Source organism: Heptranchias perlo, chromosome X (assembly GCF_035084215.1).
Source record: "Heptranchias perlo isolate sHepPer1 chromosome X, sHepPer1.hap1, whole genome shotgun sequence".
NCBI classification, from domain to species: Eukaryota; Metazoa; Chordata; class Chondrichthyes; order Hexanchiformes; family Hexanchidae; genus Heptranchias; species Heptranchias perlo.
In genome coordinates, this window is record NC_090370.1 from 6,745,620 (window position 1) to 6,889,798 (window position 144,179).

At 43.5% G+C, this 144,179-nt stretch overlaps 4 protein-coding genes across 6 annotated transcripts in view; 1 reads left to right on the plus strand and 3 right to left on the minus strand.

Annotated features, from left to right (window-relative positions):
• Window positions 1-20,378: 20,378 nt before the first annotated feature.
• On the minus strand, window positions 20,379-82,058 carry lmbr1l (limb development membrane protein 1-like). Of its 2 annotated transcripts, XR_010959070.1 has the most exons (18): window positions 81,895-82,058; window positions 63,543-63,627; window positions 53,074-53,107; window positions 49,580-49,719; window positions 46,920-47,023; window positions 45,232-45,358; window positions 44,839-44,907; window positions 43,964-44,028; window positions 42,203-42,275; window positions 40,965-41,051; window positions 40,763-40,839; window positions 37,864-37,941; window positions 36,266-36,339; window positions 35,360-35,450; window positions 34,031-34,097; window positions 31,055-31,216; window positions 27,769-27,885; window positions 25,468-25,542 (listed from the first exon to the last, which is right to left on the minus strand). XR_010959070.1 is itself a non-coding variant. In XM_067976648.1 (17 exons), the coding sequence occupies exons 1-17, from the start codon at window positions 81,952-81,954 to the stop codon at window positions 25,460-25,462; spliced, it is 1,476 nt and encodes a 491-aa protein (XP_067832749.1). In that variant the 5' UTR covers window positions 81,955-82,058; the 3' UTR covers window positions 20,379-25,459. The 2 variants fall into 2 exon arrangements, 1 of the variants encoding a protein (XP_067832749.1); XM_067976648.1 differs by lacking the exon at window positions 27,769-27,885 and having other exon boundaries at window positions 20,379-25,542.
• A 12,777-nt stretch (window positions 82,059-94,835) lies between these two features.
• LOC137307226 (tubulin alpha chain) lies at window positions 94,836-98,994 on the minus strand. 2 transcript variants are annotated; one of them, XM_067976650.1, is made up of 5 exons: window positions 98,884-98,994; window positions 98,197-98,318; window positions 97,357-97,579; window positions 97,091-97,239; window positions 94,836-96,070 (listed from the first exon to the last, which is right to left on the minus strand). In XM_067976650.1, the coding sequence occupies exons 3-5, from the start codon at window positions 97,475-97,477 to the stop codon at window positions 95,090-95,092; spliced, it is 1,251 nt and encodes a 416-aa protein (XP_067832751.1). In that variant the 5' UTR covers window positions 97,478-97,579; window positions 98,197-98,318; window positions 98,884-98,994; the 3' UTR covers window positions 94,836-95,089. The 2 variants fall into 2 exon arrangements, with proteins under 2 accessions (XP_067832751.1, XP_067832750.1); XM_067976649.1 differs by lacking the exon at window positions 98,197-98,318 and having other exon boundaries at window positions 98,884-98,993.
• Window positions 98,995-104,750: 5,756 nt separating this feature from the next.
• LOC137307227 (tubulin alpha chain-like) lies at window positions 104,751-109,509 on the minus strand. Its single transcript, XM_067976651.1, has 4 exons — window positions 109,403-109,509; window positions 106,781-107,003; window positions 106,398-106,546; window positions 104,751-106,287 (listed from the first exon to the last, which is right to left on the minus strand). The coding sequence occupies exons 1-4, from the start codon at window positions 109,403-109,405 to the stop codon at window positions 105,307-105,309; spliced, it is 1,356 nt and encodes a 451-aa protein (XP_067832752.1). The 5' UTR covers window positions 109,406-109,509; the 3' UTR covers window positions 104,751-105,306.
• A 34,419-nt stretch (window positions 109,510-143,928) lies between these two features.
• LOC137307228 (tubulin alpha-1C chain) overlaps window positions 143,929-144,179 on the plus strand; it is a 3,465-nt gene continuing 3,214 nt past the window's right edge. Inside the window, exon 1 of the mRNA XM_067976652.1 lies at window positions 143,929-144,058. Coding sequence (XP_067832753.1) covers window positions 144,056-144,058 — 3 coding nt within the window. The 5' untranslated portion in view covers window positions 143,929-144,055. The remainder of the gene's footprint in view (window positions 144,059-144,179) is intronic.

A 144,179-nucleotide genomic window follows, 5' to 3' on the forward strand; every position in this document is an offset into this window, starting at 1 on the left:
CCCATCTCTTCTGAAGGTGTTGCCGTGAAAGGTTCCACAGGTCAGCAGCCCCCAAGTATCCTATCCAGAGAGCAACCAGAATGATTGAGGGGATGGAGGGATTAGATTAATATGAGCGATTATGTAAATTGGGCATGTTCTCACTGGGAAAAAGGTTAAGAGGTGATATGATTGCTATTTGTCGGATTCTAAAGGGACTAGATAATATAGACCATGACGAACTATCTCTATGTTCAGAACAGTAGAACCAGAGGACACGGCCTGCGCTTGAAGGGGGTAAATTCAAAACCAATCTGTGGAAACAATATTTCAGTGAGCGAGTGGTCAATCTGTGGAACAGGCTCCGCAGGGAGATGGTGGAACAAGTAGTATTGATTCATTCAAATGTAAATTAGATAGATTTATTTCAGAAAATAACATTTTGGGATCCGATATATGAGTAATTTGAGACATGACATGTGGTGAGTGTAACGTGCTCGGGAGGAACAGGTGACTTTGGACCTATGGTTCCCAAAGCTCTCCACCACTGGGGGTTTTCCCTGCCTCATGTCTGGGTCTGTTGTAGACTAATTGGTAGAGACTGATTGCCACAATTAGTCATCAACTCCATTATCGTTATATCGTGTGACTACCAGGGTGGTAGAAGGGGAACTAGATGGACCTTGCTCTTTTTTCATCCAGCAATTCCTATGTTAGAGGAGAAAATTTATAGAGCCACAAAAATTATATTTCAAAAATAGAGATACACAAGCCCATCCTCTAAGTCAAGGAATGGTGCATGGCACAAGCTGGGAACTGCACAAAGGGAGAAAACGCAGTCGCCTAATGTTTTGGTAGACTGGGGCTAAAAATAGAAAATACCCATGTGACATAAAACTTTGCTTGACTGCCAAAATCCACCTGCAGTCACACCGCAGTCAAGGTGAAAATGCACTGAACTACTGTTCTGAATAGAATATTCAAACCGACTAAAAGAAATGTGCTTAACGAGGCAGTGACACCCAGGGGCATCCCAACTTACAAAAAGAACTAAAAGTGGCGGCAGTGCATGGGTGGAACGTGAGTTCGGTTCGCTTCCTTAGGGAGTAAGGATAAAGCCAGTGGCAAGTGATGTGTCCAAAAGTTTTAGAAGTGCAAAGACACAGCTTAGTGGATCATGGCACCACTCAGACCAGGGAAGGTACCAAGCTCCATCCTCAACGGGGAAAGGAGATCTAAGAATGGAGTGGGCAAGGGATCAGAAACAAATCAGCTCCCATTACCCAGTAACTCCTGCTGAAAAGTGCACGCACATGTCGTGGTTAAGCCACGATAAAATAGCCTGCCAACACTCATTGTCTTACTCAAGAATTATCACTCGAACAAGGTACCAGAAGGCTTCCAATGCCAGTGGAATTGGCCCCTAGCAAAGGGCAATGCCTTGAGGAGACAGTCCACCTGTCCGGTCCTCTGATTCCCAGTGTTACGTTCTCGCAGAGCACTTCTGTTTGTTTGTTTTCGGAACTCAATAGGTTGTCTAGTCCACAAGGAGTTAAAAATCCAACGGAATAAAAGACAAATAAAACAGTACTTTTTATTTCCTGAAGCAAGTGTTCTTTAAGGAAGGAAAAGGAAGGCAGGAAATGCAATCTCTGTATCTGGAATATACAACATTTACTTTTACAAAAATGTTAGAAATCACTCAAGATAAAAAAAGAACCAGGCCCTCTGCTTACCTCATTGTCTCTGCTCCGATTGCTGCTTGGGGTTGATGGGATTGCAGGGTCTTTAGGATGTGGCTGTCCGTCCGTGGCCTGCAGGTAGTGGCTGACACTTGGCTGCTTTCCCGCTCTGAAATCATTGGTAATTTTGTTTCAGACGATGTCTGATAAATCAGCCGCTTCGTGACAGCGTCTTGTCCTGGTAATCCAAACATTTTTCATTCCAACGTGTGGAGGGGGAAAGGGTGGGGGGCCAGGCCAGAAAGAGAAAGCCTCTGAATTACGGTTATAAACTGCTGTGCCAGGAAATGGCAGGATGTAAATACGACTTGGCTCCCAAGGCCGTTTCCCACTGGCTGACACACTCGCGTGAGAGACAGGCGCTCACACCTCATTGTGTGGGTGAGGCGGCTTCAACTCGTCACTTACAGCACTGTCCAGGCACACGGCTGAGTGAAGACAGCTCCATCCGCTGTTTCGTGTCTGAGCGCAGGCCTGTCACTGGCTTTCCACACACAACATGTAGCAATGTTTTCTGCCGTACGACCAGCTTTTAAAGAAATATAATTCTCTCTTTTTCTCCGCCACCTTGGAAAGCAACTGACTTTTCCCCCTGGGATCCAATCCCCAGTCACCAGCTGCCCTCCAGTACCACGTTCCAGTGGCCATTCATTGTACGTGTGTTTGGACCGAGCGATTCAGTCGGCTATTTGACCCGAAAGAGCATCACGGCCGAGCCCATCCCCTCTTCTTACCCGACATCCACACATACACCGTATGCAGCAGAGGTCGCTGGATAGTGAGCTGGGGACTCTGTCTGATTGTTACCCCTCCCTAGCTTGGGGGGGGGGGGGCGGTGGGGTCAGCACCAGGACCAGTTGTGTTGCTCCAAGTGATATACCGTAGCTAAAATCAGCTGACTCAGCCCAGACGGGGCACAGACCCCAAGACCCCCCCCCCCCCACCCCCGGTCAGCATGGCTTGTTGTTACATCAGGCAATGTCGTTACCGACTAGGCCACTGGGGGAGCTGCATGTAACCATCCTTTAAAAGTAACAGCAATTTGCTCAATGAGTTTCTGTGTTCCTCGCTCTGCGGAATTGGTTTCTCTCCTGCTTCAACCCAATCCCAACATGTTTTACATCCATGGAATACTTGGAAAGCTCCACCAACATGCATTACTTACAGGGCAACATTGCTTGAACAGTGTGTGGGCTGGATATACCCCACAAGGAGAAATTACTGGTGGTGGGCCAGTCCTACTGGCAGACGACACTTGGACTTAGTGTCTCTGGGTATGGGGGGTGGTGAAATCAGACAGGCTTTCTGCTTCCAATCACTGTCCAGCCACTCCCCTATGGTGTGGAGGACAGGGCTGGGCTCAGCTATAAGAGTTGGTAGTTCATAGTTGGTAGTTCAGGCTCATGTACCACTTTGGTGGGGTACCAGAGGGCCACCAACACCCATAGAATGGCACCCAGAGTGACTACCTTCAGAAAAGGAGAGATTAGAGCAGAATATTGGGGGGGAGAGTTTGCTCCACAATGGTCGGATCTGGTTGTCTTGGCCCTGAGTCCTGGTGTCACTCCAATACATTGCAGCTGCGATACCTTTACGTCCCCATGACAACTCTCTGCTGTCCATTCATTTACTCATTTTATAGATTCTGTGGAATCTACACAGTTAATAATGGGAAAGAATGTTAAATATGTAAGTGTTATAGTGGAGCAGCTTTGATTTTATTCAAATAAAAAGAGGATTGGCACATTGACCTTTTAATTCAGTTCAAATCCAGCCCAGACAGACGGATTTACAGCCTCTGGTGCTTGTAAGGGTCCCCTGTGAAATGAGCTTGAGGCAGCCTCAGTCCAGCTCCTAGTGAGTCTGGATCCACAGAACAGGACTGCTCACTGGCACTGAATTTGCAATCTCACTCAGAGAGGCCGGAAGGATGGCAGCTGGGGGGGGGGGGAAAGGACATTTTCAAACTGGTGCAGTAGGGGGCGCTCTAGCAATAAAGACACGTTTAATGGACCAGAGCAGAGAGAGAAGTGAAGAATTCCATTCCTGAACAGACGTTCCTCACCTTTGACACAGCACAGGTTCAAAATAAAAAGGAAGCAGATTACCTTCAGCTTCAGGGATAAAAATCATTTCTTCTAATTTCCCAAAATGGCCCATGAACCATCCATGAGCTTGGAAGGAGAAGCTTAAGGGACCATATATTTCTCAGTTACCGATGCCTTCTTTTATCCAGGTGACATGAACCATAGGATGGAGCATTTTCCTCATTTACTCATCCGATATGTTGAAATTATTTTTCTTTAAAAATAGACAATGTGGCAAATTAAATTCAATGGATTCATTTCTCAGTGCCTGCTCCAACCTGGAGGTCATTATCCACCAGAAAACATTCAGGTTCATTGCTAAACAGTCCTGAAACACACGGCCACTTTTCACACCAAATAAAGCTAATCATGCATGGAGCACATGGAGGGTCAGAGGTCCCTGGGACATCAAACCCACGACCACAACACAAGCATTATAACCTCTTCACTACCAAACCACATCATCATCTTTGGCTGGATTTGAGAGAGGATGTTATATATTTTAAATCATCAGCCACCTCTTCCGCTCATCTGAATCACTTCTGCTTACCTTGTGCCCGAGTCTACTCTGATAATTGCCTGCGTCGTGATAAGATGAACAGCTAATCACTTTGTCTGGAACATTTTCCAGGTTACCCTGTGAATCAGTTGTTACTGACAGCTCCTTTCCTCTTCCAACACTGTCAAAGCTCAGCTGGCACTGCAGCAAGGACGAGCGAAAACCTTGTATCGTTAACCATTTTGCTGCCAAATTCGTTTACACACTACAGCTTGACATGACCTCGAGGAGTAATTCACTGCTTGCTATGTCCAAGAAACTGGTGCTTCTCATGCTTGTACAGACTGATCTTGAGCCCAGTGATGCATCATGGTATTGGTTCACGAGTGAAGGATATCATTGACATATTTATGTTCCATTTCTCCTGCTCTTTGGTTCCCTGGAGCTTTCTGCTCTATTTATTCTACACAGCTGTAATCTGTAGACTTTGCTCCTTGAAGTTCATTTCTACATCTGAGAGGTCAGATCCTGCTCGCACCTGTTGCACCCCGCATCAGTGCTCCTATAGGCTCAGTGCTGCTTTCAGGGACCCTTTACTAGGCCGAGTTCAGTTATGGGTTGAGATGGTCACTTCTGGCGATTCCGGTAAGGGCATCATGGCTGAAACCGATTCTGTTTGCATTGCGTGCAATTTAAATGTTATGCTAAGTGGGACATTGACAAAGGTGATGCAACCTGCCTTTTGGGGAGGGCGGGGGCAAAACCCGGACTCTTCACCAATCTTGCTATTGTAAAGAGAGTCTGTATCATGTTTATGTTGGCATCCGGCATGACCCCACTAACCTCACTCCAGGGTTGGTAGCATTTATACTGTTGAAGACTGCAGACTTTTAAAGGTCATTTATGTTGGCACTGAGTGGAGATGCCAGTGTGGCAACTTCAAGTTACCACATCAGAGTCCATTGTTGCCTGGAGGCAAGCAAAGAGATCAAAGGCCTCCATCCTTTGTGAGGCCAGGGACCCATTATACTGTGCTGGTACTGGCACCAGACCAGTACAAAGAATAAAACGCAACTTTACTTCTTTTCATGGACCTTATCAACGAAGAGATCTCAGGACAACTTACACCCATAAACCTGGCAGCTACTTTCATACGTATCCTAGAGACTGAAGAAAAACAAATTTGCACAACACAACTAAACTATCAAATGCCAACTTTGCTACCCTGCTCAATTCACGATCTTTCTATATACAGTAAATACACATTCAACTAAATTCAGCTCCATTGCAATCTCTGTAGCAAATATATGCCCAAAAAGAGCTTTTCCCTCCTGCACCTCAGTTTTCTCCCCTCCTCTCCTGAAGATGATGGCTCTTCCTGGTGTAAACCTACAGGTGCCGACACTTTCAGTTGCTTTTCCCATGTGTTGGCTCCTTGTTGGGATGTGGTTCCTCAGACACCTGTCAGGTACCTTGCACAAGTGACCATTCTTCATGGTGTTCAGGACAGTGAGCGTTGGCAGGCTGTTTGACCATGGGGGCCATCACAGCGAGCCTTAATCTTTTCAGTACCCAATGACCACATACATGCACTTGCCAGCAGGAGCCATTGGGTGTTGTCAGGAGCAGGGAGAAGACCAAGATAAAGGATGTGGTGTTAACATGGACAAAAAAAAATCAACGGAAAAGGAATAGCATTAAATACCAATAAAAAAAGCTGAAGTGCATGTATTGCAGAGCTCAGAGTGTGGGAAATATACTGGGGGATTGAGAAACACTTGATTCTCAGGAAGCTATAGATTTAATAGCACTAACAGAAACTTGGCTGCAAACTGGGCAGGAATGGAAAATACACCTATCGGGTTATAATATTTTTAGGGGGGACGGAATAGTTAAGAAAGGAGGAGGAGTGGCAATATTGGTGCAGGAGGGAATACCTGTTGTAGAGAGGACTGATGTACACTAAAGAGGCTCAGACATAGTCAATATGGTTCGAGATCAAAGGTAAAAAGGGATTGTTGCATTAGTGGGATTGGACTACAGACCTCCTAATTGTGGGGGGGAAATGGAAGAGGAAATCTAGACAGATCAGGAAGTTGAGTAGGAATAACAATATTACTGTTCTGAGAGATTTTAATTACCCACTCATTGATTGGGACAGGGAGGGAGTAAACGGGCAAAAGGGAATGGAATTCCTAAAACATGTGCAAGACTCCTTCCTTCCTATGCCTACAAGGGGAGAGGTGTTGTTAGATCTAGTTATGAGTAATGAAATCGATCAGGTAGATGAGTTAAATGTGAGTCTGCACCTCGGGATTAGTGACCATAATATGATCAGGTTTAAGGTCCAAATAGAAAGGGAAAAGTTAGTACAAAAACAGTTAGTATAAGAACAAGGGCACCACATTGGAATAGGGCAGATTTTAGAAAGACGAGGAGTGAACTAGCTGAGGTGAGGTGCAAATTCTCCTCAATGGCATTATGGACTCTGGAGATGGGGTATATCCTCTCTACTGGAAAGAGTTGTTGATAATTTCCTACTAGATGTCACATGCTGCTGGCAACGTGTTGTCCTGTACCATCTCCTCTCTCTTCTGGGCACCTTCATCATGATGAGAATTGATGGCCCTCCATCTTCTTCCTCTTCATCTTGTACAGATGGAAAGCACAATCCATTCCTAACTGCAATATTATGCAACATGCGGCCCGCCACTATAATTCTTGACACCCTTGCTGGGCTGTACTGTAGGGCTCCCCACTACCTATCCAGGCAATGGAAGTGGGACTTCAGAATACTGATGGTCTGTTCAATAATGATGCCTATAGCATTCAAAACTTCATTGAACCCATTGTCACGCTCAGTCCTTGGATGGCACAGTGGTATCAGCAGCTATGGTCGAAGTGGGTAACCTTGGTCTCCAAGCAATCATTCTGGACATATTGCACTGGCTGAACAATGCAGGTATGTTTGATTGTCAGAGCAAAGGAATCATGGCAGCATCCAGGGTAACGTGCATTCACGTGCAGAATGATGTGGCTGACATTACTCACAGGCTGCACATTCAAAGAATGAAACTCTTCCCGTTCATGAAATTTAAGGAATCTTCAGTTGGGGCCTTTAATGCTACATGAGTAGAATCAATGACACCCTGTACTTGGGTGGAATCCTGCCTCTCAATAAAACCATGAAATAAAAATGGGGAGAGATGTAAACCAGGCTGTCGACTCGCTATCACCCGTTTTACACTATTGCTCAAAGTCAAAATTACCCCGAGAGTCATAATTCATACATCTCCCTCTTATTTCTCAGTTATTTTCTCCCCTCTTCCTGGTCCTAAATGCCATTCGCTGGATGAGATCTGGTGGATGGGTAACTTGGTCCCGGACAAGATCAACAGTTCTTTCAAATGTTCTTGCCCTATCACTGTGGAGAAGCACCTTGCTTTCTCTCAGTACCTTCTTCTGATGAGGCAGCTGAATTACAGAATAGTAAAAGAACTGCAGACATACCTCATGTGACACAGCACAGTAGTGTGCCAATATGTTAAACAAGTACAGAAAATGCTGGAAACACTCTTTCTGAAACTGGGGCTCTTGACCAGTTAGAGTAGAATTGTTCAATCTAACCCAACTTCACCAAATGTCATGAAATTCTAATTGTTGTCCATCTCAATTAAGGTCAGAGTGACCCAGCAGATGCTGGATCCTTTCTGGTTTCTGGGTGCGGAGGAGGTAACAGAGATACCCATTCTCACCCCTCCCACAATTTAAAATCCACTGAAAATCTGGACGAAGACACAAAGAAGCCTTTAAATATAAACTGTTCAGGCGATTCTAACCTGAAGGGTCACTCAAGATGGGTGGGATTTTTACACTATTTGTAAATGTGACGGTGATTAGGTTCATCAATCCGTTGTTTTGTTTTCAAAGGATCGTCATGATGTAGCTCCTTACCTTCCCATGATTTTCTGACCAAAACAGATGATATCATCATTTAATGTTTGTTCAGAAGCTGCTTGCTCCCTTGTTACAATAGTGTAGCTCATCCTATGGTTATTAATAAAGGCCCAAGGGCTTAATTTAATGATGTCAATCTTGAACTTACTTTCAACAACAGCGTCTAATATAGTTCCAGTAACAAACATCAACCATGACTTAAGGCATTAAATACTTCCCTTTTAATATAGGAAATAATAAAACTATAAAATTTGCAGCCCTCCCCCCTCAAGTAGTGATTCTTTCCCTTCTCTCAAAGTGTGTTCGTTGAGGTGCGATCTCTTGAGGTGCACTTCAGAAACTGAAACTTTTATTGTAATGATTGACCATGGAATTGGGGGAGTGGGGGGTGGGGGGCAGAGGCAGAGAAACACCAGATTCTTGAGATTAAAACAAACACACGGTCGGTATGTGGTGTGGTGGTACAAGGCTTTGGTACCCAGACACGTTGCTACCCATGGTAATTAAATGCACCCTTACACCAGTGATTTCACACATAACAAGCTCCTTGTTTCAGGAAGAAACAGCAAGCATATAAAAGAGGCTTTCCCCAATAGAAGGTGGGTAACCACAGGCTGCTCATGTACTTCTACGACTAGGCCACATAGCCAAGAGGCCTGAGGCAGGCCACCTGTTCAACTCCCAAGCCAGGGAGTAAAAGCGTCAGAAAGCATGGCATGAGAAAAGGTCCATTCGGCCTATTGGGGCCTGTTCCTTCCACAGATCACGTGCAATCCAGTCTATAGCAGCTGGTTTCAGAGCAGCCATGTTTGAGATGTAGGAGCAGGTTGCCTGCCTTTCTTCTTGGACTGGGTCGGAGGAATATCTAAAACTCATGGGAGTAAAGAAAATGACTAAAACAAAGAGGGGGAATAATTCTTGGAGCTGTTACCTGACAGAAAGTTGCAAAGGGCAGTCACCACAGAGAATTCATGTCATTTCAAATAAATTCTTCAGGTCTTTGAAAATAAAAAAAAACTTACATTTATATAGCGATTTATCATCAAAACTTCTCAAAGCGCTTCACATAATGAATTACTTTTTAGAACAAAGTGACTGCTGTTATGCAAGGAACACAGTACAGGACAGCCTCATTATAACAAGCCTCGGAAAAACCCAATCCCATTTATTGCACAACATATTCATGCTTCCCTTTCCATCCATTCACACAGTGTACATATTAAAGCGAGGAACTTATATTAGTCTTGCACATTTAAAGTTCTGTTGAAAGCCAAACCTCTTGTACTGATCAGATTAGCAGCTCTGTATCTCTAATCATCACCTATTGTTTCAGCACGGGAAAGATTTCACAGCTCATGCACGGGCTGAGCATCGGCATCAGACAGTAGTGATCAGTCCGCTGTAAACCATTTTTTAAACTGCTGGCACAAGCTGTAATCTCAATAGAACAGGTTAACAAAAGGCAGTCAGTGACATCCGAGTTTGAGCCAGCTGGAAAGCAGCCATGACCCTCAATATTTTGTAAATCAGCTGCAAGTGGGCCCAATACAAACCAAGCTGTTGCACCCTCATTGATTGCTATTGAGGTTCACTATGGCACGCACTTCGGTCTAACGTACCTCTGGCTTGGAACCAAGCGTAATGTTATAACAAGGCACCTTTCATTAAATCATTCACTTCAATAGAATAATTATTAGCAATCATCAGGACCTTGAAAAATCTGGTTAGTTGCTAAATCCTGGATTCCAATCACAATTTGAATTGTTAAAGTGCGACTATGAAAGAAAGTAAAGAAAGAACTTGCATTTATATAGCGCCTTTCACGACCTCAGGACGTCCCAAAGCGCTTTACAGCCAATGATGTCCTTTTGTAGTGTAGTCACTGTTGTAATGTATGAAGCTTCTTACAGTAATTGTCAAGTGTTGTCCCTCTATTTAAGGTTGTGTTTGATATAGAATTGTTTTTCAGCTTTTTAAAATAAGTAGAAGAGAAAAACTGTTTGAAATTGATAATCTCACACCTAAACCGGTGTCTATATAACTGCTAGAATCTCCACTGCACACTACAACACCTGTCTCATTGTAAGGAGAGTAGGACTCACTGCTTTGGAACACTGTAATGGAACACATTACCAGTGTATATATATCGCTGAATATCCTTACACTAACGCGTGTTGAATGTTGTCCTGGGTGTGTAAAGCTTGGCACAATTGAGCTGGTAGCATTTACATGTCTTACCAATGATATGAATGAAAAGTCTCAATGCAGTTCCCAGTGGACACGGCATACAACTGTCACTAAGTTGGCACTCTCACTTAGAGAGATCATGTGACGGCTGGTCTGGGAAGTGGAAACATTCTCACTCTGGTACAGTAACGTCTTCTGAGGTTAGGGCTGAGGCACATTGCTGGGGCAGAGTAGAAGAAGCTTTACACTGTGCCTAACTTTGTTATACCTGACTGGGAGTGCTTCATGCCGATACTGGGTGAAATGCCTGAAATGGAAAGTATTCCATTCGCCAACATCAACATCCCTCACCTTAATGAGTACAAAATTCACAGAATAAAAAGGAGGTGCCGGATAGCTACATAAATTGGTGGCTGGATATTGGTGTGAGGGGGATTCAAAGATATCATTATGGGAATGGTTTGAGTTGTTTCAAACTGTTTCACAGATCAAAAGAACGCCAAAACACAGAGTTCTTTTATTTTGCTTAATGCTGCTACAAATACATTTCTTGATAAAAGTTCAAATGCAGATGGAGCTGAACGACAAAAAAAGAACATAGAGCCAGAAATAAACAGATAACATTCTTATTCCTTTTGCCATTTTATAATGAGAGTGAGACCATTTTGAGTCAGTGCAACATCGTTTCATAGCTGACCCATCACTGGGCAGTGTGTGTTCTCTTCTCATTTTTGTGCGCCGTTGATAGATGTATGAACTGGCATGAAAACCACCAGGAACTGTACAAGTTTGACTCCTCCACACGCCTCCTGAGGAAACACAAACCCTCCTTTGATTTCACATTTTACAATTTCCTCAGCCAAACGGATTGCGCCCAAAACATCCACCTACATCAACACATGCAAAGGCCAATCGGAAGAGGCTCATTAGGCAGAATAAGAGTTTGTTGTGACGTAATCGGAATAATTAAAGCACACTTGACAGAAAGATGTATTCTGCATTTCCCTCCTTTCCGAAAAATACTGAGAAAGACAAAGCAACTCGGTCTGCTTAAAACTAAAATTAGCCAGAAGGACGCTCAACCCTCAAGATTCGTATTGTTCCCAGACAACTACAGTATATTTCCTTTACAGCTGCCAGCATATAAACCTGTTCCATTATCTCAAATGACAAGAGTAATAATCAGTATGATTACAATGCTACAAAGTATGCTTTGTAGTTTTTTTTGGGACATTATTTTCTTTATTTATATATTTCCCCAATTTTCTTTCTCCCCATCTTCTTGAGGTGTTGATTTATGCTGGGATATAGTTCCACAGGTAAGAGGCAGCCTTCTATAACTGTCCAAGTGGCCAGTTTTCATGTTTGAGCTCAGGCAGTGTGAATTCACAGACTAGACAATGACAAGACAGCACAGCTGCCGAGCCCCATCCTGTCCTCACCTGATGGTAACACACCTGCATTTTCCAGCAGGGGTCACTGTACAACAATCAGGAGCAGGCACCTTGGCAGATTATTCCCATTCCAACTCAGATACACTGAGGACAAGTATAGTTCGACCCAGTGTCCTGGCCAATATATTTATCCCTCAACCAACATCATTAAAAAAGATTATCTGGTCATTATCACATTGCTGTTTGTGGGATCTTGCTGTGCGCAAATTGGCTGCCGTGTTTCCTACATTACAACAGTGACTACACTTCAGAAGTACTTCATTGGCTGTAAAGCGCTTTGTGATGTCTTGAAGTCGTGAAGGGCGCCATACAAATGCAAGTCTTTTATTTTTTTTTATTCGTTCATGGGATGTGGGCGTCGCTGGCGAGGCCGGCATTTATTGCCCATCTCTAATTGCCCTTGAGAAGGTGGTGGTGAGCCACCTTCTTGAACCGCTGCAGTCCATGTGATGAAGGTTCTCCCACAGTGCTGTTCGGAAGGGAGTTCCAGGATTTTGACCCAGCGACAATGAAGGAACGGCGATATATTTCCAAGTCGGGATGGTGTGTGACTTGGAGGGGAACGTGCAGGTGGTGGTGTTCCCATGGGCCTGCTGCTCTTGTCCTTCTAGGTGGTAGAGGTCGCGGGTTTGGGAGGTGCTGTCGAAAAAGCCTTGGTGAGTTTCTGCAGTGCATCCTGTGGATGGTGCACACTGCAGCCACAGTGTGCCGGTGGTGAAGGGAGTGAATGTTTAGGGTGGTGGATGGGGTACCAATCAAGCGGGCTGCTTTGTCCTGGATGGTGTCGAGCTTCTTCAGTGTTGTTGGAGCTGCATTCATCCAGGCAAGTGGAGAATATTCCATCACACTCCTGACTTGTGCCTTGTAGATGGTGGAAAGGCTTTGGGGAGTCAGGAGGTGAGATACTCGCAGAATACCCAGCCTCTGACCTGCTCTTGTAGCCACAGTATTTATGTGGCTGGTCCAGTTAAGTTTCTGGTCAATGGTGACCCCCAGGATGTTGATGGTGGGGGATTCAGCGATGGTAATGCCGTTGAATATCAAGGGGAGGTGGTTAGATACTCTCTTGTTGTAGATGGTCATTGCCTGGCACTTGTCTGGTGCGAATGTTACTTACCACTTATCAGCCCAAGCCTGGATGTTGTCCAGGTCTTGCTGCATGCGGACACGGACTGCTTCATTATCTGAAGGGTTGCGAATGGAACTGAACACTGTGCAATCATCAGCGAATATCCCTGTTTCTGACCTTGTGATGGAGGGAAGATCATTGATGAAGCAGCTGAAGATGGTTGGGCCGAGGACACTGCCCTGAGGAACTCTTGCAGCAATGTCCTGGAGCTGAGATGATTGGCCTCCAACAACCACTACCATCTTCCTTTGTGCTAGGTATGACTCGATACTGGAGAATTTTCCCCCGATTCCCATTGACTTCAATTTTACTAGGGTTCCTTGTTGCCACATTCGGTCAAATGCTGCCTTGATGTCAAGGGCAGTCACTCTCACCTCACCTCTGGAATTCAGCTCTTTTGTCCATGTTTGGACCAAGGCTGTAATGAGATCTGGAGCTGAGTGATCCTGGCGGAACCCAAACTGAGCATCGGTGAGCAGGTTATTGGTGAGTAAGTGCCGCTTGATAGCACTGTCGACGACACCTTCCATCACTTTGCTGATGATTGAGAGTAGACTGATGGGGCGGTAATTGGCCGGATTGCATTTGTCCTGCTTTTTGTGGACAGGACATACCTGGGCAATTTTCCACATTGTCGGGTGGATGCCAGTGTTGTAGCTGTACTGGAACAGCTTGGCTAGAGGCGCAGCTAGTTCTGGAGCACAAGACTTCAGCACTACAGCCGGGATGTTGTCGGAGCCCATAGCCTTTGCTGTATCCAGTGCACCCTGCCATTTCTTGATATCACGTGGAGTGAATCGAATTGGCTGAAGACTGGCTTCTGTGATGGTGGGGATATCAGGAGGAGGCCGAGATGGATCATCCACTCGGCACTTCTGGCTGAAGACGGTTGCAAATGCTTCAGCCTTGTCTTTTACACTCACGTGCTGGACTCCGCCATCATTGAGGATGGGGATGTTTACAGAGCCTCCTCCTCCCGTTAGTTGTTTAATTGTCCACCACCATTCACGACTGGATGTGGCAGGACTGCAGAGCTTTGATCTGATCTGTTGGTTGTGGAATCGCTTAGCTCTGTCTATAGCATGTTGCTTCCGCTGTTTAGCATGCATATAGTCCTGAGTTGTAGCTTCACCAGGTTGGCACCTCATTTTTAGGTATGCCTCGTGCTGCTCCTGGCATGCTCTTCTACACTCCTCATTGAACCAGGGGCTGATCCCCTGGCTTGTTGGTAATGGTAGAGTGAGGAATATGCCGGGCCATGAGGTTACAGATTGTGCTGGAATACAATTCTGCTGCTGCTGATGGCCCACAGTGCCTCATGGATGCCCAGTTTTGAGCTGCTAGATCTGTTCTGAATCTATTCCATTTAGCACGGTGGTAGTGCCACACAACACGTTGGACGGTGTCCTCAGTGCGAAGACGGGACTTCATCTCCACGAGGACTGTGCGGTGGTCACTCCTACCAATACTATCATGGACAGATGCGTCTGCGACAGGTAGATTGGTGAGAACGAGGTCAAGAGGTTTTTCCCTCATGTTGGTTCGCTCACCACCTGCCGCAGGCCCAGTCTGGCAGCTATGTCCTTCTACCCTGACTGAGATCAGCTAACGAAACACAGGAGGGGGTCAAATCTGGGACTACCTGGTTGGTATGGCTAAGTTCAACATTGGGAAATGCATTTACCTCCTGAGCCCTTTCTTTTGACTTGTAATTTTGTAAATTTTAGTGCCCAGTGTATATATATATATTTACAGGTATTGTTTCGAAGTATAATGCCGAGGTGTATACGCACCTTAAAGTAAAGTAAGCTATTTCTACAGAATTGCCCCACTCACATGCTCCTGCTGCACATGGACTTCTTGGAGGGGTCCTTCGGTACATTTTCTTTATTTGTCACATTTTCTGACATTCTCCTCCCGCAGTGGAGAAAACAGGCAAAATTTAAAACAAAGCAAGGGGGAAAATATAGCAAAAGAGCAGGAACGATAGGCAAAAAGGGGCACTGAAGAGAAAAGAATGTGGGAAATGAGAAATAGTTATTTTCTGGACACCAGTTCCTGAATGTATTTAAGTAATAGAAAATATATGCATCAAGACCTACAATTGTCTCCCCCTCTTCTCAGAATGCTGACACCTGGTAGGTTAAACCAAGGCCCTGTCTGCCCTCTCAGGTGAATGTAAAAGATCCCATGGCACTATTCGAAGAAGAGCAGGAGAGTTCTCCCCGGTGTCCTGGCCAATATCAATAAAACAGATTATCTGGTCATTATCATATTACTGTTTGTGGGATCTTGCTGTGCGCATATTGGCTGCCATGTTTTCTACACTACAACAGTAACTACACGTCAAAAAGTACTTAATTGGCCGTAAAGCGTTTTGGGACGCCCTGAGGTCATGAACAGTGCTATATAAATGCAAGTCTTTCTTTTTAGGTACTGTTCTACTGTCCTTCTGACTGGGTCTGAGCAATTTAAGACGACATTCATTTTTAACAATGTTCATAAAACTGAACAAACAGCAGGAAACTCCATTTCTTCCACTCAAAGGAAAATATTTATTTTTACAAACTGAATATTCGGCCATTTCTTCTGTTCCCAGCAGTCGACTGAACTACGCGCTATTTTTGCATTCCTAATTGGAGCAAATTCAGAATCTGCAGAGTCCAGAAGATCCAAGCTGACTTCTGGTCATTTTTACAATATTCAGTACTGTACAGTATTACCTGCCATAGCAAATAACAAACAAAGGAACTGGGTGGTGCACTGGGCCTCTCACTTTTGGGGCCTGGGTTCAAGTTCAGTCCAGACTGATGGAATGGACTTCGCCTCTCTCTGCTGGCTGCATGGGTCTTACTTGAAATGAGTTTGGGCAGTCTCAGCCCAGTTCCTAGTGGGTGTGGGCGCTCAGCACAAAACAGGCAGTCTCACAGAATGACTGGTGTGGGATGTGGGATTGACATGCTGGTGCAATAGGGGAGGGGGGTCGCTCTTTTGAGGTTGAAACAAAGGCACATTGTTGGGGCAGAGTAGAGGGAGTTTTATTCTGCAGCTAGCCCTAGTGTACCTGACCTTAGAGTGGTTAATGCCGACACTGGGCGCAATAGAAAGTGTTCTGCTCCCAGCACTAAGATATCCCTCACTTTGATGAGTACAAGATTCACCGGGGGGGCGGATTACAAAAATGGATACAGATCCCTTAACCAATCTAAACATTAGGAGTTCTGTGCAAGGTTAGACATTTCCATTTATTTGGGTCTGTCGTGACCAGCTTGGAAATGGTCCTTCACACCTGCTCCAAAGTGTGTTTACTGTACATTGTAATTTGCCATCAAAAACCTGATTCCATTTCATTAGTGTGGGAGGGAAGATTATTAAGGGACTTCAGGAAACCGAAATGGTTATGCACTGTGCGGTTTTAGTACATCTCTCCTCAGCGAGGACCACCCACGTAAGAGTCGGAATAATCAGCAGGCAGGAAGCACGGAGTCATTAAAAAGAAAAATAAATTTCAAAATCCAAACACTGAGTGGTGTCATTTTCTCAGCATTATCTGCAAAACACAGCAGAGGCAACATTTGAAATTAAATTTCCTTTTTTTAAAAAAATAGAAATTGCTGTCGTGACAAACACAATTGTACTTAATAGAACGGCAAAATAAAATAGGAAGGCTTTCTTCCTACAATCCTCCCAGTGTAAAGTGGCACATGATGACAGCCGTTCAGGAACTGAAAGAAAAGGCTTTATAGATCCCGCCAGCAACTCGAAATCAAAGATATCTAACGATACAAAGTTAATTTGGTGCTTTGCATGCTCAAAAGTGTGGGACGATTATTTTATCAGTTAAAAAAGTTCAAAACGACTTTCCAAATGCAATTCCACCCCTGCCTTACAATGAACACAAACAAAATTATAGTGGTTGTCTGGCAGAAAGAATGGCATTAACATCTAAAACAAAAAACAATGACACACACAGGCACAAACTTTATAAAGGCCTCAGCCCGTACACAGATTATAACAGTGCAGAGCCCCCCCAACCAGTTAAGGTCCACAACTCTCTTCCAATTTCAGATTTAAAGAGGCTTTGCTACTCCTGTAAAATTGCTAGAAACTTCCCCTTTTCCCCATTACTATTTATAAAAACCTTCCACTCTCCCCTCCCATCCTTAAAGTAGTGATTAGTGTAAGACCCCAAATCAGTTATTTGAACCAGATGATTGTGCCCTCAGGAGGTCCTGGTGACTGAATGGGCAGTCTAATTCCTCCCGCCAGTCAAAGACCCACCCAGCCAGGTGTGTATCCATAGCTAACAGGTAGGGATGCGCCACGGAATAGGGTGACGGCACAGTGCAGGTGATTGTGACCTGGTCCCTCACGAACCAGCAATCAGGAAGACCGTACCCAGTCGTGAAGCACGAGACTGTGAGATGCGCAACAACACTTGACGCAAAGAATAAAATGGCTTTCCTGGGCAAAGTCTTAGTGATCAGGCATGCCACCAAAGGATTACATGATACTGAATGTACATTAACAGGTATGATCACATCTAATGCACAATGACCAGGGCCTAGAGAGTAGTAGAGTATGTGCTCAAATTGAGGGATGACCTAAGTGGGCCAAACAAGCACGGAGAATTTAGAAGGTATGCAGGGACACCAAGTAACCTGATATGGCCACAATGCCAGGCACCAGGAATACCAGAGTGACCAGATCTGCTGTCAGTGAGGCCCAACAAATTACCGGGTGTGTCCGTACACCGTAGTGGAAAGGTGAAGATAGGTGGATTATGTAGTCAAGATACTCAATATAAATATACTAAAATTTTACCTCACCCATGAGGGAGTAGTCCAATGCATTATGGCTGCCCTGGAGGAGAGGAAGTTGAGATTATAGACCTCGTCAGAGTAAAATGGGTTCCTTGGTGGATGAGATCACTACAGAAAAAGCAAGTCGGGAAGATGTTGCTCGGGTTTCAGTCGCTGTTCTCAAACAAACCAAGCTATGTGCAGGAGGTAAACATGGGCACTTCAAATCTAATGTACCAATGTACATGCCCTATGCCACACACTGAGGGAACAAAGCTAGAGAAACCAAAGAGATGCTGCACCTGGAGTAATAGTCGTCCCACAGCCTGTGGGCATCCCCAGTGATGTTGGTCCCAAAGAAGGGCAAGAGCACACAGTTGTGTGTAGATCAGAAACTAGATGACCTGAGAGGCAGCCATCTACCCCGTGCCTCGCATGGCAGAGATCTCAGAGAAGCCGGGGGCCATCAATACCTGACAACTTTAAATGGAAGGACAAGTTAATAAAGCTACTTTTTTAAAAAAAGAAAAAGAGCATATGGGATCCGAGGTTTTAGAATTAGGGCCATTGAGTCCAAAAGAAAAAAGATAATGCTAATCCTATTCAAATCTTTGGTTAGGCCAGTTAGAATATTGTGTCCTACTTTAAGAAGGATGTTAAGGCCATGGAGAGTGTGCAGAAGAGATTCACCAAGATAAAATCAGGAATGAGAGGCTTTAGTTACTGGGAGACCAGAGAGACTGGGTTTTCTTTACATTAGAACAGAAACAGCCAAGAGGAGATCTGATTGAGGTGATCAAAATTAAGGGGGTTTGAGAAGGTAAATAGGTAAAAACTATTTCCAGCAGTTGGTGAATTGGTAACTTGAGGGCATAAATTTAAGCTCACCACCAAAAGAATGAAGGGGTTAGAATTTTTTTATATGCAAAGGGACATTTGGGCACGGAATGCCTTACCATAGTGGTGGAAGCAGAATCTAGAATAGCTTTCAAAAGTGAAGTGGATAAATATTTGAAAAATAAAATTGTAAAAGGGTATGAGGAAAGTACAGGAAAATGGGACTAAGTGGAGAGCTCCTTTAGAGAGCCAGCACAGGTGCACTGAGCCAAATGGCCTCCTTCTGCGCTGTAAAACCCAATGTTTCTAGGACTCTAGACCTGACAAAAGGTCATTGTTAGGTTCCCAGTCATGCTGTGTATTTGCTGCACAATCAGGCTGAGTGAGTTGACAGCTATCCATTTTAGAATGAATGATGCATCCACCACATTCTAGTTCTGACGGAGGCCAGGGATTACACTCTGCCATACATCGATGACATCTCAATATCCAGTCAGACGTGGATGAATACCTCACCCATGTCACCAACATACTAACCAGGTTGAATAAAGCAGGGTTGACTAATAAAAGCTGAAAAGTGTCTGGCTGAGGTATTATACTGGCGTCACTGTTGAGATTTGGCAGGGTGGGGTGGGGTGGAAGGAAGAGAAAGAGACCTGACCAGATAATGGTGGGAGTGGCCAAGGAACAGGTGTGGCCATTTCTCAGGTTGGCCGGCTATTATCGCAGGCTCATTCCCAACTACAACAGTACAGCAGCAGCCGTAACTAATTTGACACGGAAGGTGGATCCCAACCAGGTGATCTGGTTCATTGATGCAGAAAATGCTTTTGGAAGAAAAGGGAAAAAGGTGTTTTTCCCCCCCTCTGTTGGCTGCTTGAATTTTGTCAAAAAATCATATCCCAGCATAGATTGATACGATTGTTGCAGCATTAATGTCTGGAGGTACTTGTCAGAGGTAAGGGACAGGCCACTTAATCTAAATAGCAACATCTTTTTTGATTTGTTCAAATGTGTACTTTATCGGCAGCTTTTTTAATTGAACTGCTATTTAAATTTGCTTGGTTTCAAGTCATTTTTTGAAGGTATTTATCAGGCTATCTTTTTCAAATGAGAGTGTCTGACTGTAGCCCTTGGGGGGTGGGAAGGAGAGAGAAAAATAAAAACATTTAGCTTAACAGTAAAAAATATTGTGTACTGCTACTATTCCCTATTCTTATACTTTAAAAAAAATTGTTTGGCAGTTAAAACCTAGTGTATTATTTTGCTGCCTTCTAAAGACAGGAGGATCATGTGAAGACACAGGGGTTAAAACTAGTAGCTGAAATAAACTGAAGAGGGTTCTCGGTTTGTTCCCTGGGCACACTACGAACTCACCTAGCTCTCCGGGCAAGTGAAAACATTTCAGAGCCAGAGCTTACCTACAGGAGTGGTCAGAAACACTGAACTCAAAAATATCTACAGTTAAAAAAGTGAAGAAACCCCAAACTTGTGACAAACTCACAACAAAGTTTCAGACAGAGGGGGAAAAAAAGTCTTACAAAATTCTATGTTCAGTAATGCTAGGCAGGACAAGTGAAAACACACAACTGATTTTTTAAAAAATGCATTTCTTGTATTGCATTTAACAGATTGTACACACAGATACAAACATGGGTTTGCATTACAATTTCAAATCACAACACTCATTTACCAAACAATGGTGTTTAAAAAAAGTGACATTCTTTTTCACAGGATTGATGATATATATCGGAACGATTTCACTCCAATATAGAGCAACTTTAGGAGACTAGGCTGTTGGGACACTGGAATGCCAGGCCTCCCAAGTATTTCAGAATCCTTAACTAAAATGTATTAAGGGAAAGATTGGGAATTTCTATCATTCAGCCCTAACGTCCTATATCCCCTTTTAAAGATCTGAACCCTACATTTGGAATGTCAATCTTTGAGAGGGGCAGACATTTTGGCAGAGGGGCAAAAATGATGCTCACTGAAGTAAATCCCCCCCCCCCCGCCAAAATTCTCCCTTCCTCTCCTAAAAGCATTGACTCATACTGGGGTACAGTTCAATGGGCACCAGCCGCCTTCTGTAGCTCATCCAAGCAGCCATTCTTCATGTACAAGCCTAGGCAGCAAGTGCTAGCAAGGCTATTTGACTGTTAAGACCAACTGATCTATGTCTTACTACTGCGCCAGGCAGTGCCCTTTACCCACGAGGCCATCTAGGAAGTGAAGTGAACTATATTTACACTAAATATGTAACTGAATGATGAACTAAGAAACACAACTACATTGGAATAAGACACTCAACAATATCCAGTTTATAGACTAGTGTGAAAAAACGAACCATGCTCCCCAAGTTGTATTCCCATCCATCGTATTGAAATGTTCAAAACCGTCAAGAACCATTTAATGTGCAGCGAGAGTAGCAATGAGGACTCTGCATAAACACAGCAGACACTATACGTACACATTATAACCGGAGGTCAACTCTGCTGTAACCAATCTAATTTCACCTCGCAAACACATTTAAATTCTGCCAATATTTTTTTTTAAATTTTCTGCTAAAATGTTTTTGCTAAAACAGAGTTTAAAATGGCAACATTGAACACTTAAAAAAAAAATCTAATATAAATAATCAAAGTTGCCATTTGAATTTCTAGTAGCTTAAAAGGTTAACTCCATCTACCAGAACTGGTCTCTATGACAACACTGCAAAGATAGCAAATATGAGCCCTTATAGGAGGATAGAGTGACTGGCAAAGTATTTATCAGGGATCTACTAATGAAAAACATCTCACCTGTCCTGTAAATGAACACTGCCTGATGCAAAACCACAGCAATGTAACAGAGTTGGAACAAATTGATTTCTTGCCCTGGGATTGTTCCTCTTTTGCACACTCTTAATTTAAAAAAACCTGTAGACACAGGCTGATTTGACACAAAAATTCAAATGCTGCAATTCAATTGTTTAAGACCCACGAAAGCAAGAACAAACCCATTGAAAATATCAGGATGGGTTCTTAAAACTTTGCTGCCTTGTTATGGCAGTTCAGGACCTTGGGCAGATCACAGAAGGACATCATACACTGAGTCTGAAAGAAACAATCTGCTCTGGGTCCCATGACTGTGCTAAATAAAACCGTTCTTGGCTTCGAGGGATAATTATCTTATTACACTCAAGCCTCATTAGTGAGAGAGTGCAGAGTCTGAACACAAAAATCTTACAGAATCGAGTCCTCGATTCAGTCACAGTAGGGCAAGCTTCAGTTCTAAAATAAATTTGTCGACCAAGAGCTATCACAATGCCAAAACTCTCTTCAGTCAGGAGACTTTGGATTAGGAATACAATAAAATTCAATTAGCAAGAAATATTTTTACCCCTCCAAGGGAGAAAAGAGAAGCAGAGGTTGACAATAAGGATTTACTATGATATGAACTTTGGGATGACCTTTTGTTAAATTGCTGGTGTTGAATTTATATCACACAACCTAACCAGTCTTTCTACCACCAAAGAGAGGTGCTCAGCTCTGACCAAAACCCTGATTTTAATAAGAAGCATTCTACAGTAGTTTCATTGTCACATGTTCCCATATCTTCTAGCAAACCGGCATCACCATAGAAGATTCGAGACATTTATGTACTTTGATGGAGCTCAGACTTCTAGTACTTTTCACCTTCTTCCCCCCGCCATTCATAATGCAGAGGTAGGAGTGTCCATTCAGCTACTGTAACTCATTTAGGTTTATATAAAGGATTGGTCTCGATTATTTTCCAACCAGTTGAGATCTAGCAGATCTTTCCTAGACTTCTTTCAATCATTGCCTTTATAGACATCGTGCAGCAGTTTTATTGCTTTTGAGGAACCAACATCTAATCCAAGCAACACAAGTGCATATAGTTGGCCCAAGTGATATTCTATAAAAACTCATGGTGGAGTTACATACGGTTAAGACCTCCAGAGAAATTAGTCAAAACAAATATAAGGATAACTATCAAACCTAACTGCAATTTTCATTACCCTCCGTAAGGACATTTTACACAAGCATAGCAGGGACAGGACTTCACTCAAGATCAACTTTAAGAACTGTAGTGCAGTGACAACGCGAAACAGCTGTCAGTCTTCCCCCTCCTCTCCGATATTCTAAATAATCTTCCTTCAGTCTGATGCTGCTGGGAGGCTGAGTAAATCACATCTATTCTGCCCAAGTGGCTACTGCAAAGCTTCCTACAGGTTTCTGCCCAGCCATACTGAGATGGCTGCCATCAGCAGACTTTCACACCACCATTGATAGCTGTTGTTTTGCAGAAGCTGCCACTCCGTAAATATTTTTTTTAAAATCAGGTTTATATAGCTTAAAATGGATGCCTATATTAAAATAAAAGCTCAAAAGGTATCTCAGGGCAAATTATGTCCATCAGTTATTTATCACCTTTGCTAACTGGGCTAATATTTTAATTGCATAAAACAATTTAATACAGCACTCTTAAAAATTAACAAATTTAAAAAATAGTTTTCTGCTAACTGAAGTTTAAGGATCAGAAAAACAGATTTATCGACAACACTCAGGATAAACACCCGATGAACAGGTGACTAAGGCTGGAATCGGGGAGTTTGTTTGTCAAAAGTTTTTACAGTGACGGGCCCTAATCTTGTGAAACAATTTTTCAGATTCTTTAAGTTTCATTTTTCTCTATTATTGCATGTTTCTAAGTGATCCAAATCAAGTGTATAATTAGTTGTCAGGTTGGCTTGGCTGCCTGGAATATCAACGTATTTTCCACAGAATGGTTGGACATGAGTTTTCAATTTCCAAGTTTTGGTGCCATCATGGTAAAGTTCTTCACCAATAGGAGGGGAGGAGAGCCGGTGCCCGAGGGAAAGGGGGGGGGGGGGGGGGGGAAAAAGAGCCGGTGCCAGGGGGGGGGGGGGGGGGGGGAGGGAGAAGAGGAGGGGAGGAGAACCGGTGCCCGGGGGAAGGGGGGGAAAAAAGAGGAGCCGGTGCCAGGTGGGGACGGAGAAGAGGAGGGGAGGAGAACCGGTGCCCGGGGGAAGGGGGTGGGGGTGGGGGAAGAGGAGCCGGTGCCGGGGTGGGGGGGAAAAGGAGGGAGAAGAGGGGAAGAGAAGAGGAGCCGGTGCAAGGGGCTGGGGGGGGGGGGGGGGAGGAGAGGGAGAATAGGAGGGGAGGAGAACCGGTGCCCGGGGGAAGGAAAGAGGAGCCGGTGCCGGGGGGGGGGGGGGGGGGGGGGAGGGAGGGAGAAGAAGCGGTGCTCGGGGGAAGGGGGGGGGGGGTGGGAGGGAAGGAGAACCGGTGCCCAGGGTGGGGGGAGGAGCCAGTGCCTGGGGGAAGAGGACTTTATAATAAACCCACATAAACAGATCAATGGCCAGAAAGCATTAACCATCATCTTATTTTTGAGATTGGAAGTGGTAATGGTTTGTTGATGGCTTATCTATTTAAACAGTCTTTACTTTGTGGGACCGATACATTTCCAATCCCATCAAGTGCTGGCAGATAACTCGGTTAGTGATGTTCTAATCCGGTAGAAATGAAATGCAACTCAGTTCAATCCATTCAATCAGATGAAGTCTTAGCTTTGGGGTGGCAGAAGCAGCATGAATGTGTGCGCAGATTCAGTTAAAGCTCCTGACACTCTTACTCCACGAACAGATCTAAAGCGCTGAAGGATATAAAGGCCATTACCAAGCAGTGGTACAAGAGGTCTTGCTTCATCAGTAACCTAAACACCAACATTTCCCCCTCCTTTTATAAAGCACCAGTTTAGTAACAGAAAATACAGCATTATTTGCCAGATTAGAACTCCTGTGATTTTGCACTGAAACATGTAATACAATGAAAACCATTTCATCTCTGCTACCTGAATCCCAACAACTGAAGCTTCACATTTACTATTTATAATGTCCTCTAACCCCCTCAATGAGAAAATCTCACTCCTCCACCCATTTTTCTCTGGATGATTAACTGCCTAGGGTTTTTCTGTCAGCACACACTCTCCACTGCCTCCATTAAATGGTTCTGGAAGGAGCAATGGTCTGGAGAAATATCCCTGGAGGATTTTTCCCAAATAGCATCTTGTAATAATTAAGATGTTCAAAACCCTCTGCCACTTTTTTATATACATACATAATATAAATGTGCCATTGAGCTTTATTCTGAACATGTTTAAAACATTCTGCATTCCCCCCCCTCCAATTTCCACTCTGCTACCAGCATACAAGGAAAGCCTTCAGAGTCTATCCATTTTGACAGCACCACTGAAAAATGTAGTTTAAAACAAAAATGGAAGGCACAAAAATGGAAGGTTAACAGCAAACAAAAAAATACTGGTAACATCCAACAAGGGGGAAAAACACATTTTAAATAAAACATGCTAAATCCACATAAAAAAACCCATATTGCACAGAGTACGTAGTGTAAACATTTAACTGCTTGAAATATCTGCCTCTTTGGATTAATTCCATCCCATAATATTGTACGGTTGCATAATGAGGTCTAGCTCACTATGGCAATGATGACTGATGTAAACAAAGTTTGGTTTCTCCATGGTGGGAGAGATTTGATTGGGTAACCCCAAGAGTCAAGAGATTTGCTGAAAAGAACGGCATTATCCTGAGTTTAAAGTTCACGTTCCCTGGACCTGGGGTAGGGGCTTTGGAAGTTCAAAACCAACCAATAGCAACATTCACAGTACAGTTTTAACAGTGTTCAGTCCCTTGTGAGGCTGGTCCATTTAGATTTCATCAGCCATAACCATCCAGCAATGTTACAAGAGTCTCTTGCTGTTCGCTGGACCCATCTTGGCAGAAGTGTTGGATCTGGTGACTGGGAGAGGCAATCTGTCCAAGCCTGAAAGAAATAATATTGAAAAAAAGTTAGAACCACAAACAATTTGCTTCATAAATTCTACAGCGGGTGAAATTCCTCTTAATGAAAAACAGTTAAATGTCCATTTTTCTCTCTAATTAACCTAACGAAATTATAGCTTTGAAACGTGCAATTTCTGGAGAATTGCAATTTTGAATTCTCTTCTTTTTATTAAAATAATTTCACACGTTCCTCTGCGCAGATGCTCTGTTTATTTCATCCTCCACATGCACTGTGGGACAAGCCAAACCCAGACTCCAACCCATGGACTCCCGGCCTACAGGCAAGTGCTGCACGATATTAACATTTAGAACAAGATTTACACCTCTCCCACTCTGAACATCTGATAACCACCATTGCACAATTCCCCAAAGAGGCTGGAGATAAAATTATCTTCAAAAACATAACTCCGATATCTGACCAGTCAGTCTCAAGGTTTGTAATCCACAATAAACTAGCAGGAAAAGCAAATCTGATTCTAACAATCAGTTCACATAACCTACCTCCTTGCTCTGAGATAAGTCAGCGTTAGGAGAGTTTACAGTCTATTTTAAAGTAATCTTATCAAATTTAATTATAAATAACTTAGCACTTTTTTCAGTCAGACTTCATTGTGATCAAGGAGGCCCCACTGTGAGCCCAGGCCTAGTCAGGCCCGTTTGAATTATTTGTAATCTTTACATCCAGAAATGGAAGTTAATTATTTTAGAACACAGGATTTGAGTCAATAATGCTCAAGTTCTTTTCATATTTTGGATTTATTCCAGCTGGTCAGAGAGTTTAGTTATTGTGAAAGTTTGCCCTTGGTCAAATAAATTATTCAAAAAGAAAAAAAAAGAGAAAATGAAAAATCAAAGGCACATTTGTCAATTGGGTGACTAAGTGTCTGCAAAGTAACAGTATGAAATTTTAAAAATACTTTACAGATAAGGCATTTTGAAATATTTGGTCTGATTAACAGTTTACATTTTATTAGGATATTACAGACTCTGTGTTGGGGGTGTGTGGGTGGAGAAAAAAACACCGACTACCCAATTGTCTCGCTCTCCAGTTCAGAGAAGCAGCTGCATCCCGATGTTCATACCTACCACTTGGCATGTGATTTTGGTAGTCACACAATGCCAGGGAACTGCAACAAAATAGAACGCCAGCAGAGCAGAAGGGTGTATAGCAGTAAGGAAAGGAAAGGAAAACAAGACACTGATCATATCAACATATTTAAAAGAAAGAATTTGCATTTATATGGTGCTGTTCATGTCCTCAAAACGTCCCAAAGCGCCTCACAGCTAATGAATTACTCTTGAAGTGCAGTGAATGTGCAGGAAAACGTGGCAGCCAATTTGCACACAGCCCGATCCCACACAAAGCAATGAGATGAATGACCAGGTTAGACTCATTACCTGCCTTTATCTACAAGGTGAAAACATTATGCTGGACAGAAGAAATGCTCTCTACAAACTCCTATCCCTCCCAAACACTGAATCAATTAGACATTCCTCTTAATGAAAAACAGTTAAATGTCCATTTAAAGGTTTTAAGGGTCTCCCCCCACCATCTCTGGCTATTTGTCCCATCATCATTTTCAAGGACGAGAGACCCTATTGCAATAAAAATGAAGTTACTTTCTCTGGGTTTGCATCACATCACCTCTTTTCTCCTGGTAGCAATGGCGTTCACGGTTACATTGCACACGCACAATTCATGGTGTTTAAATAATTGAGATATACAAATTAAACTAGACAGGTGGCTAATCCCAAACTGAGCTGCTTCCCCAAGTATTCACAGGATCAACTTTCTTGCTGCAAGGCCACCACTAATTCACATTCATCTCCCTCCACAAGACCACTGCCAACCTTCGACAAGTGCAATCTAGGTCAGTCCTGTTTAAAATCCAGTGGAAAGATTGACAGCTGTACATCTAGCTTGCACGCAGAAGGCTTTTCCATTCCCTCACCAACGATTGGAGTGTGAATTTCCACAAGTAGGATTTAAACAAAAGAGATTTTTCAATCTTTCTCTGTGCAAAATATACAGTCTTAACTGTTGTCCCTGTCTGCAAGGAGTACATTTTTGTTTTGCAGAATTCTTGAAGCTCCGTAAAGTTGGGGGGAGGGGGGGTGGAAAAGAGGAAACTTATTTCACAGAAATGATCAACAGAGTGTAGGTGAGTTCTAGAAAACTTTATGGGGGGGGGAAAAATGTACTCACTGAAAATCACACAGCAGTAACAATGGCGCTGTCTGGGACAGACGTTCTTCAATGTGACAGCCAGGCAGAAAGTTCAATATACCAAGGAAGTGTATTGATGTTGATTGTATGGATTTTCTACTAACGAGGGAGCCATAAACATGACATATTATATAGAGCAGCTCATCACAGTGAGGGTGTTTTATTGAGGATGCACAATAACTTCATATTCCAGGAATGAGAATGACCCAATTCACTAGGTTCAAAAATACCTTATTTAATGAAACAAAAAAAAACTGGCATTGGGCATCTTAAGACTGCATGAATTTAGAAAAAACTCAAACAATGGCAGGTAACTTAATGGTTTCAAAAATCTGTGCGAATTATCTTGATAAACTTGTAAATACCATAGAGTTAGATATATTGCCATTTGCTTTTGAAGTATAAGAACCCCTCACATAATCCAGAAATTGCCTTTATAAAATACTGCTAACGTGCCAATATCAACTCCCTTCAATAGGTGGGTACAGATTCCTAATCGAATGTTGCGGGCGAGGCTCTTCATCCCTCCTTATCTTGACCCTTCGGAATGAGTTGCGGCCCTGACTTTGTGCTTGGGCAGCCATTGTATTCAATTTGTTGACAATGAGATTAGAAATGGCTCCCAGGAGACAAAGCTTTTCACAGCAACATTTACCCAGAGGAACTGGATTGGGATTGTATTTCAGGACAAACGTCACTAGTTACTGACCACAAATCTAACATGGCCAGAGCACAGTTTAACCCTTGTTGAGGCATTTTTCAAGTCGAACGGTAAAAAGTGAAGAAAGATATATTGTAAAGTTCTATGCCAGTCTCAGGTTTCATTTTTCAGTAACTGCATGAGGAATTTAGAGAAAACTACTTTTTAAAAATGAAAGCCATATCAGAGACTATGTACATAAAGAAAGCAAACTCATTTAGGGCAAAATGAGGAGCGCCGGATTACTGCAACATGGCTAATATTTTGTACCTCGCCCCAAGACAGCATTCTATCTACAGTATTTAGATTCATATACTTCTGTGAACAAACATACTGCAATCAAAATCTTTAGCTGCCCCTCACCCAGTGGCATAGTGGGCATCACCAGGGGCACATCAAATGACAATTTTGAGCAATAACTCTGATGAGGTCGTTCCAGAATCAGCAACTAGGGATTGGGCCTATGTGTCATACACCATTAAAACAAGGCAAACATATTTGGAGAAAGGGGACGCTATGGCTCCTTTTGCATGCTTTATAGTGGCAATGAACTAACTTTTAGAAGCAAAACACGTGTCCAATTTGGCTCCAAGTGGTACTATAAACAGTGAATTTGGACTATTTGAGAATGAACAAAATCTACTTTTGTTTATGTTAAGACATGTGCAGTTATTTCTTCCTTCCGGCACCTCCTTATTCAAACTAGATTTTGGTAACTTGCAGTACATCAGATTGACCTGCTTGGAGAGTGACTAGGAGACCAGGATGGTGCCAACTCTTGCTGGGGTATAGTTACGCAGCACCTGCAGCTGTCTGGTAACTCACTAAAGTGGCCATTCTTCATTTGTCAGCAGATTATTCCACAGGGACAGAAAAGAGAGGGCGAGAGTGAGGAAGGGCGAGAGTGAGAAAGAGAGAGCAAGAGCGTGAGAAAAAGATATCAGAAGTGATGAACAAAAGCTTGGTCAAAGAGGTGGGTTTTAAGGTGGTTCTTAAAGGAGAGGGAGGTGGAAAGGCGGAGAGGTTTAGGGAGGGAATTCTAGAGTGTGAGGCCTAGGCGGCTGAAGGCACGGCCACCAATGGTGGGGTGAGGGGATGCACAAGAGGCCAGAGTCAGAGGAAAGGAGAAAGTGGGGGTGCGGTTGTAGCACTCGAGGAGGTTACAGAGATAGGGAGGAATGTGCCTATGAAGACAAGGATGATCATTTTAAACCTGAGGCATTGGGGGATTGGGAGCCTTTGTAGTGAAGAAAAAGGCGATGGACAAGCAGAACTTGATGCAGGATAGGCTACGGGCAGAGTTGTGGACGAGCTGAAGTTTATGAAGCATGAAGCATGGAGGCTGAAATGCCGGCCAGGACAGCATCGGAATAGTTAAGTTTGAAGGTTACAAAGGCACAAATGAGGGTTTTAATGGCAGACGGACTGAGGCAGGGGTTAATACGAAGTTGGATGTAGGTGGTCTTTGTGATGGAGAGGGATATGGGGTCAGCCACTCAGCTCAGGGTCAAATAGGACAGTAAGTTTGCAAACAGTCTGGTTCAGCCTGAAACTGTGGCCAAGGAGGGGGATGGGGAAATCAGTGGTACAGAGTTTGTGGCAGGGGTTGAAGATGAAAGAAAGAAAAAAAATAGAGATGAGGGAACAATACAATTCAGCCCAATCCAAAGTAAACAATGCCTTTCAGGGTCTGAAACCCATTAGAAGTGGTTTCCAAGAATGCCTCCAGAGGCAGCATAACTCCTGATGACCCAAACATTGCTGGGCACTGCCAGTAGCGACTCAGCCCACCTGTGCTCACTGGCCTGTGTGTATCTCTCCAGCCAGTGAGGGAGGTACAAGTGCCAGAAAAAGTCAAGTCAAGAGCTAATTGAACTACCTAATGTACTGTAGAATCTGCCCGACAGTACAAATGGTACAGGCTTTCCATAACATAAGGGCCCTGAGATAACCAATTCTTGAAGCAGCTCTACAATATAAACTTGTCAAAGAATTGTGCTTAAAGCATCCAAACTAACCTCATCCCACAAAAGGTACCATTACTCAGCAACGAGGGACGTTGGTGTAATGGATAGTTTCACCAGATTGGTTTCAGATGCAGCCATTGAACATTAGTTGCCACGTTCAGGCAAAGTCTACCATCTGTGACCCTGCACACAGATCGACCTGGTGCAAGAATACTACAGGTTTAATGAGAGAAAAAGATGCCTTGCCTGCCACATGCAATTAGGATTCTGTACCCACCTAGTGACCGGAGTTAAAACTATAAGTTATCCACAGCTTTCAAAACATTAAAAAGCTACAATAATGCAGAACATCACAAATCCTGTCACGATTCCAGTATGATTCTAATTCTAAAGGTCTTCATGCCATTATTGAAAGCAGCCTAGTCTTGTCATCAACAAGATATACCCAATCAGAATGCCCGACAGGTTGACAGAGCATCTAATCCCCAGTGTGCTGTTCCATAACTAGAATCACAAAAGGTCAGTCAGTATAACTACCTTCTTTTCAGGCATAACATTTACTGGCGTGTCATAACACACCTGTACAGCTAGTACTTACCAAATGCATGGAGAAGTTCTGCTTGTATAGCCCTGGTGAATTTTTTGACCAGGCACATTGCAGTAAGGCCAGCAAAAAGCATGTTGTAGAGAAAGATGATATAAAAATTTCCCAGCCAGTTAAACCTGCCAAAGTTCCCCAACAAGTCAAAGTTTGTGATTCCTAAAAAAAACAAAATAAAATTATTCCAATTAAGAGGGAAGCAACTCAAATACCTGAATAAACATCTGCAAGATAATTCAGAAATGTTGCACAGTAGGAAAAGTGAAAATACTGCTAAAATGGACCCTGCTGCACATGCACGCATACATGGAGCTAACCTAGCAAAGCGCACGATTGCACCAGAGATCTGGCTGTAGAGTTCAATGTTACACCATGTAGTAAATTTACTCACTGAGCTATCTTTGGGGAGGAAGAGGAGAAGAGAAGAGATATTACCTTGGGAAACAAATGTTAAAGGTTACAGATCAGTTTTGCTCAGTACTCGAGTACCAGCACAATGACCACACTGCAAGACACAGGCTTGTATTCATGTCTTCACTGCCAGTTCCAAACTTCAGCTGAACTGAAGGAACAGAGGTTTTCTAAGTAGGAGAGGGAGAGACATCACTTGAGCCATTCTCATCAGGTGGCAAGTCATTGGGGATTGACAAGTGAAAGAGAGCGAGAGTACTTGAGAGAACACCAATTTTGCAATACAGAAGAGAGAAAAAAAAAATCAATGCTGGAAATTTGAAACAAAAACAGAAAGTTCTGGAAATACATAACAGGTCAACCGCCATTTGAAGGAGAGAAAAAAAAACTTGTCAACAATTCCAGCGGAGCCTGGGTTCTGAGGAAGGGTCACATTAGAAACATTGACATGTGTTTTGCTTCAAGATTCTAATTTACTTTCTGTGCATCTGCAGCATTTTCTTTCATAATGCAGAATCTTTACAGATAATGTAAAGAGATAAACCTGTGAGCAGCTCCAATACTTGATTCAACAAGTGTAAATATATTGAATAATGGTGTCCAGGATGGGAGCAAAGAGAGAACTAGAAAGGGGAAATAAGAAAAATCTAAAATGAGCTTTCCTTTTCTTTTTCAAAGAAAGAGCCATCTCAATGGCCAACAGACTGGGAAGGTCCTAGGTTCAATCCCTGGTCTGGGCTCAGTTACCTGATCTCAGCCATGACTGAAGTAAGAGTGCTACAATTGGCTGCAGTGTCCCTGTGTTAGGGGCGAAGAACAAAATAGGCCAAGATTTCTGCTCCTGATCGCTACCCAGCCATGCGTGTGTACCTTCATGGTCAAATAGCCTGTCAACTGTCAAGACATATGCATAAATATTTAATGGACAGGGCCTGTAACTATACCCCAGTGAGAGAGCCACTGCCTTCAAGAGGAGAAATTGGGGGCATGGGGAAGGAAAGTTTAAATTTTTAAGTCTAGCTGTTGAAAAATAATTCCACCAACAGCACTACACAAACCTTGCTTTTATTTTAGTGAATGATACAAGAAAAATACGACAGGGCATATCTCTATATATCCATCCCAATAGGCAATAAAGATGTGAAAACGTTAAACAATTAAACGGTTAGTCATGGGCTGAGATCAAACAACTCCAGTGAAGGAACGCAGATTTTTTTTTAAAATTTAAAAAACAGGTTCTATAATTTTTCCAAAATTTTGCTTTATAATTCAAGATAGGAAACGGAATTTTATAGATGTAGATTTAAAAAACTGAAAAATAGGGCTTTTGCTGCTCAAAAGGCTCTGAATTCCCAGTGTACTTGGTGCCACCTGCAGACAGGCTTAGGTAACTCAAATTCCAAACAGGAATGGTGGTCATAAGGCAACATCAGGGCCAAAGGCTTGTAGTGACTGAGTAAAGCAATTTGTTTTTATTGCATTTGCTTCTGGGATATCTCTAATTAGCATATTGGAGATCACATTCCACGATTTTATCTGTTCCTGACACTATACACTATTCCTTATTGCCAGATATCATTAATATTCACTGGTTACCAAAGGCAATATGAAAAGCTATGTGGTAAGAGGTCAAACAGTCATGCAAATGGGGGTCTGATTCACTCATTGCTATTGGTTACATTCAGAGAAGTCACAAAGATGACCATTTGGGCAATAAATGGCAGACTGCTGCAGTGCGAGTGTACACACACACACACACATTTTTCACAGCTGCTAATTTTATCAACAGATTATCTCACTCAGTTTTTCCTTCCTTTTTCTCCATTCCTCTCAAAGACAGTGACTCATACTGGGGTACGGCTCCATGTGTGCTGGCTCTACAATATCTCAGCCAAGTGACCATTCGTCACGAGCTACCCTCGACAACAAGCGAGTGCAAGTTGTTTAACCAGAAGGGAGCAAATACTTCTAGTGTAGTACTGAGGGAGTGCTGCATTGTCAGAGATGCCATCCTTTGAATGAGGCAATAAACCGACACCCCATCTGCCTGTTTAAATGGGCACAGAAGATCCAATGGAACTATTTGAAGAGGAGCAAGGAGCTCTCCCAGTGTCCTGGACAACATTCCTCCCTCAACCAAAACCAGGCTAACGGTTGTTCATCTCTTGCAGTTTGTGGAGCTCTAAACTGACTGGTGTTTGGCTACACAATAATGACTGCACTTCAAAAAACAGTAATGCATTGGCAGTGAAGCTTGTCCATCCTAAGAATGTGATAAAGCATTATATAAACGCAAGTTCCTTCCTTCCCATCTTCACCCAATATTTCTCTCATGCACACACACAATAACACTCTTCAGCAGGATACATGGGTTAACAATCAAGAACTCTGGTTGATTTTGTTCCTCTCCCTAGTCTGAGCAGGTTGAGGCAAATTGGAACATCCCCACCACTGCCCCAGCTGAGATCAGTTAACTCAGCACAGACCAGGAAGGTTTGAATGATCCAGATACGGTGATTGGAACAGAAGCTACAGTCACTGGAGACATTTACAACTACTTACCGAGTGTCCGGGAGAATACTGGCAGGGCTGAGCTCAGAACAAGCAGTGACACACAGTTCCCGATTATCTAGATAAAACAGATCGATCACAAGATTTTACACAACAATGAAGATAATGGAATCGTTTAAAAAGGTCTTGATTCAGGCCTTATCTGCAATACAGTGTCCAGTTTTGGTCCCCTCACATGGTGTGGGATAGAGGCCCTAGAAAAGATTCAGAGGAGGGCCACTACATTGATAACTAAGGGTCCTTAAACTAGGTTATAAGGACCCTTAGGTTGAGAGAACTGACTTTTACTTTGGAAACAAGCAGACTTCAAGGCAATATTATTGAAGTCCTTAAAATAATTAAAGGATTAGCCTCTGTCCACATCGATAGGCTACTTAAACTCAATAGGTTAAGGAGGACCAGGGACACAAGTATAGAACTAGGTTAGATGCTAGAAGGCAAGTCTTTTCGCAGAGTCTTAAAATCTGGAATAAATTGGCGGCACATCAAGCGAGTGTGGACTCACTGCAAGCATTCAAAAAGGGAGGACAAGTTCCTGTGAGCGGCTAACATCTTTACATACAGAAAGTGCCGAGTCAATGGGGGCTAGTGTCACCACTCACTGGGATCTCCTGCAGCTTCTTTGATCATCTTCAGGGGTTGGAAAGGATTGTTGCAGAGTTTGTTTTCCTAAATTGCCCTAATGTTTTTTCTCCTTTTTTTGCCTTTCCTGGGAGAATGAGACAGCCGGTGGGGAATGGTGTATGTAAGTTACACCATGCAGGGACGGGACCAGTGGGTCTTTTCCCGTCCTCTTTTGTATGTTCGTAACCATATGATATTTAAATGGTCAATATTTAAATACACCCATCAGGTAATCATTGTAGAATATCCAATAGAACAAGCTGCTGTGCCATTGGGAAATACAGGCTAGTTGATGGATAACTTTTGCTCTTGTACTATGGGCAACACAGACTGGCACAGTTTGTGTATAGCCTTTGGTCACCATGATAAAATTATTCACAGCCCCTCGAGTGCAAATGTTCTTTGCAGATTTAAGATTACATCATAATATTTACACACAATTCTACAATCAGATCGAATCTGATGGGAGATTTGGAAGGGTAAGCTAGACACTGGTCTTCTCTTGCCCAAAACATTATGATGCAGTTACCCAAGCTTGTAATGGTGTACACAAGACAATAAACAGAACAATGTGGCATTTTATAATTCAACAACACAGGTCTAACCATTAAAAAAAATAATGATGCAGAAGTGTTATTATAATCATCAAAGAGGAAATGATTGTAAACAGACACATCTCCAATTGTTAACACCTACCTTGGTCATGGGGGTGTCCTGCTTCCTGGGGGCAAGTTTGATGAAAAACGGGGAACTGTAAAACCCAACAACTGATGACACCATTAGGTAACTGGATTGTAGTTAAGGCACAATAAAAATACTCAACATGCCGGATAAGAACTAGTCTGAGAGCAACAGAAACTTTTTTGGGGGAGGTGCCATCTTTTGGATGAGACGTTAAACTGAGGCCCCTCTCAGGTGGACGATAAAGATCCACGGCACTATTTCGAAGAGCAGGGGAGTTCTCCCCCGGTGCCCTGGCCAATATTTATCCCTCAACCAACATCACTAAAACAGATTATCTGGTCATTATCACATTGCTGTTTGTGGGACCTTGCTGTGTGCAAACTGGCTGCCATGTTTCCTACATTATAACAGTGACTACACTTCAAAAGTACTTCAGTGGAAGGGAGCATGGAATTTTCTGGCGCTGGGCCATTCCCAGGCGCACTCCCTGGGCAGGTCCACTCCCTGACCAAGCCTTGTTCCAGAAAATCAGGGCGGAAACAAGAGTCCCTGAGAGGCTGCTGACATCAGGACCTTCTTCACTGCTGCTGGAGAGCCCAGAGGAATGATTTTCAGGGAAGGAAGAGGAGGGCTCAAAACTCTTTGATCCACAGGGGTCCTGGGGCAGGGCCTTGCACCAGGCTTCTTCAGATGCCCCAACGCCGGGGTGTCCAATAGACAGATGAACAGCAAACTGAGGTGAGAGGTCGGCAACACACTTGCATTGTGGCACTTGGCCTGTGCCTACTACAGGTGCAGATCCAATGACGGACTGTGGAGGAGGCCCCAGGAGATCTTGTTGGAACGCAAAGAGGGTGGAGACCCAACATATTGGGACGCCATCCGTCTTTACAGAACAGATAAACGTTGAAAGGATACAAAATCAGAACGACTTCCACAGCAGCTCCAAGTGAACCAAACATAGAGAGAGAGTCTTTTCCCAGAAGAGGATCCTAGAATAGAAAAAGCACTCAACAGCACTGCAAAAATCACACATCATAACAGAGTAACTCAAGGTTCAAACACCAACATCCTCAAGCTGGGGCTGCAGTCACAACTACAATTGACTTCAATGTGACAGACATTTCTGGGAGGGATGGGGGAGGGGTAAAGGAGCAGCCAGGGTTCCTGCTGACTCACTGTTGGAAGTGTTCTGTGGAGATGTCAAAATGCCTACAAACACTCACCGTCTAGGCTCACACACAGAGAATGGCCACTTAGACGAGATATTGGAAAGCTGTCGGTACCTGTGGCACTTGTAATTCAGCACAACGTGGGGAGGATACAAAATCCAGAAACCCATCCCCACACTGCAAGAGTAACCTGCAAACTGTCAGCTGCCTCTTTCCTCCAAAACACAAGCAAGATACTGTGTGTGATCAAAAGAAAAAACTGCAAATGCTGGAGGTACATAGCAGGCCTGTCCGCATCTGGAAAAAGAGCTAGGCTAACTTTTCACCGTCAGCCCTTCTTCAGAACCACAGATGAGTTGCGAAGGGTTTACATTCGAAATGTTAACCTATCTATTCCCTTTCCAGATTCTGGCAGACCTACTGTGTATTTTCCAGCATTTTCAATTCCGAATTCAAAGTATTGTATGTATGCAGTACAGGAGCTCCCCCACCAGGTCACTAAAACTACTGCATGATATACCTGATAAAAGTATGGGGACTACATTACAACACAGCAAAAGTAGCAGCTCCAGTGGCTGGAGGCCACCCATTAGGAAAGTGCTCTCTTCATAACTATATGCAAATTATTTTTGTTAACTTCAACGCATTTTGTTCCTCCACTTGTGTACAGAACAAAGGAGGGTTTTGTTTCTAGAGTTGCTGGGAAGTTCACTGTCAACCACTAGTTTTCCAAGTGAATAAACAGCAGTTTTTAAATTGAGATAGATCAGGCTCTCTGTTACACGTATGTTCATGTTTTCTGTGCTCAGAATCAAACATCCTAACTCTCATGTAAATGCTCACGCAAAATAAGTGGCTTCTATCTTCAAGATGAACATTCAATGAGTTAGGTTGCACTCCACTGTAGCAGGGTATAGGCAGTTAATCTAGTTATAGAACTCAACTTGCAATTGTCCCCACATCTGGGCACTAGTCACGTACATTTAGCTTTGCAGACTTCTCCTTTGCTGATTTGTGGGGACGATAAGGCCACCAGACTCTCTGCAGTAATTCTAGCTACAGTTACAGGACAATAACCAGACAAAAGCTACAGGAACAGGTTGTACAGATCTGGGAAATTTGAGCTTCTTCACTTCACAATACTACAGGTGTGTCATCATACGGACTTTCCCAGCTCGAGGATGTGTGGCTTTTAAAATCGGGGGCGGGGGGGGGGGGGGGGGGGGAATGAAATTCCTGGTGTAACCAGGTCTATGTACATGAATCGATACCCAGACATGTACGTGAATATGATACACAAAATGCTCAATTAAATGACGTTTTGCTTTATTTCAAGTTCTTTACCTGCATTCCTTTGGGCATGGCTGTTTCATCAATAAGTAGTTCAAAAACATGGAATCCCACCAGCAGGACTGAGATACCCTGAAATAGCAATTAAAAACATATCAACTGGGAAGAACAGTGTACTCCAGCCATCACCAGTTAGTCAGTCCTAGAACAGTAGAGATGAAGCTGCATTACTTCATGTTTCAAGAGCATTGTACTCATTCAAATACTGACTTTTCAGAACATAGGGACAGGAGGAAGCCATTCAGCCCCTCGAGCCTGTTCCACCATTCAATTAGATCATGGCTGATCTGTACCTTAACTCCATCTACCCACCTTGGTTCCATAACCCTTAATACCCCTGCCTAACAAAAATCTATCAATCTGAGTTTTTAAATTTTCAAATTGACCCCCAGCCTCAACAGCTTTTTGGGGGAGAGAGGTCCAGATTTCCACTACCCTTTGTGTGAAGAAATGCTTCCTGACATCACCCCTGAACGGCCTGGCTCTAATTTTAAGATTATGCCCCCTTGTTCTGGACTCCCCCACCAGAGGAAATAGTTTTCAACTCTGAACACTGATGGGACAATATAAGTTTGGGCTTGTCTCAATCAAACGCAGTGAGCACAAGGACCCAGCACAACCCTATGCAACACTCTCTCAGACGGGGTTGGAAAATGGAAGGTTCACAGTGCCAAACATTGTGGCACATTGTTGAGGCAGAGCAGAGGGAGCCTAATGCTGCGTTTGGCCCCCGATAGATACCTCACCTGAAAGTGCTTGATGCCAACGCTAGCTGCAAAAGTGAAAAGTGTTGCACTGTTCACCAGCACAGACATCGTTCACTTGGAGCACAAAATTCAAAAAAAAAAAAAATCACAATAACAAATTTTGGTTTGACCAGATTGGGATGATACCAGAACTGAGAGGATATCCTGATCAGGAAAGGCTGAACCGGCTGGGGCTCTTTTCTCTAGAAGAGTGACTAAGGGGTGACATGAGAGAGGTCTGTAGGTTAATGATAGGGTGGACGTAGGGAAAGTGTTTCCACTTGTGGGGGAGTCCAAAACTAGAGGTCATAAATATAGACTAGTCGCTAATAAATCCAATAGGGAATTCAGGAGAAACTGCTTTGCTCAGAGAGTGGTAAGAATCGGAACTCGTTACCACAAGGAGTAGTTGAGGCAAATAGTATAGATGCATTTGAGAAGCTAGATAAGCACATGAGGGAGAAAGGACTAGAAGGTTATCCTGATTGGGCTAGATGAAGTAGGGAGGGAGAAGGCTAATGTAGAGTATAAAGGCCGGCATAGACCAGTTGGGCTGAATGGCCTGTTTCTGTCCTGTAGTTTCGATGTAACTTGATGAAGTCCACCAATTTTAAAATCTTGAAGTAGGTTTTATTTATGGGTCGAGTAATGTAACGTGAGCCAGGAATCGTACATCAGGACTCAAACAGGAGCCAAATATGTTTGTGCCAAAGGTCAGCCGTCAACAAACAGTTCATCTCCTCAATAAGGCCTTTCATGTAAAGCTGGGTTTTCTGGATTCAGCCATGACAAGCACAATCAATTAACTCCTGCATAAAACAAGTTTATTTCAAAACTGAAGAGCTGTTCATCATTTTTTGGGGAGTTACGCAAATGAGTTACTACTGAAACACAGTGGCTGAGCTGGAGATGGAGCTACCAGTTTTTAAAAAAATAAAATTCATCTCTTTACATTTAAGGAATGCAGCCTCTCATTGAAAACCTTGCAGCGCGAAAGAACAGGAGAGAGTCTCGAGACTGAACTCTCAATCGAAGAATTTCATCATAGAATCATAAAATGTATAACGGCCACAAAATCAACTCCCAGATCACTTCCCAATAAACCTGCAGTAATGAAGTCACATTATTAGTGCAGTATATTCTGTGCATACATCACAGAGTGCAATGATAGTTGCTGATACAAAACTAGACCCTTATTCCCCCAATAAAACTGGAACTGTACAGAATGGACACCGTAAAGCAATCGAGAATGCAACCATTACAAAAAGCCCAGCTCTCTATTCAAAAGGAGTTTGCTCTCTAAAAGCACACCTTAATGAGACCCTGCCTTAACTACTTTGGATTTATACTGGCACTCTCTCCAACACTGCTACGGCTGCCATTTTGGAATCAGAACTCCAAGAAACTAGGTTATCCAACCAGGAATTTGTTATAGCATTCCAGTAATCTACAATTTGCAAAGTTGCTAGAAAATGCCACGGGTAATCATTCCAGCTATTCCTTCAGTTTAAAAGGCTTTAGGTAGACTTTGTTTACAGCAAAGATTGTTTTAAGATTTTGCAAGAAGGAAAATAGATACAATTCAATCCTGATCAGATCAGATTTTGTTTTGCAGAGAAACACTCAATTTCTATAAACTGCAGATACACAGACAACTGGCAAACCTTGGTATTCAGCAGTTCAACCTAAAACAAAAAGCTCAAAAACCTCTTACACTAAAAGGTCAGACTATAAAGTGTGCCGCTGTCTCCAGGTGACATTTGACAGTGGGTTGGCTGCGTTTAGTTGGCAAAGCATTAAAAACAGTTTACGGAACACTTTGTAGTTAAACGTTCCGTGTGATCAGCAATTCTGTACAATGAGTGAACAAGATTTGATTGGGTACATTGCATTCTATGCTTGGACGAGGTGTGCATTTATCTGAAGTGGACTGTAATGAGAACCAAGTCTAATTTGCAGGTTTGTTCTTTGTATCATTGTAACATGCATGTAGATGGTGTTCTTCGAATACTAAACAAATTAATTTGTGATATCTAAAATCACCATGGACTAGAAAAAGGTCAAAATTTGCAATCATTACAGTTTGACAGGTGAGTGGCTGGAATCTCTTCTCTTCACCCCAACCCAACCAATATTTTAACACTTACCGTTAATGCCAGAAGCAGCAACATGGCCAATGGGTATCCCAGGTTCCTTTGCCAGGGCGATGCTCTTCTCCTCATTTCTGTAGGAACAGATTTGCTGTTAGGTGTGTCACACTTTGCACGAGGTATCAAAAGAGACACTGCTCTAGTTTACAAATGATAATTCTCACACCGCACACAGCTAGACTGTGTTTTCAGTCCTTACCCAACTTAAGCCTCCTGGCATGGATACTCAGGAACTGATTTTTGAGGGACTCCACACTGAAAAACACCCAGCAGGATGACATCTTCCCTGTAGCCATAAGTAAGAAAAAAAAAATGCATTAGCAACAACGTTGCTTTTAAATTCCTTTCATGGTAAATGGTTTTTAAAAAGATATAATTGGTCTAAACTTCGCCATTCAACTAAAGATCAAACCTTCCATAGTAATGATCAGCTATCACTGGGGGACGAAGCCACACAGCTCAATGTGTCGTTCTTCACGACTTATATTTTGTATTAACAAAATATTTTAGGACTTTATTGTTTGTGAAAGCTCAACACTAATCTCATGTGCTAGACAGAAGAAGAAATCGGTATTAAATCCAGCTCAGCTTATTCCATTATCATTGATAAGATCATAAGCGATAGGAGCAGGAGTAGGCCATTTGGCCCTTCGAGCCTGGTCCGCCATTTAATGAGATCATGGCTGATCTGATTCTGGTCTCAACTCCACTTTCCCGCCTGTTCCCCATATCCTGACTCTCTTGTTGATCAAAAATTTGTCGAACTCAGCCTTGAATATATTCAATGACTCAGCCTCCACAGCTTTTTGGGGTAAAGAATTCCAAAGATTCACAACCCTCAGAAGAAATTTCTCCTCATCGGTCTTAAATGGGCGACCCCTAATTCTGAGACTGTGCCCCCTAGTTTTAGATTCCCCCATGAGGGAAACATCCTCTCAGCATCTACCCTATCGAGTCCCCTCAGAATCTTGTGTTTCAATAAGATCTCCTCTCATTCTTCTAACCTCCAGTGAGTGTAGGCCCAACCTGTTCAATCTTTCCTCATAAGAAAACCCTTCCATACCCGGAATCAACCTAGAAAACCTTCTCTGAACTGCCTCCAATGCAAGTATGTCCTTCCTTAAATAAGGGCACCAGAACTGTATGCAGTACTCCAGGTGTGGTCTCACCAGCACCCTGTACAGTTGTAGCATGACTTCCCTGCTTTTATACTCCATCCCCCTAGAAATAAAGGCCAATATTCCATTTGCCTTCCGGATTACCTGCTGCACCTGTATGCTAACTTTTTGTGTTTCATGTACGGGGACACCCAGATCCCTCTGTACCGCAGCATTCTGTAGTCTTTCTCCATTTATATAATATTTTGCTCTTTTATTCTCGTTATATGCACCCAAGTATTACTGAAAGCAAGAACTTTTATTGCATCTTTCTTCATACCATTTAGCTTGTGCAGCACAGCAGCCTCCTCAAATCGTGTACAGTTGAGTTGCTCGTCCAGATCCTCCAAAAGCTAAAAACAAAAAGCAAAGGAATAAGAATAATGTATTGCCTCCCCTGCATTCCCTCTCCCTTCAACAACAACTTGCATTTATATAGCGCCTTTAACGTAGTAAAACATCCCAAGGTGCTTCACAGGAGCGATTATCAAACAAAACTTGACACCGAGTCACATAAGGAGATATTAGGACAGGGGACCAAAAGCTTGGTCAAAGAAGTGGAGAGGTTTAGGGAGGGAATTCCAGAGCTGAGGGCCTAGGCAGCTGAAGGAATGGCCACAAAGGTTGAACGATTAAAATCGGGGATGTACAAGAGGCCGGAATTGGAGGATCGCAGAGATCTCAGAAGGTTGTAGGGCTGGAGGAGGTTACAGAGATAGGGGTGAGGCCATGGAGGGATTTGAAAACAAGGATGAGAATTTTTTTTTTTTTTAAATCGAGGTGTTCCCAGACCGGGAGCCAATGTAGGTCAGCGAGCACAGGGGTGATGGGTGAACGGGACTTGGTACAAGTTAGGATATGGGTAGCAGAGTTTTGGGTGAGCTCAAGTTTACAGAGGGTGGAACGTGAGAGGCCAGCTGGGAGAGCATTGGAACAGTCCAGATTGGAGGTAAGAAAGGCATGGATAAGGGTTTCAGCAGATGAGCTGAGGCAGGGGCGGAGACAGGTGATATTAGAAGTGGAAGTAGGCGGTCTTGGTGATGGAGCGGATATGTGGTCGGAAGCTCATCTCAAGGTCAAATAGGACGCCGAGGTTGAGAACAGTCTGGTTCAGCCTCAGACAGTGGCTGGGGTGGAGGATGGAGTCAGTGATTAGGGAACAGAGTTTGTGGAACAGAGTCCTGGAGTGGGGCTTGAACCCACAACCTTCTGACTCAGAGGCAAGAGCACTACCACTGAGCCAAGGTTGACACCCTAAATTTATGAAAGTATCCAGGAACACTCAGGAAATTTGAAGAGGATACAATTCTTTTTGGAGCTCCTTCAGTGGTTTAGTGGGTAAATGCACAAGGTGGTATGTACCAAGGTAGATTAGAAAGTCTGAGATTTGGTTGCTCGCTTCTGTCCTAATTTAGACCACCTCAGCAGTTGGGATTGGGAGTGCTACAATGTCCTTGCACTGAAATATAAATCAGATTACGGTCTTGCTCCCGATTACTGTCCAGTGACACTCTGCTGGAAAGTGCATTGGAGTTTAGAAGAATGAGAAGATCTTATTGAAACATACAAGATTCTGAGGGGACTCGATAGGGTAGATGCTGAGAGGATGTTACCCCTCATGGGGGAATCTAAAACTAGGGGACGTAGTCTCAGAACAAGGGGTCGCCCGTTTAAGACGGAAATTAGGAGGAATTTCTTCTCCCAGAGGGTCGTGAATCTTTGGAATTCTTTACCCCAAAAAGCTGTGGAGGCTGAGTCACTGAATACATTCAAGGCTGAGTTAGACAAATTTTTGATCACCAAGGGAGTCAAAGGATATGGGGAAAGGGCAGGAAAGTGGAGTTGAGGTAAAAATCTGATCAGCCATGATCTCATTAAATGGCGGAGCAGGCTCGAGGGGCCGAATGGCCTACTCCTGCTCCTATCTCTTATGGTCTTATGCAGGTGTGCACACAAGATCAAGCTTGGCTGTGATGGTCAGGCAGCCTACTGACACTATCAAGGTTCACACAAAGGGAAGTTGGGAAATAAAATTCCTTACCCTGGGTTTTACAAGTAGCTGCCCAGTGACGGTGAACATGCGGGACAAGCCTAAAGGCGTGCATACTGTGAAGAGAAGGAGACAAGTCAATTCTACAAATCAAAAAACTATGCAACTTGCTTCCTACACTAGAGATTAATATTGGTGAATCATATAGATTTAAATCTCCACTCCGCTGCCTAATTCTGCACTAACTTGTAACTTTTAAAGCAGCAGATGGTCCACTGCACTAGCAGTGATAACCAACAACTTGCATGTAGAGAGCACCTTTAACATAGAAAAACGCCCCAAGGCGCTTGACAGGCATTTTGGGGGGGGGGGGGGGGGCGGGGAAGAGAAAAAAGTTTAAAGTCAACTTTGCGGTTTGATAAAATTAAAACTGAAGTATTTTATGAGATTTCCATCAATTTTTAAAAAAATTTAAATGATGAAATGCTCGACAATACTCGTTTCAGAATAAACAATAATCAACCCAAGATCAAAGAACTGGCTACTTAAAGAGGCAAATCAAACCTTAATATTCTCTTCCTTGTGCCAATGCTCAATTTAAAAAGGGGCAAGTCAAACATGACAAGTTTGGGCACTTTTGCCCCAGTTGTATGGTCAACAGCTTCAGTCTGCCTCCCACGTTAAATCTGTTTGAGCAAAGCTCTGTCCTCACAATGGTCAAGAGTATGCATGTACACACTTCAAAGTTCACACTTGCCCAGGCACACAATTTACAAACTATTTGAATTTAATTACTGGGTTATTTAAGCAAGCTTCATGTGAAACATTTTTTATTTGCATTGTATTTTAAATGCTGCTAGCTTTCATGAGAAATATCAATGCAAGGCAGCACAGGCCATTATTTTAACCCAGGAGGAGTTACTCACAGAGGAGAAGCAGAACTCCAAATAGAGAAATGCAGGAGTAGAGGTACGGAAGGTAATAATCCCACAGATCTGTTGATGAAAGAGAACATGGGTTAGAATATAGACTAAACAAGAATGGAACAGATGGAGAAGGGTCCCCATTCTCAGCTTCAGACTCTCCTTGTCTGCAACATCTGGAAACGCCCAGTCACTAGGATGTGTAAAGCTCCATCCCAAAATAACAGGAGCACAGGAGGAATGATGTGATCTTCCAAACCAGGTGTTGTGACTGCAAGTCCCACAAGTTCTCCATCTCAGTGCTGATACTATATTAAGTTTTTCTTTTACAAATTGCACTTTTTGCTGCCATGCCTCCTCCAGCATAGTCCCTTTAGCTTTCCACAAGATACTCACCATACAGAGATTCTCTGCTAGCTGCATCGTTATTAATAATTGCAGATGCCACCCACACGATCCCCAGAACTAGGAGGGTCAGAAGGAAGAGGACAACAAATGTTTCATAAACTCGAGCCGTAATTCCCTGTGGAAAAAAGAGTACAGCTTTAAGACTGGGTTCTCGTGTATTAAAAGGACAACTCCACCCCAATTGCCAAGTTTGAACTGAAACTGTAGGTCTGGTGAGGTATTAAAGCCTGCTACCCTAACGTCGGTAGATGGTATTATCTGTGATTGGTCAATGCAGAGTGCCAGGCGGCGGTTAAGAGACCCGGTCATCCGCAGAAAGTGCCAATGGTTTTGGGTGAATGAGCACCTAGGAGGAGGGCAGCGGGACCCTCGATGGAGGAAATGCCATCAATAGGTGGCTGAGCTAATCCTTGAATTAGCCGACAGCATCCATAACCTGCAAGGGGTGACGCAGCTGCAGTACCTAACAAGTCAGTGAAAGAGCAAGTAAAACTCCAATGATAGATTACCGATGGAGAACTGAAACTACCTGGGATAAAGCTCCTAGCCACCTCCAAAGACCAGACCCAAACACATCCATCTTCAAGATGGCACAAAATTGGGGATTTTTTTTTTAATTAAGTTTTTCTCTCCTTTAAAATTACTTTATTGGGAAAAAAGAAAAATTTAAGAGCATTAAACTTCTAGACTAAAAGGTCACAAGACAAACACTCTCAACAATGTCAGCTTTCATTGACTTTATGTTAAAAAAAATCCCATTGTAAATGGACTAATTAAGACAACCAAGCTCTTGACTAGCACAAACCCAATCAATTGTTAGCATAAAATAATCAGAAACGTCCATGATTCAATCAGTGATTTGACAAAGTAGCTCATCAATTCAAAACTCGTTACACAACATGGATTACATACAAACAGACAGGTTTACTGAATCATCCTTTTATCAGCAAATTCAAAGCCTGACAAGAAACTATCAACCACATGCAATGGTTTAGCCATTCATCGCCAGATCTGGCTGGACCACATGAAGCACTATCGGGTCCTGCTGCGCCTCTGCCAAAACTGCTCACTATTCCAGGATCATCCTGGAATGCAAAGATAACCCCCGGCTTCTCTTCACTACAAACCGTCTTCTTAAACCCCTCACTCCTGCCTCCTCCACCAACAAGTGTGAGGAACTCATGGATTTCTTTGTCACTAAGATTGAGACCATCCGTTCAGCTGCCTCTGTTGCTTCCTCCCTTCCCCTAGCCCATTGAGCCAAACTTCCCCTAAGGTTCCCCTCTGCCCTAGCCGTGAACTCGCATCTTCCTCTAGCTTCTCTCCTATCTCCCCTCATGCCCTCTCCGAGCTCATCTTGTCCATGAGACCCACCTCCTGCTCCCTCGACGCAGTTCCCACTAAACTGCTGACCACCCAACTTCCCTTCCTGACCCCCCATGCTAACTGATATTGTTAATGGTTGCCTCTCCTCTGGTACTGTCCCCCTCCCTTTCAAATCTGCAGTCATCACCCCCTCCTCAAAAAACCCACCCTTGATCCCTCTGTCCTTGCAAACTACCATCCCATCTGCATCATTTTACAGTGATTATTTTAATTCTGATCTGATTATTTACAGTCATTCACCGCTGACCTTCCAGGTCTTCCTGTAATACAAGAACAATATCCCTTTTCACCTTTTTTGAGCCAGCAAATCCCTCCGATTCAGTGAAGAAGTATGCAAAAGGCATCAGGAACACAAGAGAGATGTTGGAGAAGAGGAAAACAAGATTCCACAGGCCTGCACAGAGGGAGAGACAGAAGTTACATTCGCTGGAAATTTATCGGTTAGCACCCAACTAATTAATTTTTCATGCCTCTGCTGCGTCACAATAATTGGCTACTACAGCCAGTGCTGGTGCTAGGTATTCCAAGGAAGCCCAATTATCTGAAATATCCACCAGAACCTGTTACTGAATGCTAATTGGGAACCCAAGCTATATTGGAAGGTAAAACAAAACCATTTCAAGGAAATAATTTTCATCCTTTGCAGTCAAGAGACTGCAATTTTAAAAGCCTTAAAAAATTTCCATCACTTAATATGGATTAGATCTGGGGTTGCCAACTCTGGTTGAATGTATTCCTGGAGCTTTCATCACATAACCTCCTGCCCTCCAACCGCCCTGCCCCCACCATTGGTCGCCCAAAACATCCACCCTCGCAGCATACCACCTCCCCACGGCCAATTGGAAAGCAAACAGACTGTTAGGCGATTGGATGATTCTTGACCGTCAGTCAAACAGTCTTCTCCTCCCCCTCCCAAATATCCAATATTTTTATTTATTTCCATTGTCGTTCAGCATTGAGCTTTTTCTCATTCTTTTCATTGTTGGGGTGTAGGCAGCAGTCACGTACAGTGCCTGAATTTTTTTTTTAAATATTCATTCATGGGATGTGGGCGTCACTAACAAGGCCAGCATTTATTGCCCATCCCTAACTGCCCCTCGAGAAGGTGGTGGTGAGCCGCCTTCTTGAACCACTGCAGTCCGTGTGGTGAAGGTTCTCCCACAGTGCTGTTAGGAAGGGAGTTCCAGGATTTTGACCCAGCGACGATGAAGGAACGGCGATATATTTCCAAGTCGGGATGGTGTGTGACTTGGAGGGGAACATGCAGGTAGGGTTGTTCCCATGTGCCTGCTGCCCTTATCCTTCTAGGCTGTAGAGGTCGTGGGTTTGGGAGTTGCTGCAGTCCATCCTGTAGATGGTACACACTGCAACCACGGTGCTGGATATAATTAGGGTTGCCAACGCTCCAGGATTGTCACTGAGTGCCCAGGTATTAACGATCAATCTCCTGGACACTGCTGTGAGCAATCCAGGAGAAAAATCATTGCAGCATTTAAAAAAGTTTTTTTTTCCCCTCCCCATTTTCTTCAGACACAAACACTCCAATGATTTTTCTCCTGGATTGCTCACAGCAGCGTCCAGGAGATTAAATCCAGCATTTCAGGCACTGTACGAGACTGGTGCCTACACCCCAACAACGAAAAGAACGAGAAAAAGCACAGTGCTGAACGACAACGGAAATAAATAAATTCAAAAGTGAAGGAGGAGGGAAAAAATGCTTGAGTCTAGATTTTTGTGACACAGGACAGGATGTGTATCATTAAAACATGGCTGCTTTCCTCAAAGCTAGAAATTGTGTTTTCTTGTGCTCTACCACATTTCACCACTAGATGGCAACTTTAGCTCATTCCTGAGGAATTCCCGTCTCATTGATTAAAAAGTATAGAAATCTGTACTTTAAATTAAAAGCTAACACCCCAAATTTGAAATGTTCATTTTCAGGTCTAAAAACATTCATACTTTTAGCTGCATTAATGATTCAAATTCTAGTTCAGGTTGATAACATGAGGCGGACAGAAATGTGGTTAGTAATATCAAATGAGGAAGTTAGTGAGCAGTGGATTCCGTTTTTGAACTCTGAGGCCAGCCAATTAGACCGAGATGGCCATTTCTGGTCCTGCACATTCCTATGTTCCTCAGTAGAGATTTTTTGTGGTCAATTTTCTTCCGTCCTGAAGGTGCTGACATTTGCTGGGGTATAGCTCCAATGGCTCCTGGCACCCTACGATACCTTACCCTAGTAGCCATTCTTCATGAGTGTCCAGGCAGAGAGTGCCAGCTGATTAAAATTCACACGCACACTTTTGGCAGCATTGCTGGTTAATGATCAACAGTAGGAACCCTGGTTAATTTTCCCTTCTTTAGCCACGGGCCAGAGACCAAATGTACCACTCTAATTGCTGCCTCAGCTAACTCACAAGAGATACTCTTATCGGCTGTTCAACTCTTGTACAAGGATGCATCCTATTTGGAGTTGAAATGTTCCCTACGCTTTTTTCAACAAAAAAAAATCCATCACAGTTAACTGTGACCTTGTTTTTGTTTTTTTTTAAAAAACTACTTTGCAAGCCTGATAGGGGTTTCCCCCCTAATTTAACTTCTTAAAACCTCATTACAATCCCAAATTGCTAACTCTGAGGCTCTGTGTCACTCCACAGCTGAAGTCAAACCACCACGTCACAGCCAGTTAATAGGAGTGCTTTGCTAGTTTAGTACAGCTTTTCATCTGCATCCTAAATCAAGATGGAGACTTCTATTAGCACAAAAAGCAAGCTGGTAAAGGGCTGGAGTTTGGCTCTTGATTTGAAATTTTCCATCTTTCACTAGAGAATGTAGCTCTTTACTAAATGTGCTGTGCAGTCACAGCCAACTTAATAAAACGCTGCAGTCTGTCAATCCTGTACATTACCTGGAACTGGACAATATTGTTATTTGAACTCCATTTACTCACCATGAATAAGGGAACCGTTCAACCACTGCATGTAATAGTTTTCTGGCAATGAAAGCAGGATTTCATTGCTAATAATTGAAAATGGAAGGAGAAAGACCGCACCAGCAGACACTGCTAGGGTGAACGTGCACATCCATAACCTATTTAAAAAATGAAGTTACTATTAGTCATCTGTGTGTACTGTTGTGTTTTTCTAGAAGTTGTCAAATCTACGCCACACCAAAGGATAAACACCTGCCACTGAGCACACAGCTCAGATGTGGCACACAGATGTGAGGCAGAGCTCAGTTCCTTTTCTCAAAGTTCTTTTACATTACAGGGGTGTAGCTGATTGCACATCTTCCATTCTCTTGCCTTCAGCTGCACTCCTAAACATGAATACCACTGCATAGGGAACAGATAGCAGAAAGGATCCACATAAATGCGGCTTTATGAATCTGCCAACCGGTTAAGGCAGTGTGTTCTGGGACAACAAACGTGGGGAGCTGGTCCTGTGTGTTTGCACTCGGCAGTTATTCCATAAAGTATTGAAGCCATCTTCCCCAGGGGGAAGTAGTTACTTTCGTATTTCTGTAAACAGTGCCACAGTGCCTGCTGACGAGCTCAGCATTTCAAACAATGCAGATAATCCTCTGAACACCACGGTGGCACTTGAAACTATCCTAACAGTTTGTATATAGTGTTAATACAGGACTTCACACTTGTGCGGTTACTGACTTTAGGTGTGTGTTTTATTTTATATTACGCTAGCATCTAATGCAATTTCAAAAACAACATGGTCAGGGTTTGAATAATTTTATTGTTGGCACTGAAGCTGGATTTCTCACTGGTTGCAGTCTAGTACACCTATGGAGAGTGGCACATGGAGGTGGAACCCGGTCAAGTAAAAGTGCTTCAATGGATCTCAATAATTAGTTAAGGGAAAAGAAGTATGCGCCAATATAAAATGTCTGAATAAATTCAATTGCTTTCCCTTCGCTGAGCGTGACGAGGGATCCCTTTACAATGAGTCTATTGTTTGGCAAGTTATCAAGTCCCACTGTGCATCCTATATGATGGACAAGTGTTAAATATAAATCTTTTTTAAAAAAAGTATAATCAAATGGAGTATTAATGTACAGCAGCACAGAATGGAAAAGCAGGTTCAGTTCCCTCCTGTTCGGACGATAGGTCTTCGATCCGAAACATTAACTCTGTTTCTTTCTCCACAGATGCTGCCTCACTTGCTGAGCATTTCCAGTATTTTCTGTTTTAGTTCAGATTTCCAGTATCCGCAGTATTTTGCTTTTGATTCAGTTCTCTCCCCGTCCCCAACCCCACTGAATTCCCAAACTGAAGGGAGGAGGGGGGGTGGGGGGGGGAGGGAGGAGGAGAAGGAAAGAGAAAAATATCATAAAATACACTGGGCTACTATGGCAGACATCCCAATAGAGAGCTGAAGAGTCACACTGGCCTGGAAGCAGGCTGCTCAGCCACAGAAAATACACAACCCAGCAGAACCTATACATGGACAAAAAGGATGAGTAATATAACACTCCCATTGGTCAAATAAGTAAAAACACTGTGTAGTGTAGCCCTAGGGTTGTCAACTCTGGTTGGCCGTATACCTGGAGGTTTCATCACATGACTTCCCACCTCCAATATTCTTATAATTGATAAAAGTATTAAAAGATGAAAGAAAATAAAAAAATTTTTTTGAATGCCTGGGTGTTTTCTCCTGGGTTGCTCACAGCAGTGTCCAGGTGATTAATTCCTGGAGACTCCAGGCCTATCCTGGAGGATTGGCAACCCTAGGTAGTCCTAAGCGACACAGAAAAAAACCCCAGGTCCATTGCCAATCTCAGCTGGGGCAACTGGCCTCAGCACCCTGGGCTACAGAGATGCCAATTGGACACGTATCACTGGCTCCTGGCACATGGGTCTCATCTGCCCGTGGCAACACCAAAGTTAAGTTGCCGGATTCGCCAAGGCTGGCCACCAGAAAGAAGTGGTTAAAAAACTGCTATATGTTAAGAGACCTGCCTTTAAGTAAGAATTTAGAATTAACCAGTGGATTGGAGCAGAAATCTAGTAAGTTGTGATGCAAGGTGACCAGCCAACACAATAAAATGAGCAGTCACAGATTTCAAAGCTACACAAGCAATTGAAAGTGCAACAGGAATTCACATAATTCAAATCAGCAGGAATAGATGGATATTGGCAAGAGGCAAGACTCCAGAACATTTAAAAATCCAGTTGTGTCTCCAAGGCTTTGCTTAAATATACAGACATGCAGACAGACAGTGGGATAACCCTTTATCCAGTTCAAGATACAAGAACATTATGATGATATTCACATCTAAATGTTTACAAAACAGTGACTACATTGCAAATGTGATTCATTGGCTGTGAAGCACTTTGGGACATCCTGAAGATGTGAAAGATGCTTTCTAAATGCAAGTTCTTTTTTTCCCCTTATATGTGGCCATTGGCACTTTCAAGTTAACCACTCTACCTGCTCAAAGAACAAAGGAAGAACTGGTTAGATTCCTAGACAGTCAGCACCAGCTGCTATCTTAGATTTTGTTTAAAAACAGAAGATTTTCAACAATTGTTGCATCTCAAACAGAACAATTTTGTAGCCAAAATAAATATCAGCTTATATCACCTAGGCTGCAATGCCAACCAAGTCAAAGCATACTGAAGTATGGAAGAGTATGAATCCTTTATCGATAACATTCCAAAATATCTTCTGCAGGGTTATGGCCAGGTTTTCATTCTCAGGATGTGGGAGTCACTGGCCAGCATTTATTGCCCATTCCTAGTTGCCCTGAGAAGGTGGTGATAGGCTGCCTTCATGAACCGCTGTAGCAGTTTGATAGAACTGAATGACTTGCTAGGCCATTTCAATGGCAGTTAAGAGTTAACCACAGCAGGTTTCCTTCCCTAAAAGGGACATTAGTGAACCAGTTGGGTTTTTACAACAATCCGATAGTTTCATGGTCACTTTTACTGAAACCAGCTTTTTAATTCCAGATTTTCTGAATTGAATTCAAATTCTTAAACTGCCATGGTGGGATTTGAACTCACGTTCTCTGACCTCTGGATTACTAGTCCAGTAACATAACTACTACACTACTGTGGGTTGGTACAAATATTTATTATATATATATAAAAAATGTACAGAAAACATGCCATAAAACTGGTTAAGCTTGTGAATCAAGTTGCGTACAATTACGTGCGTGGCTGTGCAAAGGGCAGGACTGAGCTGTCATTAATATCCCTGCATCACTAACAGATAAAGTCCAACTGATTAGGACTTCTTAAATGTCATCAGTTTGACAGACTAAATTACAACAAAGTCATTATTATAAACTTGTGGGCTTGAGAGAAGTAGTTCCCAGAGCTCCTACTTTAGGCACGTCCTTGCCAGACTCAAGACCAACTATGTTACCATCATAGTGAATGAAGTAAATAAAGTGGGGGGATTGAGCTTGATAAAAGATTACACTTACGTGATGCGGTTGACTGTTGCATCCTCATTATTGTCTGGAGACGAAAGATAAATCCACATTACAAACAGGTTAGAATTAGTGTTTTACACTTACAACAGCTTTCTTGGATTAAACCGGGAACATGTTGTGTAACATCTTTTAGAAGGTTAGATCAGACTGAAGAAAACAGTGGCTGACAGTATGCTGATAACATCACCCTGGTACCAGCACGTGGTCAAAGCTCCAGTCCCAGCAGATTTCATCTGTGTTCATCATCAGTGAAACTAAGCTTAGCTTAAGACTTAAATGAAGGACTGCAACCTTTGATGATATTTCTTATATAATCCAGATATTCCTTTCTTCACAAAGTGGATCAAGTATTGCTTTGGCTTAACTTCCACAGTTTTAAGAATGCAAAGTCTGAAGCAAGAAAAGGCCATTTGACGCATCAAGCTCACTCCATCCAGAGCCTGTACACGATTATTCCATTATAAATGTCCAATACTTTAGGGAACACCAAATTCCTTCCCCTACTTCCCTGAAATAAAACAAGCAGCGCTCATTCATATCTCTATAACCTTCACTCCTCCTTCTCAGCAGATATCAATCCAGTTCCTTTTGAAAGTGTCAACTGACCCCAAATTAACTTAAGAGTCTTTTCCACATGGCCACTATCCTGTGGAGAGGGTTTCTTCCTCCAAATCTCTAACTTTGCTCTAACTCACCAATTTAATTCCCCATCCCACTCTGACCTCTCCATCTTTGCCCTTCTGCACTGCTCCAGTGTAGCTCAAGCACTTCATCTTTCTATCAGGCACTTTGTAGCTCTCTCGCCTTAATATTGACTAATAATTTCAGATTTTTAACAACAGTTCGCTTTCTCTTTACATTAGGAGATGCTTCCAGTGTTAGATGAGCGTGGCTTTTTTTTTTGGGGGGGGGGGGGGGGTGCGGTGGGAAGAGAAGGGGAGAAAAGATGGGTTGGTGCTTGGATTTGGGATCTTCCATCGGAACATCGTTCTGGGGGAGGGGTGGCAGTCTGCACAGTTGGGATTGGCAGTCTCTTTTCTTCTCCCACACTGCTGCATTCTGTTCCACTTTGCCAACCCCTCCCGTTTCTATTTCTGATCTATCTTAAACCCCCAGCTCAGTTATTCTCAGAGTATTTCCATTATTTTCTGTTTCTTTCAGATTTCCACCATTTGCAGTTTTGTGCTTTTTAATTGTGAATTTTGTACTTATCTCTTCTATTCCTACATTCATTGTTCAAATTATTTCCACCTTAACCCCTTTCACCTGGATCATTTCTCCATTCAGTCTTTTCTCCATCGAAAATAGGAGACTAAATTATGAGGAAAGGCTCAAGTGACTACAGCCAAGGCTTGGAATGATCCTGGTCAGACTCCGAAGCCCTTCTGATGCATTTATAACTTGAGATAGGATGCACGCCATATTCTAGAAATTGCTTCGTCATTAGCTTCTACAATGGCAGTATAACTTGTTCTGAGTTGTAATCCAATGCCCTCCAGATGTACCCAGGTACCCAATTTGCTTAATTTTTAAAACTGATTTGCAGTTTGATAACACTCCTGTGAAGCACCTTTTACATTTTCCTACATTAAAGGCGCTATATAAATGCAAGTTGTTGTTGTTGTAAGTGCATAACAGTCCCTGTGGCCCAAAACCAAGCACAGACCATAGAATGCATTTGTATTTACCCAGAACTCAGAACATTTCAGATTTAAAAAAAAAAATTCGTTCATGGGATGTGGGCATCGCTGGCAAGGCCGGCATTTATTGCCCATCCCTAATTGCCCTTGCGAAGGTGGTGGTGAGCCGCCTTCTTGAACCGCTGCAGTCCGTGTGGTGAAGGTTCTCCCACAGTGCTGTTAGGAAGGGAGTTCCAGGATTTTGACCCAGCGACGATGAAGGAACGGCGATATATTTCCAAGTCGGGATGGCGTGTGACTTGGAGGGGAACGTGCAGGTCGTGTTGTTCCCATGTGCCTGCTGCTCTTGTCCTTCTAGATGGTAGAGGTCGCGGGTTTGGGAGGTGCTGTCGAAGAAGCCTTGGCGAGTTGCTGCAGTGCATCCTGTGGATGGTACACACTGCAGCCACCGTGCGCCGGTGGTGAAGGGAGTGAATGTTTAGGGTGGTGGATGGGGTGCCAATCAAGCGGGCTGCTTTGTCCTGGATGGTGTCGAGCTTCTTGAGCATTGTTGGAGCTGTACTCATCCAGGCAAGTGGAGAGTATTCCATCACACTCCTGACTTGTGCCTTGTAGATGGTGGAAAGGCTTTGGGGAGTCAGGAGGTGAGTCACTCGCTGCAGAATACCCAGCCTCTGACCTGCTCTTGTAGCCACAGTATTTATATGGCTGGTCCAGTTAAGTTTCTGGTCAGTGGTGACTCCCAGGATGTTGATGGTGGGGGATTCGGCGATGGTAATGCCGTTGAATGGCAAGGGGAGGTGGTTAGACTCTCTCTTGATGGAGATGATCATTGCCTGGCACTTAAGTGGCAAGTAACATTCACACCAGACATCAGCCCAAGTCTGGATGTTGTCCAGGTCTTGCTGCATGCGGGCACGGATTGCTTCATTATCTGAGGGGGAATGCAACTGAACACTGCAATCATCAGCGAACATCCTCATTTCTGACCTTATGATGGAGGGAAGGTCGTTGATGAAGCAGCTGAAGATGGTTGGGCCTAGGACACTGCCCTGAGGAACTCCTGCAGCAATGTCCTGGGGCTGAGATGATTGGCCTCCAATAACCAGTACCATCTTCCTTTGTGCCAGGTATGACTCCAGCCACTGGACAGTTTTCCCCGATTCCCATTGACTTCAATTTTACTAGGGCTCCTTGGTGCCACACTCGGTCAAATGCTGCCTTGATGTCAAGGGCAGTCACTCTCACCTCACCTCTGGAATTCAGCTCTTTTGTCCATGTTTGGACCAAGGCTGTAATGAGGTCTGGAGCAGAGTGGTCCTGGCGGAACCCAAATGAGCATCGGTAAGCAGGTTATTGGTGAGTAAGTGCCGCTTGATAGCACTGTCGACGACACCTTCCATCACTTTGCTGATGATTGAGAGTAGACTGATGGGGCGGTAATTGGCCGGATTGGATTTGTCCTGCTTTTTGTGGACAGGACATACCTGGGCAATTTTCCACATTGTCGGGTAGATGCCAGTGTTGTAGCTGTACTGGAACAGTTTGGCTCAAGGCGCAGCTAGTTCTGGAGCACAAGTCTTCAACACTGCAGCCGGGATGCTGTCGGGGCCCATAGCCTTTGCTGTATCCAGTGCACTCAGCGGTTTCTTGATATCATGTGGAGTGAATCGAATTGGCTGAAGACTGGCTTCTGTGATAGCATGTATGTTATTTGTAACTGAGGAAGTGTGCCAACCTACACTGCTCATTAATAGAGGAACACCATGTCCAGAATGCTGACAAGACACTGAGGAAGCTTAAGCCATACAGACGTCATTGCCTGTCCAACAAAGCAAGATCTTGTTAAGTAACATGTAGTATAGGCACCACTGGGTACTGTACGAAATCTTGGAATAGCTGAAATAAGATTAAAAAGTGAATAAAAATAGCCCCTGCAGCTGTTGCCTGTATTCTCTGCACAGACAATTCACTGTTGCACATTCTCTCCATGTCCTAAAGCTCAATGTGATCAGAAGTTGGAGGACGCTGCCCCTAATAGCTCTGAAAGTTTCCTGAGTATAGAGCTGAGCCACACAGACCAGCCAAACACTAGGCTTGATCCCTTGCCTGTGCGGAATTAGTTGACCTCAGCCACGGTGGCAGTCAGGGCACCACAACTGACCTCAGTGTCCCTGGGCTAGGGAAGATTGCCCGGGGGGCGGGGGGTGCGGAATAAACATCCATCAGAATTGCTGCTCCTAATTCCAGTGACTCCCACTAAAAAGTGCAAGTATGTGAACTTCAGGGAATGACAGAATTGGGCTCGGCAGCAATCCCGATCAGTTAAAAAGCCAGACGATACTCACTGTCCAGGCTCACACACGAGTGGCCACTTGGCTAAGGTACTGGAGGGCAGCCAATGTCTAGGGAGCACTAAATGTCATTGAGAGGGATGAAAATTGGCCCCCAAAAAAAGTTAAAAATACCAGCCCACAACCATCAGCCAAATGTTTACACTGTTATTTTGGTCACTGATTGTATCCATATGGCCTGGCTAGAACTGGGACAAAAAGCAATGATTAAACAGAGCATTCTGTTCAAACACTAGATTCAATCAATATGACAATCTATGGCATTAGTGGCCAAGATTTTTGTCTTCAAGGGACACTTTGGTGAACAACAGTGTCTCATGGGCCACGTATAAAGTTTAAATTCATGTTCCTATTAGTTTGCATACAATTCAAGTTGCTGACACCAACAGATCTTGGTATTGAGTGTGAGGATTTACCCACCGATGAGGCAACAGCGTTAACCTCAAGGCCCACAAAATTCCAACAGGACAGACCAGTAAATAAGAAATATAAACACAAAAAGAAGAGTTTCTTTGGCCAGATTGCCAGGGTTTGGGGCCATGTAGCTTGGACACCCCTGACCTCTGGTACTTTGTTGGGGGGTGGGGGGGTGCTGGTAACAATGTGTGTCATAAGCTATTCATTAGAAATCAACAAGATGGGACCTGCAGAGCCCAGTCAGGGCTATTCCAGGTCCCACTCACTTGTCTTACCTCCCCACACAGGAGGTTGGCCACAAGCCTAGTTTAGTGTCACCTATTAATAGATGTAGAAAAATAACCTGCTGGCTTTACTTCCATCAAACCTCACAGAGTAAACAGCTTGAGCACCTAATGGAGTTTGCAAATCAGTACTGAACTCGATCCAGCACACCCACACGCTGGCTACTGAACACCCAATCTAGAATTTCTGTCAGGATAGACTTAGTGACTCAGCTGTGTAAAACTGGGATCAAATATGTATGAACCGAGGGTGAATGATTAGTATAAAGAAATAAAGATAAAGTTTTGGGCAGATGAAAAAAAAATGTAGATATTCTTAGTGATGCTGCATTAACTCCAAAAGCACTTGCCCAGCTTAAATAAAGTTATTCGATAGGGAGTAAATGTCACACATTCTCATGACGACTGGTGTTGTGGCTCCTTGGCTACATCATTATTGCATACTTCTAAGGAACTGGACCAAAAGCAGCACAGGCAGAAGCCAAACAATGCTGCATGGAGTTTTTAAGTGAAAGCATAACGTGCGTGTGTATGTGCATACACATACACAACTGTTCACAGGCTACACGCAGCTTCTGTTATTTAAAATAGTCACATAATTCTGGTAGTGGAGGCTATCAAATCCAGATTTAGACAGTATTGCACACTGCAACATAATTCCACGTTAAACAGTGGTGGTCTAAATAAAATGCCAATAACTTAAGTGGATAAATGAAGCACATGATGTGGTTATAAGATGTACAGATCAGTAAGGTGTTATGTTCAATCCCTGGTCTATGCTAAGATAATCCTTGGTAGCAGTGAGGTGGGACAAGTGGCCTTGCAGGAAGAGGAAAATGTTCATATCCAGTGGGGTCCCCCCACCAGCCCGCCAGAAAATACTCATGTGTGGATGTCATATTAGGACTCAGTTGTAATGTCTTCTGTGCTCAAACAATTTGCTTACACTCGCCTTCTGAGCTCAGGGATGATGAATAGCCCCCTTGGGTAAGGGGTCTGTGGAACCATACTGCTGAACGAAACACATCAGAAGTGGAGAAAATTGGGGAGTTGGGCAGGAAAGTAATCAAGATGATGAACAGAAATGTTGTAAAGGATATTTTGTTATACAAAAGCTTTCTTTGCTCTTCATTTTCCAATTCAAACTCCTATATTTTAAAGTAAATGTACGATCTATTGCTGTGGGAAAAGATGTCCTTTACATAGAATCATAGAAGTTTACAACATGGAAACAGGCTCTTCGGCCCAACATGTCCATGTCGCCCAGTTTATACCACTAAGCTAGTCCCAATTGCCTGCACTTGGCCCATATCCCTCTATACCCATCTTACCCATGTAACTGTCCAAATGCTTTTTAAAAGACAAAATTGTACCCGCCTCTACTACTGCCTCTGGCAGCTCGTTCCAGACACTCACCACCCTTTGAGTGAAAAAATTGCCCCTCTGGACCCTTTTGTATCTCTCCCCTCACCTTAAATCTATGTCCCCTCGTTATAGACTCCCCTACCTTTGGGAAAAGATTTTGACTATCTACCTTATCTATGCCCCTCATTATTTTATAGACTTCTATAAGATCACCCCTTAACCTCCTACTCTCCAGGGAAAAAAGTCCCAGTCTATCTAACCTCTCCCTATAAGTCAAACCATCAAGTCCCGGTAGCATCCTAGTAAATCTTTTCTGCACTCTTTCTAGTTTAATAATATCCTTTCTATAATAGGGTGACCAGAACTGTACACAGTATTCCAAGTGTGGCCTTACTAATGTCTTGTACAACTTCAACAAGACATCCCAACTCCTGTATTCAATGTTCTGACCAATGAAACCAAGCATGCCGAATGCCTTCTTCACCACCCTATCCACCTGTGACTCCACTTTCAAGGAGCTATGAACCTGTACTCCTAGATCTCTCTGTTCTATAACTCTCCCCAACGCCCTACCATTAACGGAGTAGGTCCTGGTCTGATTCCATCTACCAAAATGCATCACCTCACATTTATCTAAATTAAACTCCATCAGCCCACTGGCCCAATTTATCAAGATCCCGTTGCAATCCTAGATAACCTTCTTCACTGTCCACAATGCCACCAATCTTGGTGTCATCTGCAAACTTACTAACCATTCCTCCTAAATTCTCATCCAAATCATTAATATAAATAACAAATAACAGCGGACCCAGCACCGATCCCTGAGGCACACCGCTGGTCACAGGCCTCCAGTCTGAAAAACAACCCTCTACAACCACCCTCTGTCTTGTGTTCAAGCCAATTTTGTATCCAATTGGCTACCTCACCTTGGATCCAGTGAGATTTAACCTTACGTAACAACCTACCATGCGGTACCTTGTCAAAGGCTTTGCTAAAGTCCATGTAGACCACGTCTACTGCACAGCCCTCATCTATCTTCTTGGTTACCCCTTCAAAAAACTCAATCAAATTCGTGAGACATGATTTTCCACTCACAAAACCATGCTGACTGTTCCTAATCAGTCCCTGCCTCTCCAAATGCCTGTAGATCCTGTCTCTCAGAATACCCTCTAACAACTTACCAACTACAGATGTCAGGCTCACCGGTCTGTAGTTCCCAGGCTTTTCCCTGCCGCCCTTCTTAAACAAAGGCACAACATTTGCTACCCTCCAATCTTCAGGCACCTCACCTGTAGCTGTCGATGATTCAAATATCTCTGCTAGGGGACCCGCAATTTCCTCCCTAACCTCCCATAACGTCCTGGGATACATTTCATCAGGTCCCGGAGATTTATCTACCTTGATGCGCGTTAAGACTTCCAGCACCTCCCTCTCTGTAATATGTACACTCCTCAAGACATCACTATTTATTTCCCCAAGTTCCCTAACATCCATGCCTTTCTCAACCATAAATACCGATGTGAAATATTCATTCAGGATCTCACCCATCTCTTGTGGTTCCGCACATAGATGACCTCGTTGATCCTTAAGAGGCCCGACTCTCTCCCTAGTTACTCTTTTGCCCTTTATTGGAGAATAATAACACCAGCACACCACACAGCCATCATGAAAGTATTTTCCTCACTACAAGTTGCAGCAGTAATTAACAGGGTTATAGCAAATTTTTCCTCTCCAGTATTCCCTCCCAGGTACGCTGAGGATCTGCATCACTTCCCAGACAAAGGCATACCTGGGTGCTGAAGGGACGATCTGTACCCTTGGTGTTGACCGACCTGCTTTTTTCTTCTCCCAGGCTCCTGAAACCTGCTCTTCTTTGCCAGTTTTTGAACTTCCACTTTTACCTGCCTTACCCCCACAACCTCAGCTATTCACACATTATCTGTCTCAAATATCTTATTTCTCTCATTATGCTCTGGGAGCCCCCAACACAGAAACAGGTACAGACCTGAGAAAGAGTTTCAATCCCCACTGCTGACATTAATACTTCAATCAACATTCGCCTTTGAGAAATTGTCAGACTTTCTAGTAGCCATTTTTTCCAAATTAATTCTGGGGCAGCTAACTCTGTTATGAAACACATCACAGAACAAAGGTCTTTTTATGTATGTTTAAAGATAACATCTGAGGAGGTGCCACATATTCTCTTTTATAGCATTTCTTCAATTTAACTCTTCCGTTGGGCAGGTGATGAAAACATGGAGAGTTGGGGGAGTGCCATGGAAATTAGTGTTCAAACATGCACTTGTATTTCAGTTTTTCACATCTGTTCTAACAGGTTGAACTATAATAACCTGTCAGGTACAGAAATTAAACAGCCTTCTAAACAATCCCAATAATAGAAACATACCCTGTGAATGAAAACAAGTCTTAACATTTAAATGAATCTGAACAGAACCTTCCCTAAGGGCAGTGTTGAGAGTGACGAAAGCAACTGCATGTCAATTGAGGGAAAGGCCACTTTTGTTCATACCCATGGAGTATGCTACTGGCAAGAGAATCTACGTCACTCACTCAGTTTTCTTGATGCAAGGAAGTTCTGTAATCTTGATAATTCAGAGTTGCACCTGTAAATAGTTTGCATCGCTTTTTTTAAAAAAAAGCCAAACTTGAGCCAGGCCAGAAGGCAGCACTCAGTGAACAATCCCAATGTGTCATTCACACTGCAGCTTCACCTTAGAGGTGGGGTGAAGGGCAAAAGGAGTGCTCTCCTGCCACCACACTAAATCACTCATATGGTCACCTAGGGAGAAGCAGATTTGCCAACCAGGATGCACCTGGACTCCCCAGGAACGAAAGATTAATCTCCAGGACACAGCTGTGAGCAACCCAGGAGAAAAATCAGAGGCATTAAAACAGTGTTTTTTGGAGAAATTGCTGTAACTTTGCTCTCAACAGGCACCATTATACATTGGAAAACAGCCCCGAAAACCAAGAGCATATTATGGTGAAAACGTAATGGTAACAAAATAAAGTTCTGGCAAAATCCTTATTGCAGGTCCACTTTATTGGCATCCTACAGAAACCCTGATACTGATGGCACAGCTATAAATTAATCCCAGTTGATAAATTAATAGAATAAATCAAGTTAACATATTTCACACATGACCTATCTTTTCTGAATTTCATTAACTGCCAACACTATAGAGTTTTTAAATCAGAGATTTTATTGCATTTGGGTCAACATGCTCCAAGGTAGGAGAGATTTAAAACACATTTAAACACTTTGAATGAAATACAGATGCTGCATTTCAAATACATGCAATCCTTTAACATTTCAGCAAGGCCTGCTTAAATTGGCTTACAAAGGTCAACTTTTATTTCACCACTAAGTTGGCAGCTTTAATGGACTCTAAACAAAATGCACATTTCGAAACTGTAGATATAACTTGCATATGTAAACATAGTCATGTCATCCGTCAGGATTCTCAGGCTTACAGCCACTACCCTGTCAGATGTACTTGTTACAACAGCAACAATCTGCATTTATATGGCGCCTTTAACATTGGAAAATGTCCCAAGGCGCTTCACAGGAGCGTACTCAGATAAAATTTGACACCAAGCCACATAAGGAGGTATTAGGACAGGTGACCAAAAGCTTGGTCAAAGAGGTAGGTTTTAAGGAGCGTCTTAAAGGAGGAGAGGGGCGGAGAGGTTTAGGGAGGGAATTCCAGAGCTTAGGGCCGAGGCAGCTGAAGACATGGCCGCCAATGGTGGAGAGAAGGGAGTCGGGGATGGACAAGAGGCCAGAGTTAGAGGAACGCAGAGTTCTTGGAGGGTTGTAGGGCTGGAGGAGATTAGAGATAGGGAGGGGAGAGACCATGGAGGGATTTGAACATGAGGATTTTAAAATCAAGGTGTTGGTGGACCAGGAGCCAATGTAGGTTAGTAAGCACAAGGATGATGGGTGAACGGGACTTGGTGCGAGTTAGGATACAGGCAGCGTTTTGGATGAACTTAAGTTTATACAATATATTCAGTTACTTTTCAAAAATGTTGTCTTGCTATTCCCCGTCCAATGCATCATACCACCACCCAACAGACAGGGTGAACAGGCAACCTGCTTCAAGTCCCATACCAACTGTAACCAGACAAAAGGAAGTGTGCAACACAAGTAGAGGTGTGTGTTGATGGGAGGGGAGAAAAGTACAAGCTTAGGATACCTCTCTATTGCCCTCATGACAATGACCTACTGGTCACACCATCATTGGAAGTATCCTTAGTCTTAACCAATACACCATTATGTATGCAATCCAGAGCCTTGGTCCAAAACAGCCATCTAGGGACCAAGTCAGAATAATTATTTTAGAGTTTGTAGTAAAAGATTTTAAAAAATAAGTCACCTGCTGTAAAGTCTGCGTTCTTTTTAAACCTAGTGATCACAAGGTAGGAGAGGATATACAGAGTAGTGAACAGCAGTGCACAGATCTGTGGAGAAAGAACATGAAAAATGTTAAGAGCAGAAACACAAATGGATCCGACAACAGCAGACACATGGCACTGACTGACATGAATATTCATATTCTAAACACCCCCTCTCCAATCATCACCTGTTGAAATTCAGACACTCAAAGTATCTGTTCGCTTGGACGCAACAGAAGAGTATGCACAAGACCAGCTCCCCCAAGGGCTCAGGCGTGTAAAGGCCTTGCTGAGGTGGATTTGAGCCAGTGAAGAAAGTCTAAGATTTGATCCTTGGTCTGCACAGAGTTAGCTGATTTCAGCCGAACACCAACTACAACGTTCTTACTCCCAATCATTATCCACATCACCTGTTGTTACAGTATGAGATTGGCTGCAGTACTTCTCCATAATAAAACCGCTTGCCAGCATTCACTGTCGTGACTCAGACATGAAGAATAGTCACTTGGGTGAGGTACCAGAGAGCTGCCACACCTGTAGGCCCACACTCCATTAGGAGAGCAGGAAAAACCTTAACAAACCAGACGGCCTTTTTTTGGTGTGATATTTGTTTCCCAAATAAAATTCTGAAAACATAACCTCTGGATTATTCACTCATCCATTTACTGGACAAATCTGGTCTTAAATCCTCCACTTTAATTGGGAGGAATTTGATAAGTGGTGGAATCAATGGGACTGAACTACCTCAAGTGTTTAGTATTTAGACTTTGCTACTAAAATTACGGACTGGAGAAATTTCTCCCCCAGTTTTCGGAAAACAGTGCACAAGACATGTTCCTTGGCAGCTAGAGCATAGATTTCTAACACCAGTTTTTTAGGTGCTGAGAAAAGATGCATGCACTCTAACAATCATCTCTCCTCTTAAGTAGTTTGGAAAATGCTGGACCAAGCTGTTCACATTTGACTGTCTCTGCTCATGCTATTGTTGCTTTATTGCTCTTCTCCATCCCCAGAAAATAAAGTATATTTAAAGAATGCAGAGCTGCAAGACCCAACCCCACTCTCGCACCTCTCCACAGAAGCATACTATTTATTCAATTGTGCACCTTGAAAAGATTGAATGATCCCAGAACTCAGCTGCATTTTAAAATCTTAGCAGAAACACCACAGCTGCTCCCCAGGAGCCCCCACCCCACAACCAAACCAGAAACCAGACCTGCAAGTCGATTCCTGTTCCTGTGTTCCTAGCTGCAGGGTTATCTTGCACAGAAACAGTCACTATGGATTCATACCTTTTGGTCTAAATTATTTTCATTCTTGTCCCCTCTCCTTGCCCAGAGATCACGCCTCAAATTTTATATTGCCTTAAAGTTAAATATTGGCTTGTAGAAAGCATGACATCAATGGTATCCCTGCTTACTAAATTCACCAAAACTGAGATCGATAGATTGTGTGTCAGGTAAGGGTATTAAGGGATATGGTGCAACAGCGGCTAAATGGAGTTGAGGTACAGATCAGCCATGATCTAATTGAATGGGGGATTTGGGGGGGGGGGGGGGGAAGAGAAACAGGCTCAAGGGGCTGAATGGACTCCTGTTCCTGTGTTCATAGAATTACCCAATATGTTCCCTTTCACTCACCCTGACCGAATTCCTTCATTTAATTGTCTGTAATTTCATTTATTTTTGAAAGCTTCAGGTTTATACACAATGAGTTATAGCAACACAGGAGCAAACAAAAAAAAAGTCCAACTAGTTCATCGTGTGACAAATGATTTTAACTGGCCAGACCATGTTTTGCTGGATCAGACCCAGAACAACCCACCCCTCCAGTCAAACTTGTTCCATATGTATGGGCATTAAAGCTGCACAACATGACTGCTGAGCAGGCATGCGAATACTTGGTGATAGAACGGAGCCGGATGGAGGTTCAAATCTGCTCTACTCTGTTCCTGATCTGACCCAAGCAGAAGCTGTGGCATCTTCCAGCAGCAGTGAGGGGGGGGGGGGGGGGGGGGGGGGGGGGGGAGTCACACCTGTGCAGTCCCTGGCACCCACTTGCAGTTGGCTATGGGGTGAAGGAAGGGGCATTGAGTGACTTGGAGCACACAATGCACCTGCAAGGTGAACAATAAAAAAGGGGAGAAAATAATAATTGCATAACTCATTATCAGGATCCCCTGGTTTTCAGTGCCTGAATGAATCGAGCGTTTTTCTATCATGAGATTCCAGGATTTTTAACCATGCTTTGGAGAAATCTCATCCCGTGGCCCTATGCAAAATGAAAATCCAGTGACCTCGCATCTTTCACGAGAACCATTAGAAACAAGTACTGCTTGTTCATGTCTTCAGGGAAAACTATAAAAGTGCATGAGGGAGAAAGTAATAGAAGGATATGCTGATAGGGTTAGATGAAGGAGGGGTGGGACGAGGCATAAACACCAGCATAGACCAGTTGGACTGAATGGCCTGTTTCTGTGCTGTAAATTCTATGTAATATGCAAATAGAATAAGCAGTCCTGCTACCACCAGCTCGGGGGAAAGAAAACAGTTAATCATTTGAAAACAAACTCATACGTAGAAAATCTGCAGGCCACTGGGCAAGGAGAGTGTAATATTGACAATGGCGGTGTATCCCCGTCAAAATTTCCAACACATCCCTCAAATGATTGGAGAACTGCACTGCACCTCAAAATAGTCACTCTTGATTTGAGGGTGGAGGTAAAGGAAGGAAGGCATTGCCAGATTCCTGCACCCGATAGCAACCACTCCAGGAATGGGGAGGGGGAGAAAGAAACGCATACAATTTCAAGGTTGGCTGCGATGCTCCCTATGACTGGATAACTTGCTGATGCTCATTGTTGAGATGGTGTGTGAATAACAACCACTTGGGCAAGGTATCAGAAGACACCAATGGAACCGTACCTCAGCGCAGAATCAACACCCTCAGATGAGAGGGAGTAAACTGACTTAGAAAAAATGGGACATACCACTATTTCAGAGGTTGCAGGTCCTGATTGTTTTTTTTAAACCCAGAAATGTTCCTGTACATTGTTAAAAACTGAACATACAGCCAAAAGACACAGGAACATTAAAACTATGGGGCTATTTTGTTGTTAAATACTGTCGAAGTTTCATGGAAAATTCTTGCGTTACTTTTTATTAATCAAATGAACCTTCTGGATTACGCGCAGCCCAAAGCTTCGGAGTGGAGCGTTTACAGATGCGGAAGGAAATAGTTACACTTTGGGTCGGGGGGGGGGGGGGGGGGGGAGGAGAGAGAGAGGAGAAAGGAAAGGAAAAGCAAGACAAAAAAAGTGATGAAATAAAATAGTACACCTTGACCATTTGAACACAGCAGGACTCCTGCACTGCAGCTGTGTGGGATCAAATTCCGAACCTTATCTGGATAGTGAAGTACGTTCTTGCAGTCAATATGAACAGATCAAATGACCAGTTTCTAGTTTGCACATCCAAGAACTTAGAAATATACAAAACACACTGTGCATTAGTTTGATGCAAGATCCAAGAACAGACACACGTGCGCACTGGCCTCAAGTGGTATCTAAAAATCATACAGATGCATTTTGTGTCAGCAGATACCCGGTGTCTGTATAACCCATCTTCCAGGCATCCACACACGATGCAGTGAGATATATCAGAAACACTGCAGTTCTTCCTGCAATAAATCTAAAAGCAATCTGTAACATTTGGCCAAAAAGATAGATTTTATTTTATCATTCTGAAATTCTTCTAGAAAAGTCAAATCAGGGTTGGAGGATTTTATTTTAAACATTGTTAGCTCCAACTAGTCGTTGTTGATTTCGTTCAGTTGACTTGGATGTTACGCACCATTCCAGCTCAAAGGTTAAATGGGTGTGTTTGGGGATGGGGAGAAATGTGATGAATTTGTAGCAGGCCTCAAATGGTGCCAAGCTCATTTTTGCCTTTACTCGCACCTCTGACCTTTCCTTCCCGACTGTAGGGAAGTACCTAGTCTCCATTCACCACTTCTCCAATTGCATTGTTGAAACCAGGGCGTGTGTGGAAATTTGAAGGGCTGTGAACTTTTGTGTTTTCTCTTTAATCTGGAGCAAGGTTCCTCTTAAATTTACCACTGGTATTCAGACAGAACAAAAAAAGCTTGCAATCGTCACACCCCAAAACATCGGGCAATCTCGAGCTTCACAGCTAAACCCAATCCTGTCCTCATCCAACATTTGCATTGGAAGCTTAATATACAGTGATCAAGAGAAACAGCTTTGGTGGATTTCCTCCCTAGCCCAGGGACGTAGAGGAAAACTAACTAAATCATAAGGCTTGGCTTCGGTCCCCACTCCAGACAGTGGAGATTGGAGCGCCGGCTCTGGAAACTGGGTTGATCTCCAGTGGGGGTGCTTGGGTCTGACGAGCATGGGTGACCCCCTCCCGCCCCCCGCAGGACTCTTCAGCCTTGGGTGCACCCCACCTACAAGAGGTACTCTGAAGATAAAAACCACGAGGAAGGCAACAGGAATCAACTTCAGCTACTCTTCGCTAATAAGAGACTCAAGAATCTCACGTGTGAGATTTGAGTTAGGACCTGCGCTAGGGGCACAACAACAGACAGAGAGAAGCACTTCTGTATATAAGTTTTGCATCTTCGATTTGCTGAATGATTAACGGGCTGCAGAGCAAAGTTTTGAAAGTTGGTCATTATCCATAATTTATAGAAATATTGAACTAAACAGAGCAATTCTTGAAGCAATTGAGCCTTTTATCATAATTCAACTGTCCATTTGAGTGCTAAAAAAGGATTCCTACTAAGCAAAATTGAAGAAACACATTAAACGCCTGGCTTAATCTACAAATGTGTCCGTGAATTTCTACAAATTTGTATTAGACAATAGAAACAGTCCATTTGAGCAACTGCAAATGACACTATACAAGGTGTCCAATGGGCTGGTCTCTATCATCGAAGGTGATTGAATGACCCTTCTGAAAAAGAAGAGTTTGAATGTTAACACTGATGTCACTGCCAAAGCCAAAATGTTAAACTTGTTAACTTGCTAATCACTGATTGGAATTGCACACTATGATATACATACACAGCAACACTATCTCTGGAGCGCAAATATAGTATCAATAAATCCAACAACTCAATTCCAATTCCACTAACCGTGCATTGTATTCTCAGAACAACAGAAGTCATATTTTTTTTATTCTCTCCCCACCCAAGGATCTGCACTCAATTGTAAAATATGAAATTCTGATACATTTGTAAGACAATAGAATGTATTGAGTAAAACAGTCACAATATTGCACAAAACAATTAACTCATCCCACCTAAAGATTTTCTGATGCGTTGTATTCTGAGAAGCCACAAGGTTCGTGTAACCCCCGTCCCTGCACCAATAAAACTCTAAAATCTAGAAATAAGCATTTATATACAAACTGCTCACGTCAGATTTTATTTATATAAAAGTGTCTGTTTGAGTTTCTGAAACTGAGATACCCCCTCAGGGTTGATCCTGTCAATACACCTACTGATTGCACAATATGGTGTTCCAAACTGGCCCAGCAGCAACACTGAAACAAATGCAGATACACAGTTGCTCAAAAGTAGCACTCAGGACATCACGTTTCTGATAGCTCAACTTTCTCAATGTTGGTGAGGGGGGTGGGAGGTGAAGGGAGATGTGTACAGGCCAGCAATGTAAAAGCGACACTGCTATGGGTTGGCTGAGCTCAATCATTAGTAAGAGTGGCTGTCAGAAGTCCCCATATTTATTTGCAAGTACTGTGCACAACATAGAAGTTAAAAAAAAAATACAAATCATGTTTGAAATCATTGCACATCTCCTTTAAACTGTATTGCACATTTAAAATGTACACATTACCAGAGTGGGGGAACATGGGCTCATTCCCATGATTCTCTAGTCATTGAGTTACCAATCTTGACCATTACAGTCGTGGCGAAAATGGGGGAGGAAATGCTACTTAATTCTTACAGCACCCAGGAGTCTGAAGCAGCAAATGTCACATTTTCAAACTTTGAACCCCCAGAAGCATTTCCCTAAAACTGATTAACTAGTCAAACGCTGCTGTTTGTGAGACCTTTGTGTGCGTGCAAATTGGCTGCTGCGATTATCTATATAATGCCAGTGACTACACTAAGTAATCCAATGGCTCTGAAGCTCTTTGGGATGCCCGGATGTGAAATACACTATATAAAATGAAAGTTCTTTCTTCAAAGCCCATAAACTTAAAAGTTAAACAAGCTCCAGAGCACCGGTTAGAATAGAAACACAGCTTTCCTGCTTGAGGAAAAGTGAACATTTTCACACACGAGCTGGAAGGACACCCCCCACAGCTCGAGGATGTAGGGCGGTAAACATCCTCAGGTCCCAGCGTCCTGTTCCACACAGAAACACTGGAACAAACTCCATTGGGAGTAACTCGCCCAGTCAGCCAATAACAGTTTCCTCCCAGCTGGTTGTTGGAAGTACATTTTACTGCAGCCTTCAGCCCCAGTAGTACAACAGTGGACTCTAAACCAAAAGTGCACAGTCTGCAAACCAGCAACAACTCACGTATCTGTCCTTCTGCCCTCAGTGCAGCAGTTTATTAACTTTCAGTAATTGAGTTAAACGAAGATCAAATCTGCCCCCACCCAACACCAGCAAGCCTGACAGCTCATCAAAAACAGCATTGACAATGGAAAGGTCAATGTTTGAGGAGCTTCCTTCGTCTCCCAGCTCATAATCGTCTGGAGAAGAGAAGAAAGAGTGTAAAAAGGGCTTGGTAGACAATATTTTTTGGGGGGGGGGGGGGTGGCTTACCAAGGTAACCACAATGAAGGCAAGTTCCTTGTTTAAAACTTTCTTTCTGAACCAGGTCTAAACAGGAAACTATTATTTTAAGCCAAGTTACATTTTCAGCTCCCACTCCCATACCTATCCTGTTATTAACAAACTGCTGCTCCGGATATACTGCAGGTTCCAAACTCCTCCCCCTTGAAGAAAGGGGCTCTTTAGAAAATAAAGTTGCCACTTGGTTCATATTTACAGTATATCAGGAGTCTTTAAGTGCATTTAATTACATGAATCTGCTCTGTATTTGATAAATGGCCCCAAGTAGTTATGTAACCCTAATCAAGCTGAATTTTAAGAAAAAATTAATTTTTCAGACAAATTTAAGGATACTGAAAGATATTTTATATACTCCAGATTTCATTTTTGTAATTTTAAACCTGTTGCATTTCAAAGGGCAACAATCTTTACATTTACAATAAATGATGATCATATAACCAACTCAATGTTTTACAAAACATCAACTGGGAATGTATTAGTTTTAACAAAAATATTTCAGGCCCTAGAAAAATGGTAATTCACTATCAAGAATCAGGATTGCAAGACAATAATTTGACTACTAATAAGTTTAAGATATGGTAAGAATACAGTTTTTAAGATTCCCAGTGCTGGAGTGATTTCATTCACTGTTATGCCCAAGATACACAGCTTCATTTTGGTGGAAACCTAGTTCTACATTGCAGCAACCTTATGACATCATCTATTCAGGGAGGTTCCTCAAGCACAATGCTCAGTCCTGCAATGGAAACATTTAGGAATACTGGAAATTGAGTAAACAAAACTGACTGAGCAAACAAAAGCATGAATTAATTGTAGTAGCGGAGTATGCACCTTGTACTTCATTCTAAGTTACATAGGTTTAGAAAGTGTGGATTTGGGCCATTAGAGAAACCCTGTATTATACATTCTCTCTGATCAGGGCACCAATGGGGCTGCTTATGCCACCTCTGCTCTCATGACATTATTCTTCTGCTAAAAATTATGAGTGGAAGTTGTTTCTTCTGTTATTGTGTAAAACCAATTCAGAAGGCACAGATTTAAAACCAATGCAGTGGGTAGGTTTTACATGAGAATTACTACAAGTCCTCAATAAAGCTTTAGCAAGGAAAATGAAAGTGGCCAGAGTGCTCTTTGGAGGAAAAGTGATGAACAGGGGAGTGGAAAATACCCCAAGACACAACACAATACTTAAAAAAAAAAAAAAAAAAAATTGTCTGATTACGCTCCTGTGAAGTGCCCAGGGATGTTTTACTACGTTAAAGGCAAGTTGGTGCAGATCACCAGAGATCACATCGCAGCTCAAATCCAGTGAATAAATATTGATAAAAGGGATATCAATTCCTTTTGAAAGGCCCCCCATATTGTTAAGCAAATGGCAGAGCAAGGTGTGGATAGAATTCACTTTCTAACAAGTATGGTGCAGCAAGATAGGGCAAATTTTTTTTAAAAATTCGTTCATGGGATATGGGCGTTGCTGGCGAGGCCGGCATTTATTGCCCATCCCTAATTGCCCTCGAGAAGGTGGTGGTGAGCCGCCTTCTTGAACCGCTGCAGTCCATGTGGTGAAGGTTCTCCCACAGTGCTGTTAGGAAGGGAGTTCCAGGATTTTGACCCAGCGACGACGAAGGAACAACGATATATTTCCAAGTCAGGATGGTGTGTGACTTGGAGGGGAACGTGCAGGTGGTGTTGTTCCCATGTACCTGCTTCTCTTGTACTTCTAGATGGTAGAGGTCGCGGGTTTGGGAGGTGCTGTCGAAGAAGCCTTGGCAAGTTGCTGCAGTGCATTCTGTGGATGGTACACACTGCAGCCACTGTGCGCCGGTAGTGAAGGGAGTGAATGTTTAGGGTGGTGGATGGGGTGCCAATCAAGCAGGCTGCTTTGTCCTGGATGGTATCGAGCTTGAGTGTTGTTGGAGCTGCACTCATCCAGGCAAGTGGAGTGTATTCCATCACACTCCTGACTTGTGCCTTGTGGACTTAAAACTCTGCAAATATTGACTTGCTGAAAAATACAAACAATACAAGCCTTTTGGAAACCTCTTCCACCAATCTTATTTTGGGGTAAGCCTGAGTATACCTTCCTACAGAGATCAAGACATTATACTTTTTCAAAAAGTATGTTTTATAACCCTTTTACTGTGAAAGAAAGATAGTGAAAGAAGAAAAAGAGGGGGGAGAAAAGATAATTGCATTACAAAGCACCTTTCACAACCTCAGGGCATTCCAAAGCACTTTACAGGCAATGAAGTACTTTTCAAGCATAGTCACTGTTGTAATGTAAAATATGTGGCAGCCAATTGGTGCACAGCAAGGTCCCACAAACAGCAATGAGTTAAATTGCCAGATAATCTATTTTTAGTGATGTTGGTTGAGGGATAAATATTGGCCAGGACACCGGGGAGAACTCCTCTGCTCTTCTTCGAAATAGTGCCATGGGATCTTTAACGGCCACCTGAGAGGGTTTAATGTCTCATCCAAAGGACAGCACCTCTGATAGTGCAGCACTCCCTCAGTTCTGCACTGGAGTGTCAGCCTTGATTATGTGCTCATCTCTGGAGTGGGATTTGAATCCACAACCTTCTGACTCAGAGGCCAAAGTGCTACCAACTAAGTGAATGCTGCCTTCGAGAGAAGAGCTTTTTAAATACAGTGCTATGTTTTTGCTGAATATCACTAGTTTAAAAATTCAAACAACAGATTCAAGTGACATCACTAACTGCATCCATTTCCTGTGCACTCAAGAATGTGACAAAGGAATTGCACTGTTTATTGGATTATCTTGTTGTGCACAGACCCATGGGCATCTTGCAGAAAACCGGTCAAGCAGTAAATTACATGATGGGGAGGGGGGCTCAAATTTGAAATTTTATATTTCTAATAAGAACTGCAGCTTAAACAGGAGTGTGCGAATTTTGAACCAAGTTGTGTAAAACTTCAATATATTGAACGGGCTTGAATGCAGAAAAGGCACTGTAGTCTCAATGGTCTTTAGGCTAGGGAGGGGGCAAAAAGAAGGTTCCTGATTGCTATCCACTTCCAGTAAGCTTTGCTGGAAATGCAAGTGACATTGAGCAAGGACAATATATGGCTCAGTTCTGATTCTCCGCTCTCCTTCAGCAGCTGTGGAGGTTGCTGATGGGATTGCTGGAGGTGAGCACCTGCTGCCTTTAGCACTCACCACCATAGCTGAGGGATCGGAGTGGACATCAAGGAAGCATCGATGTCTCCCTCTCTCTCTCTCTCTCTGTGTTTCCACAAAAGAACAAGGGCAAGAAAATAAAATGGTACTAAAATGTCCCACGATGCTTCATAAATACGCACAAGGAAACGGACAATTAAGAGGTGTGACCGAAACTTTGGTCGAAGAGATGAAATTTTAAAAAGGTTTTTAAAAAGTGGCCAAAGTCAGAAGAGTAGAGTGCTCAGGAGGGGGTATAAGGACGTAGCAGATTGCAGAGTCAGGGTGGTACGAAGCCATGGAGGAACTTTATAGTCAAGAATTAATATCAAATTTAATACATGGGGGACCTGGAACTCGAGTAGGTCAGTGAAAATAAAGGCAATGGACAAGTGGACTTAATGTGCGACAGAATATATGCAGAATTTTGGATAAGTTGAAGTTTACAGAGGGTGGAGGATAGAAAGTAGCAAGGAGAACATTGGACTAGTAGAGTCTGGAGATGACAGAGGCACGGTTAAAAGTTTCAGGAAGTAACTGGTCTTAGTGATGGGTAGGATGTGAGGCTTAAAGCTCAATGCAGGGTTGATCAGGATGTCAAGATTGTGAACAGGCTGGTTCAGCCTGAGTAGCCAGGGAGGCGACAGTCAGTGACAATGGAATGGTGGGGGCCAAAGACAATGCCTTCAGCCTTTCCCACATTGTGCTGGACGAAGTTTCAGTTCATTCAGGACTGGATGCGAGTGAAGAACGCAAGTGAGTAAAGAAATATGAATGGTGTCACCCCCAATGCACACTTCTGTCGCATTATCCACGGAAATTTTTGCAGATAATCAAAGACGAAGGTTAACAGGAGTGCAGATAATTGAAGTTCCACTGCACTTTACTTGTAATAGTTTGTAATAAACTGCATTCTCTCAATGTATAGATTTTCCTGTAATTTTGCACATCTAGCAAGTCCTGTGACTTCACAGTCACAGTAATTTATTCCAGACAGCCTCTTTACCAACGTAGTGCTCTGTCATAAACAGACTAGAGGATTCAGTTCATGTATTATACATTTTGATCCAGGGTGAGTTTCAAGTGTGCACAAAAGCCTTAACATCTTGTATGTTTCGTACATTAACAACCATGACTACACTTCAAAAAGTACTTCATTGGCGGTAAAGTGTTTTAGGCTGCCCGGAGGTCATGAAAAGTGCTATGTAAATCTTTCCTTCCGTTCACTCCACAGATGTTGCCTGACCTGCAGAGTTTTCTGTTATGATTTCAGATTTCCAGAATTTGCAGTATTTTAACCAAAGGTTTTGGGGCATGAATATGCACTCACAGCACCGACTCCAAGTCAGTTCAGAATCTCACATCTCAAGTTCACTCAAGAAATCTCAAACAGAATGTGATGTGTCCAGTCCAGAGTTATAAGAACTTCCAAATTGTATATTTTCATATAAATTTGTAGCTCGGACTTTGTGCCAAGATTTTTAAAATGGAAGCCATAGCTGCTGCTGTGTATGTTAAGACTTCCTTTGTCTTGATGTAAGGGACAGAGTGTGATGTGATCCACACCTGCCTGTCTGGAGCGTACTTTAATGTTCAAAGAGGACATCCTGCCTTTGTTCACGACTTCTGTCTGGAAACGATGTTGCATCACGTCTAAATTGGTTTATTTGCTCAGACTCCTATGGTCACTTAGCACCAAACTATTTGTATTGACTGACAATTGTTAGAGATGCAAAACTCATCCAGGTGACAAAAATCATTAATACTGATCACCAGGCTGTCATTAACCTGCCTTTTCTCTCTCTCTCAAGATGCTGACCGACCTGCCGGGTATGTCCAGCATTTCAGTTTTTATTTCAGCTTTCCAGCATCTGCAGTCCTTTCTTTTCGGGTCAATTACCTCTACTTGCAGTCAATTGCGAAATAAGGACTGTTATTTTTACCTGACGACGATTTATAATTATAGCGCCTGTAAAAATGTACATCCTACAATAAATTTGAATTTGTAGTTTTAGCTTGAGCTACATACTGTGTTATGATAGTGTTTTTATGACTTTCAAAGAGACATCCATCCCTTTCCTGGTGTATAATGCAGCACTACAAAGGAAAATTATTCATCCTGTGGTATACGATCCTATAAACGTCATGCATAATGTTTCATTTTGGTTCATTGGAAGTGCAGGGTCACCTATGGAAGCTGAATTTTGCATTGAGCATACATTAAAAGGATTGGGAAGCAGCTCAAATCATAACACCATTCATAAATTCTATACGCAGCTCATGCCAGGAGGGGGACTCAAGCTAGAATCACGTATTTGGCAGCACGCACGTTTTTAGTAACTGTCTACAAAACACAAGATTAACAATATCAAGAGATCTGCAGTGAGTATTCAAGTATTGCATGTGCTAGTAGTAAACAGAGTTATACATCAAACTGCATCATAACTGGCTCCTGCAGTGCATCATAACCTATGGCAAAACAAGCACTTTAGGTCGATACACACAAAACACTTGCATCAATAATGCTAATATGTTGGCCTGAAATTTCGGATAGAAAATGAAGATTAATTGCACACTCATCAATACATGCTACCAAAACATTCTATTCTTTATTATAGCAGCTCATTCATTTCCCTCCACCATTGTGAATTTACAACAAGAATTGTCTCTGAATATGAAGTCAAGCCTACAAAAAGCCAGGGTGGCAGCAAGAGTGCTACAATGGGCCTCAGTGTCTGAGGTAAAAATGCCAAATTTTTGCTCCTAACCACTATCCATCAACACCTACTGGAAACTGTGCATGCATACAAAGTCAGCTGAGAGTGTGATAGGGTTCAGCTATAATGTCCACATGGGCAAACACCCTGCCAACATTCATTGTCTTGGGGTAGCTCGTTCCTTTCCCTCCACCACTGTAAAATTACAAGAATTGGCTCTTAATACTGAGTCAAGTCTACCAAAACCCAATCCAGATCCCAGTGTAAGATTTCATGACAATCTAGGCTATGCTTTCATCAGGTTTACATTATCCCTATTTTCACAAGCAACCCAGTCTGGGTTTAAAAACTATACCCTAGGGAATTGGGTAATATCAGTAAGTCAGATCACTGTCAAGGCAATAGGACTAAAATTCCCACTGCCAGCAAAAGGTCACAAGAAAAACAAATCCCAATCTATATCTGAGGATATGAAGATTAGCCATTTTGGCAAGTAGCCGAGGACACTTAGCCCTTATGGAATAGTAGCTCAACAAGAGTTCACACCTTCAGGAGCAGCTGGACAAAAGTTGGAGGGGAAAAACAAATGTGATCAAACTCAAAGCAATTCAGTGGCACAGCTTTTAGATGCATCAAAGCACTGTGAAAACAAGGCAGTAGGTTTACTCTCAATTACACACACACAACAAATTCCCTATCTCAACTAGGTTGCCAGAGGAAGACCCAGAGTAAAAACAGTTTTAGGGCAGGGAAGAAAAGGTGCAAACCCATGCACTCCCTAGCAGCTACTTATACAATAATGAGAAATGGCCCAGGAGCATGTTATTTTGCTGATCTGATACAGTAGAGTATGGCATGTCGTGCTGTGCATGATCTAAAGAGAACATATGGATGGGGGAGGGTGGGAAGAAAAGAGAGGGGCAGGAAAGGGAGGAGATAAAGAGGAATAGATTTTGCAACTTTAATCACTTAGAAATGATAAAAGATAACACAGTACAATGCAAGAAAAGAGCAGTGACTGTTCTGCAGAAATAGGCAAAACATATGTTATCCTGCATTGTTAAAAAGTACTGTTAGGATCAAAATGCAACTGTTGCAAAACCTTCAGATGAACTCTGATCCTAATCCCGTGATGTGATTTCATAATCTACATCTCAGTACATTAAAGCTTACAATAGTTTACAGATTCATCTCATTATACAAGTTCCCTGCTAAAATGTACATTTCCATGATATTTACAAGGAAGTCTTTCAAGTTTATTTTAAACCCACGGACCCCAATAGCATTAAATTCTTATAAAAAGTGATCTGCTAACAAGAAAGATGGGAGCAAAGGGGAAAGAGGACAGGAATGTTAAAAGATTACACAACAGGTGTGGTTTCGCCAGCTGTGTGACGGCCTTTCCAACTGTCCAAAGGTGCACCACTCGACTCTCATCCCATTCGGTTCAGTAAACCCAAAAACCTGCTCCTCCAATTGCTCAATGAGCCATACAGACCAGAGAGGTCGGTTCAATCCTAGATCTAGGTGGAGTTGGCCGATCCACTGCACATGCAGGCTGAATGTGACATTTTGGCCACTACAGATGCCTGGAGTTATTAAATCAGGACTTTGCATCATAACATCACTAGAACGAGAATAGTGGCACATGCGTACGATGGCACCGTTGCCAAAATGTGCTACTGTCGCCGGAGCAGCATGTTCAGTTGCCCCAGGAAGACTAGCAGTCAAGTAAACCCAGCTTTAATAAAAAAACGGCGGCAGCCTCAATGGCTGGAGGTGCGATTTGCAGCAGGGGTGGGGGGGTGGGGGGGGAGGAAGAGGAGAGATCAGGAGACAGCCTTCTCTTCCATCCAAAAAGGTGCCAAAATACAGGGGTACAGCAACAACAACTTGCATTTATATAGCACCCTTAGAAAAGCGTCCCAGAGGCTTGATCAGAACAAATGGACTCCGAGTCAGAGAAGGCGGCATTAGGAAGGGTGACCAAAAGCTTGGTCAAAGAAGTGGGTTTTAAGGAGCTTCAGAAAGGAAGAGGTGAATAGGCAGAGGGGTTTAGGGAGGTAATTACAGAGCACGGAGTCCAGATGGCTGAAGACACGGCCGCCAATGGTAGGAAATGGGGATGCACAAGAGGCCAGAGTTGGAGGAACAGAGAGTTCTGGCGAAGTTGAACACGAGGATGAGAATTTTAAATTGGAGACGTTGGGGGAACGGGAGCCAATGTAGGTCAGCAAGGACAGGAGTGATGGGTGCGTGGGACTTGGTGTGGGATAGGATACAGGCAGAGTTTTGGATCAGCTGCAGTTTACGGAGGGTGGAAAATGGAACGCTGGCCAGGAGACCATTGGAATAGTCAAGTCTGGAGGTGACAGAGGCACAGATGAAGGTTTCAGCAGCAGATGAGCTGAAGCAGGGGCGGAGACAGGACGATGTTACAGAGGTGGAAGCAGGCGGTCTTTGTGATGGATAGGTTACGGGGTTGGCAGTGCGGCTCAGGGTTGAATAGGAAGATGATGCTGTGAACAGTTTAGTTCAACCCGAGACGGTGGCGAGGAGAGGGGTGTAATTGGTGGCAAGGGTACAGAGTTTGTGGAGGGGGCTCAAGACAATAACTTCAGTCTTTCCTACGTTTAAGGGGAAACAATGGCCATTTGGCCAAGGGTCCGAAGAGCAACTGATGCCTGTAAAACTATAATAAAAACAGAAAATGCTGGGAACACTCAGGCACCAACGGAGAGAGAAAAGTATGGTCAGCATTTCAGGTTGATGACCTTTCATCAGAACTGTAAACCTGTACCCCAGCAAGGAGTCGATACAGTCAGCAGAGCAGGAGGGGGAAAAGCAGCCAAAAAAAAAACTTTAAAAACAAACTCTCACACACCACAAAAGCTTCTCCTATCCTCCCTACCCCCCACCCACCCACCACCCACCTACCTCCCTCATTTTATGCCCTTGTGACATTGGGTTACAACTCCACAGGCACTGGGAGTCTTCCAGTACCTCACTGAAGTGGTCATTCTTTTGACGTGTGAACCTGGCCAATGAGTATTAGCAGGCTATTAAACTGCAGGGTGCATCACAGCTGACCCCAATCATGCCTACAGTTACTGATTTTTGAAAACCCAAAGGATACATATTGTTGCCAGTCTGTTGCAAGATGTAAGCCACCTTCCAACATGTGCAAGCAATAGAACATTATCTCAGTAATCCTGCAAATCACTTTGTGCAGTAATCCTGCAAATGCTGCTCTCAGCAATGATTATACGTATTGATTAACAAGTCTGACAATGCCAGCATTTAATGCTCCTCTGTGGACAGGTTAAAGGTACACTTTATGACTCCACGATGTAACAGAAACATTTGACAAATATGCAGAAAAACCTTGTGCTAGCAAGTTATGTCTCAACACGTACTTTGGCATAACTTTTTTTTAAAAAAAGCTCATTTACCTGCGCCCTGCTGAGATTGATTCATTATGTTTTTTTTTTAAATGGGTCCTCTTTCCTCAACCAAAAGGTGTTGAGATGCTGTGATACAACATGGAGTATGCCAACAGTTCTCTCATACCTTGCCCAAGTGGCCATTCTTCAAACAGCGAACATTAACAAGCTGCTTGACTGACACAGGTATCACAGTCAAGCCTAGTTTTATTCTTCCTCAAAGTCTGCACACGTGCACTTTGCAGTAGAGTCACTAGATATCAATCAGGATCGATCTCTCTCTCTCTCTCTCTCCCTTTTCTTTAGCACAGGGACACTGAAGCAAACTGTAATGGCTCCACCACTGCCACAGCCTAGATGAACTCAGCATAGATCAGGGATCAAACCAGAGATCCTCTTGGTGTGTATGGATTAGATGAGGTATTTACCCATTGAACCATTAGGGGAGCTTATTGCACAGAGGCAAACAAATTCCTCTGAAGTCAAATATTAGTCAATTTAAATACCAAGTTTGGGGGGGGGAAAAAAAAAGAGAAGTTGTTGTCACATCTTTTATGCAATGCAATTGTGTAGACTATGGAATTTGCACAACTTTCCTGAAGAATATTGCTAAATCAAAACTGAATCTGAACACAAGTCAGCACAAAATGTTGACAAACTGGGCAATTTACCAGAGACTAGCACTGTGTTGGGTTAGAAAGCATTCCTGAAAGCAGTACAGGATATTAAGGGATATAATTCACTCAAGGGAATATAAACACATTACATGCATCACATTCACAATGATGAATTGCAGATATACCAGCCCATTGTGTGATAATGCAGTTGGCTCACTCATCTCATGACCACCGTTAAAAAAACGTAAAAGTTGCATCAGGCAACACATAGGACAGGAATCAAACAGTTTTTTTTTTATTTCACTCAAAAGAGAGAAATAAATCAGCATACTATTAGAACTATTTCTCTCTTGATAACTGTGCAATGACATCACACAACATATATTGCCAGCAAAAATGTTAAATCTATATCAGTGATTCAATAAAAGAAAATGGATACGTAGCTGTGCGTAAGGTCAAAGCACAATAAAACTTAATAAACTTTATACTCATGCTTTAAGATGTCACCTGAACTCTTCAATGAGATTACACCTTTTATTTGTTTCCCCAGGTATTCGTTACTCTCTCAAAATTGAAGTCAATAATTCACTCAGCACTATACCATGGTTGGTAAAGAAATGTACTTTTATATTTTCATAAGTTAAAATGCATAGCTATAACATAGGTTAGCCATTACTCAGGGATCACCCTAAAGAGCAGGGACAACCCCCAAATTCCTCTTCACTTCTAACTGCCACTGTCAATGCCCCCCCACAATCACCAAGAATGAGGGACTCATGGATTTCTTAAATTGTCTTCGTCCTCAGCTGGGGGCTCCTGTCACAAGGGTCTCATGCAGCATGCCCAAGATGCCATCCTTTGCCTCTTTTTCTCTTCATCACATGCAGCTGACTGCATGTTTACAAATGATGTTGGTGAGGCACAGCATGTAGATGAGACTTGATCTTACTTACATATTGTACAGCATTTGGGCATTATTGCTATCAATAAGTTCAAATCTGCATCAAATCCTCCACTTAATGTCCATAATGTTAGACACCAGGGCAGGTTCCCAACACAGCACACGATATACAACCTCTGCAGCACAAACATTTGAAGAAGTAATTTAAGGCTGAAAGAAAACATTCCATCCGGATAGACAACCAGTAACATAATATCTCATCTTGGTTTTCAAATCTAGTAAAGAGTCAGTAAAGTCTCAAGCAGTAAATAAATGGGAATGGTTTGGTGTATTCCATTAAGAAGCTTTGACTACATCTGAGCCCTCGTGAAGACATCACTCACTAATGCGGTATTTGTTTTACAGTTATCATACTAAAACATTCCTTTAAGAATATAACCTGTGAAGAAATACTGCTCGCACAGATTTACACGTCTTGAATATTGGTCCAAGAGATAGTTGGCGACTTTTTTTCCCTTACGGGCTCCTGGCACTGAATTCAACTGCGTACAGGAATTTTTTTCACCCCGATTAAAAAGTAAACGAAAGCCATCACCAATCGCCCCCAAAAGTCCAAAAACTTACAATGCACTCGCGAACTCGGTTGTGGAAGAGCTGTGTTCTAATCACAACGTCGTCTTCCATCGCGACCCTTCATGGCTAAGAAGGCGCGCGCTACCTGTTGACTCAATATATGAAGATCCAGAACTCCAGCTGCGCACGGCTGCAGTGCTTCAATCTGCCAAGCCACCACGGAACACAGCACCGGATTGGATAGGGAACGCCACGAGGAAACATAATACCGCACATACCATTGGCGGAGAGTAACTATAAAATAAAACATGGCGTATGATTGGTTAGAAAGCATCTAAACGCGCATTAGACTGTACGAGATTGGCTGGAATTAGCTTCAAATATGTAGGGTCTAACCTGATTGGTAAGAAGGGTGATGAATTTAACCAATCGTTATAGGAATTGGAAAGAGTTTGATTATCTGATTGGTTGATAAAGTCAATGCGGTTTTATATAACATATGATTGGCTGAAACTAGAGATGCGAATGACTACTTCATGGAAATGTTGGTTGAACATCCTCCATTTAAACCCCGAATCAATAAGGTACGAGAGCGTCAGGAAGGAGGGGCGAACAAATAAACTTTAAACATTGGCGCTGAGAAACAATGTGTAAATAATAAATGGAAGGGAGAAGGGAAGAGACCTATGTAAATGCCTTCGTGGCAAATTCTATTCTAAAATCTCTAACAAAGTAATTAATCAATATGTAAAGTTTGAACTATATACACAAGAAGTGGAAGTTGTACCAGTGTACATTCTTCTGTAAGTGCGAAATTGAGAGATTATATTTCTCACGCTTTATTGGCATAAACATACAAGACTAAAAAAGGAAAAAAATGGAAGCTGAAATAAAAAAATAAAAATTCTGATGAAGAAACATTTTCTCTTTACAGGCACTGTACATGTCCAACATTTTGTGCTTTTATATTATGTAAGGCACCTGATCATTGGATTACAGACTATGAATTGTAAACTATTATGAATGAAATTTATGTCGCCAGTTCCCTCCACACAGGGAGATTGACCGACTGACGATAATAGACTTTAAGACAACCTGCTGGTGCGACGAGGACAGACTATCTCCTAAAAGACAACCGTTATTTGAATGAATTAGTGAACGACGGGAGGGTAATTCAAATTGACCAATCAGCAGCTGCTTGCAAATCGGCGTGGGCGCAGCGCTACCTGGAGGCTAAACCCGGCATCTTGTCTTCTCTTTGCACCAGTTTCCTTTTCACATTAAGACCGCGTGTTAGGCCCATCTTCTGTTTCTAGCCTTCCTGAACCTCCAACATATTATTTGTGGCAAGTCAAGCACAGTGTCTGTGGAGAAAAACTGAGTTAACGTTTCAGGCACATTGTTTTGTTTCAGATTTCCAGTGTTTTGTTTTTTGTGACATTATTTATGACTCAGGACTCACATTAACTGTGATCTTTTTTAAAAATCAAGATGTCCTCATCTAGCTTTAATAATTTTTTGTTTACAATAAAGACATCTTAAAATTTTATGGCAATACTGCAACTGGGATGCTATGTTGCAAAATATTGTCCTATTTCACATGTAGGCTGTTAATATTCACAATTAATTGATACATAAAAACATAGTACAGTATTTAGAACGGTTTAATTCTCTATCCTGCTCCCACTCTGACCTCTCTTCCCTTGGCCTTCTACACTGTTCCAATGAAGCTCAGCGCAAGCTCGAGGAACAGCACCTCATTTTTCGATTAGGCACTTACAGTCTTCTGGTCTTAACATTGAGTTCAACAACTTTAAATCTTAACAGCTGTTACCATTTACACCTCCTCTGGACCAATCTTTTGTTTCTTTGCTTGTACCAATTCCACCTCCTCTTGCCTTGCACCATCATCCCTTTTGTACTTTAATCACACCTACCCTCCATCCTATCACAGACCTTCCCCTTTGTTCTCCCCCCCCCCCCCTTTTCCCTGGCTCTGTACTTGCTTAAAAACTGTTTAATCTCTAACATCTTCCAGTTCTGACGAAAGGTCATCGACCTGAAACATTAACTCTGTTTCTCTCTCCACAGATGCTTCCTGGCCTGCTGAGTGTTTCCAACATTTTCTGTTTTTATTTAAAACCATCCCCAACTTCCTCCTCCCCTCCATGGTTCGAGGCATAAATGCAACCCCCTCCCTACAGCAAGTCAGGGTGCTACAATTGGCCTTAGAAACCATGAACTACAACAACAACTTGCATTCATATAATGCCTTTTACGTAGTAAAACGTCCCAAGGTGCTCCACAGGAATGTTATAAGGCAAAATTTGATGCCGAGCCACATAGAAGGTATTAGGACAGGTGATCAAAAGCTTGGTCAAAGAGGTAGGTTTTAAGGAGCATCTTGCCTAAGTGAAGTAGAGAGAGGGAGGCCAGAGAAGAAGGAAAGGTAACAACTGCAGAAACACAATACAAAATATCCAGTGGGTGTGGCCAGTCTTGTAGCAGAAGAAAGTTTAATCTTCTCTGTGACATTAACACTTCATTTCTATATACTAATAAAATATGTTTTCTCCAATGCTGGCACTGTTTTCCTTTGGGTAGCTGACACCATTTTTTGGAAGTTAAGAGAGAGAGTTCCTTGAGAGTGTGTCAGTATTTGCTGGGGATCCTCCACACAGAAAAGACATTTAATAAAGTTCCATATGAAAGACCACCGGTTAAGCTCAAGGCTGTAAGGATTCAGGGTAAAACTTGGGAATGGATAAGAAATTGGCTAAAGGGTAGAAAACAACAAGTACTCATTGGAGGAGGCATATCAGGGTGGGGGAAGCACTGAGCGGGTGCCCCAGGGCTCATTATTGGGACCCGTTTTTAATTTATTACCAATGATTTAGATTCAGAAACTCAATGCAAATTGGTCAAATTTGCAAACAATACCAAACTAGCGGGAGGGGGGGGGGCAATGGAATTGTTGAAATAGATAAGGATGAAATTGAAAGAGATCTAGGAGTCTTAGTAGGCTCAATGCTCAATATGTCCAACCAATGCAGAGCAACAATCAACAAAGCCAATAGAATGTTGAACTACATAGCCAAAACAGTACAAGTCAGAGGAAGTCATGATCAAACTGTACAGTGCTCTGGTCAGACCTTGAGTGCTCTGGTCAGACTGTGCCTTGAGTATTGTGTCCAGTTCTGGTCACCAAGAAACAAGGGAGACATCAAGCACTGGAGCCAATGCAACAAAGAGACATGTGGCTGATCCCTAGTGTGAGAGCTATGAGTAAAGATTGGAGACTTGAGCTTTTCATCCTGGAAAGGGGGCACACAAGAGGTGATCTTTTAGAAGTAAATAAGATAGTTAAGGGAATAGAAAAGGTAAATCTTGAATAGTACTTTAAATTGAGTGAGAGTAGGATAAAGGGACACAGGTTCAAACTAATAAACGTAAATTTAGGACATATCAGGAAGTTCTTCTTCACAAGACTGATCAGTACTTGGAATGGATGGCAACATAAAGTAGTGAAGGCAAAAACCCTAGAATCATTTAAGAAACAATTAAATGCAGCAATTGGGGGGGGGGTGGGGATTGTTGTGGCTTTCTGGACAAATGAGTTAATATGGGCACAAGGACCCCAGCATGATTCACCACCTCCAGGAGTGGGGAAAATTACAAGGGAGAGGGAACTGAAACCTGAACTAAGAGAACATTTCAAAATTACATCATCAAACTGAACTTAACTGAAGGCTCCCGAGGGCCAGTTGGTCAACAAAAACAACAGGAACTTGCATTTGTATAGTATCTTTAACATGAAAAAAAATCTCAAGGCATTTCCTAAAGACATAATCAGAAATAAATCGAGGCCAAGCCAAAGGAGGAGATATTAGGAGGGGTGATCAAAGGGTGAGTTTTCAGGAGGAGCGGCTTAGTCATGGAATTTGAGAGCATGGGACCTAGGTAGCTGAAGAAACGTCCACTAATGGTGGGGCAAAGAGAGGGGGTGCACAAGAGCCATAGTCGGAGAAACAGAGAATTCGGGGGGGGGGTGGTTTTGGGCTGACCCCATGTCTGTGGAAGATGTTGCCAAGGGGCAGCACGTAGATGAAGAAGAGGGGTTGTTGGGAGGATAGTGGCCAACCATGTGAAAGGCTGCACTACGGTCAAGGTCACAGAGGGTGTCATTTATGACTTTGATTAGAGCCCTTTCAATGCTATAGCAGGGGGGAAACCTGATTTGAGAGACTGAAACAGGGAGTTGTGGGAAAGATAGGCATGAATTTGGGAGGGGGTAACATGTACTTTAGAGAGGAAAGGGAGGTTGGTAGAGGTGGTAGTTTGCAAGGATAGAGGGGCAAGAGTGAGTTTTTTGAGGGAGGTGATGGTTAAGGCAATGAGTAGCTGATCTATACAGATCAGGAAGGTTCCAAGTTAGATCCCTGAACTGTGCTGAGTTAGCGATTCTCAAACAGGCTAACAATTGGGGTGCTGCACATGGCCTCAGTGCTCCTGGACCAAAGAGGATACAATTAACCATGGTTGATGCTGGTGATTGCTATCCAGTGACCCCTGCTGGAAAATGTGTGCATATGCGCATGTGGCCATTGAATGAAGCCTGGATCAGGTTTGGGTGTGATGCTTTGCACGATAAAATTGCCTGCCAACACTGAGCTGAGGCTCACACCCTACGTATGTGCATTTGCAAGAGGTACCAGAGGACTGCTGGCATCCAAAAAGCTGTATCCTTGCAAAAATCACAGAAATCAGCACCTGGGGGATGGGGGAGGAAGACAATTTGGCAAAAAAAAATGCACCAGGTGATTATGCATTACCAATGTTCTTAAATCGCTAACTAAAAAGAAATATTCTCCAACATATGCTCAATAAGGCATTTTAAGGGCAATTCAGTAATCCTGTGCTCCCAGTGGGGAGCTGCACTCACACAGCACGGTTCAGAGAATCAGAGCCACAATGTTGTAGCCCTATCTCATACCCAACCTCTCATCAAGTGCAGCTTCCTCATTCTGAGTGTGGGATTGTGGACTTACCCTGTTGGTGAATGCATTTTCTGTTGATTTAAACTTTGTGATACCTGGATTGTGAAATTCAGTATGGAGACACTAGCACCAATATATAGCACCAATATCAATGCCAGATGCATTCGATTCAGCATGTGGATTATCAGTACAAAACCTGCAGTAGCACCATTTCAAGCCTCCCTGTTTGCTCACTATAAAGAGGAAGTAGAGGTATACACACGCATTTTGAAAAGATGCTGAGAACAACCCAAAAATAAGAAACATTTTAATTTCCCTTTGCAAAACAAGGTTCCATTTTTAGATTCTGAGAGCATTACGCAAAATACCCCTCTTATCAAACCTCATCTCACTGCACTGTAATTGTCATAATTCAATGAAACACTTAAATGCTGGCTGAGAGCATAGCTCTGGCAACCTTAACATGTTTCTAGTTTCCACGATAGGCCATATTTGCAAAAGTTCCCGATGCATTTTAAATGGTAAATATCATGTTGAATCAGAATATAAAAGCACAAAAATCTTTGGCTCAGTTAATGGTTAGCCAAGTGGCTATTGAAGCCAAATCAATCACAACATTTAACAGGGAACTAGATAAACACTTGAAGAGGAAAAATATTAAAGAATATGGGGAGGGGGCAGAAAAATGGGATTAGAATACAGCTAGAACCAGCATGCCAGGCCAAATGGTCTTTGTGCTGAGGTTCCCATGACCCGCTGCTCTGAACAAAATGTAATTATTTTTCTAAATTATGTATTCCCACAGGCTTCAAGGGATTATTTAGCCAGTGTTTTTAAATGAGATTCACCATCATGATGCTTTTAAAATGCAAAATAATTGAGGAGTATCCTTTTGGGTTGCCCAATCTGAATGCTGATATCAATGGTGGATCAATGAGCCCAACAATGTGGGGGAGCTGAATTAACGCATACAATTAAAAGGGCATTCGATAAGGTTCCACACAAGGGACTGTTAGCAAAAATGAAAGTGCGTGGAATTGGAGGCAACCTTTTGGCATGGGAGAATCTGTGATCCCGAAGGTGGATCTCCCAGGACGAGCTGGATGAGTAGAAACAGCTACAACCTCGTGTAGCTATACTGATGTAGAGGTGGATCTCAATGCTGACCGGGGACCGGTCTAACGCCTTTTTACAGTAAGGTGAAGACAGTTTCTTTTTCCCAGCGGACATGGCGACCAGAGGTTCCAGAGCACCGGGGTACGGGGTGCGCATATAAATGTCAGGCTGACCACAAAGATGGGTGAAGGGCCCACGCCATGGCAACGAGATGTCTTTGTGAGGAAGGTTCTGTTGTGGATTCGTGCCAGCGGACATCTTCTGTCTGCAGGACTTCTCAAGGAGCAGCTATTTCGACGTGAGCTTCAAGAACGTCAAAGGAGGCCTGAGGATGTCCCAGGTTTTCAAGGACAAGGGGAAGGGAGCGTCGCTGTCGCTCCTCAACGTGGAACCGCTCTTCGCGCTCCCGCAGGAGAAGGAATGGACGCTAACGGTCCACATGTCCAAACCGCATGTGCCCGTCATGGACGTGCTGATGTTCCTCAAGTGATACGCGGATGGAGCGGAGTATCGATATCACGGACATGCACAGGATCTGGACCAGCAAGAGGAACATCCAGGCAAAGCTGAGGGCGGATGCTGATGGAAACATCATCCACCTACCATCGAGCTTCGCGAGTGGGACGAGTCGAAGATACGTGGTGTACCTGGGGCAGCCCAGAGTGTGCTGATCCTGCAGCAAGCCCGGGCGTGAAGCAGCCTCCTGCAAGGCGATGATCTGCAGGAACTGCAGGAAGGAAGGCCACCAGACACTGGACTGTCAGGAGGCCAAGTGCTGCAACCTGTGCGGAGAGGCTGGACAACCTGTACAAGACCTGTCCAAACCGCAGACTAAGCTATGCACGGGCAGCGAGAGACAGCAGTCATAGCTGCCCCAAAGGAGGCCAGACCCCTGCTCCCCGCTGTGGTCGTACGTGAAAGGGCCAACGACTAGGAGGAGGACAAAGAGCAGGAAGGGAATGTTGAGAAAACCGACCAAACCCCGTCACCCAGCCCCGAAACTACCCCTGGGAACACAGAGCCAATGGAAGGCAAACCAGGGACAGATGAAGGATGGATGATACAAGCAAAGAAAAAGAGGAAGTCCCGCAGGACCAGAGGCACGAACACCAAAGGTGTGGCCAGCAGCAAGAGGAGCTTAGAGACCCCAACAGACAACAGCGACCACTCCCCGGACGATGACCAAGGAAAGGGGGGAAATCCCACCTTCATCAAAGGAAGAGGCAAAACGCGACTGTGACCAGCGACACTGACAACGCGCTCCAACTCCAGGAACCCGGGAGCAGCAACACTCAGCTCCAGGGCACCAGGAGCAGCGACCCGTCCAGCACACCCCTACTCCGGGACTCCGGGAGCAGCAACGCGGAGAGCGAGGTCCCCCAACTCCGGGCAACCGGGAGCAGCATGACGGACGCGGAGAGCGAACCACCGGCATTGGACGAGGAGCCTGACCTGGTTGTGGATCTCACAGACACACCACCCCACGAGACTCCGCCGTCGAACCCCGAGCGAGGACCCTCCCCCAACGGAGGACAGGCCTCCTTCCTCAGCCCAAGGATTGTCCAGAAGTTCCTGCACACCACACAAATGCAGAATCTGGACCCAGGCTCCCAAATGGACGGTAATGTAGACCCCAGACTGATGCAATAGTAAGACCTGAATGTTTTGTTTTCCGCTGTATTTTAAAATGGATTTAAAAATTGGATCCATAAACGTGCTTACCATCAAATCAACAATGCGATGTGCCGCGACCCTGGACTACCTGTCCAGGACCAAGAGGGACCTGCTGTTCTTGCAGGAGTGATCCCGCACCTCAGCAACTGTCAGCAGTGGTCACGCATGTGGACCCACGGGCAGTCGATCTGGTCGGGAGGAAACGATAGTCGCTCGTCGGGCCTGAGGATTCTGCTGCGAGGAGGTCAATTCACCAAGACCGAGGTTAAGGAGGTGGTGGGGGGCTGCCTGCTCGTAGCAGACATTCTGTACTAGAATGCCCTGCTCCAACAAATCAATGTGTTCCTTCAGGAGCGAGTGGATGGAGGTCTTCCAGCACCTCCCAATACTGCTGGCGACCGCCAGACTGATCGTTCTCGCTGGAGACTTCAACTGCATCATCGATGCGGCTGGACGATCCAGCAGGGGCGGTGGTATACTGGACACCACGTCCAAACTCCTGATAGAGGCGATGAACGACGCAAAGCTTCGAGACGTCTTCAGCAACCCTGCAGAGTAGAGATACACCTGGTCCAGGCCAGATGGGTCCATCCGTTCCAGGATAGGCTTCCTTTTTGTGTCCCTGACGCTCAAGGTCAGATCCACCGACGTCCAGCCGGTGTTCTTCTGTGACCACTGCCTCCTACTGGCCGACTGCCAATTGCAGGAGGACCAGAGGGCGGGCAGGGGGATATGGAAGCTGAACGTGAGACTGTTGACCCCGGAGAACATTGAGGAACTAAAGAGAGGCTGCACAGGTTGGAGGACCATGAAACCCCTCTTTGACACCACGGTGCACTGGTGGGAAGCACTCAAGGCCAACATCAAGAGGCTCTTCATCCTCAAAGGTGTTCAGAAGGCGAGAGAGAGAGACAGAGGGAAGTGTCACAGCTCCAGAAAAGCATGCAGGATCTGCTCCAGCCGCAGTCGATGGGGGTCGGTGTCAGGGAGGAACTCTGAGAGGTGAAGGGCCAACAAGGCTCGCTTTTCGCCCCCGAGGCCTCAAAGATCATCTTCCGGTCCAGAGTCTGCTCCGTAGAGCAGTGTGAGAAGTGTTCGTGCTTCTTCGTCCAGAAGCTGCACAGAGAGACCTCTGTGATCAGCAGACTGAAGGAGGAAGACGGCTTGCTGACGTACTCGCAGGCTGACGTACTGAGGATCAGCAAATCCTTTTATGCCGGGCTGTACGGCGCGAAGCCCACAAACAGCACGGCCTCCCAGTCCTTCCTGTCCTCTATCATGGAAGTCTTAGAGGACAACGAGCGGGAGAGCATGGATCGGCCACTGACCTTGGACAAACTGACAAAGGCTGTCCAGTCCTTCGAGAAGAGTAGAACTCCCGGAAGCGACGGCTTACCGGTCGAGTTGTACTCGGCTCTGTGGGACTGGATAGGCCCAGACCTACTGGAAGTGTACAGGGATATGCTTCTGGCAGGCAGCATGTCAGAGTCCATGAGGAAAGGCACATCACCCTCATCTACAAGTAGAAGGGGGAGAGGGAAGAAATCAAAAATTGGTGACCTATTTCCTTGCTAAATGTCGACTACAAGATTCTGTCTAGGACCATCGCCAACAGGCTCAAGTCTGATCTGGAGTGGGTGATCCACCCCGATCAGAACTGTATTGTACCCGGCAGGATGATCTCTGATAGCCTTGCGCTGCTCAGGGATACGATCGCCTACAAGCAGGACAGGGGGGTGAACACCTACCTCATCAGCCTGGACCAGGAGAAGGCCTTTGACAGGATATCCCACACGTACATGATGGACGTGCTCTCCAAAATGGGTTCTGGGGAGGGAATCCGCGCTTGGATCCGACTGCTCTACACGGACATCTGTAGCGCAGTCCTAATCAACGAGTGGGAGTCAGAGAGCTTTCCAATCAGATCTGGAGTCAGGCAGGGCTGTCCTCTCTCCGCAGTCTTGCTCGTATGTTGTATCGAACCGTTTGCCATGTCCATCAGGAAGGACGCAGGTATCAGGGGGATGACGATCCCAGGCAGCGGAGGCTCTCAAGTTAATGCCTCCCTGTACATGGACGACGTCACCATCTTCTGCTCCGATCAGCAGTCGGTCCACGCACTGTTGGGCATCTGCGACCGCTTCGAGCTGCCCTCGGGGCCAGTGAACTGAAATAAAAGCGAGGCCATGTTCTTTGGCAGATGGGAGGCCCAGTCCCTTGTCCCCTTCATTGTCAGGTCCGACTACCTGAAGGTGCTGGGGATCTGGTTCGGGCCTGCACAAAGAACTGGGAGGAGCGGATCGCCAAGGCCAAACAAAAGCTTGGTATGTGGGTGAGGCGATCACTCTCCATAACCGGCAGGAACCTGGTGATGAGGTGTGAGGTATTCGCGGTGTTGCTCTACGTGGCCAGGGTCTGGCCCATTCCCCACAACTCCGCCGTCACAGTCACCCGAGCTATTTTCCACTTTGTCTGAAGGACCAAGGTAGAACGCGTCCGCAGGGCCATCATGTACAAGCCCCCAGACAAAGGAGGGGAAGAGCGTCCCCAATGTCGCTCTGATCCTGATGGCCACCTTTGTGTGTGGCTGCCTCAGGATGTGTGTAGAGCTCCAGTACACAAACACCAAGTATCACTACGTGCTGGGTTTCTACCTGTCCAACACACTGAGAAGGCTGGCCGAGCTGGTGCAGGACGCCACATCCAGCTGGACCATCCCCCCCCACCTGTGGAGAAGTTCCTGAGGAGGAACCCCTTCGACCACAAGGTCGTCAGACAGTGGTCGACACAAAACGTTCGAAGAGTCCTGCAAGGAACGGAGAGGGTGAACTCGATTGGGTTCTTCCCCGACTAGATGGTCGATGCCATTTGGCAGAACGTCTCGTCGCCGGAACTGACCAACAGGCACCAGGATGTAGCCTGGATGGTGATGATAAAGGCCCTCCCAGTGCGATCCTTCCAACACGCACGGAATCTCAGCACCACCGCGAGCTGCCCTCGAGGCTGTGGCGGGGAGGAGACCTTCTTCCACCTCCTAATGGGCTGCCTCTTTGCACAGAGGGCGTGGAGAGAGATGCGTTGGTATCTGTCCCAGTTCATCCCAAACAGTTCGGTAACACAGTTACAGTAACACAGGATACTGTGCTCTATGGACTGTTTCCCGGGAGGCACACCGAGACAGATATCACCTGCGGCTGGAAGACCAGCAACTGGGTGAAGGAGGCCCTTTGGCCCGTCCGAAACCTGTTGGTCTTCCAGCTTAAGGAGCTGTCCACGACCAAGTGTTGCCAACTGGCACACTCCAAGGTCCAGGAGTACGTGCTGCGGGACGCACTGAAGCGAGGTGTGACCTACGCAAAGGCTCTATGGGGAAAGGTCACCGTGTAAGGCCATCCCACCTTGTATTGTACACGAGTCATAAGAAATACTGTGTTTGAATTGTAATAATGAGATCGCCTTGTGTATGATCTGTAGTGTTCTTAGTTTGAAATGTACTGGTTTGGAATTGTGATATTTACTTTGAACTGTGTGTACCTTTAAATTCTACAAAATAAAGTATATTTTGAAATTTTTAAAAAAGTAGGGAATTGGTTAGGAGACAGTAAGGATAAAAAGGTATGTACTCCAATTGGCAAGATGTGACTCGGTGACCTCAGAGCTCTGTACTGCGGCCACAGCTTTTCACTATTTATCAACGACTTACATGAAGGAATAGAGAGCCGTATATCCAAGTTTGCTGACAACACTAAGTTAGGTGGCACAGTAAATAGTGTAGATGGGAGCAGAAAGTTGCAAAGGGACATTGATAGATTAAGTGAGTGGGCAAAACTGTGGTAGATGGAGTTCAATGTGGGGAAGTGTGAGGTCATCCACTTTGGACCCAAGCAAGATAGATCAGAGTATTTTCTAAATGGTGAAAAGCTAGGAACTGTGGAGTTCCTAGAGATTTAGGGGTCCATGTACAGAAATCACTAAAAACTAGTGGACAGGTACAAAAAGTAATTAGAAAGGCTAATGGAATGTCAGCCTTCATCTCAAGGGAGCTGGAAGACAAAAGGGGTGGAAGTTATTCTACAGTTGTATAAAATCTGTTTAGACCGCATCTGGAGTTTTTGTATTCAGCTCTGGGCACCACACCTCAGGATATATTGGCCTTGGACAGGGTGCAGTGCAGATTCACCAATGATGCTGGGGTTAAAAGGATAAAATTGCAAGGACAGGTTACACAGACTAGGCTTGTATTCCCTAAGGTATAGAAGATTAAGGGATTACATAATTGAGTGTTGAAGACAATTAAATGATTGGATAGCATAGATAGAAACTATTTCCTCTGGTGGAAGAGTCCAGACCAAGGGGCATAACCTTAAAATTAGAGCTAGGCTGTTCAGGGGTGATGTCAGGAAGCACTTCACACAAAGAGTAGTGGAAATCTGGAACTCTCTTCCCCCAAAAAGCTGTTGTGGCTGGGGGATCAATTGAAAATTTTAAAACTAAGTGATAGATTTTTGTTGGGCCAGAGTATTAAGGGTATGGAACCAATGAAGTCAAGATACACATCATCCATGATCTAATTAAATGGCAGAACAGGCTTGATGGGTTGAATGGCCTATTCCTGTTCCTAGGACAGGAACAAGGAATGTGCAATCCCTGGAGGTGGACCAAAAAGGAAAGGATGTTGAGGAAGATGGAGTGATCAACTGCAGAGGTTCAAGGGATAATGCACCATGGTTGCAGTCATAAGAAGTCATTAGTGATGTGACTGATGTGATCGCAATGCTGTAGGCAAAGCAGATTGTAGGAATTCTAAGAAGGCATTTTAGGACAAGGGAGCATGGAATGGGGAGGCAATAACAGATGAGAAGGGAAGATAGATATTGTTCAACATGTCATGCACTAGATATGCTCAAGTCTGGCATCACACTGCAGGGTCCAGAAATGGCAACTGCGCCAAAAGTGCAGGGAAGGGAAACTGAATAACTTGGGATGGATGCAGAAACTTGAGTAGATTCAGCATTCAGATTCCAACAGCATATTCAGCCTCTGTTTTATCACTTAAACCTCAAACAAGACTATTTCATTTCTGCTATGTATTATTGCCCTGTCATTTCTGATTTTAGCCAGCCCTCAGTCTTTAGGAAAATTTCCCATCACAATTCAAGCTTCAGTTAGACAGGATTAGTTTTGATGAAGAAACATGCCAAGGAATGGATTAAGTGAGTTCTTTAAGCTCCTTTATTGCATCTGACATGATGAAAAAGGTTATGCATAGACACAAGCAAACATGATCACAGATCAAAGACAACCGTAAAGATTGTTACGTATTCTACACAGTACCAAGCTGGTACTTTTTCTAACACCCTGGCTGTGTAACATCACACAATAGTTGAACACTGGAATGAAGTGAGCCTGGAGCTTAGATACAAGATGCATGCTTTTGTGAATTAGACAGGAATTCAAAGTTAATATTCTTCTCCTTCCTCTTCTCCTTCCCCTTCAACAGAATCAACACCAACTTCTTCATAATCTTTCTCCAAAGCAGCCATGTCCTCACGGGCCTCCGAGAACTCACCTTCCTCCATACCCTCACCAACGTACCAATGAACAAAGGCACGCTTGGCATACATCAGGTCAAACTTGTGGTCCAGGCGAGCCCAAGCTTCAGCAATGGCTGTGGTGTTGCTCAGCATACACACAGCTCGCTGAACCTTGGCCAGGTCACCTCCAGGTACCACAGTGGGAGGCTGGTAGTTGATGCCAACCTTGAAACCAGTTGGACACCAATCCACAAACTGAATGCTACGTTTGGTTTTAATAGTAGCAATAGCTGCATTGACATCTTTTGGCACTACATCACCACGGTAAAGGAGGCAGCAGGCCATGTACTTGCCATGGCGTGGGTCACATTTGACCATCTGGTTGGCGGGCTCAAAGCAAGCATTGGTTATCTCAGACACAGAAAGCTGCTCATGGTAGGCTTTCTCAGCTGAGATAACTGGTGCATAGGTGGCCAATGGGAAGTGGATACGGGGGTATGGCACCAAGTTGGTCTGGAACTCTGTCAGATCAACATTCAGAGCACCATCGAAACGAAGGGAGGCTGTGATAGACGACACTATCTGGCTGATGAGGCGGTTCAGGTTGGTGTAGGTTGGTCGTTCAATGTCCAAGTTTCTTCGGCAGATGTCATAGATGGCTTCATTGTCAACCATGAAAGCACAATCTGAGTGCTCCAGGGTGGTGTGGGTGGTCAGGATAGAGTTGTAGGGTTCTACCACTGCTGTAGACACCTGTGGAGCTGGGTAGATGGAGAATTCAAGCTTGGATTTCTTGCCATAGTCAACCGAGAGACGCTCCATCAGCAGGGATGTAAAACCAGAACCAGTACCACCGCCAAAACTGTGGAAGACCAGGAAACCCTGGAGACCTGTGCATTGGTCAGCCTGTAAAGAAAAAACAGCTCCGTAAAGTATGACATATTAAGAGGTGCTTTCCTCATTTTGCACCTGCTCTCCTAAAAGTAGTGACAACATGGATTCTGACAGCTCCCATTACTCCTCCAAATAACTAATCCTATGTAAACTTCAGTAATGAGCACTGCTATGCTACTTATGGGGGCAAATACATCCAAGCCTGATCTGCAGGCAACATCCATGCTATTGAAAGGTCACTCGACAGTAGTCACGAGCAGACCCTGGCAAGTCTAGATTGGAGCGGGGGGGTGGGCAGCAGAGGCCAATGTCAACCACAATTGTGTAACCCAGTAGAGACCACTTCTGCACGGCTCCGCAACATCTTGAATGACCTTTAAATTAAAAAAAAGTTAACAATTTTACAGCCATGGCTCAGGTGGTAGCACTCTCGCCTCGGTCAGAAAGTTGTGGGTTCAAGTCCCACTCCAGAGACTTGAGCACATAATCTAGGCTAGCACTCTAGGGCAGTACTGAAGGAGTGCTGCACTATCAGAGATGCCGTCTTTTGGATGAGACGTTAAACCAAGGCCCTCTGTTGTAGATGCAAAAGATCCCATGGCACCATTGGAAGAGCAGAGAAGTTCTCCCAAGTGCCCTGACCAATATTTATCCCTCAGTCAACATCACCAAAAAAAGAGATTATCTGGTCATTTATCTCATTGCTGTTTGTGGGACCTTGCTGTGCGCAAATTAGCTTTCACATTTCCTACATTGCAACAGTGACTACACTTCAAAAGTACTTTGTTGGCTGAAAAGCACTTTGGGACATCCTGAGGTCGTGAAAGGCTTTTCTTTTATACACCGACCAAAGATACTAGTGATCATACTGACCAGTGTTTCCTTTACTCCCTACTCAGAAATTGGAGCACAATGTGCATCGCTATTTTTCCAAGCAGCTGAAACAAAAATGAACTTATGCAACAGTTTTTAGTGCACTACCAACATATCCCGTTATTAATCACTTGTTCAGCTCTAGTAAACACGACGTACCAGTTTACGGATTCGGTCCAGAACCAGGTCAATGATCTCCTTGCCAATTGTGTAATGACCACGGGCATAGTTATTGGCTGCATCTTCCTTCCCAGTGATGAGCTGCTCAGGGTGGAAGAGCTGACGGTAAGTACCAGTACGAACCTCGTCTGAAAAACAATTTAAAACACAAAATTGGTCAGCAGTGGATTAAAGATAGTTGCGGTTAAATGATGTTGCTTTATTTTTAGTTGCAGGATAGAAAATGTGTATTTAAAATGACTTACCAATTACAGTTGGCTCCAAGTCCACAAACACAGCCCGTGGAACATGTTTGCCTGCCCCTGTCTCGCTGAAGAAGGTGTTGAAGGAATCATCTCCACCTCCGATGGTCTTGTCACTGGGCATCTGTCCATCAGGCTGGATGCCATGTTCCAAGCAATAGAGCTCCCAGCAGGCATTGCCGATCTGGACACCAGCCTGGCCAACATGGATACTGATACACTCACGCTGTGGAGGAGAGAAAGGAATATTAATACATGCTGTGGAGAAGAGTATTAACACAAATAGTGATCTTTTAGTATAGTGCTGATTCCAGCATTTTCTTTGAAAAAAGGGTACCATGACATTACAGGAAACTGATGCAAAATCCCCAAAGATGCTGACAACTTCAACGCGTAATTAGGAAATGCGATGTTTTTAAATATTACTTGACTGAAACATCAGCATACATGCCCAAGAGAGCGGGGCCAAGCGCTCATGTCACTCCGCTAGATCACGGAGGCATTGAGCTGACGCAGGTACAGTGGGAGATGCAGTTTCCCGCCGCCACCCTCAGGTGCATTGTAGCCATTTACAATGCTCACTGCGGCACAGCCAACGTGCCTGAGAGCGTCGGCCATATTAACATACAGGCTCTGTCATAGATCGTTTCTCTCCATCAGCAGCTGCAAGATGTCTCACAGTTGAATTGACAGATTTGCTACAAAACGACATCTTCATGGCACTCGCAGCCATTGGCTTTCAAGAGCAATTGAAATTGCAGAGCAAGAATGACTGCATTGTCTACCCTTCAGTTCCCTACTTTTTAAACTGCGCATCTATAATATAATCGACGCGGTACTCACCTCCCGCGTTTTTCCCTCTACACCGAAAGACAATCGCTCAAAGCAACCGCCACGAAAGAAGGAGCTCTCTGGCGCGTATTAAATGTAAAGCATTAAGGAACGCTGAAACCGTACGAATTTACCTGCGGATGAAAAGGAAACCAAAGCCTCTGATTCTGGCGGGTAAAAATGTATTAAAAATGGACAGCGACGCCTACCCTTCCAACCCATGCCGTGCATTATACACACACGAGTGCTATTAAGATGACTATTTTTTTGTAAAGCGAATCCCCCTTACAGCGACAACAGTCCCTACTCATCGCTGCACATTCGCGCGAAATAATTGATTCAGCGACCTCTCCCCAACGAAGAACACATTTACACCTCTGCAAGGCCAATGTGTTGTGTCAAATTAGGGGGGGGGGGGGGAGGAAATCATTTCATAACACCGAGCTTTAATAGCAGTAAAGGCGAATTAGGTCTCAGTCTCAATAATGTTCCCACATTATTGACTTCATTACTACATTGTTTTCATGCCCAAAATTAAATATAATGTTGCTCTTAAGAAATTGCAACATGTTGATAATAGAATTCATTGCGAAATTAATTATTTTAGTACAATTTTGCACCATTGCTATCATCCTAATTATGAACTGCCCGATTATCAAGCTTAATTTTTTTTAAGTGTTAGCAATATTGCATACTCACCATTTTTTTTCAAGTTATATTAGTTATCAGAATGACGCCTACAAAAGGTGACTGTTACTTTGCTCGACGGTAACGAGTCGATGTAAGTAACCGAATGGAAAGGACTGAAGAATAGTGCTATCTTATACCCACAGAGGTCGGCCTTCGTCCACTCTTTCATTGCTATTGGTTATGAGGAGGAAGGGGGGGTGGGGAGATATGTCAGTCAACTTTTGATTGGGCGAGTGCCTTTATTCTAAAACACGTCAGCTTTAACGGTTCGAGTCCCGTTTCAGGAGCTGCGCAAAATAAAAATCCTGCAGAATGTACCAGAAATGGGGCAGATATTTCTCTTTCTGTTTCGGTTGAGTATTAAAAATGGTATCTGTATATTTTTCCAGCCCTGCTCTTCAATCTTAACAGCAGTCCGGCAACGCCTTTGATGTTGTTGTTTCAGAGATAACCATTTTTGTAACAAAACTGGGGGGATAAAGGTTAAAACCCCCAACATTTCATCTATTTGATCACATAATATTTGGACAGGCGTAAAGAAAAAAGCTCAAAAGGCAGTTGAAGCTTTAAGAGCGTATATGTATATGAATAATGAAATCCGTTCTCTGCAGGCATCTGCATTAAGGGCGGGGATCAACGAGATTGCAGAATGCGGTCTATGAGAACAATCTGACCGAGCCCGCAGTTACTGCAGAATTTACATCACTCCCCCATCATGTATTCAGAAACCTTATTTACGAATGTCAAAAAGGACAGACGCTACATAGTATATTATAATTAAATGTATCCCTTGCAGCATTACTTTTTAAATGCCTAAGCTTTGCTGTAGTACAAAATTCAATAGAGAATGCTGTTTCTATACCTACAACACAATAGGATTTTAGTGCGGATAACATTAAAATAGAGGTATGCAATGCAAAACTGCACACAATTCCCTTTATAAAGAGATTTTTTTTGGTGAGTTAATAGGCAGAGGCCTAAAAGCATTAAATATCAGCCTTCTGGTTCAGTGGTAGCACTCTCGCCTCTGAATTAGAGGTTGTAGGTTTAAGCCCCACTCCAGAGACTTGAGCATATCGTCTAGGCTGTCTCAGGAGCTAGAAGATAACATGATAAAAACAAACAACCATCTAATATTTACAGTAACATTTCTGGACAGTATCAAAAGCAATCTCAGAAGCCAAAAATCCTACTACAGAGAAAGAATATTGGATAAATACGTATAAATTACAAAGAACATAACATTTATAGTATCTGATAAACCTGAAGGTCACATGCCCCACAAGTATGCATTACATGACAAATTTTGTGGTGGGGGGGGGGGGGTTGTGACACTATAGCCTGTTCCTCACACATACTAGAAGGGATCATAAGAGATGCCCTTTATGATCACTGGGAAAGAGAAGAGCCCATTAGAAATTCACGGCTTCCGGAAAAATAGATTGTGCCGTACAGATTTGTTGGAGTTTTTTGAGCAAGTCACTAGGGTAGTGGATGACGAAAATCCAGAAGACATTGTCTACCTGGACTCGCAGAAAGCCTTTGATATGGTACCTCACACTGGGTTACTTCACAAGATAGAATCTTGTAATATCAGTAGGAATTTGAAACGCTGGATTAGGAATCGGCTCCAATTCAAAAAGTTGTAGTTAATGGATGTGGATCAGCTTGGAGACATGTTACTAGTGATGCCCCCAGGGATCAGTCTTAAGCCTGCTACTGTTCACTGTCTTTATTAATGACCTGGAAAGTTGTGTTGAGAGTATGGTAAGTAAGTTTGCAGATGACACCAAAATTTCTGCAAGGGTAAAAACAGTAGAGGAGTGCAATCAAATGCAAAAAAGATTTAGATGTGCTAGGGGAATGGGCCACACAATGGCAAATGGCATTTAACTATGATAAATGTAGTGTCATGCATGTTGGTAGGGCCAACACAGAATATGCATATCATTTGCAGGGAACAATACTGGAAGAGAAAAAGATCTAGGTTTTATTATGCACAGATCACTAAAGATTCATGACTAATGTAGAGAAGCTGTAGCTAAAGCTAACAGTTGTATTAATAGAACCATTCAGTATAAATCAAAGGACATCATTTTGTCATTATACAGGTCGATGGTCAGGCCGCATCTAGAGTACTGTGCCCAGTTTTGGTCCCCACACAAGGTAGGTGATATAGTGGCCTTGATAACGATCCAGAGGAGAGCTATGAGAATGATTCCTAGCTTAAAGAACCTCAGTTACTCAGATAGGCTTAAGGGCCTTAGTCTATTTACTTTAGTAAACAATTTTACACAACATTCACCTGAGGAAGGAAGCCTCCGAAAGCTTGTGAATTTCAAATAAAATTGCTGGACTATAACTTGGTGTTGTAAAATTGTTTACAATTGTCAACCCCAGTCCATCACCGGCATCTCCATATTTACTTTAGAGCAGTGTCGACTTAGCAGTGACCTGATAGAGGTCCATAAAATAATTAAAGGGCTGGACCGTGTGTCTATTGATAGATTATTCCAGTTTAACAAATTGGGGAGGACCAGGGGACAGGAGTTTAAACTATATAAGAGTAGGAATAGACTGGATGTTAGGCATCCCAGAGAGTAGTGAGCCTATGGAATACATTGCCGGCTGGTGTGGTGGGTGCTGACTCTCTGCCTGCCTTCAAGAGGGAGCTGGATTGGTTCTTGACTGGGGCAGAGATCACATCATATAGAAGGTAAGTGTCTTTATTGATAACACTTGGTCCATGTGATCTCCTGGATTGGTTTCAATTGCCTGAGGGTATTAAGGGTTACAGAACCGTGCTGGGTAGATGGCAGGGGGGGGGGGGTGCAGTGGTAAGGAAGTGTCTAGTCATGATGCTCTAGCCATCATGGTGTGGGGCAGGCTTGATGGATCAACTGGATTTTTGCCTGCCCGTCAATTTCTCTTGCACATCCCTGATTTTCTTCACTCCACCATTGGTGGCCGTGCCTTCAGCTGCCTAGGCCCTAAGCTCTGGAATTCCCTCCCTAATTCTCTCCGCCTCTCTCTCGTCCTTTAAGATGCTCCTTAAAACCTACCTCTTTGACCAAGCTTTTGGTCACCTGTCCTAATATCTCCTTATGTGGCTCGGTGTTAAATTTTGATTGATAACGCTCCTGTGAAGCACCTTCGGATGTTTTACTATGTTAAAGGCGCTATATAAATGCAAGTTGCTGTTGTTGAAATGAAATCAGAAAATTGGAGTTAGAACTCACATGGCTAACAAAATGGTGGAATGGTTCATTGGGCAGAATAGCTTACTCCTGTTTCTATATATGTTCCTAGGTGCAAATCCCAGATAAGGGAAGAATCAGACTTCAGGGAGCTGACTTTCCAACACTTCAGGCTCACATGGAGAGCAGCGGTTTGATAAGGTAGGCCCTAAGCCATTGCTAGCTATGGAACTAAACCAGAACCTGAGGTAAAAAATCACCTTTAACCTTTCATTGAGTTTGAAAAATATTGGTTTCATTTATGAAAATATTTTAAACTAGTCAAATACGTCAATTGTGCATCATTTTAAATGCCTGACTCTGATTTGTTTTTGTCCTCCAAAAATTTGTTCCATGGGTGCTGGTGGCTCTCTGGTACCTTGGCCAAGTGCCCATTCTTAATGTGTGACACCAGACAGTGAATATTAGGCTTTTCAACATGCACCTACCATAAAGGTTTTCCATGAGATCACACTTGATTCTGGTATAGGTTAGTTGATTGACATCCTGCTCTATACTGTGCATCATAGCTCTCAAGTCATGTGATGCTAGGTTGCCTGGAATGGAAAATTTAGGCTGAAGTAATATTAATTATGGATTGGTGGAATTTTTGAGACCATTGCCCAAATGTTCTGCTCTTGTGATTTACAGAAATGAGTCTGTGCTATCGGTTTGTAACTCAGTAAAGACTTCAAGGGTTGGTTCTAGCCACATTTCACACTCTATTCTCAAGGGCCAGCTAATGCATTACAGCTCAACCCAGTGTGTATTCCATGGGTACTGGCAGTTTTTGGTACCTCAACGCAAGTGGCCTCTCTTCATGTGTGAGCAGGTTATTTGACTGTGGACCGGGGCGGGGGGGGAAGCGTCATAGCGAAGCCTAATCCTGTCCTCCACATGTGGACACTTTCCAGTATAACTCACTGCACAGCAACCAGGAGCAGACTGTTTTCTCTCCCTTTTAACCCAGGCCAGTTATAGCGCCTATATTGCCTGCCACCCTGGCTGAGATCAGCTAACTCAGTACAGACCAGGTACTGACATTCATTGACAGAGTTTACATGTTAAGAATGACCACCTGGCTGAGGTACCAGGTGCACATGGAACCATATCCTTGCAACAGTGAGTCAGTGCTCTTGATCAGTTTACAGAAATGTCTGCTTAGTTCTCCCAAATGGTGCATTTATCTCCTGACCCACTGGTTGGATGTTTCCTTCCTAATGTGCTCTCAGTGCAGAGGGATCTATTAAGTTTTGCTAATTTTCAAAGCAGGGCTGGGGTCACCGCTTAGGAATAGTTTTCCCTTTTAAAAAAAAATTGTACTGATTGTATTTGATTGTTACACAAGAATCTTTAAAGTTAGACTTAAAATAATCTAGCAGTAGACCATGATGACATGTAGTGTTGCAAACATACATTTCATGAAACCTTAATTTTTGTTCAACATAATTAATTATGCATCTTCAAATGTTTACAATCATTAATTATAAGCTTACATATAGTTTTTCTCCACAAACTGTTTGCTGGTATGTTAGTAAATTATACCAACAGTAAAATCTATCTAGAGGAGGATGCTCTTTCCCTTGTCTGAAGTTCAGCACACATTCAGCATTTGCCACAGAATAGCTGTTAAAGCTGTCTGAAATAAATGAGTGGATCTAAGGCAACATGTTTTCACCCCTGAAATTAATGTGACTGTAAAAAGTGGTTCCCTAAAACATTTCCTTTCCCCCCCTTCCTGAAAACATTAGCCCCTTGCTCTAGGATCGTGGGCACCCTCCAATTCCTCAAAGAAGTGGGTGATATAACCACTGATATTGGGGGGGGGGGGGGGGGGGGAGGAAATAGGCCATTGCAGCAAAGGCCGATCTTGTCCTTACAAGACATCCACACTGCCCTCAGGTTACTGGACAGAGTGCAGGTGTGAGAACACGACTATTTTCTCACTCCCTACCTAAGGACGCTGATGTAAATTGTAGCATCCCTGCTCTGTACTGGCTGTGATCAGCTTATCGAACCTTTTTAAAAAAAACTCTCAGTATCAGTTATTGTGGAACCAGACTAGTCTCTAAATTGAGGGAATTTTTAAATGTAAGGTCAAGCTGCAAATGTGATGTACTTGTCACTAAATAACCCCTAGGCACAAAAATGTTCCCATGTATAGGGTTTCTATCTATTTCCAAGTTTATCAGCCAATCTGCTGTAATATTAGCTCCCCTTATCAGTGGTGCTAGTCCATTTTTTGGTGTGATGGGAATATGGCAACATGTATATAAAAATTCATATTACAATCCACTTGCCTTACATCAACCTAGTATTACTGCATTAGGATGTAGCTGATGAAGTGAAACAGATTCAAGTATCTAGGGCATTCTTAAGTATTTGTAACATAATTTTAAATACCTAAAATACAAGGGTTGATTTAAAGTTCCTTTTCACCTTTAAAAATGAATGGTATGGATTGACTTCACATGGTATTTTGGAACTTCAATGTATTTAAGTATAAATGTTTGTAGTTGCACTACTCTCAAGTCCCATTTAGTACTGAAAACTCCAGCTTTTGCTGTGCCCTATTACCTAATGGGTTCTAGTGGAAGAGGAGAGCAGTTTACAAGTTTGATCTATTAAAAAATGTTAGCATGCAAGAGGCAGATAAAGACAGGGATCTTATTTATTGAGAAACCAATAAAGACAGAACATGTGAGTTAGATTTGCAACACAAGTTTGCTTTTGCAATGCTGCACAGCAATCTCTAATTTAGATGTACATTGCTACAGTTTATGATTGGTATGTGAGCAAAACATTCAATCACACCTTCTTTAAATAATGAAAAGACTAGCTATCCAATTCTCATCCAAAGCCAGTTGAGGTCAATTGAGGCTGTTTGGCATAATGACACAAAATATAGTGTAGCATGAGAAGAAATGCAACCTTGGGTAGTGAAGAAAAGTTGTATAAACAGCAGAGCATTTGCTTTTTTAAATAAATATGGAATGCAAACATCATTTAAGGTGTGATTGAACAATAATGGACATGAATCATGCAGCAGTTTGTAACTGATGATTCGCAAATTGAAGGACCCCACTTCAAGTTGGTCAATCTTCAGTTACAATTAATTATGTTTAACTCACAATGTTTTATACTTTTATCTTGGTTCCCTGTTACAGCAGCACCATATTTTGACATGGAAAACATTTTAATATTCTTCTCCTTCCTCTTCTCCTTCCCCTTCAACAGAGTCAACACCAACTTCTTCATAATCTTTCTCCAAAGCAGCCATGTCCTCACGGGCCTCCGAGAACTCACCTTCCTCCATACCCTCACCAACGTACCAATGAACAAAGGCACGCTTGGCATACATCAGGTCAAACTTGTGGTCCAGGCGAGCCCAAGCTTCAGCAATGGCTGTGGTGTTGCTCAGCATACACACAGCTCGCTGAACCTTGGCCAGGTCACCTCCAGGTACCACAGTGGGAGGCTGGTAGTTGATGCCAACCTTGAAACCAGTTGGACACCAATCCACAAACTGAATGCTACGTTTGGTTTTAATAGTAGCAATAGCTGCATTGACATCTTTTGGCACTACATCACCACGGTAAAGAAGGCAGCAGGCCATGTACTTGCCATGGCGTGGGTCACATTTGACCATCTGGTTGGCGGGCTCAAAGCAAGCATTGGTTATCTCAGACACAGAAAGCTGCTCATGGTAGGCTTTCTCAGCTGAGATAACTGGTGCATAGGTGGCCAATGGGAAGTGGATACGGGGGTATGGCACCAAGTTGGTCTGGAACTCTGTCAGATCAACATTCAGAGCACCATCGAAACGAAGGGAGGCTGTGATAGACGACACTATCTGACCTATTAGTCGGTTCAGATTGGTGTAGGTTGGTCGGTCAATGTCCAAGTTTCTTCGGCAGATGTCATAGATGGCTTCATTGTCAACCATGAAAGCACAATCTGAGTGCTCCAGGGTGGTGTGGGTGGTCAGGATAGAGTTGTAGGGTTCTACCACTGCTGTAGACACCTGTGGAGCTGGGTAGATGGAGAATTCAAGCTTGGATTTCTTGCCATAGTCAACTGAGAGACGCTCCATCAGCAGGGATGTAAAACCAGAACCAGTACCACCACCAAAGCTGTGGAAGACCAGGAAACCCTGGAGACCTGTGCATTGGTCAGCCTGTGGAAGACAAATGTACATTTCAGTTACCTGGTATCTAAATATGACCAGCCGCAAGACTGTTTTGCTTCCACACAACATGCCCTGCCTGAGACACGTAACATATTTACCAGTTTACGGACTCGGTCCAGAACCAGGTCAATGATCTCCTTGCCAATTGTGTAATGACCACGGGCATAATTATTGGCTGCATCTTCCTTCCCAGTGATGAGCTGCTCAGGGTGGAACAGCTGACGGTAAGTACCAGTACGAACCTCATCTGAAAAAGTAAAATGATTTCAGTTACTCAGCTATGGATTATCAAACAGGTAGGAAAAAGAATATTGGTGTGATTTGTGATAAGCAAAAATGGCAGATTGAAAACCTATTTAAATACAAGGAGCTATGTTTAGTTTTTCAGATAGCTCAAAATAAGTTATGCTTGCAAACCAAAAAAGAGTGGTCACTCCAAATATCCAATAAACAGCAATGAAATAAATGAGTAGTCACCTACCAATTACAGTTGGCTCCAAGTCCACAAACACAGCCCGTGGAACATGTTTGCCTGCTCCTGTTTCACTGAAGAAGGTGTTGAAGGAATCATCTCCACCTCCGATGGTCTTGTCACTGGGCATCTGTCCATTAGGCTGGATGCCATGTTCCAAGCAATAGAGCTCCCAGCAGGCATTGCCGATCTGGACACCAGCCTGGCCAACATGGATACTGATACACTCACGCTGTGGAGAAACAAAAACAAAGTTGTGATCAACTACTTGAATACCTCATCTAATATTTCTGTATTCATGCTCATCCCAAGCACCAGCTTTAGGGAGGTCAACTGCTCCCCCAATGAGGGTGCAAACGTACCCCCCTGAATCGGCTGCAAATCCATCATCCGATAGTTGTCCTAGGCTTCTTACCGACTACCTGATGTAGCAGATCTGACTCATACAATCGAATGTCCAGCGGAGGAGGAGGGGGGGGGAACGGGACGTGAAGGGCAGGGCTTTAGGGTACATTTAGTTAGTATGAAGCAGCTGTACTTGTGCTGGACTCACTCGTAGGTCACTATGGTAGAATTTGGTCAGAGGTGGTGCTGCTATCATTTTGGTTGTGTGTGCAGAGGTGGTGAATTGGAAATTGATGTTCAAGCCCCACATCTAACAGAAGGTATCAGTGTGTGTGGTAGGAATGGGACTCAAAACATGTCTGAAGTTGGTACAAAGAAGAAGCAGACACAGACAGCCTGAGATTGAGTAGATATTAATGAGAGTAGATATTAATGTGAGCAGAAACAGGATTAAATTTGGTAACTCAGGTTTGCAGCCGATACAGAAATTGGACTCATCACCCAGCAGTTCACCAAGTTTAATAGTGCCTCCTCAATACTCCACCAATGTTACACAAGAGGATTACATCTATCAATTCGGCAATAAAATGTAATTACTATTACTAATGGTATTCTACCATCTTAATGTGCATTTTGCTATAGTTCCTGTTTGTATTAAATACATGAACTGCCTTTTAGCAATGGTTGCCATTTCACAAAGTAATTCAAATCTCATTTTAATCCTTAAGTGATACCCTAGTTTGTGCCTGAATATACATTTTGAAGGTGCAAATCAGTCGACATTGCTGAGAAAATCGTTTAAATGAAGCATAGGAATAACGGTTTTACAACCCAACATTTTTTATAAGGTACGAGGATGAGAAAAGGATTTTGGTCCCGCCTGTAAAATGTAGTTCATCTCTAGAATTTGGTTGCTCAGCAAACCTAGAGCTGCTTCTTGCGATTACAATTGCTCTTATTCTGAGAAACCATATCCGCTGGGCTGAACACGGCCCATGCGTGCAATTCTTTGGGTTCAGTGCTGCAATATTGATGAGCTGCTGAAAGTCTGAGGCTGAATTTGGGTGGGGTCACACTGCAGTGCGGATTGCCTCCACCTACCGTTCTTAATCCCTCCCTTCCCCCCCAAAAAACCTTCAGATAATAGAATGTATCCCATTGTTTTGCCAGATGCCAAAAGGTCAGGTTGAAATCTTTTCTCCAAGCTTCCAGATTTTTCAAATAGGACCTTTTAATCCAGTAACCAATACGGACTCCAAATTTGAATCGTCTGTACTTCGAATCCTCAGCATAGCGCCAAATTGAGATACAATACACTGTATAATTCTTAGTGATCTCGTTTGACGTTGGCTTTGTGCCCGACGCATAACCATACTGACGTAATGCCGTTAGTAATCAGACCCGCAGTGATTTCGCCAGGCAAACAGGTCTGAAATTATCTAGCTTGCAGGTCGATAAACCATAGTACAGGAAAATGTGAAGTGTCTGGAAATGTTACAGTTGCCCGACAAAACAAAGTGATTTGAAGGGGAGGATTGATAAATTCAGCTCATATCCTCTGGTCATTACCATACACTCAGCCACTCCCTATTGTATTAAAAATTAAACTCACATTTCAGAATTTCCATCTTAAAAGTATCATTTCAGATATATATCTAGCGATTAGCTAGCGAAAAGCCTGAACAACATTGATCTTTCTTGGCCAAATCTAATAAATTCGCTATTAAGTTTGGGTCAAATTTACTTCCAGATATTATATACTTGCAGAAGCCAAATGAAAAAAAAGTGACTTTCTTAAACACATTTAAGTTTGTTTTATCTTACTAGGAAGTGATTGTTTCGACGGAAAATTAGTGCTGTATGTGAATCGCATAAATGTTTACTGTACCTTCCCCCTTGTTATTTTGGTCTTAATACTTATTTCCCATTGGAACTAAATCATTCATAGATAACTTAGTTTATTACATAGAATTTACAGCACAGAAACTAGCCGTTCGGCCCAACTGGTCTATGCTCCACACGAGCCTTCTCCCACCCGACTTCAACTCACCCTATCAGCATATCCTTCTATTCCTTTCTCCCTCATGTACTTATCTAGCTGCCCCTTTATGTTTTAAGAGATTAATTTGCATAGTGTAATTCAAAGATTAAATCAACCAATTCTACTTAAAAACATAACTAGGATGCTTAAAAATTAGGACAAAAGTCTTACAATCCAATACAAAATTTAAATTGAAATGTGTAGCTTGCTGGGAAAACCCATTTTTGCATTAAACAGCATCTTACCATGATGCCTGGTCCCTGGTAGTAGACAAAGCAAATGGAATAAAGAGAAGGCTTGAGAGACTTCTTCCTACAGCGCGACTTTTACGGGTCGTCGTAAGAAAGAACCTACAATTCAGACGGTAGGGTGATGTTCTTATACTAGGGCCAGACACCGGGACCTGGGCAGCGGTCCTGCTCTTATTGGAGGAGGTGAGTCTGAGTGACGGGGAACCATCATCTCTGGTAGGAGGATACGTCCTCCGTTACTGCGAGACAAGGTGTCTCGCGAGTCTTGATTCGACAGACGCTCCAGAATAAGCTAATCGTCTTGAGCACTTGTGCTTTTTAACAAAGGCTGGCATTTGATAAAACACCATAAAATTGGGAGAACGGAAATAATGTAAGATTAGGATTTTTGAAATATAAAACATTCTAACAATTATTTAAACCACTCTCCCAAAACGGCAAATGGTCAAAATATAATCTAACCTTGTAAACAGAAATTCAGTGCAAATATCCTTTACTGGATACTGGAAAACGTATCGAACTGCTCATTAGATGAAGGAAACGATTGAAGAAATTATATCAATTTACAAATAAATAATTTTCTGACTATTCTCTTCCCTTAAAACATTAAGATGGTCGCCCTTAATAAAGTCACGTTTCCATTTCTTTAACAAAAGGAATTTTCCCTCCCCAACGAATTCTTTTAGACAATATAAATCATGGTTAAGGATAAATCACTTAATACCAGCCTTGCACTACTCGAATCTGAATTTTAAAACGTGGTCTTTTAATTTATAGGTTAGTAGAAAGTGCGAAATGAATACGGTGATCTGTAATGTTTGCTACAGTGGCTCTTTGTTTCAATTGTAACGAGGTGAGGCTTAATTGTCCTTGCTCTCATTGTAGCAAGAAACGTTCTGCATGTTGCAGTTCATCCTTTGGTAGATCCCGCGCCCTCTAATGCTAAACGGCGTCTGCCACACCCTAACCTTCCCAGCAAATATTGCCGTCAGTGGGAGAAATAAAATGCATTCCTTAGTAATGCAATTTTTTGGTCAGTATTGTTTCATGTTCCAAGACTGACGGGGAGCGGGATTTTTTTCATGTTTGAAAGGCAGTCTTTTATGCTGTAGGTATATCAATGCAGCGCTAGTTTAATTTGTAGTGACTTTAAAGAAGCTACCTAATTCTAATTTTGTCAAGTTGTATAGAAAGGTTATTTTAGCACAATTTCCCAGTAATCCTGCACAATTATTTAAACCGTTTTTATTTCAGGTGATCTTTACCATTAGACTGTGCAAAGGTATCCCATTTTAACAATTCAACAAGGAAACAAAAGCACTGCAAACAATATGGTTAAGCATGGGAACGTACAGTTTCTCTGCTGGTACGTGAAGCTGATTACAGCACTAGACAATAGCCAGGTGTAAGCTTTTATCGTTTCTATCAGATGGTGCATAGATTGGACAGGAGTGTTACAAAATATCGAAGGTTTCAGATTAGACTGTATTCTAAACAGCAGCAATGAAGGTAGATCGATTTGTTAATGTCACCTGAACACAAAGATGTGCCTGCCTTGAATAAAAGTCCAACTTCTGTTCCTTATAGGCAAAGAATAATTTCTTAACATTAAAAAAAATGCACGAGTGGGGAGTTATTGTTAGCTCCTATGAAAGTTTATCCATTTCAAAAGGATGGCTTGCTCTTGTGTACCATGTGATTTATACTGCAGTGACATTGTACCATGTGACTCATACTGCAGTGAATTTTTTTCCTTCAGATTTTCTTCCTTTACCACTCCTCTCCTACGGGTGAGAACTCCAGGTATAATGTGGCCATTTGGTACTTCACCCAAGTAACCATTCTTCAAAAATGAGCCCAGACAGTGAGTAACCGAGATACACTCCGCCGTGACAGTTTACACACCGGATTAGGATAATTTTTAGCAATTCTCAAGATGGGGATTTCCTCTTGGATAGTCTTTATTTTATTTTACATGACAGTGACTTGTTTTCCAAAAAATATGTACAGTATTTGGTCGTTCAAAGTATTCCTATCCAACCGGAACCAGTGACAATATTAGATTAATACAATAATTTCAAAGTCATTTTAATCTATTTCCAAGAGAGAGCATAACTTTGTAATAATTATAAGCATCTGCACTAGCATGACACTAATGCCTAATAGTGATTGATTGCACCTTGCCTTATTTGTTTTTGTGTTTGGCTATGCAAATCTGGTCGCGAAAATGTAGATTTGCGTTGATTTCTAGTCCACCTGTACACTATTTCTTGCAGGTTTGTAGCTGAGTAACAGGAAAGAATATCCACTCAAAACACTGGGGCAAATTAATTTGTTTGTCTCCTTTTGGTCTCTTCTCTTAAAGATCCTTGCTAGGGCACAGTACCACAGGCACCAACAGAGTTCATCAGAGGACCATTCTTCAGTTGTCACGGTGAAGGGTGGGGGAACAAAACAGCCTGATCTGGTGCTCTCTCACTGTCCACATGTGTACCTCCAGCAAGAGTTGCTGCATAGTGATTTTCATATATGGAGTGGGAACCTTAGTTGATTTTCCCTTACCTAGCTCAAGGGTACTGAAGCCAATTTGAGCACCTACCCTCCAACTGAGATCAGCTAACTCATTACAAGTGGTTCCATTTCAACATATGTTGGGCTCCTGTGATGTATACTGCAGTTTGATTTGACAGAATTCTCTAGATAAATAGCATGCTCTGTACATATTGTACTGTAATAATGGTCTACTGAATGGGAAAATGACCAGATATTGGATATACCGTAAAATCTGCTCATTATAGGTTTAAAACAATGTAGAGAACAATAGATATTAGGGTAAATTATAAGGCTATATTTTAACAGTTCAGATGACATATACGTGCCAGAACAGAGCTTAACAACAACTTTCATTTGTATAGCGCCTTTAACTTAGTAAAACATCCCAAATTGACACCGAGCCAAAGAGGAGACATTAAGACAGGTGGCCAAAAGCTTGGTCAAAGAGGTAGGTTTTAAGGAGCGTCTTAAAGCAGGAGAGACAGCATGAAAGGTGGAGAGGTTTAAGGAGGGAATTCCAGAGCTTAGGGCCTAGACAGCTGAAGGCACGGCCACCATTGGTGCGGCGAAGATAGTGGAGGATGCACAAGAGGCCAGAGTTGGAGGAACGCAAAGTTCTCGGAGGGTTGTGGGGCTGGAGGAAGTTACAGTGATAGGGAGGGGTGAGGGCCATGGAGGGATTTGAACACAAGGATGAGAATTTTAAAACGGTGGCATTGGTGGACCAGGAGCCAGTGTAGGGGAAATGATATACAACCAGTCTCTGATCCCTGAAATTAGATTACAACCTTGAAATCACTTCTGGGCACCCAAAACTCTGCTGCCCGTACCCTAATTCGCATCAAGTCCCATTCACCCATCACCCCTGTGCTTGTTTTCCTTTGTTTCATTCTAGATGGTGAGTGTTGGTAGGCTGTTCAACCATAGGTGGCATCACAGCCAAATCTGATGATATGCTCATCTGATATCCATGTGCGCTTTCCCAGCAGGAGTCACTGGAGCAGAAACCATGATTGATTTTCCGTAGCTTGGAGACACTGAAGTGCCCCTACTGCTGCCCAGATAACCCTGGTTTGTACTTTCTGGCTGACAATGGATGGTGCATTTATCCACTGGCCTATTGGGGGAGCCCTGTCCTTCTTCAAAACTGTATATTTTACTGCAGTAATCTGTTCACCAATGCTATTGATTCTGCATGAGTCGGTACCGATCAATGGTTGCTGACTCTGAATTTATGGAATTGACATATAGGTAATTGGAAATGTGAATCATGTCTAGAATGATTTTTGTCAGTAGTTTTTGATGGATAATAGAAGGGAAACTTTTCCTTTTTAATATTAGATTGGTGCTAAAATAAAACAAAGGACAAGCAATTAAATTATTTTCCAGAATGCCTTTGTTCGCTGGTTATTTCAGAGCACATCAGGCATGCCAGTGTCAGTAATCCCAATGCACCTCGCCTCTCACAGATTGCATGTTGGAAAGCTAATTAGAGTGGACGGTCGATTCTTCAATCCTGTTGCTAGGAGATGAATGGCTCTGTTGCCATGGAGACCGTCTTGGATCTCTGGTGGGTTGTAAGCTTCCTTTATCACATTGGAGCACGTGACCGCTGTCACATCCATAAAATTGCAATTCAATTTCTAGGTCGTTGTAGCCACTTCCAGTATTCAATGTCCCTGTATAATTGTGCAATGTCTTCCAGCTTTCAGTGAGATGTTAAAATGAAACTCTCAGAATCTGATTGCATCAGCTTGGCTTGGTTAGTAAGAAAGACAGACTTGCATTTATATACTGCCTTTCACAACCTCAGGACGCCACAAAGCGCTTTACAACCAATGAAGACTTTGAAGTGTAGTCACTGTTGTAATGTAGGAAATGCAGCAGCCAATTTGCGCACAGCAACATCCCACAAACAGCAATGTGATAATGACCCAAATAATCTGTTTTTAGTGATGTTGGTTGAGGGATGAATATTGGCCAGGACACCGGGGAGAACTCCCCTGCTCTCCTTCGAAATAGTGCCATGGGATCTTTTACGTCAACTTGACAGGGCAGGCGGGGCCTCGGTTCACCGGCTTATCCGAAAGATGGCACCTCCGACAATGCAGCACTCCCTCAGTGCTGTGCTGAAGTGTCAGCCTATATTTTGTGCTCAAGTCTCTAGAGTGGGACTTGAACCTTTGACCTTCTGACTCAGTGGCAAAAGCGGTGTTAACCGTGGCTCAGTGGGTCGCACTCTTGCTACAGTTTGCATCTGCTGTGCTAAACTATGATATAAATAATATTCTTATGTAGCAACTCCTTTCTTTTTCTCACTGTCTATGGAAGCTTACTGGGCTGAATAATTCTCTTCAGAAGGACTCTCCAACTTGAAGATTTCCCACCTATTGCGGAACCCACCCGATTTTCATCCCATTGAAATCAATAAGATGAAGACTTGGCAGGTTCTACAATGGTTGGGAAATCCACTCCACCAGATTACTGCCCACAGGCGATGAAGGTTAAAATTACCCCCAGGCTGATAAATACCTTCAAAAAATGTCTGGAACCAAATTAATCTAAAAAATTGTTGTATTTTTTCTCTAAAAATGCTGTCAATTAAACACATATTTGAACAAATCAAGGTGTTAGTATTTAAATCGAATGGCTTGGCCCTCCTTTAGACAGCTGTCTCAATCAAACCATCAAGTTAAAGGTGGGATATGATTTATGTGAGTGAAGCTGGTTTTTAACTCCTTCTGTATCGTTACAGAGTTAAAGAAGCCAATACCACATTTTTGTCACAGGGTGTAAATAAATAACTAAAGCTCCCTGATGGCCTTGTTGGTAAATGTGCCACCTCGTGTAGTACTGCACCATATGTCATTGATCATGGATCCTGGGAGGGGAAATAAAACAAGCCAGTTGCTGGAAACTGCATTTGTAAAGACAGAACCAGACTCCGTTGTGATGCCTAAAAGCTGCAGTCTTAGGTTTCATAGACACACAGAACAGCAGTTGGTGAGTGTAGGTCTTGTGAATAGGAACTGTACCAACTAAATGTACCAGGGATAAATAGAACAGTAAAAAGGGTTTTAAACATTTTTATCCACCAAACACAAAATGCAAGTACATAGGAAAAAGTCAATATCAAGCAAGAACGACTCAAAAAGCAATAAATGCATCAGGGTTTAACTACACAATTAATTGACTGGAACATGGTTAAAAAGACCAGTATATGCAAACGTTACTTTGTATTTTTGTTATTAGATCTGTTCCCAACTCATTGATCTGTTAAACAAAAATGAGTTGCTTTAAAAATTCTCCCCTTCCAGTTTTCTCCCCTCTTCTCTTGAAGGTGCTGATTTGTGTTGGAGTACAGTTCCACCTCATTAAAATGGTCATTATTCGTGATTCAGGGATGTGCATAGGCAGTGAGCATCAGCAGGCCATTTTACTGTGAGGAGATTCACAGCTGAGCTTGTTTCTGTCCTCAGCTAACATCCACACATGTATACTTCTCACCGGTGGTTACTTGATAGTGAACAGGAGCATGATTGATTTTTTTCCCCCTCCCTGGTCTGGGGTGCTGTAGCCATTTGTAGCACCCTAATTGCCCCTCTGGCTGAGAGAGCTAACTTAGCACTGACTGGGGATCAAACCTGGGATATTCCTGGTCTGGTGTTGTTAAATCCCACACTGAACAGTAAAATTACCAATTGACTCATAAGGGAAGTTTAACATTAATTAAAAAGCAGACTAACTACAAAGGTTTTCAGGTAGATTTTAAGCTTAAATGAATGCTGTCAGCACAGGCTGTAATATTTATGCAGCCAAAATTGAAATTCTAAAATCAATGCTTGAATACACCAGGGGGTTACAGCTCTGCTATTGATTTCACATGGATCTGCTGATAACCAAAAGATGTTCGCTCTTCAGAATGTTGCTGACTATAGAACCGTTTCACCTGCCACCCAAGCACCATCCACCTCAGTCTCTTGTACGACTAAAACATTCGTACCTCCCATACTGATAATAGGCACAGCTCATACCCTGAACTGTTCATGAATTAATCGAGGACTGTAATTCCAATATGCTGATGTATCATTTTGGGACTGGTCTGTGCGCCTGCAGCTGTTCCATTAACTGCATTGGTTGTTGCAGTCCACAGGCCCTCTTTGTTTTTTTTGTGTCATTTCCAAAGCAAATCCCTGCAAAGTCAATGTCCCATAAAATTATTAAGTATATGCATGTGCACCATGGTAAATCACAGCAGATTAGTCTGAATATTCAGTTATCATGAACCATAAAATCTAAGTAACCAAAATAAATCAACTCTGCCCAAAACTCCCTTACTGTCTTGTGCACTCTCGGATTCCGATATTTAACAGTTAATTAAATCTGATCAGGTATGTTCAGATGGCTGTCCCACTTCAATTGGTACCAGTAGCCTTATTAAAGTACTTCACAGAATGTGATGGTTTTTGTATTGCTCGGGCTAGGGGAGGAGGAGATGTAGAGTGCACCAGGACAGGATTGATGTGAAGATGGATGATTATTCAGGTCAGTTACATTAGGGGATCGGGGAATAATTATGCAGAATTTTCCCTCGGGTGATTACGTGGCTGGGGGGAGGGGTACAGTGCACAATGGGCTTGATATTGAGGCAATCTGCACCAGAAAGACAAGCACCTGGATGGATCCCAGAGGATCGGGGTACCCTCTACAGCTGTAGCTGATGGCACCTCTGAGGTTTCCTAGTACACCAGCTGAGTACTGGTACAATGAGGTCCACAATTCCACCAGAATCATCACCGAGCAGACAATAGGCACTCTGAGGGTACACTTCAGGAGTCTGGATTGATTGGGGTAGCACTGCAGTATAATCCAGCCAGGGTTCTTGATAATTATGCTGGTGTGCTGTACATTGCACATCTGTGCCTTGCAATGAAGCTTCCTCATGGATGCCTCAGAAGAGGAAGATGCACAAAGGCAGCAGATTGAGCCGGTACGCGATGGCCCGCTACAGGAAGAGGCTCCAGGGGGGACATCCCTTTGCCGGTTACAACACATGTTTGACCCCAGCTAATCCGGGACACCTTTTCATGTCTACCTTTCCAAAACCACCAATGTGCAGACATTGGTCTATCTGAGACCATTATCAGGATGACCATTTATGATACCTTTCCAAGGTTCTCCACTACCTAGCCAAAAACACTGCATACATAACTGATACCACAAAGTTAACGGCGAAACATATGTGTGGCTCCCTACTCTTTTATTTCCTCTATGTTTTCCTTTGGTACCTGCAGTTGTGTGTCCTTTCAACCCTAATCTGCTTCTCCTCAGTGTTCCATGGTAGGAGAGTGTGAGGTGGTGAGATGCAGTCCTGGCCAACATTTAGTCCTCAACCAACATCACTAAAACAGATTATCTGGTCATTTATCACATTGCTGATATGTGCAAATTGGTTGCCTTGTTTGCTGACATAACTACAGTGACTATATCTCCATTGGTTATGTGTTGGGCAGATATCCTGCCCCAATGCACTTTGAGACCTGCAGTATCCATTCTCCCGCAGCACCTGGAAACTAAGATGGGGTCAGGGGCGCATCCTTGCAGGGGTGGAAATCCTGCTCTGTTGCAGTTCAACCTGGCATTACAGTCAAGTGGAAGTTCTAGGCTGTGAATTTATCTTTCACTCTTCGCATGTGTCTGTGCACTTAAATCCCATATATTGATATTTATATTTGCTGTGTAATTATCTATATCTGAATAAAAGTGGCTTGTTTCCCTTCCCCCAACATGACAATCTAATTTGTACTTGACCTCATAAAAGTTATCAGCATGAAAAGGATAGTGCGGTTTCTTTTCAAATGTAGAAAGCAGGAAATAAATGAATCAGCTTGTAAATAATTTGGCTCACACTCAATCACTTCCCTCCTCCCCCACCACCATCACTACCTCACACACATTGCCATGGAAACAGGAGGTTGATAGAGCCAGATGCTGTTAAAGAAAAAGCCACTACATCCAATAAATGGGCTTAGAGAAAAGACAATACGTCAGCAATTGGAAAAGATCCAACCTGCAGATTTGGGCTGTGGCCGCCTGAGAATTGGAGACTGCACTGCAGTAAGAGAGAGAAAAGAAAGGAATCTATAATAAACATATACCTGCAGTTATATGGCTGCTTGTCACATCGAAACATCTCAAATTTCACCAACTAATTTGTATTAAAAATTGAGACCCTTTAAATATTTATGTTGAATTAAGAAAGCAGCACAGAAGTGCTATCAGTCCCACAAGCTCTACAGCCACAAGCAGGGAGGTACTGAGGAAATATGGAATCATAGGGGCAGACCTTTGTCTTCACTGCCTGGATGGTGTGCAGAAAGAAAAATCTTCCGGGGAGGATTGCACACCCCTTACAGAACCCGCCTGATTTCCCGTCCCTCAATTTGCGATCCTCCCTGCCAGATTTTCCTTTCTGACCTCCGTCCAGGTGATGCTTAACCCCCAGGCGGTAAAGACCAAAATCTACCCCATAGAATATTACGGCACAGATGGGGGCCATTCGGCCCATCGTGCCTGTGGTGGATCTCTGAAAGAGCTACCCATTTTGTCCCGTTCCCTGGCTCTTTCCCCATACTCTTTTAAATGTTTCTATTTAAAATACGTGTCCATTTCTCTTTTAAACGCTGTTATGGATTCTGCTTCCACCATTGTTTCTGGTAAGGCATTCCATGGCCTTCTGCGTTTATAAAAAAAAACTCCTAACATTTCCCTTTGTTCTTTTGGTGATGATTTTAAATTTATGTCCTCTAATTACTGGCTCAGCGAACAGTGAAAATAGTTTTTTTCCCAACAAAAAAGTGCCAGGTTCAATCCCCTGGTCTGTGCTGAGTTAACTTATCTCAACCTGGGCAGTAGAGTTTGTACTCCAGGACCCCCTAAAAATTCCAGGATTGTGGATGTGATGCGACAGTTAGAATGAAGTTCACCAAATCACTAGGAAGAGCACTGCCTGGGCTGTCCTTAGTAACTGCTTGTAGAGCCAGAGCCAGAAATGAACACAGCAGGAAAGAAGCTTGGGTGAGTGAGGAAAGGAGAAACAACCAAAGGAAGACTCCAGTGAGAGTGAAAGTTGAGCAAGAGAGAAGGAGAGGAGTCAGAACTGAAGAGCTATTGCAGTATAGAGAGAGTGGAGAGAGGCCCACGTGAGGAAGTGACTGGGGGTGATAAAAAGGTGTCTTTAGTGAGGAGCGAGGGAGAGGACATAGGTGGAGCCAGAGTCTGAAAGCGTGATCATCAGTGGGCAGTGAGAGTAGGAGCCAGGGCATCGCTATACACACAATAGGATTCAGAAGCAAAAAAGACTGGTTTTTGGAGCGACTAGTTCAAACACTGATCAGATTGCACTTGCTCGATATTGTAAGGAGCTGTGGCAGTTCTATCTGGCAGTGAAATGAGAAGCTTGTAAACATTAAAGGAGGAGATGCAGAGGGACAGAGATCCTGATAACAGTATCCAAGTAACAGTGAATCCGCAGCTCTCCCGGGATCCTGGGATTTTTAGGATTGAATACTGAATTCTGGACAATTTGGAAATGGCAAAATATAGTAGGGGTTCTGGTGAAAGGAATAGAACAGCAAACTCGGTATATGTGACAATTATTTTCTTTTGCTTGCAAAATCCCAGTAAGGAGCAGAAAGGGTTCTAGAAATGATGGATGTTTTCTTCTTTTATTTCTGAATGTAAAGTTAATTGGAAGCTCCTCCAATAGCTCAGTGGTTAAGTGCACTGGTGCAGTACTGAGCCAGACAGCAGGAAGGCCTCAGGCTCAATTCCTATGTTGAGCTAAATGATCTCAGCCAGGGTGGCAGTGGGGGTGGTGTATTTGGGCCTCAGCATCCTTGGATTAGGGAAGGGGGAAATACAGCCAAGGGTTCCCGCTCCTGATTACCAACAAGTGACCCTTGCTGGAAGTGTGTGTGTGAACTTCAGGGAAGGAAAAAATTGCCTGCCTGATACTCACTGATGAGAGAATGCACATGAGCAGGAAATACAAATTAGAAAGGGAGGAGGACGGAAGAGGTGATTTGACTGTGAATTTGAGTTCTTATTATTCGTGTCTTGCAGTAAGAGGTGGGCCAGAAAACCACAATCATTTGCACATTTGCTGGTTTTTTGATCTTTACTCATGCCCATTACAAATCCAGCAGCCCAGAGATGGGCAGTAACAAGGACGGGCATGTTCAGAGAAGTATTTAGTAAATGAATAGGGTTCCGTAAGGGAGTTGTGCTTAGCCATTCCCTGTTTCAGCCAGGGAATGGCTAAGCACAACTCCATTTTATTAAAGATCTTGTCCTGAAGGACCCATGGGTGGAGTCCAGTTCCCAGAAGGATTCAGCCAGCAGCTGCGATGCCATCAATAATTCAGCAGCTGCCAGTGTACTCGTTGAAAATGCACCATCAGAGAGGCAGGGAGGGGACAGAGCCAAGAATAAACTCCATTTTAGTGGATTCAATCCATTTTAATCCCTAACCCTATGTACTATATAGCAAAATAAATCTGAATTTATAGAATTTGATGCTGTCCTAAATTGAACTGCGCTGTAATAAAAGAGGCACATTATTCCCTAATCCCCCTCAGAACAGAGTCTGCTGTTGCACAACCAGTTCAAAAGCAAATGGATTTCAATCAAGCAAGTGTGTGCTGGGTGAGATATAAAATCAAATGTGTCACAGTGCGATTTGATACAGTCCAATGGATGATGTGAGACAAGGGCACTCTTTATTGTGAATGGAACTCTACACAGTATGACACGCTCTGAATTGTATAGCCCGAATAAACAGAGTCGTTAACGCCCAGGTAGAATAACTGGCTCTGGTTTCATTTATTACTAGATTTTTAAAATAAAAAACAATCCTTCTCCTTTGAACATAATCTAAATCAGAGGCGTGTGTACCACCACAGAACCACCCAGCCACACCGTTTACCTCCCAGTCTCGGCATGTGGTAACCCCAACTGTCCCACCCTCCTCTCTTGCTGACCATCTCGTCGAGTGCACTCGCTGAGAGCTAACTTCACCAACCTCCTTCCTGTCCCACTCACCAGACCCACCAAGGCCCCCTTGGACTCTGCCAGCGGATCAACAAGCATTGCCCCTCTCCACATATCCCTCCAGAATGTCCATTCACTCATGAACAGGGCCCTTACCAACCATGACCTTATTGTGGATGATTTCATTGACCTCCTGACTTTGACTGAAACTTGGCACACTGGTAACATCCTGAAGGTTCCCCGCCTGCCCCACCAAAACCACTGCAGATCACACCTTGGTCTCTCCCCTTGCTCTTCCGGTACCTTCTCACTCTTCGAGCACCTCATCTTGTTCCATCCCTCTCATCTCTCCTTTAAAATCTTCATCTTCTGCTGCCCAAGCCCCAACCTGAGTTTCTCCCCGAGATATTCTCCCTCCATTTTTCCCTCAGCCTCTGCACTGAGCATCTCCTCATCCTCCGTGATTTCAAACTTCATCTCAGCACCCCTTGCCCTCCTTCCTCTGAATTCACTGCCCTTCTGTCCTCCCTCAACCTCTCTCTCCATATAAACTCTCCGAACGAGCTGAGCTTCCGACCTCATATCCTTTCCAACATAAAGACCGCCTTCTTTCACCTTCATAACATTGCCTGCCTTCACTCCTATCTCAACCCATCTCCTGATGAAATCCATGAAACCCTCATCCATGCCTTTGTCACCTCCAGACATGACTATTCCAATGCTCTCCTGGCCGGCCTCCCATCCTCCACCCTCCATAAACTTCCAGTTCATCCAAAACTCTGCTGCCCATATTCTATCGCTCACCAAGTCTCTCTCATCCATCACCCTTGTTCTTGCTGACCTATATTGGCTCCTGGTCCTCCAATATAAAATTCTCATCCTTGTGTTCAAATCCTTGCAGAGCCTTGCCCTTCCCTATCTCTGTAATCTCCTCCAGCCCTACAACTCGCGCCCCTCCACCCCACCAAAACTTTCCGTTCTTCCGACTCTGGCCTGTTGTGCATCCTCTCTCCCTTCGCCCCACCATTGGCGGCAGTGCCCTTCAGCCGTCTCTGCCCCACACTCTGGAATTCCCACCCTGAGCCCCACTGCCTCTCCATGCCCCTCTCCTCCTATGCCCCTCCTTAAAACTCACCCCTTTGACCAAGTTTTTGGTAACCCCTCCCAATATCTCCTTCTTTGGCTCAACGTCCATTTTTGTCTAATTACACCTCTGTGAAATATCTTGGGATGTCTGTCTATATTAAAGGCGCTATATAAATGCAAGTTGCTGTTGTTGTTGACCTTATTGCCGATTTTCTGAATGCCACGATAGGGTGGGAGACTCATTGCTATAATACCTATATTCTGAGAATTACTGCAGCAGATTTGCATTTCCAGCACTAACTTTAATTGCACTGAGCCAATGCCATCCGTGTCTCTCCAACCTCCCTATGGGACAACATACTGCAGAGATACTGGCTCACATCCTCCTGTATATCTGTACAATGGATCATCACAATGAAAACAAACCGCTGCAGGGCAGCTGTACTTCACACCATTTAAACCAATTATGAATGTCGAGACATTTCATAAAAGTTAAACATGAATTAAGCCAATGGATATTTAATGGGATTTCTGAGTAGGTTTCCAACTCCCTATCTCTGTAACCTCTTCCAGCCCGACAACCCTCCGAGATCTTTGCGCCCCCTCTGATTCAGGCCTCTTGCGCATCCCCGATTTTAATCACTCCACCATTGGCGGCTGTGCCTTCAGGTGTCTAGGCCCTAAGCTCTAGAATTCCCTCTCTAAACCTCTCCGCCTCGCTACCTCTCTCTCCTCCTTTAAGATGCTCCTTAAAACCTACCTCTTTGACCAAGCTTTTGGTCACCTGTCCTAATATGTGGCTCGGTGTCAAATTTGGATGATAATCACTCCTGTGAAGCGCCTTGGGATGTTTTACTACGTTAAAGGCGCCATATAAATGCAAGTTGTAGATGTTGTTGTTACTGCTTTTGTTACTTAGAATCACCCTAGTCACTTAAGAAAACAAAACAGTGAGGCCTTAGCATCTGCCACTCAAGCTACACTTGGTAGCAACAGTAATGAAAAGATAAACAGAAAGATTGTATAGAAATTGAGTTTGTTTTAACTCTAACTCCTGGTGTGGATGCGGGTCATTCATCTGACATCAAAATACAAAACAAACAAGGCTGACAAAATGATGCATTTTTTTCTGTTTCATACATTCCTGAGTTCATTGTACCACAAAGAATTCTAATTGTTATGTTCATGTTGGATGAAAAATTAAAGAAAGATTTTAATCATAAAGATTAGAATCAGAAGAACCTTTACTGCAGTACTTCCTCCCACCCAATCCTTCGTGCATAAAGAGCAGAGCCACTACAATCAGCTGTGGCTCAGTTGGTAGCACTCTCAGCAGAAGGTCATGGGTTGAAGCCCAACTCCAGAGACCTGAGCACAAATTCCAGACTGACACTCTACTGCAGTACTAAGGGAGTGCTGCACTGTCGGAGGTGCTGTCTTTCGGTTGTTACTTAGAATCACCCTAGTCACCGAAGCCCCGTCTGCCCTCTCAGGTGGACATAAAAGATCCCATGACATGATTTTGAAGAAGAGCAGGGGAGTTCTCCCTGTTGTCCTGGCTAATATTTATCCCTCAACCAACACATTAAAAACAGATTATCTGGTTATAATCTCATTGCTGTTTGTGGGACCTTGCTGTGTGCAAATTGGCGACCGCGTTTCCTACATTACGACAGTGACTACACTTCAAAAGTACTTCATTAGCTCTAAAGCGCAGAGAGACATCCTGAGGTCATGAAACGTGCTATATAAATGCAAGTTCTCTCTCTCTATTTGTTACCTCTGGTGTTTAATGTCTTCCCTGCACTTCCTAGGAGGCCTACCATAACAAGCTCAAGTCTCAGAAATTCAATCAGCCAACATCAGCAGTGGTTTTGTCAATGAATGGTGCCATAGCCTGTGTTCGGATTCACTCTCTTTCCGGTACAGGTCGCCAATCGGGGAAACCAGCCACCAACCAATACTGAATGTTCAAACATTTGATGCTTAGTGGATCAGCATCTGGATCCAAAAGGAAGCCAACCTGTGCTAACATTATGGAGCCACTCACTAACAGACCGAGAGACAGATTGAGAAAGATTCCAACTGGTCATTGTAATGGCTGATCGTACAGTTGCTATGCGCTCAGCTCACTGGCACTATTTGAAATTAGAGTTTGGATTAAATTGCCAGTAAGCAGGCCACATGCCAACTGTACAAGCAGTGGTTACAGTAACCAGCTGGGACCTTTTACCACCTTTTCGCAGGTTGAGAGAGGCAGAAAACCAGCACTTTATAGGATACTTGTGATTAAAAGTAATGCTTCATAGTATAATGCTGCTGTCACTATAAAACAGTGAATCCAACAACAGAAACTTGCATTTGTATAGGTTGATCCCTGGAGACCAGCATCCATGAGGGCTCCCAGCGTCCACACTACTAAATCCATCTCCCTTCTTCTGACAGCAGACTTGTGGACCCAATTTTTCATGGTTCTCCTGCCAGGATAAGGGAGGTGGATTCAGCTGTGCGAATGCTGGCAATTCGTGCACAAATGCCCATCTCTCAGAATGCATATGAGACAAGCGTCAGCATAAAACGACTTAATTTTTCTTCTTGTCTGAAACTCTATAAAATACAGTTCCTCTGATGAACCAGGAAGCACCAACGTAAGTCAGCCTGCTGCTATAGGGCTTTCGTTGTTTGTAAAGTAAACCACAAAGCTCTTAGTCTTTTGCTTAGAAACTGGGAGAAACATGATGAGTGTGTGGGAGGTGTATGTGTGGGTACAGCAGTGACATTTCATGCTCTCACATTCAAAGTGCAATGACTACATTTAGACAACAAATGTTGGCAGATATGGGGTTATTTCAGCTGGCAAATCAATAAGGGCATCATGCATTAATTATTATGGTAACCCTATAGTCTCACAAGCCTCACACACTTTTTGTAACGTTAAACTCACAGTGTAGAAATCAAACTCATCTGGGGGCTGAATTTTATTGTCTGCATGTCATTGCACAATTGCCTGTGTGGGCTGCATACAGTATTCAGCCTCCCCCATTTGAGGTGATGCATTAGACATGCATGCTGTTACTAAGAAGAACATGGAGCAATAATAATATGGTACCTTAGACATCAACCTATTAACGTCTAGGGGCTCAGTCCCACAGTAACCTTTACACTGCTGAACTACCCCAATACGCCAACATTTTCATGCACAAGTTCGAGCAGGACTTCTTCACTGCACAGGACCTCCAACCAACGCTATACACCAGATACATCGACGACATTTTCTTCCTATGGACCCACGGCGAAGAATCACTGAAAAGACTACACGATAACATCAACAAGTTCCATCCCACCATCAAACTCACCATGGACTACTCCTCAGAATCGGTTTCATTCTTGGACACATGAATCTCCATCAAAGACGGGCACCTCAGCACCTCACTCTACCGCAAGCCCACGGACAACCTCACGATGCTCCACTTTTCCAGCTTCCACCCTAACCACATCAAAGAGGCCATCCCCTATGGACAGGCCCTGCGAATACACAGGATCTGCTCAGACGAGGAGGAACGCGATGGACACCTACAGACGCTGAAAGACGCCCTCGTAAGAACGGGATATGACGCTCGACTCGTCGATCGACAGTTCCGACGGGCCACAGCGAAAAATCGCATAGACCTCCTCAGAAGACAAACACGGGACGCAACCAACAGAGTACCCTTCGTCATCCAGTACTTCCCCGGAGCGGAGAAACTACGCCATTTTCTCTGCAGCCTTCAACATGTCATCGATGACGACGAATACCTCGCTAAGGCCATCCCCACGCCTCCACTACCCACCTTCAAACAGCCACCCAACCTCAAACAGACCATCGTTCACAGCAAATTACCCAGCTTTCAGGAGAACAGTGTCCACGGCACCACACAACCCTGCCACGGCAACCTCTGCAAGACATGCCAGATCATCGACACGGATACCAACATCACACGAGAGGACACCACCCACCAGGTACATGGTTCATACTCCTGTGACTCGGCCAACGTTGTCTACCTCATACGTTGCAGGAAAGGATGCCCCGGAGCATGGTACATTGGCGAGACCATGCAGACACTGCAACAACGGATGAACGGACACCGCGCAACAATCGCCAGACAGGAGGGTTCCCTCCCAGTTGGGGAGCACTTCAGCAGTCAAGGACATTCAGCCACCGATCTTCGGGTAAGCGTTCTCCAAGGCGGCCTTTGAGACACACGACAACGCAAAATCGTCGAGCAGAAATTGATAGTCAAGTTCCGCACCCATGAGGACAGCCTCAACCGGGACCTTGGGTTCATGTCACGCTACACGTAACCCCACCAGCGGGAAAAAAAAGTTATCTGTTTTTAATACAACTGGTCATTCTCTCTCTCTGCCTTTCGGGTCTCTTTCTCTCTCTGTCGTTGTAATCTGACCCATTGTGTATTCAGTATACTGGGATGTAATGTTTTCCGTGGCTAACCTGTCTGAACACCAACGACACCTTTGATTGCTGTGACCGTCTCCCAGCCTAATATATGATATGCGTTTTTAGAACCCTTCACTCACTCACCTGACGAAGGAGGTAAGCTCCGAAAGCTTGTGATTTTCAAATAAAACTGTTGGACTATAACCTGGTGTTGTAAGATTGCTTACATTTGTCCACCCCAGTCCATCACCGGCATCTCCACATCAGAACTACTGACATGTGGCGTGTAGTCACAGACAACTAGTGAATGTTTCTTTGAAGAAAAAGATGATCTGATGCATCTCAGCAGTCATTCAGGGTGTCTGATAGGACAATTCCATCCAAAACACATCTATGTGTGGTAGTGTTTGTGAGCGATCAACACTTGGCATTAAAATTGACTTTAGGTGTTATTACGGTGAATTAATCACAAAGATTTTTTTTATTCATTCATGGGATATGGGTGTCGCTGGCAAGGCCAGCATTTATTGCCCATCCCTAACTGCCCTTGAGAAGGTGGTGGTGAGCCGCCTTCTTGAACCGCTGCAGTCCGTGTGGTGAAGGTTCTCCTACAGTGCTGTTAGGTAGGGAGTTCCAGGATTTTGACCCAGCGACAATGAAGGAACGGCGATATATTTCCAAGTCAGGATGGTGTGTGACTTGAGGGGAACGTGCAGGTGGTGGTGTTCCCATGTGCCTGCTGCCCTTGTCCTTCTAGGTGGTAGAGATCGCGGGTTTGGGAGGTGTTGTCGAAGAAGCCTTGGCAAGTTGCTGCAGTGCATCCTGTGGATGGCACACACTGCAGCCACTGTGCGCCGGTGGTGAAGGGAGTGAATGTTTAGGGTGGTGGATGGGGTGCCAATCAAGCGGGCTGCTTTGTCCTGGATGGTGTCAAGCTTCTTGAGTGTTGTTGGAGCTGCACTCATCCAGGCAAGTGGAGAGTATTCCATCACACTCCTGACTTGTGCCTTGTAGGTTGAGGAGAGGCTTTGGGGAGTCAGGAGGCGAGTCACTCGCTGCAGAATACCCAGCCTCTGACCTGCTCTTGTAGCCACATTATCTATATGGCTGGTCCAGTTAAGTTTCTGGTCAATGGTGACCCCCAGGATGTTGATGGTGGGGGATTTGGCGATGGTAATGCCGTTGAATGTCAAGGGGAGGTGGTTAGACTCTCTCTTGTTGGAGATGGCCATTGCCTGCCACTTGTCTGGTGTGAATGTTACTTGCCACTTATCAGCCCAAGCCTGGATGTTGTCCACGTCTTGCTGCATGCGGGCACGGACTGCTTCATTATCTGAGGGGTTGCGAATGAAACTGAACACTGTGCAATCATCAGCGAACATCCCCGTTTCTGACCTTCTGATGGAGGGAAAGTCATTGATGAAGCAGCTGAAGATGGTTGGACCTAGGACACTGCCCTGAGGAACTCCTGCAGCAATGTCCTGGGGCTGAGATGACTGGCCTCCAACAACCACTACCAACTTCCTTTGTGCTACTGGAGAGTTTTCTCCCTGATTCCCATTGATTTCAATTTTACCAGGGCTCCTTGGTGCCACACTCGGTCAAATGCTGCCTTGATGTCAAGAGCAGTCACTCTCACCTCACCTCTGGAATTCAGCTCTTTTGTCCATGTTTGGACCAAGGCTGTAATGAGGTCTGGAGCCGAGTGGTCCTGGTGGAACCCAAACTGAGCATCAGTGAGCAGGTTATTGGTGAGTAAGTGCCGCTTGATAGCACTGTCGACGACACCTTCCATCACTTTGCTGATGATTGAGATGATGATTGAGAGTAGACTGATGGGGCGGTAATTGGCCGGATTGGATTTGTCCTGCTTTTTGTGGACAGGACATGCCTGGGCAATTTTCCACATTGTCGGGTAGATGCCAATGTTGTAGCTGTACTGGAACAGTTTGGCTAGAGGTGCGGCTAGTTCTGGAGCACAAGTCTTCAGCACTGCAGCTGGGATGTTGTCAGGGCCCATAGCCTTTGCTGTATCCAGTGCACTCAGCCGTTTCTCGATATCACGTGGAGTGAATCGAATTGGCTGAAGACTGGCTTCTGTGATGGTGGAGATATCGGGAGGAAGCCGGAACTGCGTCTCCACGAGGACTGTGCGGTGGTCACTCCTACCAATGCTGTCATGGACAGATGCATCTGCGACAGGTAGATTGGTGAGGACGAGGTCAAGTAGGTTTTTCCCTCATGTTGGTTCACTCACCACCTGCCGCAGGCCCAGTCTGGCAGCTATGTCCTTCAGGACTCGGCCAGCTCGGTCAGTAGTGGTGCTACCGAGCCACTCTTGGTGATGGACATTGAAGTCCCCCACCCAGAGTACATTCTGTGCCCTTGCTACCCTCAGTGCTTCCTCCAATTGCTGCTCAACATGGAGGAGGACTGATTCATCAGCTGAGGGAGGGCGATAGGTGGTAATCAGCAGGGGGTTTCCTTGCCCATGTTTGACGTGATGCCATAAGATTTCATGGGGTCCAGAGTCAATGTTGAGGACTCCCAGGGCCACTCCCTCCTGACTGTATATCACTGTACCGCCACCTCTGGTCGGTCTGTCCTGCCGGTGGGACAGGACATACCCAGGGATGGTGATGGAAGAGTCTGGGACGTTGGCTGAAAGATATGATTCTGTGAGTATGGCTATGTCAGGCTGTTGCTTGACTAGTCTGTGGGACAGCTTTCCCTATTTTGGCACAAGTCTCCAGATGTTAGTGAGGAGGACTTTGCAGGGTCGACTGGGCTTGGTTTGCCTTTGTCGTGTCCGGTGCCTAGTGGTCCGATGCCGGGTGGTCCGTCCGGTTTTATTCTTATTATGACTTTTTTTAAGTGAGATTGTACAACTGAGTGGCTTGCTAGGCCAGTTCAGAGGGCAATTAAGAATCAACCACATTGCTGTGGGTCTGGAGTCACATATAGGCCAGATCGGGTAAGGACGGCAGGTTTCCTTCCCTAAAGGACATTAGTGAACCAGATGGGTTTTTACAACAATCCGGTAGTTTCATGGCCACCATTACTGATACTGGTTTTTTATTCCAGATTTAATTTTAATTTAATTAATTGAATTTAAATTCCCCAGCTGCCGTGGCGGGATTTGAACTCATGACTCTGGATTATTAGTCCAGGCCTCTGGATTACTAGTCCAGTAACATAACCACTATGCTACCGTACCGTAAATTAGGAAACTGCGTTCCTATTTTGTTTTGTTTCTAAATCTGCAGTTGACCAGAGTAGGTGGATATTTATCCCTGGCCATATTTCCTTCCCTCCTTAGATGAAGTAGCTGGGATCAGCAAAACTAAGTCCCAGTGTTGAGACTAGGATTCAAATTCAGGTGTCCAAAAGAAGAGTCATATCAAGCTCATTAAAATCAAATCATATGACAATTTTAAACTGAGGATCATTGATTATAATCAGTGCGTTTTACTTCTTTATTTTTGTTCTGCTTTTCTCCCCCTCATTTCCTGCAGGAACTGTCTCATTCTGAAGTATATTACCGCAGACACTGGCAGACTTGCTCTACCTCATCCAAAGCACTTCTTCACATAAAGGGAAGTGGAAATCTGGAACTCTCTGTCCCAAAAGCTATTGAGGCTGGGGGTCAATTGATAATTTCAAAACTGAGATTGATAGATTTTTGTTAGGCGAGGGTATTAAGGGTTATGGAACGAAGACGGGTAGATGTAGGACCTTGGTCGATTTAATTTAGAGCAGCGTCAATATAGGGGTGACCTGATAGAGGTGTATAAAATCATTAAAGGCTGGATAGCGTCCCTATTAATAGATTATTCCAATTAAACAGATTGGGGAGGACCAGGGGACAGGAATTTAAACTATATAAGAGTGGGAATAGACTGATAGATTGGATGTTAGGCGGTTCTTCTTTTCCCAGAGAGTAGTGAGTCTCTGGAACACATTGCTGGCTGGTGTGGTGTGTGCTGACTCTCTGCTTTCAATGGGAAGCTGGACAGGTTCTTGACTGGAGCAGAGGTCGAATCGTATGGAAGGTAAGTGGCTTTATAGATAACACTTGGTCCATGTGATTTCCTGGACTGGTTTCAATTGCCTAAGGGTTACAGAACCAAGGCAGGTAGATGGAGTTAAAATACAGATCAGCCATGACCTAATTGAATGGCGGAACGAGCTGGAGGGGCTGAAGGGCCCGCTCCTGTTCCTATGTTTGTTGCTATGTTCCAAATACCCATTCTTCATATGTGAGACTAGGTAAGGAGTATCAGCAAGCTTTTTAACCATGGAGGGCATCACAGCCTGATTCCATTCTCGCATATCATCTATGCACACACTTTTCTGCAAGGGTCATTTGCTAGCACAAAGCCATGATCTAATTGAATGGCGGAATGGGCTCGAGGGACTGAATGGCCTATTCCTGTTCCTATGTTCCTATTATTCATCAATCCATACCTCAGTATGGTACGTCTTCAGAACAGCAGAAAGAGAAAGAATTGGTGGGAGAAAGCTGAGTATAGACGAGTGGTGTGAGAGTGTGGTGTCTGTCAGGCAAAACATTTCTGTATGGCAAAGGCACTGATGTTAAAATGGTTGAATTGGGTGTTAAATGTTCGGCCATTCTCTACTTGGATGGATCCCAATCTCAGCCAGGCCCGTGGAGGAGTTGTCAAGTAGACTCTTGGCATTTCCCTATAGGAGGGGAGGGAAAATCAGCAAGGAGTTCATGTGAGTCATTCTTACCCACTTCCCAACAGCTGTGTGCCATGTGCCATTGGGAATGATTGGGATGGAAAAGCGATTCAAGGATTTATTTTAAAACGGGGTGAATAAGTGTTCTTAAAAATAAATCAGGAAGTACTGATTATATGACACCAAATTTGGGTTTTAAATGCCCATAGATTGTAGGAGGAAAAGGTTGTGGGTGGAGAAGAGTTCCACCATTTTGAGGTTAGGGAAGGACTGAATTAAAGTCGGTGATGGTGCGGTTGTGTTTATCGTGATGTTGATGTTTTGTCCATGGGCAATCACAGCAGGTCAACCATAAAGTAAATAAATATTGCAATCTGGTTAATATTAAACAGAAAGGGATTGTGTTTTATAGCCCTTACATCATTCCCTGGAACAGCCCTTGTCTTGTTTCCAGCAACAAAATGTCTGTTTTAATGCGTGCAGTGTGGGAGTGAGTGAGAGCTGGCCTCCCCCTAGTGGACTTATACAGGCATGTAGCTGATTAATTTAACTTCACAATACAATGATACCTTTATTATTTATATATGTAGGAAAATTCTCCTATGTTCTCCCCATCTCACTGTTATGGGCTATCTTGTTTTGGAAAAAGAATGCAAAAAGTGAACATTATCTTTTAGTCCTATGACATGTAGCCCAAGGGTGCCAACTTTGGCTCAGTAGTAACATGCTTGACTCTGAGTCAGAAGGTTGTGGGTTAAAGTCCCACTCCAGAGACTTGAGCACATAACCTAAGTTGGTATTTCAGTGCAGTACTGAGAGGGTGCTGTCTTTGGGTGGACATAAAAAATGGTATTATTCAAAGAAGAACAGGGGAGTTCTCCCTGGTGACTTGACCAATATTTATCCCTCAACCAACCTCACAAAAACAGATTATCTGGTCATTTATCTCATTGCCCTTTGTGGGAGCTTGCTATGTGCATAATGGCTGCCACATTTCCTCCATTACAAAAGTAACTGCACTTCAAAAGTACATAATTGGCTGTAAAGTGTTTTGGGACGTCCTGAGGTCATGAAAGGTGCGATATAAATGCAAGTTCTTTCTTTATAGATCTCTGCCCTTTTAAGCTGCTGCAGGCCTTTAAATCCTGCAGCAGCACACTAGTTCCTACCTTCTCCCAAATGGGTAAGTTCTGAATCAAAGGAATTCTTGGAGCTGATGATCAATATTGTAATGAGGCTGACCCCGGAATTGATGGCAGACTCAGTCTATTTGACATCAGGCAGGAGGGAATTCCTCTCTGCCCCACTTCTGGTTGGGTTTACTCCCAGTAAAGTGTGTTAAAGTTAACTAATGAGCCTCATCTCCCTTGATGATTCAGTGCGTAATTTCATAGCATTATGTGACACTGAGTTTCATAGACCAGAAAGGTGCCAGGTTCGAGTCTTGGTCTGTACTATGTTAGCTGATCTCAGCCACAGCAGGGGAGCTACAGTTGACTTCAATATGTAATGGGTTGAGGAGGGGGGAGAAATCAGCTGGTGTAATGACTCCTGATCACTATCTAGTGATCTAGGCTGGAGAGAGATAGAGTGAGTGTGTGTGTATGTACTTGTGATGCAGAGACATGGTCAGACTCAGCTGTGATACTTCCCACGTTTGAATAGCCTGTAGGAGGCTCACACGTGAAGAATAGCCGCTTGGGTAAAATGGCGCCCATGGCACTGTACCCCAGCACGTCACAGCCTTCAGGAGAGCAGGGCAGAATATTGGAATAAATAATATATTGATGGCAGCTAAATTCATCGCAATTTCTATGCTACTGATGTTGCTTGAAAAAGAGAAAAGGCTTCCATTTAAAAAGCACCTGAACACATCGTTGAAATGTCTCAAAGTCCTTCACAGAATAAAGAACAACTGGTACTATGTTGAAACAAGAAGGATAGAGTTGATACAGAGCAGGAAGGTCACAAATTGGATTCTCTGGTCTGTGCTATGTTAGTCAATCCCAACTGAGATGGTGGTAGAGTGATATAATTGGCCCTGAGCTAGATAAGGAAACAAAATCACCCGAGGTTCCTGTTCCTGATCAATTATCCAGTGACTCCTACTGGAAAGTATGTGTGGATGGATGTCAAGTGAGGACAGGGTCAGCCTCGGCTATGATGAAATAGCCTGCCTGCACTCACTGTCTAGGCTCACATGAAGAATGGTCTCTGGGGCAAGGAGGCCCTGCAGTAGTTGTGCTGTGAAACTGTAACCCAGCAAGAGTCAAGCCCCTTCAGAAGAGGAGAAAAATGGGGGGAGGGGAAATAGTCCATTTGACACTTGCACAAATGGCTGTGCCTAAGACTGGACTACACAGTGATCTGATAGCAATATTGCAGTTGACAGTGTACTATCAGGGAGGACCCTTTCAAATAAAGACCTTGACCATGATTTGTTTCCCCCCTAGCCTTTCCTCATTTCTCTGGTGTAGTACAATAATCCTTAAATAGCTTTACCTGATTGCTCTAACAAGGGGATGTTGAATTTCCTCTGAGTACTACAGCTCTACAGCATGCGGTGTATTGTATGTTACTTATAGCATAACTTTAAATATAAAACGGAGTCTCACTCTACTGATAGTGAAACACCTCCATTTAATGACATCCCTGTTACATCTGCAGCAGGACTAAAACAATTTAAATAGGATTCATCTGAATTTGTAGGTGCTGATCCATCTTAAGATGACTTAAAGCACTGAAATAAACATTTACTTCACGGAAAGTAAAAGGATTTACTTGTGGTCTGTTGTAAGCATAACACAAATACTTCAGCTGGTGGGTCAGTTCCTTTGTTCCTTGAGTTTCTTTCATTATGTTTGAAAGTTCTATTAATCACCCAGCAGATGGCACAGTTCCTTATCCATTGTGGTTTGCTGATTCACGATGGATGCTGCAAGACTCCTCACATCGTGTCCCATCTGTTTGTCTATCACTGTAATTGAGACTGAAAACAGTCTAAACTAAAAATAAAATTCAACAATGCTAACAATCACAGAAAAATATAGTTACGAGCACTCTGATATCAGAACCTTACATTTGTTATTTAAAACTGCCACAGAGAATCATTTATAATGGTATAAAACACAAAGACTAAGCTAACAGACAATGCACAAACAGTCTTTGTGCAGGAGCCATCTATAGCGTCTTTTATATGCGCATCATAAAAAATTTATTCTTGTATCTAGACAAAGAGGGTGATTAATGACATCAAATCTGATGGTGTCCTCTGTGATCTTGACAATACAGGTTACTGCAGAATGTTCTACGACAGACATCCAACCCTTTGGAACTGGGGGGCTGGATGCACGTTAAAACCAGTGAGTGGGCCAACCTATACATAAAAATATGAGTTTCCCATATGCAGAAAATGTAAACATCCCCGTACACAAAATGTCAAACCCCTACACAAAAAATGAAACCCTTATACACAGAAAGTCCAAGACTCCCATTGCTAAAAATGTGAGCCCCCATATATAAAAAATTGCGAGATTCCCCCATATATAAAAAAGCAAGACCACCCCTCCCCCCATACACAAAACAAATTCAATCCTTCTCCTTCTCTTTCTCCTAATCCTTCTCCTGTCCTCCTCAACCAGCCCCCCTCCCCCCCCAGTCCACTCTTCCCATCCTCCCCTCTTTCTCTCTCGGGGAAGAAGATCAAACAACCTTCTACTGGAGTGAAGGACACTCTATCGATCCTCTATAATGGGACGTGCTGTTATTAGTGCTGACATTAGATACTATCAGAGATGGCTTCAATTTTAAAAGAATCTCAGTACATATAATTGATGAGCTTAGTGCAAATGTATAATCTAGAATAAAACATTTATGTCTTTTTTTAACAGCTGCTTATAATGCCCCTTCAATATGGCTGTTAAGATGTCCAAACAGTCGCCTGAAAGATGTCTCCTTTTTGTAAGTTATTCCGCATTTTCTCTTTTCTCTCGTCTCTGGTTGTGTGAATAGGTAGGAGACCTGTCACTCTTTTCCAGGTGGTAAGGTAGTGTCTGAGGGTGGCCTGGCATGACTTGCCCAGAAAACAAGGCCACAGAAGCATTAATCACCTAAGGCTGTGTAAAAGGTTCAGTCGTGACATAAACCTGAATCTGCAGGCTCTCCTGATGGCTCAACGGGTGGTATTGAGACACACGGATGAGGAAGGTGCCAGATTAGATTCCTAGCCTGTGCTGAGTTAGCTGATCTCAGACGGATTGGCAGTGGGGGTGCTACCATTTGTCTCGGTGCCCCTCGTCTAGGGATGGGTTCTTGCCCATGATTGCTTTCAGTGACCCCTGGTAAAAGGTAGGTATGTGTGTGGATGTCGAGTGAGGGTTGGACCTGGCTGCGCTGTGATGCCCCAAATGATAGAAAATAGCCTGTCAACACTGACATATGAAGAATAGCCATTTGACTGAGGTGCTGGACTGTTGCTGATATCTGTGGTATGATCTGGACCGGGGTTGGGGGGAGTAAAGAAAAAGCTTTTTTAAAAAAGTAAAGAGAACAAACATTGTTAAAATCTCATTTCACTTATGGGAGTTACACAATTCACTGAGAAAATCCTACATTACGGTCTAATTTGCAGATGTGGACGTCCATTCAAATTTAAAGTCTGGACTTGGCCTTAAGCAAAAGTTCACTTCTGTCAGAGGTGGCTGTTCAATCCAGTAAACCTAAAATCAGCATGATGGAAATGTCATCCTGGAGTCTTTCGGACTCCCTGCAGACCGTCTTTTGGGTTTAACTCTGTGTATCCAGGCAACGGCGAATGTCAGTGTTGCAACATCAACAGGCTGAAATCTAGATGCATGGCCAGAATTTAGGAGAACTTCAACCCAAACAAGATGGAACTTGGACGAAAATAGGGAAGTAAGGTTGAAGTGAAGTCTGGCAGAGGGACTCCATTTTCTCTTTGTAAAAGAAGCCCTTTGGAATGTGAAAACCTGAATTGAGGTGTTGCTGGAGTTTCACCTTGTGAAGACTTATTAAGAAGGATTTTGGAGAAAAAAATTAATGAAAATGAATGTTATGACTTGAAAATACTTTACATCTATCTGAGTTCACAGATTCTTTGCAGGGTTAGATCACAATCAGAGGGGCCAAAAGGCTCCCATTGACTTGTTATGGTGCTGAGCCACACAGACCAGGCAAGTCCCAGCTTTGATCCCCGATCTACACTGAATTAGCTGATCTCAGCTGGCCGGGGTGGTAGAGGCATTACAGTTGGCCTCAGTACCCCTGGGTTAGGGAGGAGAAAAATTAGGGCCACTGCTGGAAATTGTGCATGTCCGAATATTGGGTGAAGACAAGATTGGGAGAACTGAGCTCGGCTGCAATGTCCTCCACGGTTGAATAGCCTGCCAATGTTGACTGTTTCAGGACTCACATGATGAAGAATGTCTGCTTGTACCAGGTGTCTGAGGGGGTCCCGCCGCCCATGGAACCTTACCCCAGCGTCAGCCATCTCTTTCTGGAAGGCAGTGAAAATTGGTTAAAAGGACAAAGGTGATAGCTCAGCACTTTTATTAACTACTTAGAATTACATAGAATTTACAGCACAGAAACAGGCCATTTGGCCCAACTGGTCTATGCCAGTATTTATGCTCCACACAAGCCTCCTCCCACTCCTCTTCATCTAACCCTATCAACATAACCTTCTATTCCTTTCTCCCTCATGTGTTAATTTAGCTTCCCCTTAAGTGCATCTAACAACAACAACAACAACAACAACAACAACAACAACAACAACTCACATTTATATAGCGCCTTTAACGTAGTAAAACGTCCCAAGGTGCTTCACAGGAGTGTTATCAGACAACATTTGACACTGAGCCACATAAGCAGATATTAGGACAGGTGACCAAAAGCTTGGTCAAAGAGGTAGGTTTTAAGGAACATCTTAAGGGAAGAGAGAGAGGTAGAGAGGCGGAGAGGTTTAGGGAGGGAATTCCAGAGCTTAGGGCCTAGGCAGCTGAAGGCATGGCCGCCAATGGTGGAACGATTAAAATTGTGGATGCGCTTACTGCCAGAATTGGAGGAGCGCAGAGATCTTGGAGGGTCGTAGGGCTGGAGGAGATTACAGAGATAGGGACGGGCGAGGCCATGGAGGGATTTAAAATTGAGGCGTTCCCGAACCGGGAGCCAAAGTAGGTCAGCAAGCACAGGGGTGATGGGAAAATGGCACTTGGTGCCCCCAAATAAGCCATTTGTGGATAGTTCAGAGCACCATGACACTGCAGTATGAAGGTAATAGACCGTGCTGAGGCCTGTTATATTGCTGCAGACTGACAGTCTGCGGTGAACGATGTAACCTATTTGCACTGGCCCTCATTGATTATTCTTTCTCAGATTCCTGAGGTTCTGATGTCACATTTTGTGAAGTAAAATGTATTTAACTTATAATAGAAAACCGGTACTCTGCTTGTAGCCCTGTTGATTGTTATCGATTGAATGCAACCCTTTGATGAAGATTTTGCCAAGGGGTAAAATCACTCCAGAAAAAGGGACATAAGATTACAACTAAGCCACTTAAAAGCCAATCCAGTAAAAAAATGTGGTGCGAATGTGGAACACAAAGCCATGGATGCAGAATCAATTGAGGTGTTTCAAAGGCTGATAGATACCTGGGAAATAACAGTATCAAAGAGTGTGGAGAAAGGGTAGAGAATTGGGAATTAAAAGATAGAACTGCCATAGCCAGCAAAATGGCAGGGCAGGCTCGATGGTTCCAATGGTCTACTCCTGTTCCTATGTCGTTTATAAAACCTTCATACAAATTTATTCTTTTTTTTTGTATTTCACCACCCATCTGTTTATGCCTCTTTGTGTTTCAATTATGAATATATTTGCAGCAGTCAGCATTGTACAGAGCAGCTGGTGCATGCAGGATTCTGGGTTTGGACAGTAGACTTATTAATATTAGTTTAGTTGCTTTTACTTTGTGTTACAATACATCCTGTTTTGAATGAGTGACCTCCTTGCGTTGCTCTCCCATGTTTACAATCACACTGGGGTTTATTCCTACCACTAACCTTTTCCTCTTTTTATCTTTCAGATCTACCTAAGGACACAGTGCTAATTCACCAGTTCCTTCCAACGTATAAAACTTCCCTGATAAGCAGTGCCACCCGACCCCCCCCTTTCCTGTTTCCTGCCTGAAGCACAAATAGCCCTCCAAATTTCTTTCTTTAGCCAGGTTTCCATAACTCATACAATCTATATTAGCTCACTATATCACACTTGCAGAGAGGCAAGCAATTTCTGCTGAAGCTTTGCATCTGCCAACTGGTGGAACCACTGTTTCATGGGTTCGGGTGTGTGTGTCCATGCACTGGTTGGGGGGATGGTAGCATGTTTTATTTTTGTGAGTTGTCTTGTGCACCGGGCCACTCGTGAGCAATTCCTGGTGCCTGCGGTCTGCCTAACGAGGGCTCAATACGCAATCTCTACACGTTTGGCAGTTACCTAACGGCCAACTAGTGACTATTCTTCTGGAGAGGGGAGATAAGCAGCCTTTCTTTAGGGCCAAGGTTGCTCCAAGATGACAGGACTGACAATACACGAGTATGAATTTTAAAAGCCTCTTCCTGTTTGTTTTTTTAAAAAAAAATTGTACCTCAATTTCCCTCCTCCTATCCTGAGGATACTGACTCCTACTGGGATGTAGCTGCTTCCTTAACTCAACCAACTGGCCATTGTTCACACGTGCACCTATATTGTGTCAGATGCCTATTTGACTGTGGAAGTGTCATATCCAACCCTGATCCTGTCCACACTTGCCACCCACACTTTCTCACTTTCCAGCAAGGGTTACTGGATAATGATACGGAACAGGAACCATGGCTGATTTCCCTCTAGCTCAGGAACAATAGGGACAATTGTAGCTCCCCAGTTACTACCTGCTTGACACCAGGTAACTCAGCACAGACCAGCGATTGCACTTGGGATCTTCCTACTCTGAATGCTCAGTACCACTTTGGGTGACTGACTGAGCCATGTGGCACTCTTTTGTATTTATTTGATTGAAAAGCAAAATCATTGTTTCATGTCACCTTTGCCAAGCAGTTCTCAAAAGGGTTAATATAGTGTCCGTGAAATGCTTCAGTTCCTTTTTTATATTGTATTGCATTGCTGAACACTGCAGGAATCAATAAGTGGCCATATCTAACATACTACACATTGCAGACTTAGTGCCCACACACAGATATAGCTGCATGCTACAGACTACAGACACAATGTTCTCATACAGCATAACTATATCACTACAAACTGCATTAAAACTTTTGAATTCGATAACTCCTTTTCATAACTTCCACTAATCGTATCGCCATTAAGGCCTACTTTGAATGCGTTGTTTGGAATCTTGTGCTGTGCAGTTCTGTTTTAATGTGGCATAAATGTTTCAGGGAAGAAGAAAAGATAACATTCACAAAATGGTGAGAACAACCTAATCAGGGAAGTGGTTAATATATAACTTCCTTCCCTTGAACATAATCCTTTCTTCAACCTTATTTATTCCTCTGCGCCAGCACAAGCTCCAAAATAAATGATTTAAATAACATATACTTACTGTTAAAATTTAAATGGGACATTTTCTTTATGTAATTCCCTTAAAATGAGGTCAATTCTTGACACCGCTATTGAGAAAAACAGGAAGGTAACCAGGAATCCCCTGACCATGACTTGTAAATAAGTTGACACCCCAGATTTTTACTGCAATCATTGGTTCTTATTTTATTTTTATGCAGTATTTTCTCCCATCCATTTGTCCACATGCACAAGGTGACACAGGCCTGAAAACTGGTGCATTGGAGAAGGAGTGAATGACTTGCATGTAAGGCATTATGTAAATGCAAGTCATTGCTACTGCCATTACCTTTATCAATGTAATTCCACGATCAACAGAAGAGGTACTCCAGTGAAGCAAATCAGCTGTGCCAGTTCTTCACAATCTCTGAGATCAAGCATTGCTATTGAGCAAGGTTATGGATGATTGATAATTAGCAGCACAACTCGGGGCTGGTGTGATATTTCCTCTAACAGAAGATTATTTTCAGCTGGAAGTGAACCTGGTTTAGGCAGAATCCATCTCTCAGTGTATATGATTCCCTCGAACACAACTGACTTGAAAGTCGCTGATTTCCCAATTGAAATGCCAGAAGGATGGTACACATGTAAAATTCAGGGAGAAAGTAAATGAATGGTAGCTAGGGTTCCCGCTTTTGATCACGGTTGTGAACACTGCTGGAAATTTGATGTGAGGACAAGAGCATATTTGGCTCTGATGCCCCCCCGGGTCGAATTGCCCACTGACGCTCACTGTGTAGGTTCGCACATGAAGAATGGCCACTTGTGTGAAATATAAGAGGATTGCTGGTACCCATTGAATCATACAGCACCATGACTCACTGGCTTCAGGAGGTGAGAAAAGGAGGAACAATTATTAAAACATCCTCCATATGATTCTAGTGAGGGGGAAGGATTAAAAATATATAAAATGAATGTTATATTTTCTGGGTAAGTTTTGAGGAAAAAAAAATTGTTTAAAAATGCACTTAATAACTATTAAAGAGACAAAGTAAATAAGATCTTTAAATACATTTGCCTAGTTTTGTTTCAATGCTCCTTTAAGTTATACAAATATATTTCTATTCTTGATGAGGTGAGAAACATGCAGAGGTGCAACCATGTATAAAGAGTTGTGGGGGAGGGGAATAGAAGGGGCAATTTTGGAATTTGGATGGAAGAGGGAGATGGAAAGATAGCCTGTGGCAAAGAATTTGGGGGTGGTGGTGGAGACATTTCCCCCTCCTCCACTTTAGTGGTTGTGCCCATGCTCGAGAGATCACACCAGACATTCTTTCTATATTCAGCTGATAGGCCAGTGCAGATACAAACCTCGTGAGATTCTCCAAAATTGTGCGATGTCAAGAAATCGTGTGGGTTGTCAATTTAAAGGTGAAAATTAGTTTAAGAATATAGTAATTTAAGTTAGGTTAAAAAAAAATTCAAAATTGAAAACAAAGGACTATGGTTAACAGACAAGACTGTTCTCCCATTTATTAAGCCATTTTACCTATAAACAGATAGTACATTGACAAAACAATTACTTTGGGAGACTTGGGTGGTGATGCAGCAGATTAGACATTGGCCTTTCACTTCTGGAACGAGGGCACAAATCCAGTTGGGATAGATGGGTAAAAGTCTCCTCTATGTGCTCACATGGGTCCGCAACACAAAATTGCCTCTCATTAGTATTAAATTGCCATTGTCGCTCAAGGTGTTTTTACATTTGGTGCTTTATTTGTTCGGGTTGCCTGACTCCTCACAATTTACAGTGCTAAAATTATTCTTCTATTGGGATAAGGGAACAAGTTTTATCAACGTAAACATGAGGAGCCAACGCGTGGTGTCAAGCTCCCACAACCCAACCTACAGAAGCACCAAAGTAAAAATGCCTTCTAAGAAGCCACAGGACAGCTGGTATGGAAAGCGCTCACACTAGTGCAGTCGTGGTGCTTTTTAGAAGTTGCGGCAGAGTATAGGAGGATTTACTCTCCATAACCATGCTATCGTGACCTGGGGAGCTTGTTGCTGACACTGGGTGCTGAATTGAAAGTTTCCCCAGCACTAAAATCTCTCATATTGAGCACAAAAAGTAAAAAATATATTGGAAAACAAAATTTGTCCAATTAATTTCTGTATTGTTATAGTTGCTGGATTCAATGTTTACAGTACACAGGAGGCTGTCATGGCTGTTGACAGGGGTGCCAGTCCTTCTGAGAAGTCATCAGCTATGATGTCTGCCGATGAGGCAGATAAAAGACTTGTAGGTCACCTGAAGGTCGGTTCTGCACAGATGCTTAAGAATGCCACATCATGCATATGGCAGTACAAAGAAAGCTCCTGCTTTGAAGCGAGCCTTGTCTCTGACTCCAGATTAGATTTCAGATCATTTTGAAATGCAGCCAAAGTTGGCCAGCATTAAAGGCAGTAGTTGAATTGCTTTATAGTGAATCGGACTAACATGTGCACCCCTGGTTTGGGTACTAATTATACTGATATATCCTTATTTTAGCACTGAATACTACTCTCAAGGGAATTTAGTTCAGTTGAGGCACACAACTTGATCATTTTGATAAGGGTACAATTATTATTAATAGACTTGATTGAATTGAAGACTGTACTAGGTAGCTCTTTGTAATTATTAGCCTTTAATTGGTGGATTTGAATGGATTCGAGTATTTACTCATCCATAGAAACACATTTGCTCTCATTGAAGCTGCATTGTATTACCAAACACAAGTAACAGATGGTCCTTAAACTACCTTCAAATAAGTCTCAAAATGTCACTTTAACCATTTTAAGAGAAAATATCAATTTGGTTGATATTTTTAGGAACAGTGGTGTAATCTTGTTGTGGACTGTACTGAGATTTGCTGGAGGGCTCCGAAATCCAATTAAATACATTTCCGCTCTAGCACAGAACAGTGTTTGTACCACATGCAAATTATCTGTCTAGCTATCATTTCAACCAAGCTTTGTTGCAATCCAGACACATCCTGACTCATGCTGGAGTATGGTTTGATGGCTACAGTATCTCATCTAAGTGCCCATTAATCAGAGTGTTAGAGGGCTATTTAATTGTGAAGGATACTTATTCTGTCCTCACTCAACATGCACTTTCCAGCTGGGGGTCACTGGATGCCAATCAAGTGGCTTCTCTCTCCCAGCCATCCCTCCTTCCCCCAGCCCACCCCATTGAAATTAAGTGTGTTGGTCCACTACTCTTTTTATATTTCAAAATATATTTTATTGCATAAAATTTAAAGATACAATTCCAATACAAGGATTGTACACAATACGATTCCAATTTAAAACACATTACATATCTTATAATACATGCTGTACAATACAAAGTGGTCCAGACAGTTGGTCCACTACTGCCTCAGCTGACATTGTCTTAACAGGCCCAGGGATCAAACCTGGAACCTTCCTGATCTATATTGCTCAACACCACGACACGGTGCATTGAGCCACAGAGCCATTAGAGGAACTACAGAGCTGCTGTTTTTAATGTCGGTGGGTTGAAGCAACTGTGCCGGCATATTCTTCCCCCCCAATCAGACTTGCACTTTTCTAGTGGGTGAGGGGGACTCACGTTTCAATTTGACATTATACCTGGAGAAAAGCATATGCAATTGGAAGGAAGGGAGCTAGTCGAGGGTGTATTAGCGTAAATTTACAAATAATTGCCAATCAATTCGAAGAAAAGCCTGCCGTCGATTAAAAGTGCAACGAATGCAAAAAAAATGCTAGTTCTTGAATGCCCTGAATTGAAAATTATGCAAAATATACTGTGAATAATCTCACGTTTTGGCGAAATATATATTTAATCTTGCATCTTGGCGCTCAATCGTTAGTCAAGCAGCCTGAACAATGCATTAAACGGAGCTGGCCCTCGCATGATACCACATTTCCTTTTTCAGTCATTTTTTGTTTGAATTGTTTGAATGGACCAATTGCGCATCTCACTGCCGGCCACCCCACCTGTCAATCATCAGCATCCAGTCCCTCAGCCGCCGACGCGTCCGCTGCCCCGCCGCCATTATGACATCAGCAAGCATATAAAAGCGGCCGCACCCGCTCTGAAGCGGCAGAGATCTCTTACAACGACTCCTTGCTGTCAGCTTGTAAGAGCAGAAGCGTCGACGTAGAGCCGAATTAGATTTTTTTTCCGGGGAAACATTTGAAAGAAAAAAAAACCTGAAAGAATGGTGAGTGTTTCCTACCATGTTAGTAATAGTAACCATGTTAGTAATAGTAACCATGTTAGTAATAGTAACCACGTTAGCGCAAGGGGGGCGGGGGGGGGGTCGTAACCTTTTCCCCCCCACC

Bases quoted from the DNA above. Each gene is read 5' to 3' on its own strand.
- LOC137307227 (XM_067976651.1), bottom strand. The intron at 106,547-106,780 runs GTAGGTGACTAC...TTACTTTTTCAG, and splicing joins CTTGGAGCCAACTGTAATTG to ATGAGGTTCGTACTGGTACT. The intron at 106,288-106,397 runs GTAAATATGTTA...TGTCTTCCACAG, and splicing joins TGGACCGAGTCCGTAAACTG to GCTGACCAATGCACAGGTCT.
- lmbr1l (XM_067976648.1), bottom strand. From the start codon at position 81,954: ATGGAAGACGACGTTGTGATTAGAACACAGCTCTTCCACAACCGAGTT. The intron at 44,029-44,838 runs GTGAGTAACTCC...TTCTCTTCACAG, and splicing joins TGGAGTTCTGCTTCTCCTCT to TATGCACGCCTTTAGGCTTG. The intron at 40,840-40,964 runs GTAAGGACTGAA...CTGTTCCTACAG, and splicing joins TGCCAGGAGGCTTAAGTTGG to AAATGAGGAGAAGAGCATCG.
- LOC137307226 (XM_067976649.1), bottom strand. The intron at 97,240-97,356 runs GTAAGTCATTTT...ATTGTTTTTCAG, and splicing joins CTTGGAGCCAACTGTAATTG to ACGAGGTTCGTACTGGTACT. The intron at 96,071-97,090 runs GTACGTCGTGTT...TTTTCTTTACAG, and splicing joins TGGACCGAATCCGTAAACTG to GCTGACCAATGCACAGGTCT.